At 45.5% G+C, this 133671-nt stretch overlaps 4 protein-coding genes across 9 annotated transcripts; 1 reads left to right on the top strand and 3 right to left on the bottom strand.

The window, feature by feature from the left end:
- Positions 1 to 13958: 13958 nt before the first annotated feature.
- On the bottom strand, positions 13959 to 104595 carry Nhej1 (non-homologous end joining factor 1). Of its 4 annotated transcripts, XM_040753293.1 has the most exons (8): positions 104465 to 104595; positions 95268 to 95444; positions 94441 to 94668; positions 84337 to 84475; positions 83497 to 83555; positions 15476 to 15593; positions 14843 to 14961; positions 14208 to 14427 (listed from the first exon to the last, which is right to left on the bottom strand). In XM_040753293.1, the coding sequence occupies exons 2-8, from the start codon at positions 95442 to 95444 to the stop codon at positions 14353 to 14355; spliced, it is 915 nt and encodes a 304-aa protein (XP_040609227.1). In that variant the 5' UTR covers positions 104465 to 104595; the 3' UTR covers positions 14208 to 14352. The 4 variants fall into 4 exon arrangements, with proteins under 4 accessions (XP_040609225.1, XP_012969101.1, XP_040609226.1 ...); XM_040753291.1 differs by lacking the exon at positions 14843 to 14961 and having other exon boundaries at positions 13959 to 14427; XM_013113647.3 differs by lacking the exons at positions 14843 to 14961; positions 104465 to 104595 and adding an exon at positions 100141 to 100256 and having other exon boundaries at positions 13959 to 14427.
- Slc23a3 (solute carrier family 23 member 3) lies at positions 100559 to 112066 on the bottom strand. Its single transcript, XM_005070480.4, has 13 exons — positions 111897 to 112066; positions 109596 to 109837; positions 109315 to 109472; positions 109111 to 109208; positions 108864 to 108937; positions 108379 to 108560; positions 107936 to 108059; positions 107228 to 107342; positions 105028 to 105281; positions 104465 to 104570; positions 104043 to 104210; positions 101454 to 101549; positions 100559 to 101062 (listed from the first exon to the last, which is right to left on the bottom strand). The coding sequence occupies exons 2-13, from the start codon at positions 109761 to 109763 to the stop codon at positions 100779 to 100781; spliced, it is 1827 nt and encodes a 608-aa protein (XP_005070537.1). The 5' UTR covers positions 109764 to 109837; positions 111897 to 112066; the 3' UTR covers positions 100559 to 100778.
- A 98-nt stretch (positions 112067 to 112164) lies between these two features.
- On the bottom strand, positions 112165 to 119286 carry Cnppd1 (cyclin Pas1/PHO80 domain containing 1). Of its 2 annotated transcripts, none has more exons than XM_005070478.4 (9): positions 118693 to 119286; positions 118035 to 118122; positions 117459 to 117567; positions 115973 to 116054; positions 115622 to 115742; positions 115408 to 115536; positions 114035 to 114096; positions 113640 to 113757; positions 112165 to 113383 (listed from the first exon to the last, which is right to left on the bottom strand). In XM_005070478.4, the coding sequence occupies exons 2-9, from the start codon at positions 118101 to 118103 to the stop codon at positions 112847 to 112849; spliced, it is 1227 nt and encodes a 408-aa protein (XP_005070535.1). In that variant the 5' UTR covers positions 118104 to 118122; positions 118693 to 119286; the 3' UTR covers positions 112165 to 112846. The 2 variants fall into 2 exon arrangements, with proteins under 2 accessions (XP_005070535.1, XP_012969219.1); XM_013113765.3 differs by lacking the exon at positions 118693 to 119286 and adding an exon at positions 118328 to 118429.
- A 64-nt stretch (positions 119287 to 119350) lies between these two features.
- Retreg2 (reticulophagy regulator family member 2) lies at positions 119351 to 125837 on the top strand. 2 transcript variants are annotated; one of them, XM_005070477.4, is made up of 10 exons: positions 119351 to 119757; positions 120009 to 120115; positions 121186 to 121213; positions 121727 to 121862; positions 122049 to 122133; positions 122374 to 122517; positions 122657 to 122751; positions 123313 to 123448; positions 124328 to 124608; positions 124720 to 125837. In XM_005070477.4, exons 1-10 carry the CDS (start codon positions 119492 to 119494, stop codon positions 124945 to 124947), a joined length of 1506 nt encoding a protein of 501 aa, XP_005070534.1. In that variant the 5' UTR covers positions 119351 to 119491; the 3' UTR covers positions 124948 to 125837. The 2 variants fall into 2 exon arrangements, with proteins under 2 accessions (XP_005070534.1, XP_005070533.1); XM_005070476.4 differs by having other exon boundaries at positions 124328 to 125837.
- The last annotated feature ends 7834 nt before the right edge of the window (positions 125838 to 133671 follow it).

The following is a 133671-nucleotide window of genomic DNA, read 5'->3' as shown; positions in this document are numbered from 1 at the left end:
GCCTGCGTTTGTCCTCCTCGCCTGGACGCGCCTCACCCCGCCCTGGTCTCGCCTCTCGGTTCCTCGCGGCTCCGGGGAGCCCCACCAGGCGCAAACCTCCTGGACAGGAGATGCCACCCCCACGGAGACCGCAACCCACGTCGCAGCCGGACACAGGGGGCGGGGGGCAGTGGCGGGACCGCACAGCCGCCTACGGTGTCCCCTGCGGAGAAGCAAACCCAAAAGCTGGAGGCCATTCATAACCCGGTGCCCCACCCTGGCCCAGGCAACACGCCCTCTTCTCAGCTTGGAGGAGCAGGGTTCTGTATTGACTTGGTGCACACCCCAGGACCCTATACCTGCCATGTACGGAAACTGGGAAACTGGAGTGTGTGTGTGTGTGTGTGTGTGTGTGTGTTTTGGGGGGTCAGCCTTGTCAATGGTCAAATGGGGCTTCTGAGTTGGAAGCACTGTTAAACGGGAGAGAGATGCAAAGGGAAAGGTCAAGACAGAACGGCTAAAATAGGGACGGCCACAGAGATGCAAGAGCACCGTGTGCCATCGGACAAGCAACAGTGCGTTCAGGAGCCAAAAGGATCCAAAAACCATACAGGCACCACACGCGGGTCACTCTATCCTACTCACAAATAAAGAGGGCATGGACTCTATAGAGGAAGTGAACGTGGGTTATACACTTTAATAGGACATTCAGGGAGGCAGAATGGCTTAATCTATGCTGCCAAAACAAGAAGAGGCACAAATCCCCACCACAATGTCAAATCATGTGTCGGTTGCAACATATTACACGAATTCAATAGTTAGAATTTAAAAGTTCAAGCTCCCTCCCTCCCTCTGACTCCCTCCTACTCCCCTCTCTCTGTGTCTCCCTCCCTCCCTCCCTCCCTCCCTCCTTTCCTCCCTCCCTCCCTCCTTCCTTTTCTTTACAGATGGAGTCTCACCTACATAATCCAGGCTTTTAGCTCTGGATTCTCCTGCTTCCACTTCCTGAGTATTGGGATTACAAGCGAGTACCACCATGCTAGACATGCTAGAGAGATCATGATGATTATCACACACACACACACACACACACACACACACACACACACACACACACACACACACTGTCTGCCCACCTTCCCCTACTGAAGGAGATCAGACTGTTGTTGCTGGTCTATATTTGAAGTTCAGGTAATTTGTTTTGTTCATTTGAGGCAGGATCTCATGTAGCTCAGGTTGACCCCTTGCTATGTAGTTGAGGATGACCTTGAACTACTGATCCTCCTGTCTCTGCCTCACAAGTGAAGGCTTTGTAATAGTTAAACAATGCCACTACCCCTTGTTCAAGACTCAGATCTCTAAGCACCAGAGTTGAGAGTGTCCTGAGAAAGGAGAATAACTCTGGAATATAAACATTTTGCACCCCCTCCACCTCACAGGCAAAGTCTCACTATGTAGCGCTGGTTGGCCTGGACTCTGTATGTAGACCTCCATCCTCCTGCTTCTGTCTGTCAAGTGTTAGGATTACAGGCATTCTCCATCACACCTAACTCCAAGATCTTTGAGGTCAAACTTTATCCCTACAGCTAAAGGTTTACTTTTCAAAGCTCAAAGTGGTAAAAATTAGTCAAAATGAGAGGCATGATTGCTAGGCTGACACATATCTCAGTGGTAGACATAAGCAGGTACTAAACATGAGTGAGAACCTGGGTTCAGTCCTCAGCACATACCACCCACCCGCCACGAGCAAATAGAAGACTTGGGACAGGTAAGCCTCCACAGTGTGCCTCTTGAAGGGCACATGCCTTCAGTCACTGCACCCAAGTGATCAGCCTGGCTGAGCGGGATTGAGTCTTAGAGAAACCCAAGCCTAGATAAGGGGGCAGCGCTCTGCAGGCACACCTGGTGCCCAGAGGCAGCTCTACTGAGTAAGAACTTCTTATTTGACATTAATCAGATCTTTAGACACTTACATTCAAAAGGCTAAGAGTTACAGTCTGAAAGAGGAGACACATGAAGACAAATGGCAAAGTGAGTAGATGCCCAGATATCAGATCCTCTGAAACAATCTCAAAAAAGTGTTGTGCATGTGTACAACATTGATCATATCCACCTGCTCCCATTTCACCCAATGGGAAGTCATAAAGCCTTGGGTTCAGTCCCCATTACTGAAAAATAAAACTGAAGAAGGGTGATGGGGTTCTCTAGAAGTGACCTGATACTCTGTTTGGAGACAAGATCTCACTGTGTAGCCTAGCCTGGTCTTGAACTGGTAATCTTCCTGCCTCTACTACCTTAAAATTATAGGCATGCATCATTATACCCTACAACTGGAGGCTTTTTGAATTCAAGTCAGGGCTTAAGAACTTGGATCATTGGAGCTGAAGAGATGACTCAGTCATCAAGAGCACTTGCTGCTTTTGCAGAGGACCTGAATTTGAGTTCCAGCACGGGTGTCTAACGCCCTCCTCTGACTCCTGTGGGCACTGCACACATGTGATGCATAGACAAACAGGAAAAATACTCATACACAAAAATAATTAAAACTTAAAAGAACGTAGAAAACTGTTTGGCTGCTGTGTTCTTAGCTGCTCAGTAGATGCAGGATGGCTTCTGAACTGAGCCAGTCCCTAAATGATACCAAACAAAAGCTAATGCTTTCTCTGATCATCACCAAGCTGCCGGCATTAACACTAGAGAACTGAGATGTGCCATTCTGGAGGCACCAATGGTCTGGAATATCTAGGTCTCGTCCTCAGGAGTCAGCATCAGTGACTGCCTCATCAGGGCACAGCGTACCCCAGGCTGGTGCTTGCTGCCAGGATTGCTCTGTCTTTAACACTTTAACACATCTACACCTCAATCATCACTACTCTGAAGAACAAAGAAAACTCCATTGCTTTAGAAATACAAGTTCTTCTCTTGCCCATAAAAGCAAAGTGTTGGAAGAGCTAAGATGGCTCTGTAGGTAAAACCTGACAATTCCAGTTTGATTCCCTGGACCGACATGGAGAAAGGAGAACAGATTCTCAGATTCTCACAAGTTGTCCTCTGATGTTCATATATGACACAAGCTATTGCTCTCTGTCTCTGTCTCTGTCTGTCTGTCTGTCTGTCTGTCTGTCTGTCTGTCTGTCTGTCTCTCTCTCTCTCTCTCTCTCTAATAAAATGCTTTAAGGCCAGTATGGTAACACATGCCTTTAATCTTTCATTTCAGCAATCAAGAGGCAGAAGCAGGCAAATCTCTTCAAGTTCAAGACTAGCCTGGTCTACATAGTGAGTTCCAGGTCAACCAGGGATGTGTAGTGAGAGACCCTGTTTCAAAAAATCAAAACAAAACAAAATGTTTTGAGAAAGGATTGGAAATACATCATAGGACCCAATAACTTAAACATCTGTTTGGTAAACTACCATGTTGGCATTTTTAGTAAATCTTACTTTAATGCTATAGTAGAAATACAGTATATTTACAGTATATAATGATATGTGTGTGTGTGTACATACACTATATAGTCTCATTCAAATATGAACTACATAGGATCCATGCTGCTAAAATACCATTTTTACCCTCACAGTTCTGCCATTTGACCAGGTTAATCCAGTTCTAAACCCAGTGGTGCTGGGGCCACAACCAGAGAGACTCCAGGAGTGCAGTAAGTCAAATGCTCTCTCCAGTGACTCAGGGCACAGCAGCTCTGATCCAGCAGAAACAGCACTAGACCTGGAGGGAGCAGAACATTGCCTTTGTACCTTCCGCTCGTGTGACCTTTCAGAATTTCAGTTTTCTCATTCATAAAATGAGAATAATGCCAGGCGTGGTGCTCCGTGCCTGTGATCTCAGCACTTGGGGAGCTGAGGCAAGAGGACCATGATTTCCCAGCCAGCAACAAAGCAACAGCCTGTTTCAAAAACTCAAAAACAAGAACAGAAAACAACTCCTACCTCATAGACTTGTTGAGAGGATTGAAAAATAAGCAGTCAAGGGTAGATGCTCTGTGTCACTTGCTTTTATTCTTCTCTTCTGGCTTCACGAGGGGTGGTAGCCATTCTCTGACATCTATACTCTTTCTACTGGGAATAGTTAAGTTTTGTATGCCCTGACAGCAGTGGTCATTAGTAGGTCCTGCACCTTTCTTTTTTAAAAATTAGTTGTGTAAGTCAGTCAGTGGTGGTGCACACCTTTAATCCCAGCACTTAGGTGGCAGAGGCAGGCGGGTCTCTAAGTTCAGGGCCAGCCTGGTCTACAGAGAGAGTTCCAGGAACCATGTCTCAAAAAACAAACAAAATTTAGTTGTGTGTGTGTATAACATGTATATGTTTGCAAGCACATGTATGCGTTCATATATGAGAGTGGGTGCATCATGGTGCACATACATAGGTCCAAGAGAAAGTCTAAGCCTTAGTCTTTGCCTTGCAAGTTGCTTAAGACTGGGTCTCTTGGCTGTTTGCTGGTGGGCACACCAGTGTAGCTGGCTTGTGAACTTCCAGAGGTTCTCCTGCTTTCATCTCCCAACTCCTTATAGGACCACCAGGATTGTATATTCGTGCAGCCATAAACATGCACATGTGCATTCTGTAGATTCGAAATCAGATCTTCTGGTTTGTAAGGCGAGCACGTTATACACTGAGCCACCGCCTCATCACCAGGTCCTGCATCTTTCTATGAGAGGACATCTGCCTGGACATGGCAGTATAATAGGCATGGAGAGAAAGGAGGGGCAACTGGTAGCTTTGTCCCCAGAAACTTATTATTTCACCCTCCAGAGAAACCATTACAGTAAAAGACAATTATACAGGCACAAATGGTGTTCATAAATGAGCACAGGGAAGTACATTATAAACTAGATGGGTTAATAGATAAAATGAATTTCATCTTGGAGACCTCCTGAGCAAAATCAGTTTTGAAGGAGGGAAAGGAATAATTACAATGGATGGACAAAAAGGCCACCCAAGTGTGTGGGACAAACAGAGTGATAGCCCTAGCAATGATGAAGAACCAGGAGACACGATTAGGCAAGGGGACCTTCACAAACACCTCCGGAAAGCTGACACCATTATCTTAACCGGTTACAAAAGGTAGGAGAGTCTGGCTCAGACCTTGCACGTGAGGAAGTGGGAGTCGGAACTCAGACCTGTGTGACTCCACAATGACACACTTTCTCGGTGAGTGACTCCTAGAGCAAGCATGCTAGGTTGCTGGCCTCTACTCAAGTCAGTTCTTTTTTCTGTGTAATCTAGAGAACTGTTTTTTTTTTCCTTTCAAGACCTGTTCCCTTAGGTTTTTGAGCCCGCATACTTTATTTCTCCAACTGTTCGGGGTCACTTTGACTCCTCTTCAGTTTTTTTTTGGGGGGGGTTAAGAGGTTAGCAACTCCCAACAAATTTGACCTATCTGAAAGACGCATGCTTCTCTTTCAACCCACAGATCCGCTCAGAGCATTTAGAGATCCAGTTAGAGCCACTCAAATCTAACAATGCTTTGAAAGCTAGCTATTGATTAGAAATGAGAATGTCAAGTTACCTTTGGCCAAACAATAAGCTCATTACAAGGCACTTCAGAGAGACTCAGGCATTCAAGACTTTGCTTTGATGACTCTGAACCGTCACAAAAAGTCGGCAGAGTTAGTTACAGAGTGTTTACTTCTTAAGTCAGAGACAAAGATGGTGGGAAAGCCACCATATAGACAGACATTTGCAGATAAGCATACGTATAAATGCACTTCTTGGCCACTGGTCTGCAACCCTACCTCCTTAGGAAACTGAGGCAGCAGACAGTTGAGGTCATTTTCTGTAACACACTGATCTCGAAATAAAAAGGGACAGAGAGGTTGATAAGGTGTATGGTAGCGGGCTTACCCAGACTATGCAAGCCCAAGGGGGACAAAAGGGACCAGCAAGAGAAGGGAGGGTGGGGCAGTGGTGAGGAGGACTAAGAAAGAATAAGAAAAATGTCATAATGAAATCCATTACTTTGTACTCTAACTTTTATGAAAGATTTACATTTTGGGTGTGTGTGTGCCTGCGTGCATACGTGTGTGTGTGTGTGTGTGTGTGTGTGTGTGTGTGTGTGTGTGTGTGTAGAAGCCTGTGGAAGTCAGAAGAGGGCATCATATCCCCTGGAACAGGAGTTAAAAGTGGTTATCATCCGCCTGATGTGGGCGCTGAGAACCAAACGCAGTTCCTCTGCACGGGCAGCAAGTGCTCTTCCCACAGAGTCCTCCATCTCTCCAGTTCCTTGTGTGCTAACTTCAAGATTTTATTTTAAAATGTATTTCTGTACAGGATGTAGGTGTGTTATTATCAAGCTTTACTTCTGCCCTAGAGTCTCTGTTTGGAATTATTTGCTTAGGAGAAAACCTTGGAGAATACTAGTTCAGTGAATGTTCAACAAGGGGTATGGCTCTATACTAGCAATGCCTTTCATGCCTGTTAGCGTTCCACTACCGCTCCTACCCAGTCCCTCTTGGCACATATTACCTGAAGGATGCTGAGAACCTAGACCAGTGGTTCCCAACCTTCCTAATGCTGTGACCTTTAATACAGCTCCTCATGCTGTGGTGACCCCAACCATAAAATCATTTTCACTGCTACTTCCTAATTATAACTTTGCTACTGTGATGAATCATAATGTAAATGTCTGTGTTCTCTGATGGTCTCAGGTGACCCACGTGCACAGGTTGGAACTACTGACCTAGAGGACAAAAGCGAGATGGTGCACGCTTCCTTCTTACCTGCAGATAGTCTTTGCTTCTACAAACCCAAACCCACTCCACCACAGTACCAGCTGATGGAAGATGCTTAGCCCCCACTCCACCATACATCAGATTCCCCATACACAAAGTGGTGGTTATAGCCACAAGGTTTTAAGACATTCCTAGATCCTGCTGATAGGAAAATGGGAATGTATGTGAATCTTTTCCATTTATTGATTCAACAAAAAGACCTTTATCTAATACATTTGTGTGTGAGAGAGAGGAGAGAAGAAGGAGGAGGAGGAGGAGGAGGAGGAGGAGGAGGGAGGGAGGGAGGGAGGGAGGGAGGGAGGGAGGGAGGGAGAGAGAGAGAGAGAGAGAGAGAGAGAGAGAGAGAGAGAGAGAGAGAGAGAGAGAGCATTGTAGAGGTCAACTTTCAGGATTTGGTTTTGTCATTCTACCATGAGGGTCCCAGAAAACAAACTCAGGCCATCAAACTTGGTGGCAAGTGAAATTATCCACTGACTGGGGACAAATTAAAACAAAACAAAACAGGTTTTGAATCTCATAAAGCATTATTCTAGTGGAAGGAATTGGAGAGGTAGACAATTAAAAACAAACATAATCAAGGAAAATATACACCATGTTAGAAAAAAACCTAGGGAGGATAATGAATAAAATACATTAGCAGGGCAAGAGCTTGGGGTCAGCCAGTTTGTAGGGGAAGGGAGGTCAGCGGGTAGACTGGTGAGCGTAGACCTCACCTGGAAGGGGCAATCTGCAAAGACCTGAAGAACTGAAGGTTGACTCAAGCACAAAACTGGGGCAGGAACAGTCTAAGGAGACAGGACAGTCCAGAGAGGGGCCCTGATAAGCTTGGCATGTCCCTGACAGTGCAGAGAGCCTTGAGATCGAGAACGATGGGAAGTTAACTCGGTGAGTGAGCGTGACTTTCTACTTTCTGATCCAGGGTGGTTTTCTTGCCTCCTCTGCCTCCTGCTGCTGTCCCTCCTCCTTTTGAAACATTTTGATTTTAGATTTAATTGTATCGTTAGAGACTCCACCTTCCTCCCCCTCCCCCCACCATGCTGAGAGCCTTGTGCATGGTACGTATGCAGGTGCTGTGCCACTGAGCTCGGTCCCTTGAAGGTGGCTTCCAAACTTTTCTTTTATGAAGCTCAAAGTGAAGGCAATTTCCCCTTTAAAGGTACTAATATGTAAATATAGTGGGTACAGAATAACATAGTTACATATAAGATTTTGAATGGCAGCAGGGTGGGGGCTCTATTTCACGTACTTGAGTAACCTGTGAGAATAAAACCTATTCTTTAGGTATCTGCTTTCTGCTTTGGGTTTGTACAGAGCTGCTGAAAACAAGGTGTGTGTCTATGTGGCCACACAGAGGTAACGTAATACCAGTTGGTAGGGATGCTTAATATATCCAGTCTGAATTGTTGCATGTTCAGTAACTCCTGTTTTCTATCTATTCTCAATACTTTACAAACACATTTGTGCCAGCTCCTTCAAGTCTTTTGTAGTAATCTGAATTGGTTTTTTTCTGTTGGCCTTTTCCACCCACAATTCTAGTCTATGGACACCATGAGGTCCAATCAGCCACTTTGGCTTCTCGTGTCCTACTTTTCAGTCAATGATATGGCTCGTTGGCTAGAGCTTCCATGGGGACCTTGCTTCCCACCGAACTATTCCCACTCACCATCTCAACCACTTAGATGTTAAAGTGCTTCCATCATCTTTAGATTATCAAGGTGCTGGTGCCTCTGCCTGCTTCAGTCCCAGTTGCTGACCACCATTAAGTTGTTTTGGGGATTGCCACCCAGAAGCATATTATGTCTTAGATGCTTACCCCCAGGAGCTGCTGGCTCTCCAGGCCTCTTTCTGGTGGGAAGCTCAGCTCCCACCAAGTAGTGCCTGTTTTACAATGGCTTTGAAGAGTTCTCCCCAGGAACCCCGGCACTCCCTAGATCATCACTTAGCACCCTTAGGAAAAAATAGTTTCAAGACTTCTTCACTGCTCTACTGCCCCGCCCTATATGAACAGATTAATACAGTTTCACTTGGCACCCATCTGCTATTTCCATTCTTCAAATCCTAAAAATGCTTGTATACTTTGACCGTTCAATAGTCCACAGTGCTGGAACTGGGGCCTCACTGTAACTCACGTCACCGACTGGTGACACCTCCAAAGCAGTGTGGCTGCAACCTGTGGCCTGTATATCTGGGTGTAAACCTAGAGAAGCTCAGAGTCTGCAAAGGGAACTTTCTCTGTCTCTTGATGAACATATCATAATCCAGGCACTGCGTCTTTAACTCTTCCTCCTCCTCCTCCTCCTCCTCCAAGATTTATTCTTTTGGATTGATATAATAATTATTTAAATTATCTTGCTACATTTAATTCACAGCTGTCAAAGTCGGTAACACAATGGAGCTAGCCACCACCATGAAACCACTCAAGCTGTCCTGAGTATCACCTCCACAGATCTTCGGGGTATTGCCACTAAGTCTGCTGTCCTATTGGGTTATTAACACTCCACCTTCCCAACCAGTGTCTTCTCATTCCTCCCATGACTGGTGCAAGACCAACTGGTCCTGCTCTGTGCCCTGGGAGCATCAGATGGCAGTGATGAGATCAGAAGTCTTTCCTGCTCATGCCTTGAATATAGAATTTCTTTACCACCTAAGATTCCAAGAAGTACTGGTCTTGACACCTCTTATCACTCCTGGCCACCATTCAAGGTCTGGGGAGGGAGGGAAAGAAGGATGGAATGGCAGTCAAGAGGACGGTGTCTCCCCTACTGCATTCTGCCCTATCCTGTCACCTATGTCTGACCAGGCTGTCGATCCTATCAGGGGTCCATAAAGCCGGGAGGACTCTGGCCCGAGAGAGGGGGGTAGGGGTTAGGCAAACAGGCCAGGGAGGCAGTTGGTTGAAATTTAACCACAATATTCTTGGTCTCTATTGTTTTGAGTGAGGCCCAATATTTCCACAGCAGGATTATAGGATCTGATTAACCATGTCAGACAACAATGCTGGGCTGGGATGGGCTTCCCCTTTCAGCTGCCAATGTGAAAAAGCAAATATAACACCCAGATTTCAGAAGAGACTCCTAGAAGCCCCAGGTTCTACTCCCCAGGTCCCCAGCTCTGCTGCTGTTTGGGGCCCCAAAGTTCAAGGAGGTAGAGTGGCACTGCATGATCCTTTAACTACTGGCCCTTGGCCCAGGGGACAAGTAATCCTGGCACAATCTTCCCAGGTGAGTCAATGGCTGTGTGCTCCCCACACCCTGGAGCTCTTTCAATGCCTCTTCCGGGTTCCCCTGGTAGGTTGGTCTGATTCTCAGAACTCCATGAGAGTCGGGAGCCCAGAGGCCAGCACTCATTCATGGGGGTCCAAGGTTGTGGAAAGCAGACAGAAAAACTGGGAGTGTGGTTCTTACCAGGCCCACAAAAGGGAGTAAGCATTTGGTGAAGTGCTTTGGTACCATCAACTGACATCCCACGTGCCAGGGTAGAGAAGTGAGAACCACAGAATTGGAAGGATACATAAAGACCTGCCATAAAGACAGCATCTCTGTGCGAAGTTCTTCCTTAAAGCGCTCTGAGATTAAAGAAAAGGTGGTGGCTGGAGCTTCTCCAGGATTCCCTGGGGTCCCCACCCCTCACACACAGACAAGCAGCCTCACACCCCCTCCTCTCAATGTTTTCCCTTAAGGAGCATCTTCTGAGGCCCAGGGCAGTGGACTAAGGAAGGGACCAAGAGCAACAAAGAAACTCGGACTTGAGTATCATATAGTATTCTTGGGGTCAGCAACTAGGGACCCCTCCACAAAAGCAACTTCCTCCCTGCTTGAGGTTTCTCCTGTGTCTGAGAGCCTACTATAATCTGTTCTAACTTTTCCAGGTAACAGGGGCTAGTAACCATGGTTGATAGCTTCCTTACAGTATGTCACTTACTCCTTTTGAACAGGTTCCTCCCACCCCTAAGAATATTACAAAAGACAAATTACTCAGAGCAGAACTTAGAAAAATACATTCTGATTGCTTAAAAAACTGTCACCATAGTTAGACCTTTAGTACTCACTATAATATCATCACAGTGACAGTTTCCAGTTAGAGTCAAAAGCTCCTCTCACATGAAAAGAGGAAAACAACGCACACTAGAAAGGTGTCTGTTGACACAGGTTACATTAATAATGCCGTGGTGATGGGGTTAGCAGAGGTTAGCTCACATCAGGACGACATCATTAGAGGAGTTAGGGTCCCCCTAAACTCTGTGGAGCAAATCTTTACAGTTCTGAGAGTAGGAGAAAAGAAAGTACAAAGTAAGTGGAGAGAAGGAATGTTGTCCCTGGCAACATCAGGCACATCAGGAATGATGGAGAAGGAATCCAGGGCTAGGTAGGAGGAGAGATGCAATTCCTCGCACCTCCCATCCCCAGTACTATCTTTGCAGCATACACAGGGGCCCCAGTGACCCTCCTGATGGGTTCCACCTGGCCATAAGGGCTTGGGAAATGAGGGGAGGTTTAAATGAACATGGAGTGTCCTTCCCCCAGAGCTCCGGGATGAGCCCTGCAGCCCTCCCTCAAAGATCTTGGTCTAGCCAGGCTGAACTCTGCCAGTCTGAAGCACGGAAGCACAGACCTCTCTCTCTCTGCCACCTTGGGATCTAGGAATTCCAGGGAAGATGAAGGTAAGGTGGCTCCCTCCTTCTCAGTTACTTCACTCTACCTTGGAAACACTCCTGGATCAGGAGGCTGACTCCTGGTATCAAGAAAAAGGAACGATGCTGGTGGGATTTTCCAGGACCCAGCTTGGGATCTGCTTGGAAGGGCCGCTGAGAAACCCCATGAGACACCAGGTAAAGGAGTACTACCCAGTTGGATTACAGAGAGGACATTTCCTTCAGCAAGGAGTGACCAGTGCTGGTCCCTTGCTGACTCCAGGGAATCAACCAGCAAGGCCAAGTAGGTCTTGCAACCTAGGTGGCGCTGTTTCCCTACTTTTTAGGTCCAGTAGCTGCAGGAACTTCCTCGAGGTCCCAAGCTCCGCTCCTAGCTTGCTGGCTTGCTCGTGTAAACCACCTTATATTATTTTTTTTTCTAAAAATACTCCAAAGCAATTGAAAGAGTCCCTTCTCCCACCAGCCAGCCCTGGCCCCAGCCCCGGCCCCGGGGAGCGGGCGGGTAGGCGGGGAGGTGGGCCACTGCTTTATTAAACACAGGGAAAACTAATATTTACGGAATAAAATTTATGGAGCAGCCACGAGAATTCGACCCTTTTATGTGCATGGGGAGTGGGGGTTGGGCCAGGCTGGGGACCTCAGGGAGGGGCCCAAGCCAGGGGGCAGGGCTGGAAGAGAGCCTGGTTAGGCCAATTTGTCAAAACGGGGATTTCCCTGGAGTTGCCCTGGGATGAATGATTCTCAAACACCACCCTAGCTCAGGGGTAAGGGCTTCAGTGACGCCTGAGCCAGGGCCTCTGGCAGTAATGCTTCCCTAACAAATGCATTTGAGCAATGCCCCCAAGGCAGGAGCAGCCTTTAGGAATACATACACAGTGGCCTGGAAGGTGACTATGCATACTCTTTTGACAGGACCCCACAATCTCATGAGAAGAGGAACAGTTATGTTTGGGGAATTTTCCTTGCAGTTGTAGGAGATTTATGATTAAGAATGCCTGCTTGAGGTTGCCATTTGGGCAGAAGGATTTGCCAGCATAGGACACAGAGCTTCACTGTGGTGACATCTGTGGTGTGGCTCAAAGGTAAAGTGAGCAACAGTAGGCGCACGTACAGCCAGCAGAAAGTCCTAGCATCCTCAGGGTCTCCTGCCTTGGTGAGTCTGCATGGAGGAGAGCAGCCTGCTTGGAGGCAGGGTCCAGGACAGAGGTGTAAGCTGTGGAAGACTGAGAGAGGAAGGAAAATCTTCCTGGAAATATTTTTAGTCAAGCTGTGACTAGCTGACTAGCTTACTAATGACTTTTAATATCAATCACTTCAAGACTAGGTTTCCTAATGGGTTACTGTTGCCATTTGCAGGTAATGCTGTAAGATGCTCACTCATTTAGACAGACTACTGGTACATGAACTGCTCAATAAAAACTAGCCATTTATTGATGTTCTAACTGTTATAATAATCAGTACATTAGCATGGCTTGTATGACCCTGTCTCCATGGACTAATGTCTGGGCAGAGACATCAGTTTCAGGGAGAGAGGGAGGAGACACAGACGAGGAAGCCCTCCAAAGCAAGCAAACCAAGATGGCTTCTGCATCTGCCTTCTCCCTCTACCTAAGTGTTTCCGGGAACATCTGAGTTCACTTTGCATCCAAGTTCAAGTTTCAGATGGCCTTACTATAGACGAAGAGAAGGTCAAGGCACTGTGCAGATAAGCCTGGGTGCCCGAGACTGACTTTTGGGTTCTGCCTGTCGTACACAGCCTTTTCTTAGTCTCAGACAAGATCTTACTCTGTGGCCCAAGCTGGCCTTGAAGTCACTGCAATCTTCTAGGGCCTTGCTAGCCTTAATACAGCTTCCAACTAGACACTGCTAGATACCAGTTCTGTTCTAGGGAATCCTGAGGCTCCTGTTCCTTAGCATCATAGCCATACATTATTTAAAGTGAAGAGAGAAAAGTCAAATTTAGGGGTGTAGACTACTGGGTAGAGTAACTTGCTTAGCACACAGGAAGCTCTGGACTTGATCTCCAGCACTGTATAAACCAGTGGTGGCACACTCTTATAATCCTAGCACTTAAGTGTAGGCAGAAGGACCAGACGTTCAAAGCCATCCCCCTGTATATTGTTCAAGCCAGACCTCTGAATTCACAGGACAGCCTACTCTACATAGTGAGTTCCAGGCCATCAGGGCTATACAGTGAGATCCTATCTTGGGCTATGGGGTGGGGCTGTAGAAAGACAAAGACCACACACATACGCACACACACATTTCCTTTTCTTCCATCCCTGGGACCAAACTTTAGCCCTAGTACTTGAAGCCATTTGTAATTTGTACCTGACACTATGGTTTAACCTGTACTCTACCCTTTAGAAAGGAGATACAAAAAACACACCCAAGCTTGACAGAGAACAGCAATCTGTCTTGTGCCACCATGGAGAGTTCTCAAGATCAAGGTTTCTAGTTGTGACTGACCTCGGGCCACATCAGAGAAGCTGACAAAAAAATCTGTAGGAAGGGACTGACAGCTAAATGTGACCTAGCGATAACAAGGGACTGTGGGTGTGAAAAGGTTACAGACCACAAGCAGGTAACCTCAACAGCAGGGCAGTGTGAGTGCCCTTTATTCTGTGGTAGGAGACAAGAGAGTTTCTAAGGGCACGTGGAACTGAGGGGCCCTTGTGAAAAGCAGACAGGTATCTTGGGCATGGGCCTCTTTACAGACTTGCTTTATCTAAGTTCACCAGAGGGTACTAGTTCTACAGAAAGAATGCCACCGAATGAGGAGCTGGCTTCACTCATATATGGAATGGCAGTGTCAGAGAGTTGGAGCCAGAGCCAAGCTTCCGCCAGAGAGGAAGTTCCCATTCAGGTGGCCTCTGAATGCAGCTCCATCCTTTGAGGGATGCTCTGCCATGCCAGCTCCTTTCCAGACGATACTGGGAAGCTGTTCTGCTCCCTTCTCAGTGGCAGAGACATGGCAAGTTAACTGAAGAGTCCTCTTGGCTTCTTCCTCTTGGCCTTTGCCAGCTGAGGTCTCTGCATAGTACCTGAAGCACCCTAGAGGAAAAGGAAAAAGAATCCCAGTTAACTGAAGTTTTGAAACAGATTTCTCTTGGCTCCTGGTTGGTCTGAATCCCTTTTTAAAGAATCTGATGTAGATGTTTTGAAGTCTGTTTTAGGAAGTGCTATAAAATTCTAAGTGGGCATGTCTCTCATGGACCCTCACCGGAAGTAGAGTAAGGTACAAAGGGAGTCCTGGTTCATCATTTGGTCCAAGAATGTCAGGAGGTGGCAAGGGAGGCTGTGGGAAAGCGTGGTGCTCTACAATTTGACAGCAGCTCACAGGCTCTCTCACACTATCAAGGCTGTGCCAACAGAGCAGCAACTGCTGAGACCATGGCTGCGAGGTAACAGGTGCCAACTTCTCCAGCATTCAGATAGCTGCCCAGGAAGCTGCTCATGTGTGACTCACCATGGGCTCATGTTCAGGCTCTGAGAGGGCTGGAGTAGAAGAGACTGGCTGTTCTGGCTGGTCCAGAAGCTGGCTATCAGTTCCTCGAGGGGAGGTGCTGCATGATGTCTGAGGCTCTCCTGAAGTCAGAAAGATCAACGGAAGGCAGAGAAATGCCTGAGCTCAGGAGGACAGACGCACTCACAGAGCATTCGGACGAAGGGCAGAGTTTGCTATTAACAGATTAACAGATTGAAGGAGCCAGCTTCCAGAGCAAGCTCTGTTCCTACGAAGACTCAAAACCCACTTTCAGCACGTAGGTTGAGTTTCCTTGATTCACAAAAGGTGAACAGATTTCTATGCATCCCCTGGATTAATTTTCTGGCTAGTTCTCTTGATAACTCCTAAGCATCCAGGCTGGCTAGCTGTGAGAATGCTCTGTGGTGAGGTATGTGTTCTGTATCTGCACTGGCCACATGGCTACTGAGTACTCGAAATATGGCTAAAGTATACAAGGAAATGAATTTTTAATTTTATTTAGTTTTTATTAATTGAAATGTAAATAGATTATATGGGTAGAACTGCTAAATCCAACAGCACAGACTTAAGCTGCAATTCTACCCCAAGCAAACAGCTGTGACTAGAAATACTCACCAGAGCCTTGCCGCTTCTGCCCTGCTTGGATCTGCTGTTTGGTGACTGCCACATACAGACTCTGCAGATTCATGGCAAATGGCCTTCCGTCACGGACAGAGCATGCCTCTGGCAATTTCTAGAGGAAAGGTGACATTGTCGTTGGTCTGCCTGGCTAGAGAAAAAGAGGGGTACATCCCACTAACAGAACTGCCATTACCCCCAAACAAATCTGAATGGAGAAGTATGATCCGATAAAGGGCTTCCATTGAAAGCCTGCTGGCCTGCTGGCACAGAGGTCTCCTGTGAAAGACACTCTCCTCTGAAAGGTCACTTGTCATGAAGTCAACTGTGCTTTCCTGTGAACACTGCTCAGGTCTCTGGCCTCTTTCTTCTTAAGAGATGACCTCTTGGGGGGGCTGTTTTAGGAAACCATCTTTCTGGGATGGGGGTACAGTTCATTGATGGAGTGCTTACCTAGCACATACAAGCCCCTGGGTTCAATTCCCAGCAGCACCTCCACACACAAAAGAAATTGTTCATTCTAAGCATCCCTGAGCTGGATGGCTTGCAGTCTTAACTAAGTTTCCTCCTGAACTTCCACAGTAGAATGAGAAAAAGAGTGAAATACAGATGCAGGAAGGGAGCAAAATAGGGATAACAGATTGAGAAACAAAAAAAATTCCGGTGGCATGATGTTTGTCAGTGCTGGAAAGAACAGTGACAGAGCTTTGGAGATCCACCTACCATCTTATGCGCTGGATTTGTAATCCAACTGTGCTTACTACACTCCACAATCCTCTCAGTGGGATGATACTTCTCCCAAGGGGGTGAGAAGTGTTTTGAGGAGTGAATAAAGTTCCTCTTATATAGTACATTAACATAGTGACACATATAGTACATTAGATGTTATCTTTGCGTTAATTTATTTATGCATACATGCAAACATACGCAGAGGTTAGAAGACAACCTATGGGAAGTGGTTCTCTTCTTCCATCACATGGGCTCTGGGATGAAACTCAGGTCATAAGCCTTCACAGTCAAGGCCTTTATCTACTGAGCCATCTTACAGGCTCCAGAAACAGACTTTTGCTATATCTGTGGAAGTATAACTTCCTGAGAGGGTGATTAGGAAAGAGTTGAAGATTCCTTAAGGAGATGATAATGACATGAAAGCAGAGAAACTGTTTTAACTACATTACCTTTGCCACGGGATGAATGGTGAACTTTCATTCGCAGCAATGCACTTTGCCTACCTCTCTTTTCAGCTAAACTGAACTGAAAGAATAGCTGAAGACTGAACTAAATGCAATAACAATGTAATGAGGGTATGGTGTCTGTACCCTCAGGTCCCAAATCATCTGTACCTCAGAGTCCTGGAATGAGTCCAGAAAGTATTCTGTCTGTCCCTAGGCATGCCAACTATGATGGTTCCCAGCCCCATTTAGCAGGTCCAGGAGAATAGTTAGGTCAGAAGCCTACATGAGAACCAATCCTAAAATCGTCAGTCTGCACACAATGGCTCATGTCAAATACCTTTTCTGCTATAAGAACTTTGTTCTTTATGGTGCTGGGCATCAAACCCAAGGCTTCACACATGCTAGGTGAATGCTCTACCAAGGACGCTACACCCTCAGCCTGACATCATTTCTGAAGGCCACTGTGGGGGAAAGAACAAAACAGAGAACTTGTGGGACACAGTGGGGTGGCTGCTGGATCACTGGAGTTCTCGTTAGCCTCCTTGATGGGATAGAGGTTAAAGAATCTGTGGATCCACAGGGGATAAAAACATCCATCTTACACTAACCTCACCTCCATGCAGATTACCCCAGGCTTGGACTCTCTTTCATTTTATTGCAATATAACCCAGGTTTCAATAAGGCTTGGACTTTCACTGGAAACCACAGACAATGAATCAGGAAGTCTGGAGGCTAAACTTTGCCTCCAGCAGTAATCCCAAAGAGTCATCATATGAGCCATCTTCAGCTACACTCCCTGAGGAGTGACCTGAAGCTGGAGGCAAACAGCAGGCCACAGTGCCTCTGCTCCACCTCTCTTTACTAATACTAAGTGTTACTCTCCTAAAATATAGCCCTCTGCTAGATGGACAGCAGACCCTGCAGAAAGAGACCAAAAGATGCTCTCGTTTCTTCAGTGTCTGGGTTCTTTGCTCAAGAACTGTATCTCCTCTTGGGTCATTCACATACAACTTAGAAGGCACAGCACAGTCTGCACAAATAGGCTTGGAAGAATACAGGCAGCCCAGGGTCACTGACTCCTGCTCTTTATATGGAAGGAAACAGACTCATTTTCTGGGCTGCTCTTTATCCACCTCATGAAGTGCTAGAAGTAAAAGCCATTCAAGCCATGGCTACCCTGGACCTAAATCCAAGTCTAGAACCTAATCTTGGCCCCTCCTCTATTCTCCCCTTCTCAGAGAGATCTGGTCCTGTAATTTCTAGTGGCTATCCTTCTCACATATCTAGTCTTAGAAAAGTACTAGCAATACCATTATGTTTACTAAATGCCAACAGTGTGCATTGCTCTAAGCATTTTAAATATTAACCCATTTTTAAAATCTTCTCTATTACCACTTTTCTGTCACCTAGAAGAGCTCCTCACCTGCTGGGGGCTCAACTATTTGTGAATGAATGAACAGGGTAGGCATTGGTATGATCCCATTTGACTGAGACAGCTAGCCACAACTAGTAAGGGGAAGAACACTGTTAAATTCTAAGCAGTCTGCCTTCAGGATATAAACATAAAACCATTACTTGTTTACTTCTCTGACAGATTTAGTCAACATAGAAATCCAGCCTTTATCAAAATTCACAATCTCTTACATCATAGTTTATCTGTTATCACTAAGGTGACAAGAAAACAAAGCAGATAAAAAAGAAGCAACTGAATGTGGGAGGAAAAAGCAGCAAATGGTCCAGATTGGAGCCCTTAGGGGCAGAGCCCCGGTAATCTATTTACAGTGGCTCTCCAGCATGACTGAGTTCCTGGGCATCCTCTCAGAACAGCCAGAGTTATGTGGCCACCTGAGTTAGGAAAGGAGCAACATTAGCTCCCAGGACAGGACAATGGTAGGGGCGAGGTGGGGCGGGCCACAGAGATCAAAGTGAGAATGCTGGAGTTGGAACTAAAAGTAAATAGTGTCTCCTGCTGTAAGTACACCTAGCCAGGAGCACCGTGTACCAGCATAGAGCGGGTCACTGCCCAGAACGCCAGGGCAAGAAGAGTCAGTCAGGTGAGCCTACTGCATAACCCGTTAATCTGATTAACCCAGAGACAATTCCAGCCAGGGAAAAAGTGGCTGGGATTATAGACAGCAGGCGCTGTAGGAGGAGGTGCAGGGAAGCAGGGAATGCACACCTCAGTCCTTCCATCATCAGAACAGATGTGAGTCAACAACACAGCCATAAATAAGGGTCCTACCTTTGAGAATTTACATTTGCATGTGTGTGATAGGCAGATATTTATTGTTTGGTTTTGTGTTTCAAGTGACATGTAGTAACAGATTATAAACCAATGGAACTCAGAGAGGAAAGGGGTGAAGTCCAACTGAGAGTCCTGAAAAAAGCCCAGAAGTGGAGACATCAGGATGAACCTTGAAAGGTAGGCTGAGCATAGCAGAAATGTGTAAGGTACAAAAGTGTGAAAACTGGGATATGTCATGCAGAGTGCAACTGGAAAGTTAAATTCATACCCACTGGATTGCAGCCCACTTTCCCTGAATCAGGGCTATGCCCACAGAGATTTCTTTGTGTTTCATAATTGGCTTTCTCTATTTGATAGTGTTTGCAAATAGCTTCCTTGGCGCCCAAGTAATACTGAAACAATAATGTGGACTCAGAACTTCCTCCATTTTCCAGTTTTAGATTTTCTGTACATTTATTTCAACTCATAGTCCTTCTTCATTACTGACTTCAACAGTCATAAGCACTGCATGTAAACCCTTCCATCATCCACTGCATAACCCTCCTATCACCACTTTATAACCCTCCCCTCAGTCATTGTACAACCCTCCTATCACCACTTTATAACCCTCCAATCAGACGCTGTATAACCCTCCAATCAGACGCTGTATAACCCTCCCATCACCACGGTATAACCCTCCAATCAGACGCTGTATAACCCTCCCATCACCACGGTATAACCCTCCAATCAGACGCTGCATAACCCTCCCATCACCACCGTATAACCCTCCAATCAGACGCTGTATAACCCTCCCATCACCACCGTATAACCCTCCAATCAGACGCTGTATAACCCTCCCATCACCACCGTATAACCCTCCAATCAGACGCTGTATAACCCTCCCATCACCACCGTATAACCCTGCCACCAGCCACTCCATAACCCTGCCACCAGCCACTCCATAACCCTCCCATTGCCAACAAATGTCTACCCTCCTGAGATACTTCACTACAGCTCCAGCCCCTGTTTAAACCTTATCAGAAACTTTGGGAAAACCGAAGTGACAGAACCTCCATGGGGTATCTTATTTCCCCTTCTTGTCTCTTTGTTAATAGAGCCCACCTTCTTTTGTGGTCCCACCCTCATCAAGTCCAAAACACATACCCAATGGTGAAGAAATTCAAGGAATCCTAGAGGATTTTTGACAAGATCCCAATGGGCACTTTCAACTAAAGGTAAGTGGTCTGCTCCCCCATTCTTTCTAACGGATGTCCCAGAAAAGAAACTGTTAAAGACCTGACAAAGACTGATGCTAACTCACAACTCCCCTCTGGATATGTACTTTTGTTTAAGGACAGATCTAACAGATAGAAAGACAAGGGGAACCCCTCTAGCATCCTCCTTTGGGTTGCTTCTGGCATTTGTCCAAGAAGCTAGCATAGTTCTACGGCCCAGGGACTAACCCTCACCCATCACAGCCACCAAGGTGAGGTCCTCAATGTGATTTCTCTAAAGGTAAGAAGTTAACTCTGCTGTCTCCCTACAGAGCCCATACCTCTGTTTGGGACTCTGGTGATACTCTATTAGCTTTTCTTAGAGACAAGAAACAGCATTAGAAAACCCCTCTATGACTTTAACCACCAAAAGGATTGCCAAAATAAGCAGATAGGAACATGACAAATGATTTAGGAAGCATCTAATAAGAAAGTCTCTTCAAGTCTAAAGAATACAGACCTTCTACTAAGGCGCCCAGGACTGTGCAGTGCTGCCCTCTTGAGGCTTACACTCTAGAGAGAAGACCAGCAACAAATGGCTAATTTCATACTCCCAGGGGTTAGCAAGATGGCTCAGTGGGGAAAAGGCACTTGCGCCCAAGCCCGATGACCTGAGATCAATGCCCAGGCCTACATGGTAGAAGGAGAGTGCCATGGCAGGAGTGTCACCCTAAATCCTCATTTTCTCTCTCTGTCTCCCTCTTACATTCTCTCTCTCTCTCTCTCACACACACACATACATACTCTCTCTCTCTTACATACACACACACTCTCTCTCTCTCACACACACACACACACACTCTCTCTCACACACACACACACTCTCTCTCACACACACACACTCTCTTACATGCATACACACACTCCCTCTCTCTTACATACATACACACACATACTCTCTCTCACACATACACAGAGAGACAGAGAGAGAGGTAGGAGAGAGAGAGAGACTTGGAAAAAGAGAAGTCCATGGAACAAAATAACTTAGCCAAAGTATTGTGGACGTGTGTGTGTGTGTGTGTGTGTGTGTGTGTGTGTGTGTGTGTGTGTGTGTGTGTCTGTTCATGCCCCTAGAGGTCAGAGGAGAGTGTCAGATCCCCTAGAGGTGAGTTACAGGCAGTTGCAGCCAGCTGACATGGGTGCTGGGAGCCCATGCTCAGTTCTCTGGAAGAGCAGCAAGATCTATGGCTGCTGAGCCATCTCTCTAGCCCTATACAGTTTTAAATAGAGGTCAAGGAAGGTATCATGCAGTACATTTCAAAGAAACTCTAAATGGAAGTGAGAGAGTAATCCATGTGGTTGAGTTACTTTCAGTTTTCCTGGAATGGTCCAGTTTAAGCTTACTGCCCATTTTAATTATTAGAGCCTCTTTCTCTTTTACAAGTGTCTTGATATGAATGATAAATTGGGTGGTCACCCCCTGTGTTTACTAGAAGTTGTGACATGACATAGCAGAGGCTGACATGATCTGCTTTATGTTCAGAAGGATGTCTGAGCAAGGAGAAAAAGGAGGCTTCAAGGGATGTGGATGAAGCGGCACAGGCAGCGAGATTAGGGAGTCTAAAAGGGTGGCAGACACACCTTCAAGCTGATGGGCATGGGGCAGATGTAACAGGAATGATCTAGAAACCTAAAATGAAATCCCTAAGTCAAAGAGAAGCTGGGGTTGAAGCTTAGCTCAGTGGTGGAATGTTTGTCTAGCTTGATGAAGCCTGAGGTTTGATCTTCAGAAATATGTAAGAAACAAGAAAAAGAAAGCAATGCTGTGTCCACAACATCCAATTCCTATATTTAGTATCTTGTTTTGAGAAAGCAGGGGAGGGGATGAAGACAGAGGAGACAGAAGAAGGCTGAGACTGTGAAGACCTATGCCAAAGAGCTAGAAATTCAGTTATAACTCTCTCCGTGAAGCATGAAAAGCATGACCTCCACTGGCATGCCACGGCATACATGTGCTTATTGTGTGCACATGCATACAATATTTAAATAATTTTTGAAGTATTAAGAGAGTTCAAGCTACCCAGCAGTGTTTCAACTGAGAATGGTTTCTCGCCACTATTGATATTTCCTGCTTCCTAACAAGGCTATGGAAGGACTCTTCTACATAACTCCATAAGAGCTATTTGGAAAACAGAAAAACATGCCCTCCAATCCATCACCAAAAGGGTGGACAGCCAAATGGTTTTGGGCGGGATCAATCTCTTGGGTTCCCCAAAGTGTGACAAGGAAACATGAAGAGGACTGACAGAACAATAACCCAGTGGTGATGCCTGGGCTTCAGATGACAGCTGCCCCATTCTCTCCTCCACAGGAGCTCGTCCAGATAAACAGTTTCTGAGTTGTAGGGAAGACCTAACCATGAGGGGTTCCCCTGCTTTGTCCCTCACTGTCAACAGCCCCATATCAGATGAATATGACCAAAGTACCCTGTACATAATTATGAAAATTGCATGATGAAACCTATTGCTTTATATAAATAATAGTCACTCATGAAGGGAAAAAAGTTGACCCCTCTATCTGCTCAGATGAGAAACCTTGGTGTCTTGGGAAAAGAACACACAACATCCTAAGGGCACACTGTCCTTGAAGGTTCATGTGTGAGATCAACAATACAGCTGACACTGCTCAGTGTTTGGTCTGACTTAGCTTTGTTTGGGTCTGTGCCTGTCACAAGGCCACCTCTAACCATTCTGCCCTGCTACCACTGACCTCCACAATTAGCCTCTCACTCCTAAGCATCCACACAGTGCTGGGCTAGAAGGAAAAATAAAACTGAATAATCTGGGCATTTGATCTGTGTTTAGACACCTTACAAATTAATTGTGGCTTAGAGATCTTGAAAATTACTTAACTCATAGCCTATGTTTCCCCTTTCTCTTTTATAAGGAGATGACAGAATTGAGGCATGTTCACATGGCATGTGTAAACATCATGTGTACCATCCAGTCAAGTTTCCTGATTGCTTTCTGAGGCTTTGTTTGAGACTGGGATATTTTGAACACCTGGTTCTCACCCATGCTAGAACTACAACAGAGGTTAACGTAGGTGAAGAGGTCAGCACAGTTCCAGTCAGGTCTGGTTGTGCTATTTAAACTTCTCTGGTTCAGTCTGAGAAGACGGAAGGAGAAGAAAGGTCCAAGCAGAAGGCTGCAACAGTACTTTCAAGAGTAAAGATTTTGCTTGGTTTGGTTTGATTTCTCAGAATAGCATCTCACTGGGTAGTTGGTCTTGAATTCGTTTGTGATCTGTGTTAATGTCACCACACCCGGCGTTGTCATGCTGGAGAGTCTCACATACTAAGCACATTCTCTACCACCAAGTTACACAGCTGCTGTCAAGAGCAACTAACTTTTTAACAGACCTCCATTTACCTTATCAGCCAGGCATTGAAATATCCTCATTCATAGATGAAAAAAAGAAAGTTCCAAGGATTAATTAGTCCTCCCAATGCACCCAAGAATGAGAACGCAGAAGATCCAAAGGTGCAGCCTTCAGACGTTCCCCATGACCCACTAGGCAGAAGGCCTCACAGAACCACTATAGACAAGTCCATTTCTCCCCGAGAGGGGGTAATTCCTGCTGGGAGATCCAGCAGCTACTAGAAACTAGCTCTGTGGGCCTTCCTAAGGCCCAGATGACCCAAGCTGCAGACAGGGAGGAAACAACATGCCTTCTTGGGAGGTGGGCTGTGCTTAACCCCTCAGCCTCCCAGGGCACCAGAAAATCATGAAAATGACTGCGGCCCAGGGAGACTCCAGATTCTGAATCGCCTTCAGAAAGAAGCACAGCCTCCCAGAGTCATTGCAGGAAGGCCCCAAAGAAAAATAATGGCAGAGGGAGTGCAGCAGAGGTGGGGGCGGGGCAGCTGCTCTCATAAGAGCCCTTTGTGGTAGCTGCCTCTGAAAGGAGGTTTTGCTAGACAAGGTGGAACTTCTCAAGGTGACAAGCAAATGGCACAGACTGAGCTGTGACCCTCCGCTCACTCCTTAACCACCCCCTCCCTTTGGAGGGCCAGAGCCCAAACTGTCCCTGGAGCCCCACCCAGCCCCAGCACAAACCATGGCTTTCTAGTCTGCAGAGCAACTAATGAGTGGCAAAGGGGCTCGAGGGAGCAGAGTGGTTTCCTGGGGGGATGAGTCCTCTGAGCCTCCAGAAAGTGGAATCACAACTCCAACTCCCTTTCCTTTGCTTTGCCCCCCCACCCCCTTTCTTTGCCCCAAACAAGCAACTCCTGTCCCTCTGGCTCCAGCTGGCCTCACAGGGGGAAGGGCAGTCTCAACATCAGGTTAGCACCTCTCTCACACTCTGCTACCTCAACATCCCTTCCCAAGTGGAAATGAAACAGTGTGGTGGAACCAGAAAGGGAAAAGCATCAAGGTTAACAATGCGCTCATAGCTCTAAGACTCAAAAGGCCCCAGGTCTTCCCTGAGCCGTAGGCCCGAGCCACAGCCTGTGCAGATTTCTCTGCTTCCCGGGATTTGTGGACATGAGAGGACAGTCTGCTGGGCCTGCAGGTGCAAGGTGAAGTGAGGACCCGCTGTGTTCTCTGCAAAACCTCTGCCGCCAGGGAGATTCTCTTTCACCAAATTACATGCTTGACAGCTGGGAACACAGCCCGTGGCAGGGTTCAAGGGCTTCCTGCCGTCACCTGCCTGCTGCCTGCTCTCCATAGGGGGACAGTATCTTCTCCCTGAGAAATCCTATTCCACTGGATGACTTCTGCTTTCCCAAACGTGCATAAGAGCGCATGTGCACACACGCATCTGTGCACACATACATGTTCATCAGGTACTGGAAAACATGTGATATAACCTCAGCTCTCACAATATTGGGGCCAGCAAGATGGCTCAGTTGGTGAAAGTACCTTCCTTCCCTTGTAAGCCTGACAACCTGAGTTCAGTCCCTGGGGTCCACAGTAGACAGAGAAAACTGACTACAGAAAGACGTCCTCTGATCTCCACATGTTCCACAAGTTCTTGAGCGAATGTGCGCGTGTGTGCACTCTCTCTCTCTCACACACATACAAATAGTAAAAATAAGAAGAACCTTAAAACTCTCAAATACTGCTTTATGGGAATAAACTGATCCCTTTAAAAAATGATTTGACAGTAACTACTAACTCTAAATATTCACATATTACACAAGAACCAACCATTCCAATTCATTGTGCTTATTCAAATACAAAGGGACAGATTGTGGCACAGACTCACAGTGAAATAGTACACAGAAATGAAAAACATGCCAGATACATACAATGGATAACTTTTATAAACAGTGAAAGAAGTTAGACTAAAATGAATGTATGTGATATAACTGCATTTAGATAAAATTTAAAGCAGGCAAAATTAATAATTATATGAGAAGTCAGGACACTGGTTACCCTTCTGAGGCAGAAAGGGAGCTTCTGAGAACTGAAATTTTCTAGTTCTTTTTAAAAGTTTTGAGACTTTATTTTGCCTGAATATATGTCTGTGTACCACATGTGTACAGCCCCCAAGCCAGAAGAGAGCATCAGATCCTCTGGGACTGAGGCTATGGTTGTGAAGTCACTGTGTGGGTTCCGGGAATTGAACTTGGGTCCACTGAAAGAAAAGCCAGTGCTCTTAACTGCTGAGCCATCTCTCCAGTCTTCCAATTTTTAATTTTTATTTGGGTGCTGGTTACACAGCTGCTCATTTTTGCAGTAATTCTCCAAGTTAGATGCTTTTTGGCATTTAAAAAATATGCAATCTATATTTTAAGTGATTTTCTTGTTGTTTTGAGACAATTGTCCTATATGTAGATCTGATTGGCCTGGGGCTTTTACACAGACCACAAGAGCTTTGAGCTCATAGAGCGACACCTGCATCTGCCTCATGAGTGCTGGAATTAAAGGCAGGCACTACATGTCTAGTCGCATCTTATAGTTCGATTCTAAATGTTTATTAGCAAAAGAAAAATTACCTCCTGAAAGCAGGTAATTCCTCAAGAAGACAAGAGATCACTCTATGACTCAAATGCTCGAAGCTGAAAATATGGACACAGAATAATGTGTACATTTTGGGGGATGTGGCTGAGGGTGTGGGACCACAAATCTGTACACAAATATTCACAGCAGCATTGCTCCTGATAGTCAAAAATGTGGAGAGAGTGTAAGCACCCACCAACAGATGGAGGGATACAGCACATCTGGACTGGTGGGTAAAGGTGCTTACACATGTGAGCTTGGTGACCTGAGTTCAGTTGCCAGAACCCATGGTGAGAAACAAACCAACTCAACAGTTGTCCTCTGCCCGCCATGTGCACACCATGATGTCCATGCCCACACACACCGGGCCACTTACACAATTCAACAAGAACAATAATATAAAATTTTAAGGTTTTTTTTATAGGGGCCACTAAGCTGGACAGGAGTCAGTGGAGCCCTGCATGCTGTCCTCTGGCCTCCATGTGCTTGTTACTGCACCCCATACACACAAATAAATAAACAGAAGCAATTAAAGTACCTCTCTGCTGAGTGTGGAGGCACATACATTTAGCACCAACACTCAGAAGGTAGGGGCAGGCAGATCTGTGGTTTCCAGGCTAACCTGGTCTATACATCGAGTTCCAGGACACCTAGATCTAGATAGTGAGACCCTACCTCAAACAAACAAAATAATCCCCAAATTTGTCAAAAATCCATAGACTGGAGTTTTGTTTTTCCATAAACAGGCACGCAGTGCTGATACTCGCTTCAAACGTAGACCTAGAAAGCACAATACTAAATGAAAGAAGCCAGTGCACATCAGGGTTCCACTAGTATGAAATACACAGAACGGGCAAATGCCTGGACTAGAGTAGGTCACGAGTTCTCAGAGACTGGGGTGGGGTGAATAGAGAGTAACTTCAAATGCATATGGGATCTCTCTGGGGATGATGAAAAGATACATTGGTTAAATCACTGAAAGGTGTACTTTTAAAAAGTGTTTATTTTATGTATATGAACGTTTTGTCTGGATATGTCTGTACACCACATATGTACAGTGCCCACAGAGGCCAGAAGAAGGCAATAGATTCCCTTGGTGCTGGAGCTATACATGGTAGTGAGCCACCATGTAGGTACTGAGAATCAAACCTGGGTCCTCTGCAAGAACAAGTGCTCATAACTGTTGAGCTCTCTATTTAATGAAGTCTGGTTACAGCTCAATTTTAACAATTATTTATGTATGTGATGTTTTGTTTGCCCATATGTCTATACACTACATGCTTACCTGGTACTACAAAGCCAAAAGAGCTTGATCCCTGGAACCGGAGTTATAGATGGTTGTAAACCACCATGTGGGTGCTGGGAATTAAACCCAAGTTCTCAGAAAGAACAACAAGTCTTAAACATTGAGCAATCTCTCCAGTCCCAGCCATTTTCTTAAATGGCTATAAAATGATTAAGTCTCCACTATGCCATCTTTACTTATTTTCCACACTGGTCCATCTCTGAGGAATAGCCTGTCAGGCTCCCAGTTGGTCTGGACAATTGTTTGTTTTGAGACAGGGTCTCACTATGTGTCCCTGGCTAGGCTGGGAATTCAGAGATCCAGCTGCTTCTGCCTCCCAGGAGCTGGGATTAAAGCAGGCTCCATTACACCCAGCCCCTGACCAACTTTTAAGTAGTTCAGACAGGTCTCAGCCTCCTGAGTAACTGAGAGCTATCAGGAGCGAACCACAATTCAGTCAGATCTGAGCATCTTTTATTTATTTATTTGTTTGTTTGTTTGTTGTAGGCAGGATCTTGCTACATAGCTGGGGCTGCCTTAGATAGATCAGACTGGCTTGGAACTAGTGCCAGTCTCCTCCTGCCTCCTGCCTCAGTCTTCCTAGGGTTCTGAGGTCTAGACACTGTGTGTGTGTGTGTGTGTGTGTGTGTGTGTGTGTGTGTGTGTGTGTGTGTGTGTTCCTGTATTTGTGATGGAGACCAGAAATTGATGTTGTGTGTCTTCCTCAATTGCTTTCTACCTTATTTTTTTGAGTTAGGGTCTCTCACTGAACCTGAAACTCACCAATCCAGCTAGACTGCCTGGCTGGCTGGTCAGCAAGTCCCAGGACCTCCCTGTCTCTGCCTCCCCAGCACTGGGATTGCAGGCATGTGCTGCCATGTTTGGCTTTTTTATGTGGGAACTGGAGACAGAATTGAGGTTCTCATAGTTGATGTGGCAAGCACTTTACAGACTGGCCATTTCCCCAGACCAGAGGCCTAGGCAGCCTTTAAAGGACTTCAACACAGCTGAGCAACTGGAGTTGAATTGTGGACGACCTCAGAATCTAGAATCAAACCAACCTAGTTTTGAATCAATCCACCACCTAGATACTTGCTATATTATCTTGGCCAAACAACTTAATTTTTTTGTGCTTCAACTTTCTCACAATATTAGTGAAATAAAGGCTGTAGACACTGCTCAGAGGTAGAGTGACTGACTCCATGAGGGCTGTCACAATGATTGTCAAAAGAGACAATATAAGTGATGTATTAATTCTGCTGCCTTGTGAATTCCAAATGCTTGAAGGCAACCAGGAAAGATACTTAACTTAGCAAAACCATGGGATTCTGTAGTCAAATGGCTAACACTTAAATCACTGGGTCTATTACTTCATCTTTCTAAAACCTTTGTTTCTCCAAGGGTGTGAAGGAAACGATAGTTCTATTTTTATTATGGAGTTAATACTAGGATTAAGTAAAATAATGCAAAGTGTTCACTACAGTTCCTAGCCCCTAAAAAGTACACAATAAATACCAACTGTTATTCACCCAGTCACTAAACAAAAATGAGTATCCAGTCCCAAGCTGTGTCCTGGGCTGAAACAAGCTTCACTGCCCTCAAGAAGCTCATAGTGGGGTTAGGGCGTCAGGCACATAAACAACCAATTGTTCTCATGGTCAGCCACACACTGCAGCTTTTGATTCAGATAGCAGCAGATCTGGGGCATCGGGGAACAAGCTGGATGTGTAAGGAACACTATGGGGAGGGGGTTGTGAGTGAACTCTTCCTTCCCCACAAACTGCCTATGAAAGTCTAGATAAACAGCCACGCAGACTTCCTCCGTGGCATTACTACAAGCTGGGCTGAAGGACACCTCTTTCCTATCTGTCTCCCCTGCTTTTACAGTGGTGGGACCTTCTCGTCACTCAGGTAACTGATCATCATAGTGTCTGTAATGTCTACTTTTGGAGCATTTTTGTTTTTGTTTTTGTTTTAGAGACAAGGTCACACATTTAGACTGGCCTCAAACTCTCAATCCTCCTTCCTCGCACCCCTCCCCCCAGATTACAGGAGTATATATCTCCATGCGAAGCCTCAGTTACCGATTGTTCACAGGCTTCCAATCTCTCTCCTAGGCTACGAGGTTCTAGCATGCAGGAACCATTCACTCAATGTGTGCTGAGTACCCTCTATGTGCCAAGCCCTGAAGTAGGTGCTTGTGTTCAGATGGGAGCAGAGAAATGGCCACTCTGCTCATGGAACTTACAGTCTATATTCATTAAAAAATTTTGAGATGCATGTTTATCCCAGTTCTGACTGAGAGCCCTATTCTGACTGGCCTGGTTAGATATGGGTTCTTGACTTATTCATTTGAATTTTTAAAAAGCAAGAATCTAGAACACAGCACAGGGGGAACACAGTCCTCCTACAATCCTAATACCCATGCCCATTGCCCAAAAGCTTATCCTAGAGCATACGGCACCACCACAGAGCCATTTCTGTAAGCTCTTCCCTATGGAGCTGTGTTGGGCATTCTAGGTGTAGGCATGATAGATATCAAGCCAGAGACACATTGGCTGGGTGGAGGGTGGGGCAGAAAATGTGGACCCAAGTCCCTTTAGGTCCTGGAGAGATGAAATAACTGAGCCTCAAAACACTCAGCCATCCACACCCTTCAAATGCAATGTCCTGAGACTTCCAGGTGGTGGCTGCTCACAATCTGTGTTCTCTATCGCTGAGTCCGACTTCATCTGAAAGGTTGCTTCCTGCTACACCAGCCTGAGGTCTAGAGATGCTGAATCCAATTTTAGTAAAAATATGCAGTGGCAACTCCCTAGAGAGAGACCAAGAGAACGTTTTTTTCCAGGACTGGAAGATGACAGCATTCAGAAGCTCAATGAAAAGGTTGCTTCCAATTCTTTATCAAATGAAGAAGGTTGTGTGCATATAAAATTAAGGAAGCCTGGCATAGTGGCATACTTCTTTAATCCCAGCACTTAGGAGGCAGAGGCAAGTGGATCTTGAGTTTAAGGCTGGCCTTATCCACAGATCAAGTTCCAGAACAGCCAGGGATACACAGAGAAACCCAGTCTCAACTCCTGACCCACCCCCAACAAACAAACAAATAAATAAAATGAATGAATAAATCCTTGCTTAACAGCAGGAAATAATGTCCTAAAAGTAGACTCACAGACAAAGTCTCAAACCACAGAAACAAATATTCAAGAAGCACTGACCTTCACTGAGCCAGGCTATTGTGGATACAAAGAAATAAATGAATGTCTGTGTTCAGTCAACTCTTGAGTTCTGTGATACAGGTCTTCATACAGCCTGCTTGGACAGAAAGGGAGGAAGCCCATAGGATTATCCAACTGTGCCAGGATTTTTTTCTTGCCACACCCCCAGCTCCCCATCTTTAACCTGAATCAGAAAAGACCAGAAGCAATGGTATGGCATCAGGTGGTTTCTGCAGGAGACAGAGTGGGTAAAGGCATGCCTATAAACAGCATACTAGGTTAAACAGAGGAAGGAAATCCACAGGAACCAGTCTACTAATAGCTGTGATCCAAATAACTGCTGCCAGTGAACTGCCAGAATTAATGATACAACAAGGAGAGACAGCATCGTGGAGGAACAATGTTTATGAGAAATCTACATTAGCTTGTTCTGTGAAAATAAAATGATTTCTTTCCATGCTAGGAATCAAACCCAGGATATCATGAATTCAGGACAAACACCCCACCTAGTTGGGAAAAATGAAATTCTCTGAAAATCTCTTCATTCCATTTCCAAAGTCAGCCATAGGTTACGAAAATTTTATCCTTAGCATTAATTTCTGCTGATCCTCTTTGGGAAGACAGCAGGCATTATGTTATTCGCATATTTTAGATCAACACTCTAAGTGCATCTATTACAGATGTATCTTGGAATAACCTCTAATTTGGAGAAAAATAGATATGTAAGAATAATAGCTCTCCCAGGATCTAGTGATCCTGGGACACACACACACACACACACACACACACACACACACACACATTTAGCATCAAACTTTGCTATTCCCATATTCCAATTCCTGTGTTTTCTTACCATATAAATAATTTTTATTACTCTGTGTGTGTGTGTGTGTATGTGTGTGTGTGGTGTATGTTGGTACCTTCATGATATAGCACACACGTGGAAGTGTGCTATAGCATGATCTCCACCATCTTTCCATGGGTTCCATAGATTGGACTCAGGTGTCAGGCTTGTGTAGCAAGCACCTTTGCCTGCTGAACCATCTTGTCCTTTCATGTCATATTAATATGATACTTAGTACCACCAAGTAGTGCTACTCATTTTAGATGCATATTGATCTATCTGCACTTCATTATCTGGCTCCTTCAGTGACTATAGCACATATTTCTGAGATGGATGGTATAATATGACCAAGGACAGGAGCATTTTACATCAAAGGTAATGACAACAAAGTTAGCAAGGGTGGTTAGCTCAGACATGCTTCCTGAAAGCCTCCCTTGAAGTAAGGCATGATAGTGCATGCCTGTAATACCAATACTCATAACACTGGGGCAGGAAGATTGCAAATTCAAGGTTAGCCAGGGCTACACATAGTGAGATGCCCTCCACCAAAAGAGAAAGGGGGGGCACCTGCTGGAGAAACAGCTCAGCAGGTAAGATGCAGAACATCCAGGTTGGTTCCCAGCACACACATCAGGAGGTTCACAAATGCCTGCAACTCCAGTTTCAGGAAACCTAACATCGTCTTCCGCCTCCTGCATGCATGTGAGATACATGCACTCACACACACACACACACACACACACGAAAGAAATATATCTTTAATATATATTAAGTCAGAATATTAAGTTGATTAATTGAAATTAATTATGGCAAGACTATTTTAGATAAACATTTTTATTCATACATGTTTACATTACATATATCTGTTTATATAGATTGAGTACTCCTTATTCAAAATGCTTGAGACCAAATGTGTTTTAGATTTCAGATTTTAGAATATTTGTATATGGCCGGGCGGTGGTGGCGCACGCCTTTAATCCCAGCACTCGGGAGGCAGAGGCAGGCGATCTCTGTCAGTTCGAGGCTGGGCTGGACCGATAGCCTCCAAAACGATACAGAGAAACCCTGTCTCGAAAAACCAAAAAAAAAAAAAAGAATATTTGTATATGTATAATATTTTGAGGGTGGAGTAAACATTAAATTACTTTATGTTTTATACCTTATATGCACTTACTGAAAGCAATTTTATATAATATTTTTAGTGTGCATACATTCTGTCTGTGACTCATCACATGAGGTCAGGGTGGACTTTCCCAGGTATTATGTTATCACTCAAAAAGTCTCAGATAAGACATCCCACACTTTGTCATTAGATACGTAAAAATCAAGTTGGTACTGACCAGGAAGCTTCCACTCCACTGGCCAGCTTTCATAATACCGAAGAATGCTATGCAGGCTGCTGGGGGAGAAACACCATCAATAGTCTTACCCAACTATGAATTCTATGAGCTACAAGAATAGCTAGTGTGGCAAGATATGCCAGGTGGTGCAATAAAGGCATGATGCTATAGAGGTAGCCAATCATTTTCTAGTTGGATTTAGGGCCCTCTCCACAGGAAATGCATGCCTGGTACTATAAACATGGCCAAGAACCCATAGTTGGGGAAGTCACAGACCCAAGGGTTAGCCTACTACTACTACTAATCTGCTAAATGGAGATGGCATCACGCTCCCCTCTAATTCATATCTCTATCCCATAGATTAGTGAACTCTCAGGCTTCATTACAAAAGCTTCTTTGTGCAGTGGATAGTGGCTAACTCAGAAACTTACACTGGTCAGAGTACAGAGATTACGTCCCTGTGGAGTGTTCTCATCCCTCCCTTAAGGTTCAGGAACATTATGGAAGAGGGGGTAAAAAGACTGTAAGACCCAGAAGTCAGAGAGTATCAGAGTGAACAGTGTCTTTGGACATGAGAGGACTGATGCACTCACTGACTCACAGTAACTGTGGGAGGACACACAAGTCCTGTACAAGATCAAGCCAGTCAACATTCCAGTAGAGTGAGGAGGGGCTCATGAGCCCCTACTCCTAGCTGAAGAACTACTGTCAGTTGACAGATTTTAGGGGAGGAAAAGCTAATTTCCTTCAAGAGTATTGTCTGTGGTAGGTCAACCATGGTCCAGTGTGATGGGAGATGTCATTCTGTAAATCTGTCTCTCTTATTGATTGTTGAATAAAGCACTGTTGGCTAATAGGGAAGCAAGATAGGTGGGACTAGGAGTCAAGGAGGATTCTGGGAAAGAGAGGCAGAGTCAGACACAATGTAGGCCACTAGAGGAGTAAGAGGTCCAGACCCTTTTCTCTGCTAAGAGAAATACTTAGATCAACAATTATATGTTAAATACTTAAATCAGAGCTAGCCAGTAAGAAAACAAGCAAACAGCCAACAGCTTTATAATTAATACAGTGTCCTGTGTGTTATTTGGGGGTTCAGACAGCGTGGCAGGACCCAGGTGACTGGCAGGAAAAACTATACACCAGTGGATGGCCCCATACCCAGGAATATATGGGCATCACAATCTGGACTTGGTGAATTACTGAGGGGGAAAAGAAGAGGACATAAAGTTGGGAGCAGGTGAGAAGATGAGGGGCGTATTCAGGAGAGTGAATATAGTCAAAATACACTGTATGCATGTAGGACACTCTCAGAAAAATGTCATATGTAATATATATTTGTTTCTGATCTGGGGGAGCCAACCTTGATAGTGCATGTTTGTAATACCAACCCTTGAAAGGTGAGAACAAGAGGATCAGAAGTCCAAGGCCATCCTGGGCTACACACTGAGTTCAAAGTCATTCTGGGATACTGGAGACTGTCTTAAAACAAGAAGCTTCAGGTATTGGAACATTTTTTTCCCGTGTTTTGGATACAGGATACTGGAAGTTTGACCTGTATCAATACCTGATTGGGTTATAAAGCTTAATTATTTCAGAATGTAATTCTGTTACATAGAACCATGACTGCTGAGTTCCATAAACCTTCTGTGGAAGACACTAATGACAGCAAGTGCTTCTGGGGAGGAGGGAAATCTGTCTTTTCTCTGTCTATATGGAGATACATGGAGTTCACAGGAGGCAGACAAATGGAGCAGGATGAATAATCATCGATGAAGTCACAGCACTATCTGAATCATACATCTCCAGGGTTCAGGAAGGCAAGGGCAAGAGGGAGACAGAAAGGGCAGAACAAACCAAAGCTGTTCTGTTTTACTGATGAGAGAAAAACTAAGGAGAGAAGCCATTCCCTGAACACTTTCTTCTTATAAAAGTAACACAGGATGGTCAATGCCTAAACCATCACCAGATGATGTAGGCTTACAGCCACTTCTGTGAAAAAGGGAACAGGACCTTCAAGGTTTCTCCAGTTGGAATTCCTGTTGCTCTTAACCCCTAAATTCAGCACCTAGGGAAAAGTATAGGTATTCACAGAGCTCCCAGGAAAAGATGCATTACAGGAAGGAAAACCAAGTGAGGAATAAATGGTTCTCGGACCTGTGTTATTTAATATGGGACACGTTCTGAGAAATGTGTTGTTAGGTGTTCCACTCTTGTGTGAATACCATAGTGTACTCACACACACTGAGATAGCTACAATGATATCAGGTAATAAAATCTTAGCAGACCATCGTTATAAGCGTGCTCCATTGTTGACTTTAAGTCATGCAGAGCATGACTATTCTCCAGCTTAGAACTAACTCAGAACAGGAGGCCGCGGTACTATGGGGGAGCAGTGGGTAGGTTCTGGGAGAAAAGGCCAGGGAAAGGAATATGTAAGAATCTGCAGAGAAGCCAGGATAAAGCAGACTGATCAGTCTGGGAGCTGGGTAACTTCATGAGACTTCTGATCTTTTAGTCTAGACTTTCCACATCTCGGTCCTTATTCCTGGAACAGTCAGGTATCTTGTCCAAATCACTTCTGATCTTGTAGAGTGCATCTCACACTCTTTTGGTTATAGGTTTTACTATATCTAAATTAATTAAATGCAAAATTATTTAATTTAGCATTTCCTAAAAGCTAAACGTCTCACTTCCTTGTAGTAAACCATAGTGTGTGTGTACAGTTCTCAGTGATTTGTTACTATCCCATCCTTGAGTTTGGAGACAAAACCAGGCAGTCTGACACCAGACTGACCTTGAGCAACATAGCTGCTCTGCGCCCTCAGGGTTCATCTTCAGGGGAGGGATAAAGGGAGAACGAGATCTAGGCTCTGGTTACAGGGCATCTAGAACACCTGCTGTTAATAAAACACTGTCTGTCAAGACCTTAGCCCTCCACTCCACCAAAGCAGAGGGAAGGGATGGGAGAGGAATTTTATGCCCTCTGATTTTCACCCCAGGGAATCACCACCCCCACAGTCCACCCCAAAAGCTACTAATTAGTAGAGAAGAGCACCAAATGACTCAGAATCTTCCTACCTTCATGGGGGCCTAACTGCCAAGGTAGCTTCTATAAGATGGGGAAAGAATGGGGGAGAGTCAAGCATAACAAAATAGAGATTCTGGCAAGGGGCTAAGGTTGTAGCTTAGTGGTGAAGTGCTTGCCCAGTATGTGTGGAGCCTTGGGCTCATGTTCAGTTGCAAAAAACCAAATTAATAAATAGGGGAGGGTTTTTATTTTGCTTTGGGGATGTAGTTTAGTAGTAGAGCTACAGAGAATGAGAGCAGGTAGAGTCCCAGCCCAAGATGCCAGGCTTCATTTGGCAGGGAGCATGATTGCGAGATGTAACTGGTTACTTGTTTCCTAGTACTTCTTACTACTGATATCTCACCTCCCTTTTTCCCTTTCAATCGTTCCCTCCCTGCCTCCCTCTCTCCCTCCTTCCTCCTCCCTTCTTTCCTTCTTCATCTACTCTTCTTGATGTATGCTTCTATATGGCATAGCACAATGCTTTACACTTAATGCTCACCTAATAGCTGCCTCACCTCTGCAATCAGAATCTTAGACAGTTCATAGTCTTCATCTATACCAACTCTTTGAGCCCAGACCTGATCTGGCTCAAGACAGTCCTTAACATAGAAATGAGAGCTATCAAATTCCCAAAGGAGATAGCACCAACTAGAGTAGAGATTTGTCTATCAAAGTGGGAAGTGTGATAAATGCAATTAGAGAGTTAAGGGCATACTTCACAGTAAACACTAAAAAATACTTTCAATGAGGTAATAAGGAGCACTGAAGACTAGATAAAGAGCTGTGAGAAGCAATAAATGTAACAATAATATGACATCAGAAGGGGGACCAGGCAGGGAGACTTTTGAGAACTGGTGAAGTAGACCAGTGAGATGGCTCAGCACTTGCCTATGAGCCTGATGGCCTCCTTGATCTCTGGAACCCACGTGGTAGAAGGAGAGAACTGACTCCTGAAATTTCTTCTCTGATCTCCACACATGCATAGCACATGAATGCACACACAAATACATACATACATACATACATACATACATACATACATACATACACACACACACAGATGAAGAAGAGGCTCAATAAAACAAAATGTAGAAGAGGAGAAAGATAAAGCCCTGCTTATGAAGGGACTCTGGGCATGCAGCATTATGTTTCACCTGTAAATACTTCCTAAATTGGACTCCAGAGTCCAGGGATCAAGGAGCCAAACTTAAGACTATGCAAGCATGAGGACCTGATCCTGAATCCTCAGAAACCACATTAAAAACCAGGAGTGGCTTCATGCCTGTAATCTCAATACTGGGGAGACAGAAGGATCCCTAGGGGTTGCTAGCCACACACATGCATGCATACATGTGCACACATACACACACACACGTATTCACAAACATATACAATGAAGAGGCATGAAGTGATACAGAGCTTTCAATGCTCACTTTATGTTTCATTTAGGAGTAGGGGTGAAAGCCCAGAAACCAGCAAGGAGGCCACTGTGGAATGAAGGTCACCCAGTGAGGACAAGCTAGTACATCTCACATCAACTAAAGGCAGATTCTGAATTTAATTCTGGAAGATGAGCTATCAGAATCTGATGGATCAGATGGGGGACATGAGAGAAAGACAAGTCAAATGCACCTGGAAGGATGAAGTTGCCATCAACTGAGGTTTTTGTTAGAGCAGCTTGAGATGTCAAGGATCGGGGAATCAGGAGTTCAACTTAAACAGTGGACTTGACACCATCCAACTCTAAGTGGATGTTTAAGCAGTCATCCATCCAGGTGTGGAAATTAGGGCACATAGATGGTGTCTGAAGCCCTGCAAATGAATGGTACCACAAACAGAGAATGGGAAGGCCAGAGAGGGTGGGCCCTGAAGTGGTGGGGAAGGGACAGGATTGGCAAAACAGGCTGTAAAGACTGTGACTGATGGAGCTGGTGAGGTGGCTCCGTGGGTAAAGGCACTGAACTCGATGAGCTGGGTTCCCGCCCACAGAAAATCAGGTCAGAAAGGTATACACTTCCGGCGTCAACTGGAGAAATGTGCCAAGAGAGGATGGGTGACCAACTGCACTGAGTGCTTTCTGTACACCAACAAGGACGAGAGACGTTTCCTGGGTTTGCAATAAGAAAATCAGTAGTCACATTTCAGAAGCAGTTTCAGTAGACTAGAAAGAGCCAAACACCCATTGAATAATCTTAACTAAGAACAGGAGAAAACACAGTGAACCCGAGTGGTTCTTATCAAGACCTATAGCACAAGGGACAAAGGAGGAGAGTGGTGACAGGTGGGCAAAGTGGGACAGCAAGATTTTCCTGTGTGTCAGGGGCAGGGCCTTAGATAGACCAGCCTGGCCTCAGACTCTGTGCAGCCAAGTGTGATCTTGAACTTCTGACGCTCTGCCTCAAACACTAGGGTAACAGGTATGAGCCACCATACCTGGCAAATGAGGATCTTTCTTAAGATGGAAAAATAATAGCACACTTAAACAGAAAACAAAAAGTTGGGGAGAAAAGAATTATTGAAGCTTTTTTCCTTGATAGAAGCAGTCAGGGATCTAGTACCCAATCATGGGGATGGCTTTTAGCCTCAGAGCTGCTGACTTACCCAGACAAGTGAGTCCAAGGGCAGTCTGCATGGACATGACAAGTGAGTCCAAGGGCAGTGTCTGCATATACAGGGGCTTATGAGAGGCATAAATGGAGTTTTATTTCTGCAAAAGTTAATTTCTGAGTGATTCTCTCCACCAACTCAACACTAACAACACCAACACCTCCAGCAAAGTAGGAAAAAACACCAAGGTGATGAAGGCTAAAGGGAAGAGAAGTAGTTATGTAGGATGATGGGAGAATGAATGGCTTAGGGCAGTATATTTACAGGCAGTATTAAGAACATATTAGGCAGATTAGATTATAGTTTTAGTGTTTTGGGTTCTTTTTTGGCATTGCCTTGACAAACTGACAACCACTGTATTGTGTCATTCCAGGAGCATTGTGTTTGTGTGAACAGTACACATGGCACTCAACATGGTAGCCCGAGTACCACATACAGGCTGACTACAGGAAAGGGAAAATTTCTGCCTATAGGCTGCTAAGACTTAAGGGGAACAGAGTGTTCCCCTGGTGGTTTAGAGTGGTATTGCATCTTGTAAGAGTCTAGCTAGAAGTCCAGAATTGGGAGACCTGGAGTAGCTGCTAAGGTGGGATCAGGAGACACCAGAGCACCACTGCCTTCTCTGCCCTGGGTGTTCCTATGAGTATGTAACACCTACCAAGACTGATCAGCAGACAGCTAATGCACAGACACGCAAGTCCAAGAACAGCATGCCTACCCAGTAAAGGATGACTGGACCAGAGAATGATTTGTATCGTAAGAGAAAGGGAAACATACAGAAATAGACTCAAGACTAGATCATCAGTCCTGGAAACTTCTGCGCAATCTTCCAATGCCACCCCCTTAAAAAAAAGCACTAGAAAATTAGGAAAACCTTGAAAATGTTCTCAAGGGAGAAAATGATGCTAAAAGAAACCCAGATGTGGTAAGTATAAAATGAATGGAATTTTGGATTCATTCCTACTGTCAGCCTCTCTTAGAATTGAGGCAAAGGCAATTGCAGACTTGGGAAGAAAGGCTTAACTTGACCAAATTAAAATGGCCTAAAGCCATGAAGAGACCATGGGTAAAAGAGAAACACACATCAGTGAGAGTAGAAGACAGACTGAGAGTCAGTGCATGACTGAATGACATGGAGAAGCTTCAGCCACAGCTAACATGATCCTCACTGAGTACTGATCCCTGCTGATTGAGGAGATACTCTAGCTAATCACATTTTCTACTTTAATGTTTACCATTTGTTTCTTATATAGATTACCAATTTTCAAAGAATTAGAAGGTACATTATAAAATAAAAATAACATGAAAATATAAGCCTTTGCATTATCTTCCAAGAAACATGGAGCGTTCATCAAAAGTGCCAATCATCACTGTTGTCTAAGGGTTATACAGAATCTGGTCTCAGTTATTGACCTGTCAAAAGAGTTGGCAAAGAAGAAATACCTAGACAGACTTAGATGGTACCAAGTAAGGAAATGATGATGCTCAAACAAACAAAGCTATTCTTTGTTGTTCAAATGATTTAGTGTTGTTATAAACACAGTAAAAATAACAGCAGCGGGAAAGAGGAAATGACACATTTTGACATCCAGTTCAATGAGAGAAAGGACCTTTGTGTTGGTCATTACCCGATCACTGCTTCCAGAACATTGACTGGCGCACAGTAGGTACTCAGACGTTTTGACTTGCAGAAGGAATGTGTGTTCCTGCTTAATATGAGAGCCCTTTCTTCAAAAGCATTTCCTGAAATAAGGATGAATGCTGTAGCTAATATAGTTTTTTCCCTTAGTTGAAGAGATTCTCATACTTCAGGGTCTAGCTCAAATTTACTTCCTCAAAGTTTTCTCACATCTCTTCCTACTGCCCACAGCCCTGCCTCCCTCAAAAAGTCAGAATTAAACCTTCTTAATTCTTTATCCTTCTTTATTCTCTATAGCATATTACTGGGTCTTTCCATATCTATCTTGTTATTGTTTGAGACAATTCATATATATACACATATATATATATATTTAAATTACTCAGGCTGGTCTTGAAGTCACTCTGTAGCCCAAGCAGCCCTTGAACCATAATCTGCCTGAGATTCCTGAGTAGCAAAGATTACAAAGCCCATATCATCAGGGCTGGCTCATTCATTCTATGTTAAACTATAATGTTTACTTCTCTGACTGTTCTACAGAGGGCACTGTCCTAATGTAACCTATTCTTGTTCAACAACATCTTCATCTTCATCTCCAATTCTTCCTTCCTCTTTTTGTTTTCTGATAGTCTCCTTATGTAGAATAAACCAACCTGGAATTCATGATCTTCTTGCCTCAATCTTCTAAGTGCTAGGATTACCATCATGCCCGGTACAAACCTTCACTATCCAACATAATAAAAAATACTTAAAGCCAGGCGGTGGTGGCGCACGCCTTTAATCCCAGCACTCGGGAGGCAGAGGCAGGAGGATCTCTGTGAGTTCGAGGCGGGTCTGGACCGATAGCCTCCAAAACAATACAGAGAAACCCTGTCTCGTAAAAACCAAAAAAAAAAAAAAAAACAAACAAACAAACAAAAAAAAACTTAAATGTCTGCTAGTTTTCATAAAATAGAATTATATTCTTGGTGTCCAATAAGATAACAGCATAAGCCAGGAGGTGGTGGCCAAGCCTTTAATCCCAGCACTCTATAGGCCATGGCAGGCGGATCTCTGTGAGTTCCAGGCCAGCCTTGTCTGCAAAAATGCATTCCAGGACAGCCAGAACTGTTACACAGAGAAACTTTGTCTCGAAAAACAAACTAGCTTGCACCCCAGGATTTGCTTGGCTTGTGTTCTTACAGCATCCAGAACAACCAGGCCAGGGTGGCACCATCTAGGGTGTGCCAGGCCCTCCCATCAATCATCAATGAAGAAAATGTATCACAAGGCAATCTGGTGGGAGCATTTTCTCAATTGAGGTTCTCTCTTCCACGATGACTCTAGCTCGTGTCAAGTTGACATAAAATATACCAGGCCTTACCTATATCCTGTCCTCAGTGTTGAACACTGGCACCAAAGCTGTAGAGATAAGTTTGAGGGAGTTCCAGCCAAAGTAACATAAGCAAGGTTGCTGAGATGGCTTAGTAGTTTAAATGCTAGAGTGAGGACCAAAGTTCAGATTCTGAGAACCACATAACTGTCAGATGGGCATGGTGGCCTGCCTGTAACTCCAGCTTCCAAAGGGAGAGACAAGAGATACACAGTGTAAGCTCAAGCTCGTTAGTGAGACTAGCCATGTTGTGAGCTCTGGGTTTGACTGAGAGATCTCTGCCTCAATTAGTAAGTGAAAGACCAATGAAGAACAATTTTCAACATCAATGCACACACATGAAAATATGCATGCACATGCATACAACACACACACACACAAAAACATAAAATAAGAATACCATAACTGATGTGGGTTGGAAAAAAGGGGGGTGAAAAGAAGTGCTCAGGTGCTTAAGCTAGACAGATGTGTTAAGTGACATCTGAAACTAGACATGATAACCTTCTGCTAGCACTGGGAGAGTGTAAACACCTAAAAGGGGAGGAATTGTTTAGCCTGGCCCAACAAGCTCAAAGCAGGAGAAAGAACGAAACCAGGAAGAGAGATCAAAGCTCTATGACAGGAGGGTAAAGTAAAAGAGACATTGCTCCCTTTGGACTGAGAAAACAATCCCACACGCATTTTCACAGACATCAACAAGTGTTACTGTCCTCAGTATGAAGCACAAAGGAGATCTACACACAGATGAACCATTAAAGCTTGAATAATTGAAGCTTAATGAAAACAGTCATTTTTTGGAATAGGAAGTCCTTTACCCATTATGCAAAATATAGCCTCATACCCAGTGTTATTAAAGTTGTGTCCAAAACCCCACTGATTATGACTTCTCTAAGAATGACTGTACCTTCAAGAGAAGATAAGGAAAGAAAAAACAGAGAAAGAGTCAGCAAAGCCATGGAACTGAATCTTCCAACCTCACATGTGTGCAAACTAGCAAAATCTCCCAGGTGCATTCTCACTGACTATTCCCCACTGCCCATCAAACTGGAGTTTGCAGAACACATACTCACTTCTTCCTATTTTTTGTTTCAATAAGGTTTGCCTGCCTACCTTCTGGTTCTAGGGGACCTCAGTGATTCCTATGACACTGATGGTGATTGTGATAAGGAACACATGGCATTCTTATTGAGTGCATTGTAATCTGCTTGAGAGAAAGAAAAAAAAACAAGTATGTGAAAACCTTAAGAAAATACTGAAAAAAAAGAATATAATACCCACAAGGGAAAATATGATAAACTATAGAATTGCTGTGAAATGTGGGGAAGGTAAAACTGAGGATGCCTCCCACCACAGATGAGCTTCCCAGAGAAGAAAGGCAAACATTAATTAGCTGAAAGCATTTAAGATGCATGCTGTCAAAATTGCTTGTTCAACAGATGAATTAAACAAAAGCCAGGGATCTTAATTAATGTATTCAAGTGACAAAGAAAGAAAGAAAAAAGAAAGAACTAAAATACAAACAAAAGCATTTTGGCTTCAGATCCAAAGCAGATGCTAGGCACAAGTGAAAAGAAGCAAGAAATGTAAGGTAGTAAGAGGTGGGATAGAGGGGGTAACTCATAGAATAATAAGAAATAAGCAGCCCCTTCTCCTCCCAAATAATCTTAGTGGCTCCTTATCTTCAGGAATACCCGCCACATCTCGAGTCAGCCAGAGGGGCCCTACAGGACTTCTGTGTTCCTCACCAATGTGCCCAGCTCTAGGACATGCTTCCCTTCTTAGGGATGCCATCCTTTTTCCCAGATGCCTTACTGGTCCTCAGGGCCCTGGAAGCATCACATTTCACATATGGCACAGCTAACCAAAGTCACTCCACATATGAACTGGCTCTGCTCACAACTCCACCCTTCTCTCTTGCTCCCACCAATGCTAAAGAAACCAGATGAATAAATGGTTAACAGAGGGGAAAAAATCCCACCCAGACCACTTGAAACGCGGCTAGTCTGGCTGGGCTTCCAGTCTGCTCAGCGACTGCTCCATGGCTGCTATTTATAGTCTCTGGGTGCCCAGCCCAGCTTCCAGGTCACTAATTGTGGCCCAACCCTGAGCCAACTCCACACCTCCTCCTCTGCCCTGCAACACAAGGAACAAGAAGCAAATCCAGCTTTGTCAAGCTGAGAACAGCCAGGGGTGAGACCTGAACCCAAGACCAGCTAATAAATGCCTTGTAGAAGGTATCAAAGTTATCTAAGGTCTGCTGCCCTAGTACTGGATGTGCTGGAGAGCTGAACTGTCTCACCCTCTAATGGGCACCTCTTTGGAATTCTCTAAGTTCATCTACAGTAAATCCTGAGTTCAGCCTATCACCACACAAGACAGGGAAGACGAGGACTTGACTAAATGTCTAAGCATTCACAGAGCTACATGCCTCTTCCTGAGTCTGTTAGCTTATTCATCCATTTGTATCACTATTCCAGTTGTCTACAACAAGAAAAGCAATCAGAGAAGAGGCATGCTCAGAATTAAATTCACAAATGCTTTTCTAGTACATACAGAATTAATTTAAATCCTCAACATTCTTAGTTTTAGATAGAGACCCTGAAAGGATGAATTTTCTGAGAATGTTGTGAATAATCCCTTCTGACCTCAAGAGGCTATTATTTGAGTATTAGTCTATATAATATACTTTCCCCAAAGGTGCAGAATACTAAAATGGGCAATGACTATTTTTTGGCATATAAGGCTATGTGAAGTTATCCTTAGAGAAGAAAAGGTCTCATATTATCTATATCTATATAAATACCCCCCATGTGTATATATGTGGGGGGGGCAAAAGCCAGCCCAAAGACTTGTCAAGGTTTTTTGTGCTAGATCTGTGTCTACACTGAAAAGCCACAAATGGATCACAGTCTCCACCATGAATTCTATAACTGGACCTTTGGTCCCATCCATCCATCAATTAAATTTGGCAGTTGACAATGATGACCATACTCAGAACAAAGGACAGGCACTAGAGATGAAGGAAAAGGTAGAACAACAAGTTGGTCTCCACCATCTGTCGACTTAGACCACTCAAGACTACACACCCTGATGCCAGTCATCCTCTCATTTGGGGTTCAGTTTAGCCATTGGTTTATATGCCAGGGATTCTAGTTATTCTGAAGCAAGAGCCATAATGTTACTGTGCTACCTCATCATCACCCACAAATACCCATTCCCAGTCCCAAATCTTTCCTCCCAAGACCACAAGGGGGAAAAAGTTTCCAAATTAAAAAACTAAAACTGGCAACAAAGGTGCCCCATGGCAGTAACCTTTAAAACTGGCCATTAAAGTTTATAAGTCAGACGGGCACCAAGTGAATGATCAAGAAGAGAAAAACAGCCCCCTCCCTTCAGGACACAGAGTCACAGCCTCCTGCCACACAGCTGATGTCACAAGAAGCACTTGCAGTCATCAAGGGCTCTCTGCGTCCCAACTAAAACTGATCACGATATAGGTAGCCCCTGTGTGTCTGCTATCTAGAATGGGAAGAAGAGGGACAAGAGGTTATGGTTTGGGGTATGTATGAGGTAGAGAAAGGCAGAAAAGGGGAAGAAACACCCAAGATCTCTCCTGTAGGAAGACTGCCTGGGAGTCACAGGCCGGGAGGAACAGAGCTCATCATACTCCTAGGACAGTGGTTCTCAACTTTTCTTTCCATCCAGTGCACATGAGGTACAGGACAGATTTCCACCAGTTACTGTGATTCATTCTGTAGTAACCCTTAGTTGTCCTGGGACAAGGGGCGCATGTCAGAGTTATTTTGATGAAAGTCTGAGTAACTTAGAAAACCTTCTAAATCATTATGACCACCTTCTTTGTGAGGCATGTACTCCCAGGAAGAACCATGAATTTGGGGGTCCTACTTCTTCCCTCCCTCCCTTCCACACGGAAGGTGTATTCAACAAACATACCCAGAGAGCTTGTGTGCCAGGCATTACTCTGAGGTGCCAGGAACAAGTCTGGACACACAGCCCCAAATTCCTGCTCTCACTGAGAATCTGAGCTCACTAGAGAAAAAAAAAGCAACACCTGCAGAATACGGGTCCCGGTAAATGCTAACAGGGGGAAAGCAGTGAGGAAAGGGAGGGAAAGGGTGAGAGCAGAGCAGTGCTGTCACTACAGCACTCAAGAGGCTGAGACGGGAGAACTGCAAGGTCAAGGCCAACTCAGGCTACAGCCTCTCAAACACACCATGCTAGTTGGTGTTGGGATGGAGGTGAGGCTGAAACTATAGACAAGGTAGTCAGGATATCCTCAACTAGAAGGTAGTACTTGAGAAAAGACCTAAAGAAAGATAAAGAAGCATGGGCAAGATGGGTCAGCAGTTAAGGTAGTCAGGATATCCTCAACTAGAAGGTAGTACTTGAGAAAGACCTAAAGAAAGATAAAGAAGCATGGGCAAGATGGGTCAGCAGTTAAGGGCACCTGCCACCTACCAAGCCTGAACACATGAGTTCAATCCCAGGACCTATGTAATAGAAGGAGAGAATTGACTGTCCTCTCACCTCCAAACATGTCCTAATGAGTGTTTGCCCCAACCCCCCCCACAGGCATGCACAGAATGAATAAATAAAAATGTAACTTAAAAGAGAAAATGAGCCATGCATATATCTGAAGAAAATATTTTAGCAGAGGTAAGAACAAATGAGCAGGTTTCAGATTGGGGCGCATATCTATCACTAAGGCAGTGGCCAGAGACCTGAGCCTGTGTACCATTGGCCACCACAGGGCTCCTCCTCTGTCTTGGATCTTAAGGCTCTGGGTGGTGTGGGTTAACTACCTATTGGACTAAATCATCCAGGCCAGGAACACACCAACAAGCAGAAAAACTTAAATAGCTTGGTGGAAGAGCAGATGGTTGGGTAAGGTGAGCTTAATATTAAAGGACCCCCCCCTCTCTCTGTGTGTGTGTGTGTGTGTGTGTGTGTGTGTGTGTGTGTGTGTGTGTGTGTGTGTTTCAAGATAGGGTTTCTCTGTAGCTTTGGAGCCTGTCCTGGAACTCGCTCTGTAGGCCAGGTTGGCCTTGAACTCACAGAGATCTGCCTGCCTCTGCCTCCTGAGTGCTGGAATTAAAGGCTGCACCAACAACAACCGGCCAGGACTTCTCTTTCTTTAAATATCTTCAATTCCCTTATCCAGAATCTCATCTATCCTCACAAAATCTGTGTAAGGAACAGCAGTTATATCCCTTAGTCAAAAACTAGCAAAGAGAGAAGGGATCATTTATTTTAACTTTAGAACTGGAATAGGAATTTGCCCTTATCACCCTATCATAAAATCACAGGATACAAAGAAGAAGAAGTAGGAGGAGGAGGGGGAAAAGAGGAAGAAGAAGAAGGAGGAGGAGGAGGAGGAGGAGGAGGAGGAGGAGGAGGAGGAGGAGGAAGAAGAAGAAGAAGAAGAAGAAGAAGAAGAAGAAGAAGAAGAAGAAGAAGAAGAAGAAGAAGAAAAAGAAGAGACCAATTGCTTTCCCAGCCCTCTCCCCTTACTCAAGAAGCACTTACCAAAATTAAAATTCAGATTTCCTAAGCAAAGGTTAACACTCCTTAGAAAGCAAAATGGTGGTGCAGCTTTTGAATAAGAGAGGCCAGTTCTCTCAAATCCCACATTCTAGAAACTCCCCTGCAAGGAAAGATATGGTGATGATATCAGGGTCATAGAAGACTAAACAGTATCTTTTGTCTTCTCACCCCCCAAAAGCCCAGGTCCACTGTCCTTTATCTAACCCTTCAGCTTAATGTCCTTTGGGAGACAGAAGCTTCACTAGCAAGGGCCAGCAGGCTCTGAAGACTGGAGCTAAATCTGTAGCAAGAATCTAGACACACACACACACACACACACACACACACACACACACACACACAGAGGAGGGGGGAATCTGTGCATGTATGCACACAGACGTGTACAGTCAGTGGCAAGGAAAGGAAAGCACACATACAACACAACACAGCAGGGCAGCTGCAGAAAACAACTGCTTGTTAAGTTAAAATTAAACTCTGCACAAATATTGACCTTTGGAGGGGACAGAAACCGGTCCCATATTTACCAGCTTTATAAATGGGATTGACCACAGCTACCCCACGTGCTTGGCCAGCATGATGCCAGGATGGGGTGAGGCCCCACTTTGGGGGGTGGGAGATGAACAAGAGGAGCAGAATACATTTTAAACACTTTCTGAAATGTACTCACTCTTGGTAAGTCAAAGTTCCAAAGCCTTACAGCGGAATTTCTAGGAAAGCAAATAAGGGAGTCTCAGAAAGTGGGGCTGGGTGTCAGAGAAATAGGAATAGAGAAGAAAAAGGAAATATCCAAAAGGCAAAATGCCAAGAAGCATGAGGTGCAGAATACATTAAAGCAGAATGCAGACAAAACTAAGCAGTTTATTCTTTTGAACCCTGGCCCATGGTTAAACTAAGAGTCATAAGGTAGACCAGGTGACCAATTTAAGTAACCTAGGAGAACAATGTGAACTGACCTGGTTTGAGTTTGATTGTGCTGCTTACTGGATATGTAATCTGGGGAACACAATCACCCCCAGTTTCCTCATCTATAAAGTAGGAATATTAATAAAAATATTGCTCTAATTCACAAAGTCTAGAATCAAAAGAGAGCAACATGAGTGAGAGTGCTTTGCCAACCATAAAGGCCACACAGGTATCAATCAGTTTACTCATTCTTGCTTGTCTTCATATTCCAAGCTCCTAGGCAAACTAAAATCTCCCTCAGGCAAAGCCACGAGCTGGAAAGGAGAGCTTACCCTTGCCCTGAGCTGTTTAAAGGGTCCTCCCCTTGCAGTAAGGTAGCAGGGAAGCTGCCTGATGAAATACAGACTCACGCCCAATCCAGACTTGGGCCAGACATAAAGGAGGAGGATTTACAGAAACAAACATCAGAGATGCTGGGAAAATGAGTTCTGTTCTGAACCTCTGCCTTCTCCCTCTCTTATCCTCTCCTTTATGCTCATGATCTACAGTGTATAGTAAGATGCATAAAAATCTATATTCATTTCCATGTGGCATCACACACATCTCCCCCAAGCCCCACTGTATGTTTGAATATTAAATACCCCAAAGGCTCATGAATTAAAAGTTTGGCCCCCTTTCAGGTGGTGGCGGCACATGCCTTAATCCCAGCAGAGGCAGGTGGAGTTCAAGGCCAGCCTGGTCTACAGACCTAGTTCCACAACAGCCAGGGATACACAAAGAAACCCTGTCTTGAAAACAAACAAACAAAAAGTTTTGGTTCCCAATCAATCAAGGCTGTGGGAGAAGTAATTGGCCTATGAGGCTCTGACTTTATCAATAAACTCCTAACCTGATGGTGCTATTGGTTGGTGACAAAAGCCTTAGGCAGTGGGACCGAGTTAAAGGGAACAGGGCCTTGGCAGCACACTTTTAGAAGCCATAACTTGTCAGCAGGCGCCACTCATTCTACTCTCTACCTCGCAGACATCAACAAGTGAGCATCTCTGTTTCTCCACTTTCCTCACCACGATGCTCTACCTCACTAACAACCCAGGAACCCAGCCCATGTCTACAACTGAAGCCTCTGAAACCCTGAGCCAAAAAATACCCACTTTCTCCTTTACATTCATTTTTTCACATATTTCTGTCTTGGTAATGAAAAACAGACTAACATACCAACTAAAATTCAGAAGGTGTTGCAAGTAAAGCATACATATAGATTTCTTCCCCAAAATTAGATGACAACCTTTGCATGGTATTCTTGTGCCTATATGTGGTACATTGATCACACTATACATCTTAAAACCATTGAGTAGACAAGCAGCTACTATTTATGCATCTGAAAAAGATGGTGACTAAATTAAAGTTCTTTACCTTCCTGGTACTAAGCTAATATAAACTACTAGTGTCTTTTGACTCTGCTTTGCTCATTCAATGTTTTACCTTAATATATTACAGTTTATATTGTTGGACGTGTGTCATAAAACACAAACAATGTACAGCAGAGCCATGTCAGCAATTCAGGAAGAATTCCCAACATTGCAGTCTCTGTGGTCACATGGCAGCAAGATATTTTTGCATTCACTGCACCAAATATGTGCTGAAGCATAGACTCAAAACAAATTGGGGAGGGACAGATGAACAGGGATGGACAGCGGTGGGTGGGGAACAAAGCTAAAGGTGGAGGAGTGTCTTGCTTAGATACTGATCCAAGAACTTATATCAAAACTCTAACCCTTGGCAATCTCTGTAGCCCTACTGCCATGGCTTTGTACTCGATGGGCTCCAAAAAGACACTAAGCCATTCACAGAAGACTCTTTTCCTCACATCTTTTTCGTGGACAAATGGCTTGCCTAGGTAGTCTGTCTTCTACAGAAATGTGGAGATGTAGAGCTAGCTGGCCTACAACTCTGGTCAAGCCCATTAGACTATAGCTGGAATGGATATTGTTTACAAAATGTTTCATACTTGCAGAAAAGGGGAAGAAAGAGTCCCATAATTACAACTGCCATTCATACACACACACACACACACACACACACACACACACACACACACTGGGGGGGGCGGGACGGGACACGATACAACACCTTGTTTCCTTGTTTTCCTTAGTGCTTAGGCTCCCAGGAGAAGCTGAGATAGAACTTGGTCTGCCATTCTCCAGATTCTTCCTCCTACAATATTCTCATGCACACCCCCAATCAATAACTCTGGCAGGGAGGTTCTAGGGAGAAGAGTAGAGCAGGCACTAGAAACAATCATCATATAAAGCAAAAAAATTCTTTAGAAGAAATCGAGGGCTTTGCACAAACTAGGTAAAGCTAGGTTGTGAAAAGAACAAAAAGGCCCACAATAAGACAAATGATTATCATCCCACAGAAGACATGGCATGTCTATATGTTTATAAGGGTTTCCTGGTCCTACCCACAGCCCCATCTATGACCCTCCTGATATTTCCCGGATGAAATTCAGGCCATCCAACTTCAACAGTTTTGAAAACAAGCCCACATAAAATTTACAGTTAGATACTATTTGTTTTCAGTGATCTATGTTCTCCTGGCTGGGTGGTAGATTGGTCTCTCTGAGATGTTCCTAAGCAGATCATGTGACATTACAAGTGATTCCTATTTAGAATGTCTTAGTCTAAGCAAGCAAAATATTATTCCTGGGGACTTTTGAGCAAAGGGTACTTTAACACAGAAGATAATAGTGATGTAAGTACCCTATAGGTCAATAAGACACAAAAGGATTATCTACAGGTATGAGAAACAGAAAAGGAAGACAGGTTCCTGGGAAAATGAGCAGATATGGCCCAACAAGAAGGAGACTCTTAATATGAAAACTGGATGACCAAGACAAGAGTGACAGAGAGAGAGAGAGAGAGAGAGAGAGAGAGAGAGAGAGAGAGAGAGAGAGAGAGAGAGAGAGAGAGAGAGAGAGAGAGAGAGAGAGATTCAAGCTAGATGTTGTGGCACACAACTTTAATCCCAGCACTAGGGAGGCAGAGGCAGGAAATCTATGAGTTTGAGGCAAGCCTGATTTATGTTATGAGCTCTAGACTAGGCAGTGCTAGGCCCTGTCTCAAAGAGAGAGACAGAGACAGAGAGAGGGAAGAAGAGACTCACAGACCTAGTGGATGTGTGTGTCCACACACAGGCGCCGACCTACTTTCTATCTAAGACCCAGGCATGGGAGAAGTTTCTGGCTGCCTTAGGACTGTCTGAAATTCAGAATTCAAGCATACTAGGAAGCACCCTCCACTGTACTCTTTGAAGCTCCCAGAGAAGCAAATAAGGAAACATTGCTACCGGGTACCTGTGAGCGCTGCCGACTCACCAGCCCCGGGAAACAGCCTGAATAGAGTCTTATTCAGGCCAAGGGAAAATGCTGTTAAAACATACAAAACTCCTTTGACTAATGTGAGAGGGGGAAAGAGCCTCTATAATTAACAGAGACTGTCACAGGCATCAGGGGCCTCGGACGTGTTCGATGCAAACCACTTGAAAAGACCCAAACTTTTAGGAGAAGGCTGGGGTTTGTGAGCAGGGCTCCAACAGGCTGGGGACAACTTTTCCAGAAGCATCCCACCATATTTAAAAAGAAGAGAAATGGAGGTGGAGTGTGGAGAGCAAAAACCCCAAACCTCAACTTAATGTTCTCCCACCACTGGAACTAAAAAGTGAAAAGAAGAAGTCCAAATGCAACCAGGTTTCAATTAGGGCCTAATTAGAAAGAAAAGTGGCACTGCACCACTCTGACAGATCTGGGGAGACGCAGTCAGTCCTTCTTTTGGGCTGAGCCATCCACTTGAAAGCTGTGATGATTAGAGGACAGTTGATGGGGAGAGGAGGAGGGGAGGAAGGAGCAGAGAAGACAGTCCGGGGCTGGCCAATCCTGCAAGTCAAGGGCCAGAGCAGATGGAAGCACACACTGATCAGCCACCATGTGTAAAGCATTACACAGAGGGCAGCAAGGGGAAAGGGCTCCACTCAGGCTCAGCACCCACCACTGTCACACCCACAAAAGCGCCCAGGAATTTAAACTCCACTTCTCTTGAGACACAAGTCCACATGGATAACCACATGGCCTCTCTGCATTTCTCTCAGATCCGACTAAGTTTTGTACGTGTTACACAGAGACGTAGGTGCAAAGCACCCTATCATCAAATACTCCTGAATGAAGAGATCTGGGTTTGCCCCAGCTCTCAAAAGAAGGCAAGTTAAGCTGAAGCTTATACCAGCAGGCAGGAGAGTGGCTGAAAGGCATTTTGTATTTCCCTTATGATCACAGAGGATTTACGTCCCCTTTCTAGAGGAAGACCATAAGACACAAGAGCAGGCAGAAAGGAGCCAGGTAGGCACCTCTGAACACAGTGCGGGCGGGGAGGAAACAGCCTGTTCCACTCAAATGTGCAAGGCTCAAGCAGTCTGACCAGTCGGCATGGAATACTTTCCCCCTCTGCTTGAGGGTACACTCTCCCTTGTTGATTTAGTCCAGGCAACTTGGAGGAGGGACAGGAAGGGCTACTGCAAACATGTCACAGCCTGAAGTGAATAGGACCGACTGACAGAAGAGGCAGAGAACAGCGCTGAGAGGAGAGGAAAAGAGGAGAGGCCTCTCTTCCCATCCCACAGCCTGGGCTCCATCCAACACAAAGTTAATTCCTAACCTCGACTTCACCACCCTGCCCACTGCTTACATGATTTATCCCCCTATCTGCCTGCATCGCCTTTATAAGCCTCCCAGCCCTCCACACCATTATAAAAGATGTCTGTGCTGCTGGCTCAGCCTGGCCCAGCGCTCCAGCCACGGTAAGCCTTCTCCACCCTTTCATTACAAGCCTTCCACCATCATAGAAATCTGAAATCCCACGAAAGAACAGTAAACAAACACCACAGGGGAAAGAAAACACCTATCCAGGCCACTCAGGACAGCTAAAGTCAGAAATGGACAGATGTCTGGATGAAGGCCTCCAGGCACCAGCAGCGAGCTGCCTTCTCACCTGGGCCCTGTTGGACAGTAATAAGGGGCTGCACACAGATGAGCTGATCCTTCATGGGACAAGGCAAGTCTGACCCTCAGATTTACTCCCTGTACTATGGATGATATCAATTCATAAAAATGTGACAGCAGTCAGAGTTCACAGCTGCGTGCTTGGCATACAACAGGTACACAAAATAGTAGCTATTATGATCTGGGATGTTAAACAGTTCCCATTTCCTCCTCATACAAATTTAAACTTTTCAACAAGGTTTTTCCTTTATTCTGTACAAGTTTTCCCTTTCAAAACTAGATTCCATTGATTGATCCAACCCAAGAATAAGCCAAAGGAAGTTTCCTAGGAGTGATGTCTGTTTCGCTGTCGTTTTGTTTGCTTGTTTGTCTTTTATTTTCTGAGACATACTCTCTCTCTGTAGCCCAGACTGACCTGGAACTCAATATGTAAACTCAGGCTGGTGATCCACTAACATCAGCCTCCCCAGTGCTGGGCTTAGAGATGTGGATCATCACGCCTCCATTTCACTAATAACTTGTGTAACCTGGTCTTTTCATCACTTTGAACCCTCATATATCCCAAAGACTCCTTCAGCTTCAGCATCAAGGGCTATGCTTTCTCATCACAGGCCTCGAGAGAACCTGCCAATACTGCTGGAATCTGTTCTTTCCCTAAAATGCCCTCTTACCACAGAGCCTAAGCCAAAAATCAGGGTCAGACCTTCCCCCAGTTAACTTGGCTGAGAATGGACACTAAGGAATTCTCCGCAAGTCTCTGGGGCTCCAATTGCTCTGCCAAGGAGCCTGAGCACTCCCCCAGGGTTCTGTTGTTCACTTGGGGTTAAGGAGCCAGGAGTTGGAGGCGGAGGGCAGGAGGGCTGGGGAGGGCAGGAAGAGAAGAGAGCTTTGATTCAGCGACCAGACTGAGTTCTCTACAGGCCGGGCTCCGCTGAGGTTTCTCGGGTGAAACAGGCCTCTGTGGTAGCTGTGTCTGTAAAGCGGATGGAAATGCCCATAAAGCCATATCAAGCCCTGTGCAGAGAAGGACAGGGATATATATAGAACCAGGAACCAAAGGAGCCACAGGGGATTCAGGCGGCCAGCTCCGCCCAGCCCTTAAACACGCCTCGGGGAAGGGGGAGGCCCAAGGAACAAGCTCCAGGAATGAAGGCTGGAGACAGCCCGGCGGGTCTGCCAAGGGAGTGGGGAAATTAGGGGCGTCTCAGGGACAATGCTCGATGGGAGCTAACAACTAGGCTGTTGGAATCAATCAAGGTTTGGGGCAGCCCAGGCCTGCGCCAGCTCAGGGATGCTAAGGAGCCAGACTTGGGAGTTTGATCAGAGCCTGGGTGACTGTGACAGTCTTGACAGTGCACTGCTTCTCTCTCAGACCCTGCGAGCCTCTAGTCAATCGCTTCCTGCTCTTACTCTCCCACGCAGCTCCTCCACGTCAAATTGGTCTAGGAACTAGAGTGCATCACCCACCCCCTTCATCCCAGTCTCCCATTGAAACTGGAGTTGAGGACAGGTGAAAAGGATAAGAGAAGAAAAGGAAACGTAGCCCTAGGAAAATACCCCAAGAAGAAAGTCTGTCATAAAATAGAATCAAGTCAGGTGTGACTGTACACAGCTGTATTTCCAGCACCTGGGAGGCTGTGGCAGGATTGCTGTGAGCCTGAGGTAAGTCAAGCCTATATATCAAGTTTGAGGACAGCTTGAGGTACATAGTGAGACCTTGTCTCAGGATAACAACAAAAAGAAAACAGATGTGGATGAAGGTCAGTCATCAGCAGGGGACACACTCAGCAGGCACAAGGTCCTGAGCTGATCCCAGTACCACAAACAAAACACCCAAAACAAGTTCACAAGAGAAGGGGCAGCTCCTGGAGTGAGGCCAGAGCCTCACAAGCCATGTACCTGTTAGCACAAGGCTCAGAAGACACAGTCAGGAGCCACCAGGCTCATGGGCTCAAATGTGCTGGGATCCCATTAACTATCTTGCCAAAGCAGTCTGTCAAGACCCAATGCCTGGGTAATAGGGGCTGGGGAGCTAGAAGACACCAAGCCTCCATGAATTTCTTATCTGAGACACATTCAGGCAACCAATCCTCCTGCTTGCTCCCTAGCCCCAATCAAGAGAAACTCCCTCTCTGAATCACCAGGCCCAGGCAGCACAAGTATACCAAGGTTTTGGCGCCACCTGCTGTCTACTCCTTAGTAGCTGAGTGGACAGGATGGACCTAGCATTTGCCTTTGTTAAAGGAACAAAGTTTAAGAGAACATTAACTATAAATTCTGAAACCAGAATATAGATCAGTGATACAGTACTTGATTGATTTCTACCAAAGGGTGATTCCTGAAGAAATTCACTTGGAAACTCCAACTAAATTCCTTTTCATTTCTGGTTCCTCCAGAGCAGTGGTTCTCAACCGTTCCAATGCCACAACCCTTTCATACAGTTCCTCACGTTGTGGTGATGCCAAAGCATAAAATTATTTTTATTGCTACTTCATAACTGTAATTTGCTGCAGTATGAATCATAATGTGAACATCTGATATGCAGGACAGCTGATATCCGACCCCTGCAAAAGGGTCATTTGAACTCTGAACAGGTTGAGAACCACTTCTCCAGAGCCTTATATCGTGTGTCTATTTCCAGGGTTAAGGACATCAGTCTGCAAAGTTTCTTTTCCAAGAGTCTTGTGGATTTGAAACAGATAACGCGACCAATACGTTTCTAGGTAATACAGTCTACCTATTTAAAAATTCTTCCTACAGACCTTTTGGGTTTTCTTGATTTTAAGTAGAAATTCTAATTCTGTACCTACATGACATGATCAAGTGCATCTCAGTCAACATTAGAATGACAACAGTGTTCCACAAGCAATGACTTAGACAGTTCATACTGCTTTATTATTTCTATGTCTCTCATTCTGATATGTAATAGGCTCACTGAGAAGTCAGTTTATCCCATAGATAATACACCTGTTAATTCAATTTACCAGGTATCTCTATATCACCTACCATGGACCAGACATGAACTGGAGCTAGGATGGCAAGAGACATAAGGTCTATACTCTTGTACATTCTAGAATCTTTTACCTGCTGACTTATTCAGTGTAGACATTCTTCATTCATCTTTAAGAATGTCAGTGTGACAAAGATGGAAACAAAAACATATATGACTTTGTAAAGAGATAAAATGGAGAAAAGAGATGGAGGCAATGGATGGTAATACCAGCACTTGGGAGGCTGAGACAGGAAGATTGCTCTGAGTTTGAACTATGAAGTGAGTTCCAGGCCTGCAGGCCAGTCTGTAGGGAGGGGAGAGGAAGGAAGTTTGGAGATTTTGTCTCTAAAGACCGAAACTGAGTTTCCCTTACTACACAATACTGAATCAATTCTAGGGGTCACATGCTTCCTCTGGTCCCAAGGTCTTTAGTGGGAAGAAAGGAGAAGAGATGCTATCTGTCCCACACTGGGAATCAAGATGTATATAAGAATTTCTCCAAATGTCACCACAAAAATATGTAGGATTCCATCAAATGGAATGCAGAGAGATTTTTAATATATCATAAGTGTATGGTTGTTTTGCCTGCATATATGTCTATGTGCCACATGCATGCAGCACTCACAGAGGCCAGAAAAAAGGCATCATGTTCCCTTATGGAAGTGGAATTACAGATGGTTGTGAACCACCATGCGGGTGCTGGGAATCAAACCCTGATCCTCTGGATGAAGAAAGAGAGTTCTTGTTTTTGTTTTTAATGGGTCTTATCAGAAACTGGTAAGGGACTAAAGTCGGTCATAGAATTGTAAGATACTCATGTCCTCTCCTAGTCTAGCTCCCTAAAGTTTCCAAGTGAGGCTGATACATTGGTCACTAGAAAAGGCACTTTGAATTCTATAAAATGGGTTCCCAAAGTTTTTGGTAATACTCTTATCAAGTAAAACATTCTCTCTACTTCAATTACAGTATTACTATTATAAATGTATCTCTCTTTGGGCTATCATCAATGAAATGGCTGGGAGTATAATTCATTTATTTTATTATTGTCCTGGTTTTCCTATAGGTATGAAGACCCCCATGAATCTTTCAAGCATGATACCAAAATTTCAAGAGTCAACTAATACTAAATACTGGGAGGGTGGCCTGGGACCTTGTGCTATTATTTCTTTAGTTATAGTGTCATCTTGAGCTTTTTGTTTGTTTAATTGGTAGATTTGGGCTTTTTGTTTTGTATTTTGTTATTGCTATTGTTTGTTTATATTTTTAAGCAGAATCTTATGTCTAAAATCTCAGGATTTTGGAGGTGGAAACAGAAAGATTAAGAATCCAAAGCCAACCTACTGTTTGAAGTCAATCTGGACTATATGAGACCATTTTAAAAAGTGAACAAAACAATAACAACCCAGAAAAATCCAAAGGCAATAGATTTTTTTCTTGTCTTAAAAACGAAACAACAACAACAAATTTTTTTTGCTGTGAAGCCCAGACTAGCCTTGAACTTCCACCTGTCTTCTTATCTTAGCATACCAAGTTTAGATTACAGTTGTGCCCATCCTGAGGCTATCCTGAGCTGACCGTAGAGCTGAGGATAACTGTGAACTCCAAATCCTCCTGCCCCACCTCCAAGGTGTGCATCACCACCATGGCCAACTCTGATGCTAAGTTTCCAAACTGAACCAAAGAACTGACCACAGTTGAGGGAGCTAAGTTAAATCTTTCAAGGGAGAAAAAAAGGGAATAAAGAACAGCAGACTATTCCCCACCTAGAGTACCCACTCAGAAGTTCTATTCAACAGCTCTGAGGACAGGGGAGCTGATGAAGGTAGAAGCAGTCAATACCTTGGATATATGCAAGGATAATAAGCAGAGAAGCGAGAAGAAAGTTCCTCCAAGTGATCTTCTTTATCAGTGGTTCTCAACCTTCCTGATGCTGCGACCCTTTAATACAGTTCCTCGTGTTAGGATGGCCCCAGCCATAAAAATATTTTTGTTGCTATTTTATAACTGTACTTTTGCTACTGTTATGGATCATAATGTAAATATACGTGTTTTCCAATCGTCTTAGGTGCCACCCCTGTGAAGGGGTCATTTGATCCCCCAAAGGGGTTGTGACCCACAGGTTGAGAATTCCTTCTTTAGATCTAGCCATTTCTCATGAGCTTTCTGAGATTCCACTAATTTCCCCACAGAGAATACTCCATGTGTCCTCACTAAGATCTTCATTTTCCCTATACAGAACTCTTCTTGGGTTGTGTATGCAAGAACACCTGTCCCCACTTCTAAGACAACTGATTCTTGACACAGAAATCAGGTCTGTCATCTTTGTATCCCTAGCACTTAACAAGTACTAGTTTCTGGGTCTCGGGTAGGATGGCTCCATTGGCAAAGTGTTTATTGTGAAAGTTGGAAGATCTGAGTAAATCCCTATATGTAGAGATATGCCAGGGTCTGATGGATTACCTATGATGCTGGCACTGGGAAGGCAGAGACAAGAGGATCCATGAAGCTCATTGGGCAGGTGGTGAACTGAATCTGTAAGCTCAAGCCTCAATGAGAGAACTGTCTCAAAAAAATAATTTTGAGGACTGAGGAGATAATGGCTCAGTTGAGGACCTGAGTTTGAGTCCCCAGAAGCCATGTAAAGCCAGGCACAGTAGCATACATCTGTAATCCCAGAATTTCTATGGGATTATCCAGAAGCTCACAGGCCAATGAGCCTGGCACACGCAGTGGGAAAAAAGCAAGAGTCCCTGTCTCAAACAAGGTAGAAAGCAACCCTCTGCTCTCTGCACACATGCCTTGGTATGTGTGCACCTCTATTCACACTATTCACACACATGAATGCACACACACGCACGCGCGCACACACACACACATGCACAAACTGTTTAAAAACTTTTTCAAATAAGAGTGATTGAGGACATCGACCTCTTGCTTCCACATGCATGTGCACACAAATGCAGATGCATGGACACACAAACACATATAGACACATATGCACAGAGATGCTAATTCATTGTCCTCCGTTCCAGTACCTCAGCTCAAGAAATCTAAACCCAGAAGTATTTGGTGAATGCTGGATAAGGACAATAACACTCACAGCATCTGTCTGGTACAACTCCTCTAAGTTGTCAGACCAGTTCAGGATATTGGCAGAAAACTTCTTTTACTCTTGGCCCAGACATTTACTCTTAAGGTTTGCCTCCTCCTCAAAAGACTCTAGGAAATGGGTTAGTTTTAAGTTCTAGAAACTCCAATCATTCCTGTTTTCTCCAAGCTAAGAGCCTGAACTAAGACTGTGATACCTCATGAATATTGATGAGTCCCTGCGGTCACATGAATATTAACAACGCCCTGTGGCTTTCGGGAATAACTGCCCAGCTAGAAGGTCTAATATTAACCTTGGCTAGGCCAGAAAGGTGGAATGAACATATACCCATACATCCCCATGAGGAGTAATGGGTTGATGGTAGGGGCCAGTTTAGGGACTGGCCTCTATGCAAACATGGGCACGTGGGCAATTAAGAAAAGACTAAACATGTGCCTCACATCCCTGGCACTTGAGGCTCTGTTAGCGGCTACCTGGGCAGGAATCCCCAATTCTCATGCTTTGCAAATTAGGATGTAGAAGCTAAATCACACACAATTCAAGAAGAAAAAAAAAAAGCACTGGTACAAATATATTGACCTAATTCAATTGCTAAAGCAGAGGGGTAGACAAGGTTTAAAGTCACATGACACTGAACAGAATCCAGCATCAATAATAAGACTCAATCAGTTAGCAAAACATGGAACTTGCAGGTCACATACTAACGGTAATGAAAGGTCTACAAGCTGAATTAGCAGGCACAGAGAACAGAAACAGGTTTAAGAGGAAAGATGGTCTCAGGCTGAAGAGGTAAGAGATGGAAAGGGTTAACCTCTGTTTATACTGACAGCTAGGTTGTGTTTCAGTGGTGGAGAACTTACTGGACATACACAATGCACAGGTTCAATATCTAATATATGTGTGTGTAAATGTATACATGTATATATAGTTATATATGTACAGATATAAAGATATCCACACCTACAGATTTTGAGCCAAGAAATATCAACAAGAATGACTTTTTAAAAATATTTTTATTAATTTGTGTAGAGTTGGGCATTGGTGGCACACACCTTTAATTCTAGCACTCAGGAGGCAGAGGCAATGGGATCTCTGTGAGTTTGAGACTAGTCTGGTCTATAAGTACTAGTTCCAGGACAGACTCCAAAGTCACAGAGAAACCCTGTCTCAAAAAAAAATTAATTTATGTAGGCTGGGTATTTTGCCCAAGTATATATCTGTGAACTTTTGTTTGTACAGTGCCCTTGGAGACCATAAGAGAGCGTGAGTCCCTGGGACTGGAGTTTCAAATAGTTATGTTACAGAGAGCTGTGAACAACCATAGGTGCTAGGACTCAAACCCAGTTCTCGGCAAGAGCAATCATAGTTCTTAACCACAGAGCCCTGGCTCTAGCACCCATGTCCTTTTTATGAATCAAAATTAACCAAAGAACCCTATTGCCCCTCATCTTGTCTACGTTCCAAGTCTACTTCTACGCAACATGACAGTCCCATTAAAAGAAAAAAGCAGGGCAAGCAGCCTCTGGACTAGTGAGACTTAATGCTACTGAAGAGAACCTGGCCACACTCACACACTAGGACAAACTCTCAATGCTAATAGAGATCCTCACACACTCAGACACTATGACAAACTCTCAATGTTAATAGAGATCCTCACACACCCATACACTAGGAGGACAAACTACTCTCAACTTGTAAAGCACCTCTTCATTCTTCTAGGCCGATCTTGCTCAGAGGCCTTGACCTCTCAGCTCTGTCTGAAAACACCAACCCAACCCCCTCTATGCACACTCTGGAGGAACAGAGGGGCCTGTGGACCTAACCCAAGCTGAGGTGGTGAGAGGCCACACCTAGAAGGGAGGGGGGCTGCTCACGGGAGCTGTGCTCTGTCACACAATTACCATATTATGTGGTTCTAATAAAAAGAAATACTTGAAGTTTTACTAGTGCCATATAATAAAGTATTTATAGAATCCGGGAGGGGGGTTAGACAGGGAGGGAACCAGGCAGAATCAGAATTGTTAGTAACAGCCTGGCAACAACAACTCTCAGTGTCAACCATCCGGGTTAAACCTGAACGCAGAGCCTCCACTGTGGGGGCAGGGAGCAGCATGAACACAACACACAACACAGACCTTTTCCGCAACAGTGTGTCTCTGGCTTCTTTCTGGCTAACTGCAAGTGAGGTGAGAAAAAGGCAGGAAGAATGAGGAATTCTAGCAAAACTACTGGGCCTCGGCCTCAAAAGGTTGGGGACAGAGAAAAGGAGCATCACTGAGAGAAGGAATGGAACGGCTTTAAAGAACTCTCCTGGAGCTAACCTTCCCATTCCAGGCACCTGACCATCCTGAGACCCGCCGTTACTGTGCTTGTCCCTCACACGCCCCTCCCTGTTCCCACAGCGGCGCTGTGCCCACATCTGCCCAGCCACAGCCTCTCCCACAGATGCCTCTTCATGCACACATCCTCATGACCATGTCCATGGTGTACACGCAGCACACACACAATACACATGTGGGCACATACATGCTCTCAGCAGCACACTACTTCCTCAAGGAAGAGACTGCCGCCTTTCCTGGGCACCTTCCCAGATGGGGACAGTCTAGATAAAAATGTCTTGGGAGTCTACATTCCTCTTTTAACATTTCAGAATTTTCTATTACCCAGAAAATCTCCCTAAAGAGAGAGAGAAGTGAGGGCTGTGGCATTATTACAGAGGAGACTATAAACAGAACAAATATAGAGTTGCTTTATTACAAGGCAGTGTGGGGCTGGTGGCTGGCTGATTACAGGGACACTCCCCAGAGCTCTCTGCAGTCCCAAACCTCAATAAAGGCCGGACGATAGCTGCCATCAAGTGAGTGGCAGTTGGATCCAGGGCACCCTAGAATCCCTCCAGATTCCAGTCCAGGATGTGACACCTGCCTTAGCTGAAGATAAGGAGGGAAGCAAACAGTCTAAGAACTGTGCTTGGCAAAGAACCATCAGACCATCTTCTCAAAGGCAAGCACAATTAGTTATGGTTTGGGTTTCTTGAAATCAATAGATTCCAAATTTCAGTAGAAAAAAAAAACACTAGATCTCAAGAACAAATTGACAGATTCAAAATCCATATATATCAAGAATAGTACAAAGAGGGGTGTGGTTAGAGGCAAGAAGGAGCCGTGCAACTGGTCTGACTAAAACAACCCATTCTACGCACAAGATCATTGAAGGAAAGAGTGGGAAATCCGCAAACCCTCCCTCTGGGCTCCGGGCACACGGCGTCCCTTCCTGGGTGACTCACAGTGGGATCACCTTCACCCCCTGCTTCATGTGGTGAAGCCCTCTTTATAAGGAGACACACTGGGAGCCTTCTCCTCCTCCTTGCCTGCGAGCCAGGGCAATTGCGTCACTGACCCTCACACACTCCCTCCTCTTTCCAGTGGCCACCACACAAGGGATCTTGTCTTGTGGTCCCCGAAATCCTTTCATCTGGGCTCCAAACCCACTGTCACCTTGGCCTTGAATCACTCTCCAGGAGACACTTGGGAAACAGCGAGACAGAGAGTGTCTGGTCCTGAAGGCTAGAATCTACTGATGCCTGCGCGGCTACGCTCTTCTCTGCCCAAAGTCGGGGCACAGGAATAAACTCTGAACTGGGCCTATGGCAAGCCCTGCCTACAGACTAGGTTTCCCACTGAAATGAATGATGATACCCATAACTCCAGTTCCCAAACTGAGGGATAAAAAGGATGCAGAGGCATCACTATACATTGTTAACTCCTTGTTTAGAAGAACTGATAGTGTTGGAAGATGGCTGGCAAATATGTGCCCCCCCCCCCCCCGACTTCTGTTCTCACCCTATTTGGCCAATCTATTCTCAGCCCCAAGGAAAGCATTTGGCAACTGGAAATGTCAGTATGTCTCAGATCCTTCTCCAGGATAGAGGAGTCCTTCCAACCCCCTTTCGACTCATTCCCATGTTGCATAGTTCTAACATTTTCCCTTGACCTTCTGTGTGGGAATGGTTCCCACTTGCCCATTTTCCTCTAACTTCAGAACCTGCACTTCAACTGGCAGGTTCATGGTGAGGTGTCATCTCACATTTCTCCCTTCTCATTTCCTTAGAACAGAGCTTCAGAGACAATGTGGAATTGTAGGGGAAACTTTATACTAACAAGTCAAAGGATAACATGCTGCTTTCCACCAGTGACTTGTGAGACTTGGATTCACTCAATTTCTCTGAGCCAAAGCATTATAGCCCCTCAGCCTCAATTGGCCTGTAGGTTAAAACAAAATGACTGTGTAAATTGATTCTTTATTTTTATTTATTTACTTTATCTATTTTGAGGCAAGATCTCATTTTGTAAGCCCTGGCTATCCTTGAACTTGTTATGTAAACCAGGTTGGCATTGAACTCATAGAGATTTGCATGCCTTAGCCTTCAGAGTGCTGAGATGAAAGGCCTGAGCCACCATGCCCAGTGTATTTTTATTCTTTTTAGCCAAGTAGGTGATCAAAATTTTGTGCTGATTTGACTCAGTGAAGCCTGCCTATTTCACCAGGTAGTTACGAAATCATAAAGACCAAAGCCCTCTGAACACACTGCAGCAGCTGGTAGGGTAGTGCATGCCTGTGATCCTAGCACTAGGGAAGCTGAGGCAGGGAGATCATGATTTCAAGACCAGCCTAGATTACAAGCCAGATCCTTTCAAGAAAGAGTAGAGAAGGAAGGGGAGGGGAGAGACAGGGAGGGGAGAAGGAGGGTGGGAAGAGGAGGATGGGATGAAAGGGGAGAAGAGAAAGGAGATGAAACAAGAAAAAACTACTGAATGCTTTCGATGGATCAGCCAAGTTAAACACTATGTAATGTCCCTGGGGAGGGAGCCCACAAAAAATAGCAGTTACAGTACTGTTGAGATGACGTATGACAGCAGGAGGAGAGCAGCACAAAAGGAAGGCAGAATGTAGAGGACCAGGGTACTCCCTTAGAGGAAGTAGCATCGTCACTGAATTCCAAACATGAAGAGGAGAAAGGCAGAGGACTTAGCTCAGTGGTAGAATACTTGATTCCACGAGAAAAACAGAACGAGTTGGCGTTATTACCAGGAGGAACCCCACATGCTAAAAACTATGATAAAGAAAACAGTGGGCTCCAAGGACTGACAGGAGCTCCTGTGACTTAAAGTGTGGATTTGAGACAGAAGGGGTGTGTGGGTGTGGCTATGCCTGTGGCCTAGCTAGCATGAGAATGGGGATAAAGGTAGAGATAAAAGTACTGTTTAGATTTTAAAGGGCCTTGACAGATTAGAGGTTTGGATTTATCTTAAGGGTAATTGGAAGCCGCCAACCTTTTAAGATTCGTTTTGGCCAATAGCTTCTACCTGGTTCTTTTCTTGATTGTGGATCTCCTGAGCTAATGGGGTATTAGTAAAGAAACAGAGGTTCAAGCTGGGTCCACTTATTTCTTTTCATCCTTTAGCAACAGTGGAATTCAGCTGGTTCCCACCTCTTTCCTCATGAGACTCTCTACTCCTTTAAACTCCTGGTTTACTTTTCAAACAGGCTCCCTCTCCATCCCGTATTACCGCCCCCACCCAGAAAGGAAAATCCTTTGATTGTGTAGCTGATGCCTTCCAACTAGCTGTCCTATTGACCTGGGCTTTTAGCCTCTTTTCTTGACTATTTCCTCACCATCACCATCCTCCAAATAGGGCTGTCAACTAACCCTGCCAATAATCCACATCTCTAATCCAAAGCTCATTTCTTATCTCTCAACCTGAATTCCACCAACTCTGTCAATATTTACTTTTCTCCTCAATCCTAGATCTCTCAACCTCTAGAAACAATTTGGTGGCCCTCTAACAGAAGACTAAGATAATGCTGGCCAAACATGTGATCAATCTGTGTAAGAAAGACCTCGTATCTAGCTGATAGTGGCAGACCAGAGAATGAGCCAAATGAAGGCCTCCATCCTTCGCTTTCTTCCTTACCTCATTAGCTAGTTTACAGCCCAGAATCAATACTCTGCCGGAAAATCACCACAGTCCTTAACTTTATCTCTTGACCTCACACCATTAAACCTTAGAATCCCAGAACCTTGGCATTGAGAAAGAAATCTTTAGTTCACTCTCCCACCTCATGTCAGAGCCCTTTATCATGGATTGGCAACTGAAGTTCAATGCTCCTAGCTGACAGAAATTTCCTAGAAATGTCTTTGTGTGTGTTGGGGGTGGTTGTTTGGTTGGTTTGGGGTGGTTGTGTGTGTGTGTGTGTGTGTGTGTGTGTGTGTGTGTGTGTGTGTGTGTGTGTGTTTTGTTTGAGACAGGGTCTCACTGTGTAGCTCTGGTTGTCCTGGAACTCACTACATAGACCAGGCTGGTCCTGAACTCACTCACAGAGATCTACCTGTCTCTGCCTCCTAAATGCTTGGATTAAAGGTATGTACCACCACACCCAACAAAGATGTATTTACTTTGATTTTATGTGTATGACTATTAACTCTCCATGTGTTGTATATTCAGTGCAAAAGTGGAACAGAAGACAGCATCAGATACCCCAAAACTATTTGTAGATGGTCATGAGCCACCATGTGTGTACTGGGAACTGAACCTGTGTCTTCTACAATAGCAGCAAGTGCTCTTAACCACTGAGCCAGAGTCTTTTTTCCAGGGTAGTTCATGCCTGTGATCCAAACACTCAGAAGACTGAGGCAGATGGATTGTCACAAGTTGGTGTTCAGCCTGGACTACATAGTAAGTACTAAGCCATCCAGGCCTATATAAGTAAGATGCTGGCTCAAAAAAATTAAAGCTTGAAAAAAAAGAAAGAAAAGACTCCCTCAGACAGATTTTGGGTAGGGCCACTAGGCCGACAGATCCAAAAGGAAAGAATTCCACTCAAAAGATTCTTTTTTTTTTTTTTTGGTTGATTTTGGTTTTCTGAAACAGGGTCTCCCTATGGAGCTCTGATTGCCCTGTAACTTGCTAAGTGGACCTCAAATTTGCTATGATCCTCTTTCATCAGCCTCTCAAGCCTAATCTGACACACCCAACTCACAAAGTCTCTAAATTCTAGGATGATGCTATTTAAAGAAAGAACAGATCCTGGGTGCTGTGGCTTGCACTCTAATCCCAGCAATCTACTCAGGAGGCTGGAGGGGAGGGTCTTGAATACAAAGGCAGTCTGAGCAACACAGCAAGATCCCATATCTAATGAAGTATGAACTGCATGATCAGAAAACTGGTGCTGATCTATGAACTGAGGTATGATAAGATACGGAAGCTGAGCATAAGTCGTTAAACACTTCTACAACAGTTTGGCATTGTCATGACACCAAGTGTATTAGGAGAACTCATCATGTTCAGAGGACTTATCTCAATGAACATCTATTGAACAGTTTGGGTGCTGCTGAACTTTACAAGCTGTGGGACTCATGCAACCTATCATTTATGTACAACAAGACCACAGGTCAGATTATTTTGAAAAGTGCTTGCCAATAGGTCCTGGGTATTAGGCTAATTCCTCTTTTCCTTCATTCTGGGGTCAGGAGAGAGTGAACCTGCTGCCTTGGGTGAGGACAGGAAGCTGTTCCCATTAAGTCCCTGCCTGTATGGGGTGAAGAGGAGGGCAGGAGTTGGTGGCCAGGTTATCAGGCAATAACAAACTCAATACCCAAGCACGCGACTTCCAGCAATGCAAGGAGCTTCCTTTGTTTTGAGAAAACAAGAGCTGCAAGAAGCTTCTCCTTGACACGTTCATGCCTGGGACAGAGGAGCCCAACCTCCCCCAACACACAAATAGGACGGATAAGCCAGCACCCTGACCACAACCCCTGTTTGCTTTGCCTTTTCCACCACTTCCTCAGTTGGAGGGCCACTCTGGGGCCATAGGTAGCTGGCAGCCTAGGTCACAGTCAAGAACTTCACCCCCAGTGACCCAGTACCTAGTCCACACAACTCTTCTAATGGTCTCACAGCCTGTGTGCTTTCCCTAGCATGATATTTTTGGTCTCAGGACAAAGATTCTGGCCCCTTCTCTGGGTCTTCAGGTAGACTAAAGTTCAGCATATCTCTCTGATGAAGACCATGACATGTCCTAGCAAACTAAACCCCAAGCACTTATCCAAGTGCAAGAGGTACAACTCTTGACATTTCACCAAAATATTCTGAGCATGGATTTGTGTATGGACATGTGTGTTTATGTGTTCATGTTGTGAAAACTTGAGTGAATATGCACATGGGGGTCAGAGGTCTCTGCCAGGTGCCTTCCTCTGATGCTCTCCACCTTATTCTTTTTTAAATGTTTGAATATTTATGTGTGTGTGTATGTGTGTGTGTGTGTGTGTGTGTGTGCGCGCGCGCGAGCGCGCGCAGGCACGTGTGTGGCACATGTGGAAGCCAGAGGGCAATTCTCTGTAATCAACTCTTCTTCTACCATGTGGGTTCCAATGATCCAGCGATCTAACTGCAGTCATCAGGTTGGCAGCAGATACCTTTACCCTCTGAGCAGTGTCACTGACTGTCTACCTCATTTTAAGACAGGTTCTCTCAATGATCCTGAAGCTCACAGACTGGCTAGGTTGATTGAGTTCCAGGGATCCACCTGCCTCTGCTCTCCTGAGACTGGATTACGACATGTGCCACTGTGCCTGGACTTTGACATGGGCACTGAGGATCCAAACTAAGGTTCCTGGCCAATGAGAAGTTCAGCCAGTCAAGGTACCCACTGCCAAGCATAACGGCCTGAGTTTGAAGCTCAAATGGTGGAAGGACGGATCCAAACCCTCAAGTCCTCTTTCATCCACATGTGCCCCTTTCTCCCACTTCCACACACAATAAATGCATGCAAGCGCAGGTTCTCGTGAATTTGTCTGCTGTCTCCACACGTATTTCTGTTACCTAAAGAGTCACTGACACAGTTAAAGTATTGAAAACAATGCGTCAGTTGTTTTGCTTTTGGAGATGGGAGAGGAGTCTCTCTATGCCGCTCTGGCTGTCCTAGAACTCTCAGTGTTTACCATGCTGGCCTCAAACTCAGAGGGATCTGCCTGCCCCTACCTCCCAAATGCTAGGACTAAAAGCATATGCTACTATGCCCAGCTGTACTTTTTCTTGATGAAAAACACTGTCAAATCTTCCAGGCTTCTAAGGACTTGACTGGAGGGAGGTGGCTGGAGGAAGAAGGCTTAGGACCAAACACCAAAAGCATCCAAAGACACCTGGAAGATTCTCACTCTTGAGAGTGTAAATAGAGTAAGTCTTGACATTTCAGACTCACGTGAAAGTGCTACCTCAGGCCAAAGACTGCATGACTTATCTCCCCCCCCTCCCACCCCAGCCCCTAGAAGCCAAGAAGCAAAACCCTTGGAGGCCAGCAACCCTTCCTCCCACTCGGATTAATCAATGGCTCTTACTCTATACTGTGCCGGCCCAAGAGCCCAAGCATCTCTGAAGACTCGTTTGTCCAGTAAGAGGAGGGGTGTGGGGGCGGGACTCCCCCCACTCCAGGCCTCTTTTGTGCCAAAGAAGGAGGAAACAGAATAAGCAAAATAAAATTCATAAAGCAAAGCAGTAATTATGGTGTGGTCAACAAGAGGCAGCTACTGAGGCCCATCATTATGTGGCTAAATTTAACGCCCTGCGAGGCCAGGGGAGCCATGCGCCCCGGGCACCGTGTGTCCACACAGACGCCAGCTCTGCCACCTTCACCCGCTCAACAGCCGCCAGGGTTGCCAGAAAGCAGGTCACAATTTTTTTTTATAGTCTGTTTACTAAGATGCTGTTTTTACTGCCGGCGCTTCTCTCATTTTATCTTTTTCCCTCTTCCCCAAACAGACTGGCCTGTATTTTCTGTCTTGTTTTTTTTTTCCTCCCTCTCTCAGTACTATTTTCAGAACTCTAATTTTATATGGTATGTCCTTTTTTTTTTTGTAAATATTTGCCATAACTAAGCCAGGCACATCCAGTTTAAAAGACTCCATCCCACAAAACATCAGACCTTTAACGATATGCATCTCATTAGGTTGCCTCATGAAAGGGAGTATAGAAAAAAAGCAATTTACAGACTCTCTCACTTTTTATATCTAGAGACCTATATTTATATGCGAGGACAAGCTGAACACTGGCACTGGGAGCCCCGATAGGAGTAGCACAATGACCATTTGATTCAGGCTTCCAGTCTCAGAAGCAGTTTTAGGAGAGTCCAACTCATGGTCTGTATATTGCTGCTGGCCCACTCAGGCAGTTCTGAATAGTCAGTACAGACAGAACATTCCCTGGTCATTAGGGTCTCTAGGATTGGGGGAATAGAACTCTAGATCCTAAACTATCCAAAATATAAGAAAACAACAAAAGGCAGAAGGCCACAGATGTTTGGTTCTTCTTTGGCCAATAAAGTGACAGAAAGGCAGCTGTGAGTTAAGAGAGGGATTCTTTCCAAGTTAGAGCTTCCACCCCGCCCACTCACTATCCAGGACTTCTCTAGACCGGCAAAGCCCCAGAAGTGAAGTGAAGGGGAATTTCTCACTGTACGTGTGAGGTTCAGTGGAAGTTGTATAACTGAATCTGTATTCTTCCCTAAAGGAGGGCACAACATCCAATAAACAATCTCCAAACATCTGTGACACTTTTAAACGTAAGATATGATCAGAAGAGTCTTCATCTTCAGTGTTTTTAATAAAAAGCAGGGGAACCACAGGGAGCAAGGGGCTAGGGAGATGGCTCAGTTGCTCAAGTGTTTACAAGGACCAGAGTTTGATCCCTCAAACCCAAGTAAAAAACCAAGGGCAGCAGCATATGCTTGTAATCCCAACACAGGGATAGGCAAGCTGGCCAGCCAGTCTTGATGAATTTGCAAGCAAGGGGGAGAATGAGTGACAAAAACACTCAAGTTGACCTCTGGTCCCTCCACAAAGATGTGCCCACATACAAAGGCATGTACAGACACATACTGACTCTGACAGAGCAACAGTAAAAAGGCCCATTATGAGAAAACCTCTTCTGGCCAAGAGACTAGAATCTCTAGAATGGTAGAGTTGGGCAAGTTGGGCAAGTCAATCACCTGGCCAAGGAACCACCCCTCAGGAAGATGAAGCCCCCTAGGAAAGTGGGTTCCCCTTAATCTATGCCAAGGAGATAGGTAGAAAATTAGCCTTTTATCGAAAATTAGCCTTTTAATGAAATAATGCATTTTCCTTCTCAGAGTTCTCACCCCTAGAATACCTCTTACATAACTGCAGACAAGCAGCTTACATCTGTCCACTTTTCAAAGCTACCCAGAAAAGTGCTACATCCTTCCTTTCTTCCTTCCTTCCTTTCTTTCTTCCCTCCTTTCTTTCTTTCTTCCTTTCTTTCATCTCTTCTCTAAGCAAGCTTTCTCTGTTGGACTTTCTTATCCTTCCTCTAAAGCTTCCTTTGCCAGCATGTGGCTGCCTGCTATCCTGCAGCTCACCTCCATGCAAGCTTAACTCTCACGACACTGACTTTCTCTTTTTCTCCTCCACTACCTCCTCCAGGCAATGTGGAGATTTAGTTTGCCTGCCTTGTAGTTTTTCTTTTAAACTCCAGTAAAATTGTTCTGAAGCTTCATTCTTCTTTTTTTGTTTTTGTTTTGTTTTTTGTTTGTTTGTTTCGAGACAGAGTTTCTCTGTATAGCTTTGGAGTCTATCCTGGCACTTGCTTTATAACCAAGTTGGTCTGGAACTCACAGAGATCCTCCTGTCTCTGCCTCCTGAGTGCTGGAATTAAAGGCATGCACCACCACCGCCTGTCCTTGAGCCCATTCTTAATTATTTTATTAATGAGATCAAGAATATCAAGGGGGGGGGCTGGAGAGATGGCTCAGAGGTTAAGAGCACTGGCTGCTCTTCCAGAGGTCCTGAGTTCAATTCCCAGCAACCACATGGTGGCTCACAACCATCTATAATGAGATCTGGTGCCCTCTTCTGGCATGCAGGCACACAGGCAGAACACTGTATACATAATAAATAAATAAATAAATAAATAAATAAATAAATCTTAGGGGGAGGGCTGGAGAGATGGCTCAGAGGTTAAGAGCACCGACTGCTCTTCCAGAGGTCCTGAGTTCAATTCCCAGCAACCACATGGTGGCTCACAACCATCCATAATGAGATCTGGTGCCCTCTTCTGGGGTGCAGACATACATGGAGGCAGGATGTTGTATTCATAATAGAATAAATAAAATCTTTAAAAAAAAATCTTAGGGGGAAAAAAAAAGAATATCTCTGATTTCCCTGGTGTCATCTAGTTACCATTAAGGGATGCCCCAAATTTCTGATGACAGTACAAATGAGAAGGGAGGTGAGCCTAAGCATGCAGTTCTGGTTACTTGGTACCTGGGGTACAGTTCAGGAGTTCAAGGACACCTCAGGCAACAGGCTTCAACTGAAGATAAAAAGGAAGGAAGAGATAGAGGAGAGAAAGAAAAGAGAGGAAGGGAGGTAGGAGAATGGGCTGGGGTAGGAAAGAAATACATGGATTGAAGGCCTTACCTGGGAGTTGAAACGACTCAGTGGGTAGAGTACTTTCTGTGTAAGCAGGCGGACCTGAGTTTGAATTTCCATCACCATGTAAAGGCCAGGTATACTCCCCACCCCATGAACAGGGCTGGCAGGGGCAAACTAGTCCCAGGGGTCTAACATCTTTAACCTGGTTTTCATTAGTTCATTTAGTAATGAAGACACTTAAAGCCAATTTATTAGTTACTACATGGAAGTTATGCTCTTCCAGTAACTGAAACATCTTCAGGGGTTGTTTTCCCTGGAAATTGAATATACACTGTGAATGCTACTTGTTAAAACCAGCAAAGGTAAAAGGTAGCAAACGACTTTAGGGAGAGTTCACATACATTGTGTGAGACAGAAATGTATGCTACACTGTATCAGTCTTTCCCAAGATGCTAGACACATAAATAGTTATTTTTTAGCTCATCTTTTCTCTGTTAGTACATGCCCCCTAGACACACGAAGTAAGTTTTTCTTAAACTGTATGAGTATTAAATTGAACAGCCTCATCCTCCTCTCCTTCTAACCTCTCAATGGAATACTGCCATTTCCACCAACTGCTCCTTCTTTATTCAGTTAGCTCTACTATTTAAGACAGGGACTCACAGTATAGCCAAGGCTAGCCTCAAACTCATGGCAATCCTCTTGCCTCAGCCCCTCCCCAATAGCCAGAATTATAGACAATGAGTACCACACCTGGATAACTAACTGTTCCTTTGTCCTTTTTAATTTTTAAAATTACACTTATTTTTTATTTATGTGTACATGTATGTGGGCAGGTGTATGCCACAGCACATGTGTGGAGGTCAGAGAACAACTTGTGGGAGAAGGTTCTCTCCTCCCTCCATGTGGGTCTTGGGAGTCAAACTCAGGTTGTCAGACTTGGCAACAATGTCTTTCCCTGCTGAGCCATGTGACCAGCCCTCAATCCTTTCTTCTTTAAATCAGCATCTCAAAGTGCTGCCCCATGCCTACCTTTACCTACACTGGATTGGAAAGGGCTCTAAGAGGCCAATGGACATTTAAATGGCTCAGACTTTAAGTATAAAATCAACTGGCCAGCCAGGTCTACAGAGGAAGCTCCAGGATAGCCAATGCTACATAGAGAAACTATGTCTTGAAAAACAAAACAAACAAACAAAAAACTAACTGAACCAAATGAGCCCTTGAAGAACTCCCTTAAACGATCAGATGACAGATAAGGCTGACTGTCCACCTGACTAGATCTAGAATGTACTAGGAGACAACCTCTGGGTGTGTGAACATGTCAGAGTTTCTAGACTGAGGTAGGAAAACCCTGTCTGTGCTTCCTGAATGCAGGTGTAATGTGAGCAGCTGCCCCAAGCTCCTGCTGAAACGTCTTCCCCATCACAATGGACTATACATTCAAAATGTGAGCCAAACCAAATTCTGCCTTTCTTACAATCCTTTGTCAGGAAACACTTAGGAAACAAACAAAGAGATTCTTATAACACCAGCACTGCTGACACAGGAAAAACTCAGTGTGTTGTAGGAGTGCAGAAGAGGAAAAGGGGATCATTCAGACTCTAAATTCTGAATTCTGTCCTTTCCACTGTTTCTTCTACAACAACACTACTACTACTACTTCTCCTCTCTTCTCTCTCTCTCTCTCTCTCTCTCTCTCTCTCTCTCTCTCTCTCTCTCTCTCTCTCTCTCTCTCTCTCTCTCACACACACACACACACACAAAATCAGGCAATAATTTGACCTTTTTTCTGTACTTATGGGGATGGAACTCATAAGCTTACACTTGTCCCTCTTTTTATTGAGTGATCAATTAGATGCCATCAGAAAGGAGTCTTAAATTCTTGAATGAAAAGATGGCATTGGGGGAGAAGTTGGAAGTATGCATAAATCTAGTCATCTATGTTCAAACTACCATCTGTCCCTGCATGTCCCATCCATATACCCCAAAGGCAGTCCCACAAATCCATTTCCCCATACTTCCCCATTCCCTTCACCAGAACACACTCCTCATTCCCACATTTCTCCTTTGCCTTCAAATGCATGACATGATTCTGATTCTCCCTATATTATTTTGGCTAAGCCACTTTTCTGGCTCTCTCATTTTTTTGTTGTGAAAATTCTCTGACAAGAGGTCTACACTAATTATCTCCATTGCCTTATTGATTGATGATCCTTTTGAACTGCCTGCAGTTTGCAGAGACTGTCCAAGGTCACAAGTTTCCTAATGATCTGCCCTTTGCTGGTTATTCTCTGTGGTGTCCTTCCTACCTGTGGCACTGTGGCTCATCCTCTCTGGTGAAGACAAGAGCACAGGATCTGATTCAAGACAAATAAGAGCGGATCAGCTCATGACTTTATTAAGTGAACCACTTCCCTCCTGACCCTCTACTATTCTACCTTTAACATGAAGACAATAACTGTGCCTGGGTTTCTTGTAAGTGTTCTGTGGTAGTTTAACTGAGAATGGCTCTCATAGGCTCATCCATCTGAATACTTGGTCCCCAGCTGATGGAACTGTTGGTGAAGTGTGGCCTTATTGGAGGAGATGTATCATTGGAGGTAAGCTTTGAGGTTTTGAAAGCCGACCCATTCCCAGTTAGTTCTCTCTGCCTTGTGATTGTGTCCCAAGATATAAGCTTGCAGATAATGTTCCAGTGCCATGCCTGCCCACCTGCTGCCACACTCTCTAACACAGTAATCATGGCCCCACCCTCTGAAACTAAGCTCCCAATAAACTCTCTCTCCTATACATTGCCTTGGTCATGGTGCCTCTTCACAGCAAAAGGAAAGTAATTAAGACAAATTCAAAAGTGGGGTACAGAACTAAATAGAGAATTCTCAATAGGGGAGTCTAAAATGGCTGAGAGACACTTGAGAAAGTGCTCAACATCCTTAGCCATCAGGGAAATGCAAATCAAAACAACTCTGAGATACCATCTTACTCCTGTCAGAATGGCTAAAATAAAAAAAAAAACACTGAAGACAATTTATGCTGGAGAGGATGTGGAGAGAGGGGAACACTCCTCCACTGCTGGTGGGAGTGCCAACTTGTACACCCACTCTGGAAATCAGTATGGAGATTCCTCAGGAAAATGGGAATCAATCTACCACAAGACCCAGCAATTCTACTCTTAGGCATATACCCAAAAGATGCAAATTCATACAACAAGGACATCTGCTCCACTATGTTCATAGCAGCATTATTTGTAATAGCCAGAACCTGGAAGTAACCTAGATGCTCCTCAACTGAAGAGTGGATAGAGAAAATGTGGTACATTTACACAATGGAGTACTACTCAGCAGAAAAGAACAATGGAATCTTGAAATTCGCAGGTAAATGGATGGCACTAGAAGAAACCATCCTGAGTGAGGTAACCCAGTCACAAAAAGACAAACATGGTATGTACTCACTCATATATGGATTTTAGACATGAATCAGGATAGTGCCAGTCTGCACTTCCACTGGCAGAGAGTCTGGGAAACAGGAAAGAACCTAAGAGAGATATGCATGGTACCCCAGAGAAGATTGGGAACACGGCGAGGGGTGGGGGGGAGGGAGTGGGAGCTGGGAAGAAGAGAAGGGGAGAAGAGGAAGAGAGAGTAGGTCATGGGGGAACAGGAAGGTTGAGTGGGGAGTAGAATAGGGGGAGAACAGGATGAGAAATACCATAATAGAGGGAGTCATAGGTTAGAAGAGAGATCTGGCACCAGTGAGACCTCTAGTGATCTAAAGGGATGACACCAACTAGCAAGCTAAGCAATAGTGGAGAGACCACCTTAAATGCCCATTCCTGATGATGAACTTGACATCTACACTATATGCCATCCTAGAACCTTCATCCAGTGACTGATGGAAGCAGAGGCAAACACCCACAGTTAAACACTGAACTGAACCCATGGAACCCAGTGACAGAAAGAGAGGAACGATGAGCAAATTGGCAAAGAAAGGGCTGGCAAAACCAGCAGAGACAGTTGATCTGAACAGGGGAGAGCTCTTGGACCCCAGACTGACAGCTGGGAGGCCAGCATGGAACTGATCCAGACCCCCTGAGTGTAAGAGTCAGTGAGGAGGCCTGGGCAACCTATGGGGCCCTGGGCAGTAGATCAGTGTTTATCCCTGGCATACAAATGGACTTCGTGTGTCCATAACACAAAGAGGAATGCTCTCTCAGCCTGGACTCTTAGGGGGAGTGCCTGGACCCTGCCCTGAGTGAAATGACAGACTCTGGATATCCCCTATGTGGAAGGAAGTGGGGATAGGGTGGGAGGCTGGGGGGGATTCTGGGGGGGGTGCGGGAAGGTGGGAGGGAGAGGGAACTGGGATTGACATGTGAAGCAAGCTATTTAAAATTAAAGTAATTTTAAAAAAAGAAAAACAAACAAACAAAAAGGGAGTTTGAACAGAAGTGCCCTCCCTCCTCCCTGGATGGGCAATGGTGCTTCCAGAAGACATGGGTTATTAAATAAAAAATCTCAATGTCAGGCATGGGATAGACCTTATAAATTATTGGTTAGTGAGGCCCCAGAGGCATACAGAACAACACAGGTCATTGCTATCATTCTTGGTTGCCCACCACAACTAGATTATAAAACCTGGTTACTGAAGACACCAATCTCTTTGGATGAAGGACATAAAGAAATCAACCTTGAACTCATCAGGAAACTTGTTCCCTAATGGCTAGTTCACATTGTGTCAGAATGTACTATGCAGGTTGCTGGGGAGAAAAGGCATCAAGGTTTTTAACTAGACCCTGCATACTATACAATATGCTTGGGTTGCACCCAAGCAATCTACATCTACCGGTGCAATAGTGACATGATAGTTATGGAGCTAACCAGCCACTTCGTGAGAAACTATGAGCTAGAACTGATTAGCTAATTGCTCCTAGATTTCTGAGGTAGCAACAGAAATGCCAGTAAGGAGGCCAGTGTTAACAACAGTGAGATTTTGGGTTTTTTCTATTAGGTAGAGCTTCTGGCACTTTCTGAAGGACTGGATATAGGATGTAAGAGAACAAAAACCAAAGGAGACTCAAAGGTTTTTGGCTCAATTAAGTGAGAGGATGAAGTTTCCTCTTAAATAGGAAGGTGTTGGGTTCTTGGAAAAACAACTTGGGATGTAAGACTATGACTTCAGTTTGGGACATAGTGAATATAAAATGTCCATTATTATATTTCCACATAGAAATATTAATTAGTTTGCTATTTGTATTTGTTTTAAGACTTCTGCAGGTTTGTTTTGTTTTGTTTTGTTTTGGAACAGGGTCTTACTGAGTAGTCTAGGCTTGCTTTGTGCTCACTTTATAACCCAAGCTGACTTCAAACTCCCTGTCACCCTCTTGAGTTCTGGGACTACAGCATGTACCACCATGTCAGACTCCCATTTGGAAATATTGAGCAAACAGTCTGAAGGTGTAGAGGAAGATCCAGTCAGGGAATACTTAAAGTCATGGGACTACTCAAGATGAATGATAGTGAGGGGGAAAGATAAGAAAACAAAGAACAGGAGCTGGAGAGATGGCTCAGTGGTTAAGAGCGCTGGCTACTCTTCCAGAGGGCCTGGGTTCACTTTCCAGTACCCACATGGCACCCACAGCTGCATGTAACTCCAGTTCCAGGGGATCTAACGCCTTCACACAGACATACATGCAGGCAAAACATCAATGCACATAAAATAAATAAATATAAAATAAAGACTTTTTTAAAAAAGAAAAAACAAGGACTGAGTCCTATGTACTCCAACAGTTCAGCAAATGAATGGCAGAAGTTTGGAGAAGAAATAAACAAAGAGGTAGTGAAAAAGAGAGGAGAGGGTTGTAATGTAGAAACCATACTAAGAAAGAATTTGAGCAAGGACCCTGCCACATCCCTATAATTTCAAACTTTGAAAGTCTAATGGAAGAAAATAATGAGTTTGAGGCCAATTTGGCCTCATGGTGAGACTGTCTCAGAAAAAAAAAGTGAGGAAAAAGACTTACCAAGCACCATACAGAAAAAATCTAAATAGAGAAGGGGTGGCCAGTTCAATTTTCACTGTCTCCCTTCTTGCTATCTAGATCCTCCCAAAAGACAAATATTCTGGCAGAGGGTTATAGGAATAAAACTATGCCCTATTATGCCTGAAAGAAGAGCTGGCTAAGGGAAGGAAAAATCGTCACAGAAAACCCACAAAGGGATAATAATACCCACATAGGGTGGGAACATTGAACAGGACAAAAGAAGAAAACGCCAGCCAATGAAGTGAGATGTGTACAAGTGGGAAGCTGTCAGCACTTTAGAGGTACAAGTGCAGGACACAAAAAGGTTGGCATTACAGTGACAGAGGGTCAGGATAAAGAAGTAAGCAGGACCAATCACGAATAGTCTGTGTAGCAACAAGGAGTTTGAACTGTATCCTGCTACTATAAACCACTAAAAGATGGTAAGCAAGAGAGCAGGACAAGCAGGTTTCTTTCTCAAAGTGACTGTTCTGATGAATTCAACTGGGAAGTAGACAGGGGATGACAGGAAGACGGTTGATGATAGTTACTGAGCCATAACTGGAAATAAAGACCAGGAGGAATGTAGGAATGCAGGTGAATTCCTAGTTTCTAGCTTAGAAAACTGATTGAACTGATGGTTCAATTTGCCAAGGTAAGGAATACAACAAAAGCAATGGGTTTGGAGAAGTACATAACTCATGTGGAACATGCATGGATTGTGATGATACTTATGAGATATCCAAAGACGCAGAAAAAAATGTGGGTCAAAGCACATGGTGTTATAAAACTGGCTCTCAGAGGCTCGTAGGGATGTTGAGACAACCACACAGAAGAAGAATGGAGAATAAGACCATCTTGTATGGGAAACACTCATTTCCTGAGGCAAGTTAAAAAAAAGGGAGAGCCATAGCCATGCAAAGAAAACAAGGAGAACCCCCTGTGGATGTACCCAACAGGACAGTAGCTTCCAGGGTGCCAGTCTCCCCAACTTTCCTCAGTGCCTTTGACATAAACTCAAACGTAGGAAGAGCAGCAGTGGGTATCTTCTTTCTTTTTTTAATATTTTACTTACTTTTATTTTATATGCATTGGTGTTTTGCCTGCATATATGTCTGTATGAGGATGCCAGATGTGCTGGAACTGGAGTTACAGACAGCTGTGAGCTGCCATGTGGGTGCTAGAAATTGAACTCAGGTCCTCTGGAAGAGCAGCCAGTGTTCTTAACCACTAAACCATCTCTCCACCACCCCTGGATATCTTCTTTATATAAGTAATGCTCTAGAATAGGCTGGAACCAGACTATGCTATGGCTACATTTAGGATACTGAGTCAGATCAATGCTAACTATTGCCATCAAACATAATATAGCCGGAGAGTATCTAAGTGTTCGAGACATTCAGAATACAGCAATAGGAGTCGTTGGTGTGCTGGACCCCCACCCAGAGAAAGCGTACTTCGTGCAGCTGCCCAGGTTTTGGTGTCAAGGGCTGATTCCTAGCCAGAGGTTGCCAGCTGCAGAGGGAGGGGCTCTATTTTGGGCTGCCTGCTGTCCCTGAGCCTGGCCAAGTCTGGTTTGAGCAGCATGCAGCCCCAGTGACTCACACACCCATGCAAACCGCCTGTGGCTCAGTGGCATGGCCTCAGAAAGCCAACCACAGGCCAGCTCCCTCCTCACCCCATTACACTGGGATAAATAAATAAAGATTCCGCCAGCAACCGCACAGCCTGATAGCAACCATATGGAGAAAGAAAGGCATGGACAGGGCCAGGGGAAGGAACTCCCTCCAGCAGAACAGCCTGCAAGGAACTACACCAGTCCATTCACTCTAAACATTGTCTTTAACATAGTCATACTGCCATGTATAACAGTTCCTTGACTTTTCTTCCACTTCTAAAGATGTCTCTAGTCTTGGGCAAACATAAGGATACATAAGGATAACCTTAGCCTACATAAGGATAACCCAACAGATACCATTATCCAGCCCTGAACCATCAACATTACTGTGAAGAGTTCTAGTATGCCAAAACTAGAGAAGACATTTTAAAGCATTGGACAGGGGTTACATTCCCATCTTTTTGCTTTAATTCTTGCCTTCAGAAACTCTGATTTAGCCGGGTGTACACCTTTAACCCCAGCACTCAGGAGGCAGAAACAGGAAGATCTGTGAGTTCCAGGCCAACCTGGTCTACATAACAAATTTCTCCTTTATTTGTGTCACTAGCGATTGGTGTCCATACGTTCTCTAAAAGAGAAGTTTATTTTTCATTGCTGTATTTCTTTGATTGTTTGTTTGTTTGAGAAAAAGTCTCTATATAGCCCTGTCTGGCCTAGAATGAGCCATGTAGACCTCTCTTAAACTCACAGAGATCTGCCTGCTTCTGTCTACTGAGTGCTGGGGTTAAAGATATGTGCCCAGCTAAATCAGAGTTTCGTAAGGGAAGAATTAAATAAAAAGATCAAATGTGGGGAAGTAACTCCCAACCAATGGTTAAATATCTTCTCTAGCTTCGTTATCCCAGAGCTCTCCCTGGCCTCCTCCCTTGTGCTCTGTGAGCCTATGGCCTCTTGCCTAGCAGTATTTCCAGTAGGAACAGAAGTGACCCCAGGCCCTGACTGGCACCGCCCTCTGACACTAGCCTGGCCTCCTTGCCTGCTCATCCCAAACTGTCCCCTGGTTTGTTTATTTTCTATTCGATGTTGCTTATTTTGATGGTACATCCTTTCAGTCCAGTCTCAGGTGACCTCCTGACCCTGTTATGTCCTGTTTATAGGACCCCAGGCAAGCACAGTAACTGAAAAGATGCTGTAGCTCCACAGACCCAGTGTCAAACCTTTCCTTTCTAGCAGCTACATGAGACATTCTGAAGATAGCATAGGCACCCCAGGTCACAAGAATTCTCATCACCCAAGTGCTCATGATTCCCTTCACTGGTGTGTACAACCAGTTAAACTGATGAGATACCACAGGGATGGATGGAGACAGCCTTAATCATACAGACTTCAGCCACTTAACTGCTGGGGCTTAGTTTCCTTATTTTCAAAATAGAAATCTGAGACTGGTGAGATGGCTCAGAGAGCAAAAGAGCTCGTCACCAAGCCTGATGACCTTGATCCTCAGAAACTACATGGTAGAAGGAAAGAAATGACTCCTACAAATCCTCTGACCTACACACACACACGCTCACAGACACACATTTTGTTTTACAGGGTCTTGCTATGTAAGCTGCTTGGTACTCACTTTGTAGCTCAGGGTGGCATAAAACTCATGGAAATCCTCCTGCCTCAGCCTCTTTATGGACTAGGATTTTATAGGCTTGAGCCACACACCTGACTCAGATGCTACTACAACAATTCTGGTTCTCTGGGATCTGAGTAAACCATAGTCAAGACTTCAGACTTAAAAATATAAATGGAAAAGATCTGAGAGATGAATGATTGTAGTCTTCTGCTTTTGTTGTTGTTTGTTTGTTTGTTTGTTTGTTTTTTCAAAACAACATTTCTCTGTATAGCCCTGGATGCCCTGAAACTCACTCTGTAGCTCAGGCTTGCCTCTAACTCATGATCTGACCTTAGCTTCCCAAGAACTGGGACTGCAGGCCTGTGGTAACTCACCAGAGAAACTTTTATTTTTACACACACACACACACACACACACACACACACACACACCAACACCCTTCTTGGGATGGCACCTGATTCCACATGCTTCCTCATACAATTCTACAGGGCTCTCTTCCCTAATAGCATGAAAAAGATGAGCCTTCAATTTTATAAATGAGATAATAGTGGTTCTGAGGGAAGTGATTTGTTCCAGGCTATAAAAATAAACCTTGAGCATAACAGACTTCCTCAAATACAACTCTAGTAAGAACCACTGTATCCATGGGACACATTGCCACAGTTTTCACAAGATCCCCTTGGCACAAATGTATTAAAATATTTATTCAAAAAATTATTAAGGCCCTACTACTTCTAGCCACTACCATCCATGTCAAGGATACAGAAATGCATTTGTCCAGTCCTTGATCTCAGCTCGTCACAGCTCAGTGCAAAAGAGAGTTACAGTCTTGGACATATAAACAGTACGTGGTACAGATCTAAGCCATAGAACTTTAGTAGCAGGAAAGGGTTCCTCTTACAAGGAAGATTTAGAAAGGCTTCCCAAGAAACTGAAGCTAATGCTTAAAAAGATAGAGCCGGGCAGTGTAGCGCACACCTTTAATCCCAGCACAGGAGAGGCAGAGGCAGGTGGATCTCTGTGAGCTCAAGGCCAGCCTGGTCTACAGAGCGAGTTCCAGGACAACCAGGGCTACACAGAGAAACCCTGTCTCAATTAACAGAAAGAAAGAGAGGGAGAGAGGGAGGGAGGGAGGGAGGGAGGGAGGGAGGGAGGGAGGGAGGGAGGGAGGGAGGGAGGGAGGGAGGGAGGGAAGGAAAAAGTGGATAAGGAGAAGGCACTGGGCATTCCTCACAAAGGGGAATGTATGCAAAGACACAACAAGCAAAAACAGCATTTGGGGAAATTAAGTCATTCCATATAGCTGGCACAAAAAGCACATAGAGTAAATGTGTAGAAGTTAAGCTGGAAAGGTATGAGGCAGGAGAATTAGCTTGGCACAGCTTCACTGAGTAGCTGGGAGAGACAACATGTCATCCCTGGACTACATTAACCTCCTTTCATGTTCCAATTAATAGAGAGAAGCCGGTGAGAGAAAAGTGACCTAGAAAATCTCCTACAAGCTACTGTTTAATAATCTCTTCCCCACACACAAAAACTAACACCTGGGGCCAGCAAGATGGTTCACTGGGTGAAAGCACTTGCCACAGTCCCCGGAAGCCACGTTGAAAGGAGAGAACCAACTTTTGAAAGTTGTAGCATGTGTGTCCCCACTCATGCACACCATTCACACACACACATAATAATAAATAAAACATGTTTACACCTTCAAGACTTCAACACTCCTCCTGCAGAACACGAGTGCTCCAGGACACGGATGGAACACGCACCTCACACTGTTTTTTCTCAGTGTTAAGACTCTGGGTAGGAGAGCTCAGAGGAAGAACTGAAGGTTCTCAATCAGGAACACTCACTTTATGCCTCTCCCTGAGGGAAAAAAATGCTAATCTTCCCGTTTAGAAAAGGTATGAGACATACTTTGTCCACAAAAAGCTTACAACTAGTCTAGATGGCAAAACAGAAATACAAACAATCCATATATAATATTCTAAAAGCACTGTCTACTTTGATTATTTTAATTTAAATGGAGCAACAATACTAAGGTACTACCCACATAACCAACAAGTTCCAGAAGAGTAGAGAAGGGAAAGACCAATATTGACTGGTATTATCAAAGGTCACTATTATTAATACTCCCACTGTTTGGCACTCAGTGGATATTTCTTTTGGCCAGGATCAATCCTTAGAAGGGAAACCTAGGCAGAAGCTTCTGACAGGCCACAATTATCTACTCCCCATTCATTCCTGTGCCAGTCCCCTTGTATAAACACTGTGATTTTCCACAGCCTACTGTGCCCGCAAGACAGTCCCCAAATGGTAGCCCTGCGCTTTTACACCTTCCTCTATTGCTGGATGCTAAAGTGGCTGAACAACGATTGAACGAAGGACCACCCTCTACCACACAATCCAGATCTCAACAAGCGGATCAACCTTCCCAATGTTAAAGAACTCTAAATGTCAGCCTATTCGCCAGCTTAACAGAGATGTTGAGTAGGAGAAGCCCACTTTCGCCTTTTCACTCTTTCCCCCCCATTCTCTACACACATCTCAAGCTTCATCAAACTTTCCACAGGCAACTTTTTCAGGCAAAGAGCTTTCCAACCACACAAGTCACCTAACGCCCAAAATGCAGGTTGCCACCCAGGCACTCTGCCCAAATTTGTAGAAGAGAAACAGCAAATACCCTACCTCTACCATAAACTGTTCCAAGAAAGAATTTTCTTCAAATGGCTCTGTCTTCAATCGACCTGTAATTAAGAAAAGATAGAGAAAGGAAATATGAGCCTAAGGATGGGCTTCATGCCTATCAGATGATAGGGAAGAGCCTAGAACTTCTAGGAAAAGAAGTCAGAGACGCGACGCCCAAAGAACCCTATGCCTGAGAGAGAAGGGTTGAGGGTATAGGACAAACAGGAGAAAACTGGGGTGATTAGAGTTTACTCTAGAAGATTTTCCTGCCACAGTGACAAAGGTTATGTAAAACTTTTTCTGAAACAAGAGCTGTAGAGGTTCCTCAGCTCTGGATCCCACATTCTGCTAACACAATTTTGAACAGCTGTTGGCCCTTTTTAAAGGCTTTCCTCCTCATTGTCCAGGGCATGTCTGGACATGCATGGCTATAGCTTCAGTCAGGCACCTGAGGCAGACAGAAGGGACATCCAGTACCCAGCTGCTAGAGTACCTACACCTGTCATTGAATAGAAAATTTTGTTTGTTGTTTTAGGTTTTCGTTTTGTTTTGAGACATGGTCTAATGTATGCCAGGCTAGCTCTGAGCTTACTATGTAGCCAAGGATAACTTCCTGTCCCTATCTCTTGAATGCTGGGATCGTATGTGTACACAGACACTCTCATTATGCAGTTCTAAGAACCAAACCCAGGAGATGGAGTATGCTAAGCTAGCATCTCACCAACTGATCCACACCTCTAGCTTAAGAAATATTTTAACGCAAATTATATTCCCCTTCTTCTAGGACCCTTAGACTACTTGAACCTCTCCCCACCCATTCTTCCAAGAATGCCCTCTTACTTCGGCTCAGCACAGCTCCACTCTCCTGGTAGCCCTGGATCTCTAGATCCTTCATCCGAAGCAATGCTGCTAGCTCCCTCCCATGACACTGCAATGCCAGGCTCACACCAATCAGAGGACGAATCAGATGCTGAGAGACCTTTGATGAAAAGAAGTATCAATTAGCCAACGGATGCTTGCAAAATACTCTCAAAAGCTGTACTAGCTACAGAAAAAAATACTCAGGAATAGACATTTTCACAGGAACTTACAATTTCATAGACAAGTAATTCATTTACAAACACAATAGTCAAATTTACATGTTAAAGAGACTCGGGAATTTTCTTTATGGCCCAGGTGTGGAATGGGAAGAATAAGAATAGACAGAAAATCTACAGTTCTGGAGAGATGGCTCAGTGGTTAAGAACACTGGCTGCTCTTCCAGAAGGCATGAGATCTATTCCCAGTGCCCACACAACAGCTCACAACTGTCTATCACTCCAGACCGGGGATCATGAACTCTCTATTTGCTTCCACAGGCCCCACATGCACATACAGGCAAAACACCTATACACACACAATATAAAAGAACAATCTTAAAAATAAATTAATAAAAAGAAAAGTTGAGAAGAGGGATGTGCTGACTCAGATAAGAGCAGGAGATTCAAGGAAACCCCAACAAAGGGGTATGGCTGAAGCAGCACACCAACAGGAGGAAAAAAAACAGCAGAAACATCTAGATATGTACTAAGAGCCATTTCAGGGTTGAGAAGCGTTCAGAGTTTCAACCTATTCCCACAAATACAGCAGAATTTGAAGTTATTGTTTAAAAAAAAAAGTTACCAAGAGACGAGAGTGGGGAGAAACCAACCAGCCCACCGAGCACTCATGCAATACTGTATGGGCACGCAGAACCATTTAAGTCACCTATGCAAGGAGTCCATTAGTCTGTGGCTAGAGGATGTCGTCAGTTTCTTTCGATCCCACCAGGGGCATGAACTAAAGGACACTAAGCAAAGAGATGCCCTAGATCCGGGGGTCAGCAAGCTTTTCTCGGCAGGAGTCAGATAGTCAATATTTTCAGCTTGTGGCCCACAGAGTCCCTGCCACAACTACTCAACTTTGCTGTTGCGGCATGCGAAAGCAGCCACAGACAATATGTAAACAAATGAGGTGGCTGTGCTCCAATATAACTCTACAAAAGCAGGCAGCAAGCCAGATTTGGCCTGCTGGCCATAGTACGCTTATCCCTAGCTATATCTAAAATAAGGAGCATTTTAGACAAGATACCCCCAACAGGGGCTTGAAATAAGGAGAAAGTACACAAGTATCTGAGGCACCAGGAAGACGTACCTGGGTCAGGATCCCAAGCAACCATCCCCCAAGCGGCCATGTTTTTGCTTCCCATTAAGTCTCTAGAGAAAACTAAAAGTGCAGCTTTGTGGCAGCTCAGGTTATAAGGAAAAGACTTTCCTATGTTTCTCTAAGATTCAGTCAGAAGAGAAAAAAGACTGGATGTGGAGGAATGAGTGGGCAGTAAGAGCAGTAGCTTTTTGTACCAGGATCCAAGAAATGTAGGTGTCCTGGCACAGGGTGTAAGGCCAAAGTCTAGTCCAGCTATAGATAATTTTTACTTTTTGTCACTGGCACATACCAGCCTGGTACTGTCTCCCATCCTAGGTCCTCAGGAAAGACTTAGGCCTCCAAGATGTACTGCTCAGAACCCTGGCTTTAAGGCATACCCTGGGCCTGTGAGGTGACTCAGCAAGCTGCCAAGCTTCCTGACCTGAGTTCACTCCCCCAGACCCACTGAGTAGAGGGAGAACTCACTCCGTTCAAGCTTTCCTCTGACTTCCACATGTACACTGTAGCACTCATGCACACACATAATAATTAACTCAAAACAGTGATTTTAAAAAACAAGTATTTAAAAAAATAAGATGGTCTAAGCTCAACTCTATGCCCTAGGAACTATTTTGATAAGTTTGGTCCCGGTCAAGGTAGATTAGAAAAACAGGCAAATAATTGTATGAAAGCCAATGGAGGTTTGGTGGATTGAGCTGAAAATAATTATCATTGCTAACCAAGCAGCCACAGTGGCCCTTTGGTGGCACCCCTCAAATAACAGAAACTCCTGATGTTAATAACCGGCCTCTCACCATGGTGGGCTGGGGAGCACCACATTTGAGGTGCTAAATATAACAACATGAAACATGGCAAGGAATAGTTTTTAACCAATGCCATGTCTACTGAAATAAGATATCATGGTCTCAGGCAACTGGAATGATCTATTAGACTACAACATCAATACAGAAAAAAAAGTGTTTTTTAATCAGGAAATATTTCAACTTTCCAAATAATTTCACACCACTCTGAATTCCTGAGCTATAATTCATTTCAAAGTTAGATGAACATTAAAATGATTTCTCTTGGGCCTAAGAGGATTTCTCTGTTTTTTTTTTAACTTAGATGAATGCTAGTTAGAAGTCCCCAAGATAGGTATTAATTGCCATAAAAAAGACTGGCATAAAATACAAAATAAAACAAAAGACATGCAACCATGTAGACAGATCAGTATACCTCCAAAGGCACAACAGGGAAAAACTATGCAGTGCTTTAGGTAAGGGACACCCTCTTTCATTCATGGAAGAGGGATATGAAGGCACGTGCTTCTAAGTCAATCCAGTCCATACCCACTGGGAACTAAGCTCTGAGGCTTCTGCCTTTGAAGAGCCTGTGATAGACCAGGAAGCATGATGGGTACAATAGAAGTTACTACTTGTCCCCAGATGGGGAAATACTTGTAATCCTACCCCCTAAAGTATTCTGATTTCCTGCAGAATGTTTGTGAGTCCTAGGCAGGGGAGAGTTGGCCCCATATGAGCTGTATCAGATATTACAGTGAAGCCACTGGCAGACTAGAGAATCGAGAGACAGATTCTAGTCTTGGATCTGCCAGCATCTCATACGTCCTTATCCTTTACAACAAGGAAAAACGTGTGTTGGAACATTTCCCTCACAGCCCCTAGAATCCTATGGTAAAGCTGCACATGTCCTTTTTTAATCACCATAAGCTATAGTAATGCTGTAACTGGCATTTGACAGGTGGAGAAACTGAGTCATAAATATCCTAGTCCTAATCCAAGGGAATACATGTAATCTTAAAGTAGAAGGGTAGATTGTGAATTTGTCTTCTGGATCCAAAGCTTGTGTTCTTCCTACCACTAAGAAACTCTGGGATGCAACCCCTAGAAATCATTAAAAAAAAACCACTGGTGACAAATCTGAAAGTGAAAATAGAGAATATCAAGAATTCTATTAGATGCACACCTGTAATCCCCACATGGGAGGTTGGAGCAGGAAATCACAACTAAGCACGGGCTGGAGAGGTGGCTAGGGGTTAAGAGCACTGGCTGCTGCTCTTGCAGAGGACATGGGTTCAGTCCCCAATGCCCACATGGTGGCTCACAACTGTCTGTAACTCCAGTTCCAAGAAATCAGACGCCATCTCTGGCCTCTTTGGACACCAGATATGCACATGATGCACATACATATATGCAGGCAAAATACTCATCCACATAAAGTAAGTAAATCTAATAAAAACTTAAACAGAAAAAGTAGGGAAAACAGTTATATTAGATACCAGAAAGGACAGTCAATAGAAAAAATGGAGCAGTAAAGAGAAATTTGTCACAAGTAGAGACAGACGCAGAATCACAAAGCAGAGACCCAAAGCCATACATATTCCACAGTTACCTCAGAGAATTAAGAACTATTAAGTTCCTTAGAGTTGATAACACATGTGATAGCTCACACCTGTAATCTCAGCATCTGGGAAACAGAGGCAGAAGTATTTCAAACTTGAGCTGGGCTAACAGCAACATTCCATCAAGGAAAAAGAAAAGATGGCCAACAATGTGCCTCAGCTCATGCAGTGTTTGTCTTTAATGTATGAAGCCCTAGGTTCAATCTCCAGCACCACAGAGAACCCGTGAAATCCCAGCTCTGAGGAGGAAAGAAGGGGCAGGGGGAAAGAAATTGAAGGTTTCTTGGCTACATTGTGATTTTGAGGATAACCTGGACTACATGTGATTCAGAAAGAGAGAGAGAGAGGGAGGGAGGGAGAGGGAGAGAGAGAGAGAGAGAGAGAGAGAGAGAGAGAGAGAGAGAGAGAGAGGGAAAGAAATGTTTGTCTTTGGCATGAATTACCCATTCAAAAAAAAGTAAATGAAAACTATCACAAGAATGAATAACAGACAAAACTTCCAACCACATGACCTCACAGACACACACACCCGCCTAAAGTAGAAGCCGCCTACATCCCTGGAAGAGTCTACCAGCTACAGCTTCTTCCCTGCAAAGTTCCCTGCAGCCCAGGGTTTCCCTGGGATGACAGTCTTCTTTGTTTCATGATAAGGGCTTTATCTGAACCTAAAATATACTTGTTAACCATTTGTTCTAAGTCAGTATCTCCCTGTGGCCAACCAAAACTCACTCTCCTCTAAACACTAAGCATCTTTCCCATGACAGTTCCTCAGCTGGGAGACTGCACTAAAATAACCACCTTTGCCTTTCATTTTTCCTCAATCGTTTTATCATTGCTCAAGTGTTCTTTATTGCCTTTTCCCCTCAGGGCTGGAGTTCCTGGCCCATGTTAAACCAGTGTTCTAATGCTGAGCTGGCTGATTTACTCTGAACTTTTGAAAGAAGAAATTGCTAGAGGAAACCTCCAGGAAAGCTGCCTCCCCACTCACACTAGTCTGAATTTGTAGGACCATATAATACACGAAGTCTTTGCTACCGATAGGGATTCTCAAAGGTGGTTCAAATGGATGGATGCCAGAATAAGCATCATTGAGGAAACAGTGCCCCCTGGTGTCACCTAGAAAAAAGCTTGGGGTTTGAATGACTGAAATTCTGTATATAACGTTAGACGGAAGAGTTCACAAGAAATTCAATTAAAGTCAACAAATGTGAGGGCTAATTACATAACAGGACTTGTTTATGGGCCTTAGCAGTTTCTAATTACATAACAGGACTTGTTTATGGGCCTTAGCAGTTTCTTCGTAAAGTCAGTCACAATGGTGCACACCTGCAGCCTTGGCTACCTGGGAGACTGGTGATCTTGCCCCAGGAGTCAGAGGCCAGCCTTGGCAACATTAGAGAACACCTGTAAGAAGAGGTCTAGGTACCTGTGGCGCTGACCACGCCCATTTTGGGCATGGCCACAGGTGCATATGGGTGTGGAATAAAGGGCTGAGCAGAGAGGTACTCGCTGTCTTTCAGGTTTCCAGTCGGGTCTCGAAAGGCTGCAGAGACTAACCTGGGTTTTGGTTTCTCATGTAAGTAATTTCCCACAATAAATCACCAACAGCATCCATACCTGTGTACTGCTACATTTCCTCACAAACACCCTTAGCCAGGGTATAGCTCAGTGGAAGAATGCATGCCTAACAAGTGTGAGGCCCTAGGCTCGATCCCTAGCACCACAAACAAACCAGTGGTGAATGAGTGGCTGCTCTTCAGAGGACCTGGGTTCAATTCCCAGCTCTCACATGGCAGCTCACAACTGTCTGCAACTCCAGTTCCAGGAGACCTGATCCCCCTCTTCTGGCCTCTGCAGGTATCAGACACACTTGCAGTACATAGACAGATATGCAGGCTAAACACATACACATAAAATAAAGTAAACACAAAAAGCCACAGAGAACATTTGTAAAGAAATCTTTGAGGGGCTCTATGTGGGGAAGGGGAGCTGAGAGACTTGTTTCTTGTTTGTGATGCTGGGTCTTACTGTGAGGCTCTGGTCAGCTAGAACTCACTCTAAAGCCTAAACAGGCCTCAGACTCATGGTGCTCTTCTTGCCTTTCCCTTCAGAGACTGGGATTAAAGACATGTACCACTAGACCTGCTAAACATGTGTTTTCATTACTCTGAAGTAAATATCTAGGAATGGAATGGCTAGATTAAGTAGGGTACACTCAACTTAACAAAAGTTGGGGACTGGAGAGATGGCTCAGAATTTAAAACCACTGACTGCTCTTCCAGAGGTCCTGAGTTCAATTCCCAGCAACCATATGGTGGCTCACAACCATCTATAATGAGATCTAGTACCCTCTTCTGGCATGCAGGCATACATGCAGGCAGAACATTGCATACATAATAAATAAATTTTAAAAATGAATAAATGAATCATAGGGAAACCCCCAGAAACAGCTGACCCGAGCTAGTGGGAGCTCACTGAATCTGGACCGACAGCTGGAAAACTTACATAAGACTGAAGTAGACCCCCGGAATGCAGACAACAGTAGGTGGCTTGGGCACTTTGTGGGGCCACTGGCAGTGGGGCCAAAATCTATCCCTAATGCATGAACTGACTTTTTTGAGCCCATTTCCTATGGAGAAATACCTTGCTCAGCCTAGACACGAGGTGGAGGGCCTTGGTCCTGCCTCAAGTGGTGGATGAGACAGATTTTGTTGACTCCCCACAGGAGGCCTTACCCTCTCTGAGAAGCAAAAGGGAAGATGGGATAAGGGAAAGGGGGAGGGAGAGGGGGAGGGGGAGAGAGGGGGAACTGGGATTAGCATGCTTAAAAAAAAAAGAAAAGCTTTACTACCAAAAAAATTCTATTTTTTTAAAATAAACATTACTTTTTACATAATAAATAAATCTTTCTGTTTTTGTTTTTTGAGACAAGGTTTCTCTGTGGCTTTGGAGGCTGTCCTGGAACTAGCTCTGGTAGACTACGCTGGTATTGAACTCACAAAGATCTGCCTGCCTCTGCCTCCTGAGTGCTGCGATTAAAGGTATGCACCACCACCACCCGGCTAAATAAATAAATCTTAAGATTAAAAAACAGCCTAGCCTGGGCTAAAGAGTATGTATGACCTTGTTTAATTAAAAAAAAAAGTTGGGAACAAGAGAAATTGCTACAATCATGAAGACCAAGTTTGTAGCTCCAGTCACCTACATAAAAAATGGTGAGCAGTTTGAGGCCAGTCCCGTCTATAGAGTGAGATCCAGGGTAGCTATGGCTACAGAAAGACCAAAACAAACAAACAAAAAGTGGTAGGCATCTGTTATCTACACTATGGAGGCAGACAAGATGGTTTCTGGGGATTACTAGCCAATCTACCCAAATCAGCAAGCCCCAGGTTCAGTGAGAGACTGTCTCAAAAAGCAAGGCAGAGAAGTGACTAAGGAAGACACCTGAAGCTGGGCAGTGGTAACACACACCTTTAATCCCAGCCCAGCCTACCTAGTGAGTTCCAGCATAGCCAGAGCCACACACAGAACCCGTGTGATGGTTTGAAAGAAAATGTTCCCCAAAGGGAGTGGCACAGTTAGGAGGTGTGGCTTTGTTGGAGGAAGTGTCTCATTGTGGAGGCCAGCTTTGAGGTCTCATATATCCCCAAAATACCTCCCAGTGTCTCAGTCTACTTCCTATTGCCTTCTGATCAAGACATAACCAGCACCGTGTCCTATGATAATGACAATGAATTGAACCTCTGAAAATGTAAGATACCCCCAATTAAATGTCTTTCCTTTATAAAAATTACTGTGGTCATGGTATCTCTTCACAGAAAAGAAACCCTAACTAAGACACCCAAATTTGACATTTGACCTCTACACATAATCTAACCACTTGCACATGCACCTGGCACATATGCTCTGCATTATTCTCCAAACTGCTTGTGGTAGTTTGAATGTAATTGGCCCCCATAAGCTCACAGGGAGGTGTGGCTTTGCTAGAGGAAGTGTCACTGTGGAGGTCTCATAGATGCTCAAGCCACTCCCAGTGTTTCAGTTCACTTCCTGTTGCATGCTAATCAAGATGTACAATTCTCCAGCACCACATCTGCCTATGTCCCACCATGATGGTAATAACTAAACCTCTGAACTGTGAGCCAGCCCAACTAAATGTTTTCCTTTGTAAGACTTGCTGTGGTCATGGTATCTCTTCACAGCAATAGAAACCCTAAGACATTTCCTGTGTCATTTTACATTCCCATCAGCTACAGTGGACATCTGGAAGAAATTCAAGGCTTCTAGTTTAAGTCTATAGACTATCTCAAATCCTCAAAGAGATGAAGACAGGATTCAAACCAGATATACCAAATCTGAAATCAGGTTTTTTTGTTTATTTTTTTTTCTTTCTTTTTTTATTTCCAGGTAACAGCCCTGGCTGGCCTGGAACTCTCTATGTTTACCAGGATGGCCTCAAACTCACAGAGACCCACCTGCATCTGCCTCTTGAGTGCTAAAAATAAAGGCATTCACCATACTCAGCAGTTGGTTGGTTTTGAGACAGAGTATTATGTAGCACATGCTATATTCAAACTCACTATGTAGCTGAGGATGGCCCTGAACTCATGATCCTCCTGCCTCTATCTCCCTAGTGCTGATAACAGACATGCACAATCATACCCAGCTTTGAAAATTTGTCTTTATTTGTTTTTTGAAATAGGGAATCTCTATTATGTAGCTCTAACTGTCCTGGGATTAAAGACATGTGTCACCACACTTAGCTGAAAACTTGCTCTTAAATTTATTATTTAATAGGGTTTTGTTGTTGTTGTTGTTGTTATTTTTGAGACAAGGTTTCTCTGTGTAGATTCGGAGCCTGTCCTGCAACTCACTCTGTAAGACCAGGCTGGCCTCAAACTCACAGAGATCCGCCTGCCTCTGCCTCCCAAGTGCTGGGGTTAAAGGTGTGCACCACCACTGCCCAACTATTACAGATAAAAGTTATTGGGGCACTAAAGCTACAAACAAGAGGAAGGCATGATCCTCCTAGTCTATAAAAGAGAGCTTTGAAGCTGACTAGACTAATGCAGAGTTCAAATTCTAGCTCAGTAACCAATAAGCTGGATGTCTTTGGACAAGTTACTTTCAATCTTGGTTTCCTGTTCTGAAAAAAATGAAAATAATAATAGCCATCTTGTAAGAAAATCACAAGGACAAAAAGAGGAGAAAACGCTTAGAAAAGTGTCACACTCCACCCTGTTATCAAAGTGGTCTTGATAAATCACAGCTTGGAACTATTAAAGCCTCTGCTGTAAGCCAAGTATGGTGAATCCCAGCATTTGGAAGCTGAGGCAGGAGGACTGCTTCAAGTACAAGGCAAACCTGGCTTATACAGTGATTTCAGGCCAGCTAAGACAGGATAATAAAACACACAAAAAAAAAACAAGAAAAGTGGGCATGTTATTAGACAGAAACAGGAAGATTTTTCCAGCTGGGCGTTTGTGGCGCACGCCTTTAATCCCAGCACTTGGGAAGCAGAGGCAGGCAGATCTCTGTGAGTTTGAGGCCAGCCTGGTCTACAAACCGAGTTCCAGGATGGCCTCCAAGCCAATACAGAGAAACCCTGCCTCAAAAAACAAAGAGAGAGAGAGAGAGGGAGGGAGGGACGGAGGGAGGGAGGGAGGAAGGAAGGAAGGAAGGAAGGAAGGAAGGAAGGAAGGAAGGAAGGAAGGAAGGAAGGAAAAAGAAACAGGAAGATTTCTGTGAGTTCCAGGCCAGCCAGGGCTACAGTGAGACCCTAGCTTAAAAAAAAAAAAAACAACTCAAGAAAACCTAGGGATATACTCAGTTGGTAAAGTGCTTATCCAGCACCAAGCCCTGGGTTCAACCCCTCATAAACTGAGCATGTGAGCACCGTGGTGTATCTGTAACACTCAGGTGAAAGAATGAGGTCATCCTAGAGTAGCCAAGCATACATGAGATCCCTGGCATTGAAATAATAATATTGGATAAAGTCACCAAATACAATGTGAAGATCCAAACCCTGCTCTCTTTACAAGACAAGGCTATAACAGTCAAAAATCCTCATAGCCTCTGGTCTAGTCAAGGAAATTTCTTTTTCTTAGAAAAGAGTATCAACCAGGCAGTGGTGACGCATGTCTTTAATCCCAGCACTTAGGAAGCAAAGGCAGGTGGATCTCTGTGAATTCAAGGCCAGCCTGGTCTAGAGAGTAAGTTCCAGGACAGACAAGGCTACACAGAGAAACCCTCTCTTGAAAAAAGAAGAAAAAAAGAATTTCAGGAAACATAAGGGCACCCAGATCTTTACCTGAAGCAACTAGGATACCCACCTGCACCCATATCTACATTTCACTTACCAGTGAAGAACTTGCTGGAATGCAGTGGAAATGCCAATTGAAGGGAAGACCAGACAGCTCACTCCGCACCCGAAGAACCAGTGCCTCTGCTATGTGATCACAGGAGAAGGTAGCCTTGCTCGGATGAGCAGCATCCTGGTGAGCAGAATCTTTAAACAATGGGAGGAGCAGCTCCTCCAGATGATGGAGAAAAGCTGAGGGGGGAGCAGTTAGGCGCTTGTTCAGCTCCTAGAGAGACAGTAAGGGCATTAAAAGGAAATTCCTCAAAGGCAAGAGCAAAGGGGAATCCAAGAAGACAATGGGCAGGAGAGGAAGGGAAGGCAAGGGTAAAGCATTGCAGCAAAATGAAGACAGGAAGAAGAGTTGCAAGGATCAACTAGCCTGCTCCACCGTTCTGGGAAAAATCAATTACTGAGGGCCTGTATACACCATATAATACAGATGGCAGTATGCATTATTGCTTATGCAAAATCAGTCTCCCTCTCTCCCTCTCTCTCTCCAGAAATGGTTCAGATTTCTAAATTTCTTGGATTTTTGAATATATGTATAGGTTTTCGCCAATTGTACAACTCTAGCCCCAAAATCCAAAATCTGAAATGATCTGAAATCTAAAACTTTTTGAGTGCTTGAGTACTGAGGATGTGAAAACTTCCATATTTTAGAGCATTTCAGATTTTGCATCCTTAGGAGAGAGATGTTAAGCCTATAATTGCTTCAAACCAATTCAACCTTCCTTGCCAACATATAGACAGACAAGATGATGGACGTTCATGTACAACCAACATATCACACCACAGTGATACCTCTCTTCACACTTATACTCTTACCTTAGCTCGCTGACTGACTACCAAAGTATCCGCCTGCTCGTGCCACACCTGTTGAAGATCCGAAATCAGCAAGGCATAACCCTGCTTGGTGATAGACGCCTTGGCCAAGAGTGCGTTCTCAGCAAGTTGTAGCCATGCCCACGGCTGCATCAACAGGCCTTGCTCTAGTTCTTCCATCTGCAGGAAAATCCTAATTTAGTACCCCCGAGAGGACCACTCCCAATCCCATGTCAGCTGAAATTGTGTGGAAACCCTCCCCAGTAAAATAGAGGTATGAAAGCATGTATCTCCCTTTATATAAACAGCCTAACTGCCCCTTGACAACTGACTTGAAGTTATTTAGAATCTGGGGCTGGAGAGATGACATAGATGACATAGAGCACTGATTTCTTATCCAGAGGATTGGGGTTGAATTCCCAGCACCCACATGGAAGTTCACAACCATCTGTAACTCCAGTTCCAAGATATCTAATGCTCTCTTCTGACCTCTTCAAGCACTGCAAACATAGTATCTGCATACATGCAGGAAAAAAACACTCGTACACATAAAATAAACATAAGTAAAATCTTTTTTAAATATCAGAATATTTCTTACATTAAGTTCCTAAAGAACAGAAAACATATCTTTACCAGGTATGGTGGTGCATGCCTGGAATCCTAGAATTGAGATATGGAGGCAGGGAGTTCAGGCTTCCCAGGCCAGCTGTCGATGCATGAGATAGACTCACCGGGGTGTCAAAGGAAGACGGGATGAAGGAAAGAGGAAACAGAGGAAAGGGGAGGAAAGGGCAATCTCTTTCTTCCACAGTGCTTAAACTCAGCATATTCATGTATTTAATATAATATGGAGACCCAAGCCAATCCTATTAAACCTTTACTTGAATCCTATATATGTCGATTCTATCTTTCCCGGAACTTTTAGAAAGATCAGAATGATTCTTGTCTTGAAAAAAAATTGCTGGGGCAGTGGTGGTGCGTGCCTTTAATCATCCTGGGAGGCAGAAGCAGGTGGATCTTCAAGTTTCAAGCCAGCCTGGTCTACAGAGTGGGTTCCAGGACAGTCAGGGCTACACAGAGAAACCCTGTTTCAGAAAACTAAATAAATAAATCTTAAGTCCTAAATGTGAGGAGCAGGACATTCAAATTATTTGGTTGCTAAAAGAAAGTCTGGGTCGGTGAGATGGCTTAGCAGGAAAAGGCACTCGTGCCAAGCCTGACGACCTAAGCTGTATCCTTGAGGCTCGTGTAGCAGAAGAGAGATTACCTCCATAAGTCATCTTCTGACCTCCACATATGCACCAAAAAGTGCGACATTTGTTTTGTTTTTCAAGGCTTTCCTCCATGTAGCCCTGGAAACTCACTCTGTAAACCAGACTGGCCTTGAACTCAGAGATTTGCCTGCTTCTGCCTTCCAAATGCTGGGATTAAAGGCATGCACTACCAACACCTGTGCTATAGTTTTTGTTTGTTTTTTAAAGATTTATTTATTATGTATACAGTGTTCTGTCTGCACGTATGCCTGCAGGCCAGAAGAGGGCACCAGATCTCATTATAGATAGTTATGAGGCACCACGTGGTTGCTAGGAATTGAACTCATGACCTCCACCTCTGGAAGAGCAGCCGGTGCTCTTAATCACTGAGTCATCTCTCCAGCCCTATAGTTTTTTTTTAATATAAAGAAGACACAGCTCAGGAAGTTTGGAAGCCAACAATAAAGTCCTAATGCAGACCCGGTGATGTACACCTATAATCCCAACACTGGGAGGAGGTGGGAGGACCAAGGTTGGGCTGGGGAAATGGCTCTACTGGTACAGCACTCGACTCACAGGATCCCCAGAATCTACATAAAGCCTGGTGGGGTGATACGTACCTGTAGTCCCAGCACTAACAAAATCAGAGGCTGTGAAAGGCAGAGATGGGGGCAGCTACCCAGGCCTACTTACCAAAGTTCTAGACTTGAGAGAGACCCTATCTCACTCAAACAGTAGGAGGCGCCTGAGTATCACTTCTAAGATTGCCCTCTGACCTCTACATGCACAGTGTGCTCACACACTGTACACACACACACACACATCCTTACCCCCAGATAAGGCAATATGAAACGAATAAATAAAATTTAAAAATAAGTTTTTTAAAAATCTCCAAATTTCAACCTACATAGTGAGTTCAAGGCCAACCTGAACTATACAAAACCCTTCCTCAAAAAAAAAAACCCTAAAATGGGTTCATTCTGAAGTTTTAATTATTGTCTCACAATTTCATACATATGTAATGTACTTTGATCATATTCCCCTTATCTAAAACAGAAATTGTTACTCAGAGTCTGTTCAAGTTAATCCTCTACAATTATGGAAAATTCATGTGTACATGCGTTATGGAAGATGCCCATGCTATCATCACATTAGTAATATGATGACAGTAATACAGTGACAGGATAGATACACAGCGACACCCACACAAGGGTTAATAAGAGCAAGAGATGGGGGCTGGAGAGATGGCTCAGGGGTTTACAGCACTGGCTGTTCTTCCAGAGGTCCTGGGTTCAATTCCCAGCAACCCATATGGTAGTTTACACCAGTCTGTAATCCAGCTTGAAGTGATTTGATACCCTCACACAGATATACATGCCGGCAAAATGCCAAAGCACATAATAATAAATAAAGTCACTGAGAAAAATGCTGTGTCCTCAACCTAGTTAAGTATGTAATTACTAAGTCTGACAGAATTTATTTTTCCTGTGGAAATAAAAAGCCATATAAGCCGGGTGAGGTGGTGGCATACACCTTTAATCCCAGCACTGGGGAGGCAGAGGCAGGCGGATCTCTGTGAGTTCGACGACAGCTGGTCTAACGAAGAGCTAGTTCCAGGACAGCTTCCAAAGCCACAGAGAAATCCTGTCTCAAAAAAAATTTTTTAAAGTCATATAAATTCCTTATTATTTTCTTCTATAAATATAAAATTAAGGGAAGTATTAAGAGGTGAAAAGTTAGACTACAAAGAATGAAATTCCTAGCCGGGCGTTGGTGGCGCACGCCTTTAATCCCAGCACTGGGGAGGCAGAGGCAGGCGGATCTCTGTAAATTCGAGATCAGCCTGGACTACCAAGCGAGTTCCAGGACAGCCTCCAAAGCCACAGAGAAACCCTGCCTTGAAAAACCAAAAAAAAAAAAAAAAAAAAAAAAAAAGAATGAAATTCCTGTTTAAATCTGATTAGTAGTTATTTCCAACTCAGTCTAAGCCATCAGTCTTCCTAGGTTTCAAAGCACGGTCTCTTCATTTGTACTGTAATTAACAAGTGGACTGTAAATGTACATAGTCAGAAAGATGGCATATAGGACAGGGATCCTTTAAGATCACAGAACCTAGCAGGGTGGTGATGGCCCATGCCTTTTAATCCCAGCACTCTGGAGGCAGAGGCAGGCAGATCTTTGTGAGTTCGAGGCCAGCCTAGTGTACAGGGCAAGTTCCAGGACAGACAACCAGAGAAGCCCTGTCTGGGGGGGGGGGGAGAAGACAACAGCAACAAAAATCATGGAACGTAGTGGCATTGCTGCCATCTTGGTTCAAGCATGTGCACTGTGACAGCTGCGCAGTGATGAAATGGCCTAATAACACAGTTCTCAAACACATGGCCATTTCGAGTGGCACGTGACTGCACAGATGGCGGTTATTTGCAGCAGCCTTGAAACCATCCGTGCAGAGATGGGTATTTCCATCATGTGCTGTTCTAGTAGGGAAAGCTGGTCTTGGAATGATTAAAGAGTTTTCGCTGGGCAAGAGTTTACATTGGAAAAGATTAGAAATATAAATGAAGTTGCCAAACCCTCTAATTTCCCTGGTACATCCTGGCATGTACTCTAAAAGTCACCAAAATTGAATTTATTGCCCTAACTGGTCCTTCCTTAAGTCTTGAAGGTCAGAACCCACAAGTTGATGTTTTGTCTGAATGGGAGGAAGCTGTTTAATGTGGCCAGGGACAGCTGGCACTATAAAAATGTGAAAAGCATTCAGCATCAGACCCAGGCTGGCTCCCACTCAGCCTGGACTGAGGTAACTCGGTGAGTCAGGTATGATGAGGCAGGCCTATAGTCCGAGCACACAGGAGGCTGAGGCAGGGGGATCTTAATTTGGAGACCAACATAGCAACAGACTCAAAAAAAAAAAAAGAGGAGGTGGAGGAGGAAGAGAAAGATAGCTCAGTGTAATGCCTTGGGGCCTGAGATCGTGCCCAGCACAGAGAAAAGGGAATCTAGCTCCTCGGGGTTTTACTTTCCCCGGCGCAAGTTGGTCTTCAAAGAACTCGTTAACCAATTTCACCGGTATCATTGTCTCTTAAGAGTGAGAAAGTGAAGTTGGAGGAAGTTCTGTCACTCGGCCGTGAGTTCTCAGGGTAGTTCCTACAACACCCTGCAGAGGGCAGCAAGGCCCTACAGACCGTCCGGCGGGCCCACGCCCTGTGCCGCCAATGTGGGCAAACCTCAGGCCCCGAAGCCAGAGGCCACCCCGGGAACGCCTACGGCGTCCATCCACCACTCCTGCAGACACTTCGCCGCCCGTCTCTCATTTTTACAGCACCGGCTGCACGCAGGCATGGCTCAGGACCCCAAAGGGGTAACAAAGCTAATTCAGCCCAAAGGATCGAAACATCGACCGGCTAAGGAGGGGCCTCCCACGACACTCGCGAAGACTGAGGCCGAAAGCAGACTGCGCACGCGCAGGACCGCCCACTCCTGGAGGCCTGCCCCAAAGCCCGGGCTGCGCGCGGTCCCTTCTGGGAAAAAAGCACCCGGCTAGGGGGTCACCGTGAAAGTTTCTCTCCACTTCTCGGCGTGCGGCCGGATCTCGGCACCGACTCGAAACCGATCCCACCTACCGTCAACGGCTGCGGGAGCTCCCGCCCTCCTCACGGCGGGCCTGCCCTCGTGTTCAAACTGAAGGGCCTAGGGTAGAAGCCACCCCCCCTACACACACTCGGGAAGGCGGGGCTTGGGGTGTGGGGCGGAGCCAAGAGCTGTGGTGGGCGGGGACCCGAAACCTCACTTGTCAAGATGACTTGCAGCGCTGTTGCTTTCCTGATTCCTTCCCAGTCGAAACAAAATACTACTTCCTCCTTGCCCCTTCATCATTATTGTCTTCTTTATTATAGACTACCTTCTGCTTTACATTTTAGTTACGAATTTAAATCTTAAATGCAGGGAGAGGCCATGGTCCCTGTCATATTCAAACCTTGCTCGTGGGAAGCGCTCCGTATAATACTTGAACGCTAGAGTTCATTCAATGGGCATTGGCAGTTCACAGGCAAATATCTAATTTATTCACTTATTCATCCACTAAATCCATGTCCCCTGCGTCTGAACACATTAGCCTGATAAAGAGGAGGAAAGGTAGCCCGTTCTACCAGGAAACGACGCATCTAGGTGGACCAATAAATTCTAAAAAATTGGAGGCAAGAGTTCAGCAAGCTGGGAGTTACTGCTAAACTAATAAAGACAAAAATGGTCTCTTGGCTAATTACTGAGACCTAAACCCTTCTCCGTTAGCTCTAGGGCATGACTCCTCAGAGTCAGGCAACAAGTCAGCGGTCTCTCCTGTTTTAGAGGGCCCTCCTTCCTCATCCTCAGGGTCTTCAGGCATTGGGCAGAGGCAATGGAGAGGCTGTGGGATGCAGGAACACATATCGTTGATGGCTAATGGAAGCCCATACTCTTGAGCCTCCTTCTCCCTGGACTTCCGAGTTTCCTGGGCAGTGAAAGAAGTTGGCCGCCCTTGACCTAGGCCTCGCTCAATCTGTGTACCTGCAAAGGAGGGCTTGGTCAGGCTGGAGAGACCCAAGTTCCACGTCTCATCACCAGTATCAGATAGCTTATGGCTGCCTGTAGCTCCACATCTGGTGGGGGGATGTACATTCATGTGGATCTATCCACAGACTTAATTTAAAATAAAAATAAACCCTAAAAAATAAGTAAGCCAGGCATGGTAGTGCATGCCTTTAATCCCAGCACTTGGAAGGCAGAGGCAGGTGGAGCTCAGTGAGTTCCAGGCCAGCCTGGTCTATTAAATGAAGTCCCAGGACACAGAGAAACCCTGTCTCAATAAATAAGTAAAAGGAGGGGCTAGTCTGATCACTGCCCAAGCCATGGAGTAATGACTTCCCAGCCACTTCCCTAGGACCTGGTCCCAACTTACCAGAAATGGTGTTTTCTAGAAGAAAGCCCAAAAGACCAGCTAGAAAAATTGGTTCTGCCAGCAAAGAACGCAGGAACATATCCAAAGGGCTCCAGCCTACAAAAGGTTGGGGCCAGGCAGGAAGGTAACTGATACTGTCCAAGTCAATGTGTCTTCCCTTCCCATTTAGACCTAAACTAAGTCTTGAACCAGGGACAGGTTTCACTAAGCAATCATTCCATTCCACTTGTCCCTCTACAAACTCCATTTCCCACCCTCAGGCCCTTCCCATAGGAACTTTTCTTAATACTGTAGGGGTTTTCTGTTTGGTTGGTTGGTTCGTTGGTTTTGGTTTTGGTTTTGGTTTTTTTATCTGGTTTTTCGAGACAAGGTTTCTCTATATTGTTTTGGAGGCTGTCCTGGAACCAGCTCTTGTAGACCAGGCTGGCCTGGAACTCACAAAGATCCACCTGCCTCTGCCTCCCAAGTGCTGGGATTAAAGGCGTGCGCCACCAACGCCCAGCTAACATTGTGTTTTCTAAGCACCCACCAGATACCCTTAGTCTAAGGCTCCCTTTCTCTGGAAAGTTTGACATTAAAAAGCCCCAGTCTCTCCCACTTCTGACTTTTGGTGTTCTAGCTTCCCAACTTCAGTCCTACTAACACTTAATTCTGTTGTAAGGAGCTGTCCAATGCATCCAAGGGTGCTTAACAACCTCTCTAAGCCTGAATGCCTGTAACAGCCCTTTTTCTCACTAGACATGGGGGCTCATGCCTTTAATCCCACCACAGGGAAGGCAGAAGCAGTAAGATCTTTGTGAGTTTGAGGCCAGCCTACAAATAGAGTTCCAGAACAGTCTGGACTGTTAACACAGAGAAACCCCGTCTCCAAACAAGCAAACATACAAAACGCAATCCTCATTCTCCTATGTGTGACATCCAAAAAAAGTCTCCAGACATTGCTAGATGTTCCACATGAAACAAAACACTCCCAGTTGAACACCACTGCTCTAAATAAACCATGCTGTTTGTGGATTTCAGGATATACTACTTCTGTCCCCTAATCCTAGCTTTTCTCTTTGTATATAATGGAAACATGATCAAGAATGATCTTATCAGTTGTCCATGTGGCTTACATCTATAATCTTGTCACTTGGGAATCTGAAGCAGGAGGATTGCCAAGAGTTTGAAGTCATTCTAGGCTCCAAAATGATACTGTGTCTCTCACACACAGAAATGGTCTTTTGTCAAATAGGTTTAAGTTTTTCCCTCCTCAAAGACCAATTGTACTGAATCACCTCAGGAAGAAGCTACTCTTGTCCTTTTTTTTTGGTTTTTCGAGACAGGGTTTCTCTGTAGCTTTGGAGACTGTCCTGGAACTCACTTTGTAGACCAGACTGGCCTCGAACTCACAGAGATCCGCCTGCCTCTGCCTCCCGAGTGCTGGGATTAAAGGCGTGTGCCACCAACGCCCGGCTGCTACTCTTGTCCTTAAGTACCACAGGTCCTTTGTTTTTGTTTTCGCTTTTGTCAGGGTCTCTTTATGTACCCCTTACTGGCCTGGAACTCACTGTGTAGACTACTGGCCTCAAAATCACAGAGATCCCACCAGCTTCCCGAGGGCTGGGATTAAAGGAAGGCATGATCCCTCATGCCCTGCTCACAGCACTTATCTTAAACTTTCTTGTTATGTTCCTGTGCAAGTCACCTCTTTCATAATACTATACAACCTAGAAGTACTTTTGCATCTTGACCTACTTAGCTTTTTTTTAATGTGTTTAAGGGGAGGAGTTTTGTAACTTTAACTTTACTGTCAACTTGTCACCACCTGGAGTCATCGGAGAGGAGAGTCCCAATTGAGGAATTGCCTAGGTCAATTGGCTTGTGAGGAAGTCTGTGGGGGATTGTCTGTATCTGGGGTTGACTTAGTAGGGCCTGGCCCATCAGGTAGCCAAGACATATGATCTTGAAGTGTGTAAGAAAGTTAGCTGAGTGTGAGGCAGCATCCTCCGGGGCCCAGCTGTACATCTTTGGCTGTGAAGTGAGTTGCTCCTTTGAAGGTAATATGTGTAGATTAACAAGCAGGCCTGCCTTCAGGATTCTCCCTTGTGTTCCTGTCATGGCTTCCCTCAGTGATGAATGAGACCTGGAATTGTTAACTGAATGAACCTCCCCGCCAAGTTGCCTTTGGTCTCAGGGCTTTACTACAGCAACAGAAATAAAACCAAGACAAAAGCACAAAAACAGGAGCACAGAGCTCAACGATTATTTGTTAAATGAATGAATGAAGTATGTACAAAATCCCACTGTGAGACCAAGAATTCAGAGAGCCTAAAGCAGTGGTTCCAACTTTCTTGATGCTGTGACCTTTTAATACAGCTCCTCATGTTGTGGTGACCCCACCATGACCACCATAAAATTGTTTTTGCTGCTACTTCATAACTGCAGTTCTGGTACTGTTGTGAATCATAAATAACTGTGCTTTCTGATGATCTTAGGCGCCCCCTATGAGAGAGTCATTCCAGCCCCAAAGGAGTCGTGACCTACAGATTGAGAGCCACTGGTCTAAAGCCTCAACCCCGCTCCTCTTTTCTTCTCCACCCCACCTACCTGTGTTGAGCATGACTGGCGCTTCCCGGAGCCACCTTGGCAGGAGCAAGGCCATAAAGATGGAGAAGCCCACAATGAAGACATTTCGCCCTGAGTCGATGTCAGCCAGGTGGAAGCTAGAGAATCCAGCAGACAGAACTACAGCCTGGGTCACTCCCAGTACCCCACCTGCCTCGTGTAGAGGAAAACAAGGCAATGGGAAGAGGGCAAGGCTCAGGGTTTGTAGAACAGGCAGGTTGTAATGAGGAAAGATGACCAACAGACTTGTTTCTGATTCTGCAAGAGACTCAGTTGGGCTAAGAAAACAAGAGCACATATCCACATCCATTCAGAGAAGTTATTTAGAAGGAAATGACACCAGCCTAGCCACCTGGTTAGTTCAAAAAGTATTCTAATACCTGTCTTCACATCTGTTTACTCACCAAGCACAGGTAGTGGAATGTTTGTGAATAGCTGAGCCAGCCTTGGGGAGAACCCAAGCCCCATGCAGAACAGCCCCACTAGGTGGGCTACTCGCCGTGAGCCAGTCTGCATGAAGAAGAGACACCGGAAAACACCCATCTCCTTGGACCATGCCAGATCTTTGCCTGACCACTTCTTTTCATCCTTTGTAACCCAGTTTAAATGTGACTCTTCTAAGCATTCCATCCACTCTAGCCAAAGGTACCTCTTTGCTAAGCCCATACACCACTGCTTTCATGATAGTGCTTACTACTCTCAACTTCTGCTATATAATCCTTTCTTAATGAGGTTCCCAAGAGAACAGGGCTTTCTCTGACTCATTCTTCCGTGTAAGGAGCCTTGGCAGAGCTCCTGATGCACCTGACATACCAATTTCCTGTTTCTCTACATTCATACACGTAGTACTTCTAGTCCCCTCCCCCAGTGTGCTGCCTGACTGAAAACTGGTCCAGCGGACAGCTGATCAGTATGAGCTCCTGCCCTGTACCTCCAGTCCCCTCAGTCCTGTCTCAGATCCACGTACCTGGAAAAGGCTCACTGTGCCTACGTTTGGGAAGCTGGATGCAGTGCCCAGGGGGCTCCCCAGCAGCCCTGCCAGAACACTGCCCAGCCCCTCCAGGCTCAGCCCTCGACTGCAGGCATGTGGGGGTGGAGGAGACAAATGCAACAGCTGGCCACACAGGGCATAACAACCCAAGGAACTGGTGGAGGCTGCCAAAGCCATGGAGATGCCTGCAGCCAGGGCCCTGGGCGTCAACAAGGGCCAATCCCATTCACCTGAGGAAGAAGAAGGAGTCATCTAGAGACCGGATTCAAGCCTAGAGCATTCTTCTGCTTCCAAATGCCTGTTCCACAAGAATCCCAGATGCTCTAGCTTTTCAGGATAATACTGTGGGGCAAAACCACTGAACTGTAGGAGAGAGATCCTTCTCTTCACTGTCACCATTGGTCTGACTCTCACTTCTGCTCCTAGTCACATTTCCCATCACATTCCACTTTACTTCAAACACACTAGCCTTATTTCAGGCCCTAGACTTGCTGTGTTCCTGCCACAGGGCCCTTCATGTGGTGTTTGCCTTGCAAGCTGTTGTCTCCTGTGTCCTGTCCAACTAGCCCCTTCTCTCCCCACCTCTTACATCTCACTTCTTCCAAGGATTATTTCTGCTACCACGTTCAAGTATGGTGCTGCATCCCTGTAATTACAACACTTGCAAGGTACAGGAAGTTTAAGGCCATCCTTGACTACAATGCAAGTTCAAGGTCAACCTAAACTATGTGAGATCCTGTTTCCAAAAAAAGGAGGGGGGGAGTGGGGGGGGTGGATGTAAGAACTGGGGGATGGGGAGCAGTGCCGTGACAGGACATGGCCATTGATTGCACTCAGGAACTCACAGCAGCTACGGTTACATGCACAAGACCTGTACAAGATCAAGCCAGTCAAGATTCCAGCACAGAAGCATGAGTGAGGTAAAGGCTCGTGAGGCTTCACCCCTAGCTGAGGAGCTATGTTAGGGAAGGGAGAGTCATTTTTCTTCAGAGGTAGACCCTAGTAGGTTGCCCTTGTTCTAGCAGATGGCCGCATACCCAGGAGCATACAGGCAGCACTCAATGAGTCAGTTTTTTAAAGGACATGAAGATGGGATGGAGATGCGCTGTGGGCAGTGGGAGGAAGCACTAGATATGATCAAGATGCATGGTATGGAACATGTCAAGAAATAAAAAATATATTTAAGAAGAAGGCTTCTAAAAAAAAACCCCAGCCTGGTCTACAGAGTGAGTTCAAGGACAGCCTCCAAAGCCACAGGGAAATCCTGTCTCGAAAAACCAAAAAAAAAAAAAAAAAAAAGAAAAAACCCAAGTTAAAAAAAAAACACTTCTCTCAACCCCACTAATTGCATCAAATTCCCCATTATTTTCTCTCACCCCAAATTCTAGTTTTACTTAGGTACTCTTACTACAATGACAAATTCGAATTTACTGAGGTGCTTATTTGATTCCCATCAATATACCCCCAATAGACTGTCAGCTCCTTGGAGCAGACATTGTTATTCCTGTACTCATTACTACGCCTACCATGTACTTAGGGCCTCATCAGAACTCAATGGGCCATTATTAAACTGTTAAATGAAGGACTGAGGTAGAGTTCAGCATAAGGCACTTGCAGAGTATGTACAGCGTTCGAAGTTGTTTGACCCCTACCACCATGACAAATAAACATGAATGACAAAATTTCCCAAACACTGACTCAAGGCAGTAACTCTACAGTAATGTCCACAGAGGCTGATAATGTAAACTTGTTAATTGCCCAGGGATATCACGAGTAAGCAGTGGGTAGAGAGTAAGTATACACGGTATAACGTCTCCCGATACTGACTCAAATAATACACCTGCACTGAAGTGGGGGGGCCACCACCCCTCAAGTTGGCAATCTCTCCACCTGTGTTTCGAGAAAACACAGATTTAATTCCAACGTGAGAGGTGAGCCCCATTCAATCTTTTGTGTAACTTGTCTTTTGAGACAGGGTCTCATTTAGCCCAGGTTGGCCTTAAACTTGATAAGCAGCTGCGGAGACCTTGAACTCCTGATCTCCTGCCCCAGATTCCCAAGTATTGGAGTTACAGATATGTGCCACCTCACCTGGCTGAAGTCTATTAAATTGTGAGTTCAAAGAAACAGAAGCCTTGATTGGAGTGAGAGAATGGGAGCATAGAAGAAAACCTACCTGGATGAGGCAGCCAAAACCATGGTGCCTCGGTGGGGTCAGACAGATGCAGGGGGTTAGCACTCAGACCCAGAAGGGCAGAGATGATCCACACACAGGCCACAGGGGTAAGCACCTGAAGGACAACAGTGAGATGGAAAAAGGCTCCCCCCCCAGCACCTTCTGAGTCAGCCTGGGCGGGGCCACCAGAAACTCAGAAGCAGGGGGCCAATAGAGCATTCCATGTCAGTCCCACACGCTTTCGTCTGTTTCAACGATTTGATTTGATTTTTGAGATAGGGTCTCTCTGTAACCCTGGCAATCCTTTAACTCTCTATGTAAGCCAGGCTGGCCTCAAGCTTACAGAAATCTGCCTGCCTCTGCCTTCCAAGCGCTAGGGTTAAAGGCGTGCACCCCCATGTTTTATTTTTATTTGTATGGGGTGGGGGCAGTGCTTGAAGGCCAGAAGAGGGACTTGGCTTCTGGAGCAGGAATTACAGGCAGTTATGAGCCAGCCACATATGTAATGGGAGCCAAACTGGAGTCCTCTGGAAGAGCAGCAATGTCCTATGTTTTGATTTGGTTTGGTTGTTTGTTGTTGTTGTCCACAGACTGGGCTGAAACTTCCTAAATAGCAGAACGTGAACTCCTGCTCAGTGTGGAGTTACAGGTGTGGGCCACCTCACCTGTCAGCCCTTCTCACTCCATCTGCCCAGAGCCCCCACATACCGAAAGAAGTCGGAAGACGGGAACATAAATGTGAGCGGGAGAAGCTGAGGCTGGCCTCCAGGAGCACAGCCGTACCTGGCAGGAGCCCAAGTGCTGAGAACACACCACCATGAGCAGGATGAGCCTAGGAAAGAGAGGAGTTCTGCGGGTCAGAAGCAACAGAATCACGAATGATGGCAATGCAGGTGAGCAGAATATCATAAAAGGATGTCCCAGGGAAGAATCTCCTCGTGGAAGGGGTAGGGAGGTACCCTGAGGAACCATCGCACGTGACTGCAAATATCAGGGAGACTGAATGAGTTTTAGAAAAGCCTCGGATTCCAAATCTAAAACCTGCTATCCCTACCCAGGTGGCTAAGGAATCTGATAATCTGGAAGCTCTGCCCTCCCCAGGTCTACACACCCGCTGGGTACCATCCCCACACCTCTCAGGACTCACTTACAGCAAGGCCAGGCCCCAGTGAGCGGAACAGAACTGGGCCACCTCCTTGTGGGCAGAGAGCCCTGCTACAACCAGGCTGGGAGCGAGCACCAGTGGCCCACAGTGGGGGAACACATGGCCAGGCACCCCTAGAAGTCCTATTGTGCCCTGCAGCAGCCCGGATACCACCACTGCCCCCGACACCTGGTGGAGCAAAGGAGAGGATGGATAGAAAACTTCATGCTCAATCAAGTTAACTTCGGCTTGGAGTTTCTTTTTCTTCTTTTTTTGTCATTTATCTCCTTTTATTTCACTGGCATTGGTATTTTGCCTGCATGTATGTCTGTGTGAGGGTGTCAGATACTGGAGTTAGAGACAGTTGTTAGCTGCTGGGTGGGTGCTGGGAATTGCTCCTTCCCTGTCGTATCAGTATCTGCATAGTGGAAATAAGAGCATCTCCACGCTGGGACCATCCAGTCCTTCCACCATCTTTTCTCAAGCACTCACCTCTCGGAGAGAAGTGTTCCAGAGCTCCAGGCCATGGCAGCTTGTCAGACTACACAGGCGCAGGGAGAGGGAAGCTGCAAGTTTGGGGTACAGAGAGGTGTAAATGGAATGGAGGCTCAGTGCTCTCCTGTCCTAACTGATGCCAGTTATGACCCCAAAGACCTCTCTCTACAATACGCAATATTAAGTGCCAAGCCTCCAGCCAGGACATACTTCTGCCACTAGCCTGCCTTTACCCTGTACTCACCATTCCCAGGAGTCTTGGTGGTCAGAGGTAGCTTCTGGTTTGTCAGCACCAGTGCAGGGATAAGGAATTCTAAGGATGGAGCCTGGACTAGAGGCAGCCTGTATGGATAGCAGCCCCAGCAGGTTTGGAAACATGTGACAGTTAACAGGATTCCCTTAAGTCTCCTTCCGGAAGCCTACTCCCTCTCAAAGGAGTTCCTCTCACCTGCTGCCCATCCAAGTTTGCAGGACGGTAGACACACCACAGGAAAAGAAACTGGAAGCCAGGAGCTGAGCAGGCGAGTATGAGAGCCCTCCTGGGGGAAGATTGTGAAGCAGTAGCAGGTGGGAGGCACAGAGCAGAGATGCGAGGACCAGGAAATGCTGCCGGATAGAGGAGCGGAGCGCAGAGGGGCCAGCTTCAGAAATAGTTGTCTAGGTTTCTCAAGACTCATTGACTCCCTCCAAATACCCATCTCGGCCAACTCCTGTACCACTCCCTCCTACCTGTAGAGCCAGAAGACAGCTGAGCCCCCATGTAGAAGGCCCACACCGAGAGGCCCATGAGTGGGAGGAGGGGTTCTGCAGAGAGGGCCGCAGTGATGGCAGGGAAGCAGGGGCATCCTGGGAGCTCACAGACAGTAGTGGAATAGGATGGAGTGGTGATCGGCTCATGCTGCCCTGACTTGATTGTGTCTTGGCTGCCCCAGGGCTAGATCAGGGTGTGGGTTGGAGGGCGTGCGCTGGCTCTGTGGGGAGGGGGTGGGGGTGTCAGTGAAGCGGAGAGAGAGAAATAAGGGTTTGGGAGCAGGACATGGCTCTTTCACCTTTGCCCAGCTCTTGAGTAAATTCCATCAGCCATTAACCTAGCAGCTGAGTTCTGGACCCCTCCCTCAAGAATTTTGTCCATATCTCCTGATTCTAGACCAGGCTCTGGAAATGAGACTTAGGGGAGACCTATCAAAATAGCCTGAAGAAATTTTGCAAACCACCTCTTTTTGTCATCAGCATTCAGCATCATCTATTAGGTACACACTCCTCAACCAAACAAGACATGCCCTGGATCAGTTCAAAACAAACTCATCCATAAAACGCCCACATTCTATATGACAATGACCACTACATATAATGCACTCACTGTAAAGCAAGAGTAATTAATAAATAGTATGTGTATTTCAAAAAGTGAAAGCTTGGGCACAAGTAAACCAGACAATGAAACAGTCTGCCAGCCACACCCATAAATAGGATCACTGTGGATTTGATAGCTAGGTACACTGCCAGCCAATGACATTTACTGGTAATTCAGATGTCAAAAGCAGTACTGACACTGGTGACCTGGTTTTCTATAACAGTGATCAAACCTTTGGTAAAACACTGAACAAAGAATACATTGACTTTACACGGAGTATAATTCCGTGAAAGCTGAGGTTTTCATTTTTGAGATTATAATTACGTTATTTCTGCATTCCCTTTCCTCAAAACTCTCCCATGTACCCCTCTATCCCAGTTTTCAAATTTATGTTCCCTTTTCATTGTTTTTTTTTACTTTTTTAATTAATTTTTTTACATTCCAATCCCAGTTCCCCCTCCCTCCTCTCCTTCTACTCCCTCCCTCCCCCGCATCTGCTCCTCAGAGAGGATAAGGCCTCCCCTAGAAAGTCTGCAAAGTCTGTCCCATCATCTCACTGAGGCAGGACCAAGGCCCCTCTCCACCCCCACACCCCTGTGTTTAGGCTGAGCAAGGTGTCTCTCCATATAGAATGGGCTCCACTAAGTCAGTTTGTGCACTGGTGTTAGATCTCATGTGTTAGGCCTCATATGTTGTCCCAGTCACACCATTGTCACCTATATTAAGGAAGTCTAATTCTGTCTTATGCAGGTTCCCCATTTGTCAGACCAGAGTCAGTGATCTCTCACTAGCTTGGGTCAGCTGATTCTGTGGGTTTCCCCATCATGGTCTTAACTCCTTTGTTCATATTATTGCTCCTCTCTCTCTTCAATTGTATTCCACATCTATTGTTGTGACATGAATAGATGTATATACACATATATATTACTAACTATAAACTGCTCAGTCTGTACAATGTTACTCATAGGTATGTTTCCAGAGCTGACAATTTGGTATTGGATAACCAATTGAATGCTATTCCCTGGGGAAGACTTACTCTCACTCCCAGAATTCCTTCTTTGTGTTTAATTCTTTGTGTAGGTTTGAGTCCCCAAGTTTTTTTTTCCAAAATGCACAAAAATGTTTCATGTTTGTACTTAAAAAAAATAACTTTCAAATTGGCTAGGGGTGGTGCCACATGCCAGTATCCCAACACTCTGAAGGCAGATGTAAGTAGCAAATGCCAGATCAGTCTGAATCCTGTGAGGCCATTTGCAACATTGGCTAACTCCAGACTCATAAAAACAGGATTTTCATATGCATGATGAGGTCTTGGGAACCGTTCATAGTAAAAGGTTTTAAGCACTTTAGGGTGTCTAGTAACCCACTCAAGCTGGACAAATGCATCCCCAAAGATTATACAAAGCAAAAAACATGTCTATAATGAATGACCCTTGGGGACAGCAGCAGCCACCCACCCACTGACCTCTACTCCTACCCCCTACACTCCCTAAATGATCTTCAGCAGTCAGCTAGCAGTCCAAACACACCGTAGACTGTTCTTCCATTGACCCAGCTCTGGTTCTTCAACACCAGCTACTTTCATGAGTCACCTTGGTGAAGAAGTAAGCAGGCTTGCATTCTAGGAGCTCAACTGGGTATGTTTTGATAACATATGGATCCACAAGGTTGGTACCCACCCAGGATGTGCAACAACAGACAAGGCCTTCCCAAGCCTGGACAGTCAGCATGGTAGGCTCCCATGGTATGCCATATCCAGAGATTTCAGGGCCCCTGAGGTCGTAGCAGTAGAGATGCAGGAAAGCCTGAAACAGGAATAACTACCAAACAAGAAGTTTGAAACCGAGCTCAGAGAGAATGCTTGCATGTTGCCGGGATGGTGCAGCTGACTTGGAAGGCAGATGGGAGGAGATCTCAAAGGATGACGTGGAAGGAAAGGCCAGGCCATGCAACACAAACTCTTTATTGAAACCTCAGTTCTACAAAAGCGTGAAAAACTCCCATACAAAGCAGTGGTACCCAGAGAGGCCTGTAAAGAGAACACCTAGAAAAGAACTGGTCGAGTGGGAAGCCTTGGAGGAGGATGCTAAGGTTGGGTGGAAGACGAAAGGGCAAGGTTGAAGGACCCAACAATTCTTGGCTGTGACAACTACATCCAAGGGATGGGTGTAGCAAGCTTCCTACCTCAGGAAGCCTTCCCTCATTGGCTCCATCTTGGTGCCTCAGGGACATCACAGGAAGAGAACCAGGTGAATACTTCCTCTCCTCATCCACTTCCCATACCTCCCACCTTTACCTTTCCATCTTTGGAAACTCAAAAGCAAAAGTCTAGCCCCTACCCCAGGCTTGAGAAGGCAGAAAGGTGGGTACTTCTCTGTCATCTGTGACATGCCCCTGGTCACTGAGCTGAAACTGTCCCTGGCACCACCAGTGTCCTAGCGTACTAGGCAGCCTCTGAGGTCTAAGAGGGTGAATGACCTTGTCCTGCCCCATAACCCCTTATGCTCCTACTCAGGAGAACAGGAGACTAGCCAAGGAACCAGAAAGGTAGCAAAAATCTAAATCAAGCTTTTCTCTTTCAGGTTCTTAGGGACTCCCAAGCCCTCTCGATGCATTCCTCAGACCCTACCTAGCCTGGGAAAATGAAAGACTTGAGACGGGCCAGCTCCATGACACTAAAAAGAGAACATTGCTGGGGTTGGAGGAATGGAGGGGCTACTGGGCTCCAGAGCCAGGGTGGGGCCAGGCCATGGGTATGGTAAAAGGGGTATGAAGGACCAATAGACACAGTACGGTTAGGTTGGTCGCAGACACGGCAGTTTGGGGGGGTTCTCTGGAACTTCTGGCAAAAGGGACATTTGTGGAGAAGAGTAGGTGGGGCAGGAGGGTCTGGGGGAGGTACCGGAGGGGGTGTCAGCGAGGTCAGAAGACTGCCCCAGAGTGACTGCAACTCTCCATTGTCTTCCAGGCAGCTGGAGCTATTAGTCAGGCACTGCGGCATGGGGGAAGGCATGCAGGGCTGCAAGAGGTCTTTGGAAACCAGTCTGAGGTCAGGGGGACCTGGTGAGGGGGTGCAGGCCAGCCCCAAGGACTGGTGTATCACAGCCACTGATGCCACAGCTAGGGCCACACTGCTCACATATGCCACAGCTAACAGGCAGGACAGCTGCAAGAGAGAAGATAAGAACACAGCTGGCTGTTGACTGTCTTTAACTGTTCCTCACTCGCAGTCTCTCACACTGAAGCTTTCTGTAACTCCCTCTGCTTCCCCTGCTCTCCCATCGACTCTCAAACTTCTCCTAAGCCTTTCTGGATTTGCTTTTAAACACACACACACACACACACACACACACACACACACACACACACGCACACACTCGTGTGAGTCTACTCAAGTCCCTCTCCTTCATAACCCTTCTCACCTTTACCAGACGCTGGCAGAGGAAGCCCAGAGACAGCTGCCATGCAGGCTGTTCCAGCAGCACACACAGGTCTGTGTAGGTGTACCAGCCCCGCCGACGTCCTTGCTGCTCAGCCACACTAGTATGGAGAAGAGACTAGGGGTTGGAGACTCTCCTGCAGTGAGTCCAGGGGTACCCATCAGAAGACACTAAGGAGCTGGTGAAATACACAGATCTCTAGGCCACCCACTGTGATCCAGAAGATGAAACCAAGACCTAAGCTTCAAAGAAGCTGCTACCACCACCAAAGGAGGGTAGAAGAATTAAGCAATGACCTCTTCTCTTCTCTAACTCCTATGGCACTAGCCTATGCCTCTAAATGCCTCAGACCCCTCTTACCAGTTCCTGGAACTCACCAGCTCTCAAGCCAATTCAGCACCTCAAAGATCTCCCGAGGATCAGTGTAGAGCCGCCAATCCTGTGTGCAAGAAGGAAGACAGGCACAGTAGTTCATCCCTAAGATCCCAGTACTTGGGAGGCTGAAGCAGGAGTATTGCTGCAAGTTCTAGGCCAGCCTGGGCTACATAGGACAGGGAAGAGCAAAAGCTAAACTCAGATACAAACAAGCCATGGTGACCTGACCAGAGCAGCTAGAACCACAAGCTGAAAAGATGTGCTAACTACTATCCAAAGAGCTTGTGTATAGTCCATCAAACAATCACCACCTACCTGACCTTGAATTAATTCTCCCTTCTACTAAGTACAAAGGGAGAAAATAAACCCAAGAATGGTCAGAGTCCACAGGGAGTTCAAAGTCTAAGGCAGAAAGTTTGAAAGCAAATATTCAGAGGTCAACACTACAGGGTCTGCCTCAAGAGTGTGCCCTGGAGGAAGAGGGTGAGATGTTACTTCTGGACTCATTGTTCCAGGAGCCTCTAAACTAGTCCCAAAAGGACAAGAAAGGAGGAAGACCCTGCCAAAAAGACACAAGAAGAACAGACACACAAAGCCAGGAGTATTATGTATACCTACAATCAGCATTGGGAGACAAAAGTTCATCACAAGGTCAAGACCAGCCTTGTCTATGTAGTGAGTTGTAGGACACCCTAATTTAAAATTTATTTAAGAGACAGGGTCTGACTATGAAGCCCTGACTATCCTGAAACAGATCAGGCTTGGCCTCAAACTCACAGAAATCTGCCTGGAATTAAAGGCATGTACAAGTATATTTGGGGAAAAAAAATTAAATGGAGGTTGGTAGTTACCTCAATTAGTAAAGACCTTGTATGCAAGCATGAGAAACTGAGATCCCTAGAACCCACATAAAAGAAGTGGGTATAAGCCAGGCGTTGGTGGCACACCTTTAATCCCAGCACTCGGGAGGCAGAGGCAGGCAGATCTCTGCGAGTTCCAGGCCAGCCTGGTCTACAGAGCGAGTTCCAGGACAGCCTCCAAAACAATACAGAGAAACCCTGTCTCGAAAAACAAAAAAAGAAGTGGGTATGATGGCATGCACTTATTATCTTAGCACTAAGGAGGCAAAGACAAGCAGATCCCCAGGCTTGCTGTTCAGCCAGCCTGCCTGCCTGCCCTAAGCCTTATGTACCAGGCTAAATAAGAGACCCTATTTCAAAAAGCAAGGTAGACAGTTCCTCAGGAAGAACACAGAAGGTTCATACATGTATACACACAAAGAGAGAGAGAGGGGGGGGGAGCTAAAGACAACAGAAAGCTGGCAGGGAACAAAGAATAAAGGAATAAAAAGACAGGTAAGAGAAGAGCCACTCACCATGGCACTCAGGAAGCCCCTTTCCAAGGCATTGAGAGTAGGCACAGCCACTCCCCCAGCAGCTCCCCATTCATCATTGAAGACCTCCTCTTCCTCCCCTTCATCATAAAGGTATTTACTAGCCACCATCTGTAGAGAAGCCAGAAGTGGCATCAGTGGAACTCATACCTGGTATCTGGCTCACTAGAGAGATAAAAGGAGGGGAGCACCTTACCATTGAGATCAGAAACAAGTCAGAAGATGACACATGCTGCAGGTAGTCTGGGTTTCGATGCCGGAGCCGCTCAATGTACACCAGAGCTAACATCATAGCACAGGGGGAGATACAAGCCTCCCTGGGATATAAAAAGGATCAGTAATTAAACCCAAGGGCCCTTCAGCTCTTGAAACTCTCAAGATGCTAATCTCTATCTTTACAGTTTCCTTTAGAGACAATAATACCTCTCTCTCTCTCTCTCTCTCTCTCTCTCTCTCTCTCTCTCTCTCTCTCTCTCTCTCACACACACACACACACACACACACACACACACAACACACACACATATAATCCCAGGCTCTCTCTCACCGGGACACATGAGCTACATATTTCTTCTGGAGTCGGCGAATAGGACTGGGTGCTGCCTTCTGGAGAAGTTCCACAGTGATGTCTGCAAGAGATAGGAGAGCAGAATAGTCAACCCCCAACAGACACACAAGTCCCCGAAACTGTCACGGAAGACCTAGGTCTGTAGTATCTGAGGCCAAGGGGACATGACATGTCTTCTAAGCTGGGAGGATATGGTGAAATGTGTCTGTAATCCCAGTACACAAGACACAGGGAAGGGGGATTGGATCTCCACATGGCCAGCCTGATCTACACTGAGTTCCAGTCTAGTCAGACCTGTGTAGTAAGATACTGTCAACCCTTCAGCCCTGGATTTCCCCATCATATACCCCCAACCCTCAATTCTAAGAGGTAAAGCCCACTAAAAGCTTGATTCTCAGCCTTTTCCAGTAGGCAAGCTTGTTCTTCTGTTGAGTTATTCATGTTTATCTTTCACAGATGTTTATCTAAGAAGTGTGCTTTGTTTACTTGGGAAATATACAGCCAGGCGTTGGTGGCACACACCTTTTTTTTTTTTTTTCCGAGACAGGGTTTCTCTGTGGCTTTGGAGGCTGTACTGGAACTAGCTATGTAGACCAGGCTGTTCTCAAACTCAAAGAGATCCGCCTGCCTCTGCCTCCCGAGTGCTGGGATTAAAGGGGTGTGCTACCAATGCCCAGCAATTATGCCGTTTTTGAAGCAGGATGAGTCTGACACTTGGGAGTCCCGCATGGACGAGAGCCTGTGTCATTTCTCTTCATGTATTTGCAATGGAAAAGCAAGCCTGTTTGGATTGCTGCCTTTAATTCCAGAACTAAGGAGACAGAGGAACTAAGGAGCTAGTTCCAGGACAGCCTCCAAAGCTACAGAGAAACCCTGTCTTGAAAAACAAAAAACAAGCCAGGCGGTGGTGGCGCACGCCTTTAATCCCAGCACTCGGGAGGCAGAGGCAGGCTGATCTCTGTGAGTTCAAAGCCAGGCTGGACCGACAGCCTCCAGAACAATACAGAGAAACCCTGTCTCGTAAAACCAAAAAAAAAAAAAAAAAAAAAAAAGAAAGAAAGAAAGAAAAAGAAAAACAACAAAGAAAAGAAACATACAACAAATATACTTAGAAAACTAAAATTTCTGAGCTATACATCAAAAAAGGGCAGCAGGTCTTGGGGTATAGCCCCACGATAAAATGCTTGCCCAGCACACACAAGGACATAAAAATGAGTGACTGCAGTTTATGAGCTGCTTTTACTCACGTGAGCTAAAAGAATGTGAAACAGCCTGCATTGTCAAACCAAGTACCAACTGAACTAGCTATGAGACACAGTGCAGCGCAGAGGACACCTTGTAGGCATTTGGATGACTACTGACAACCCTGCCCTCAAAGTTCTTTCTTGTTCAGTCACACACACACACACACACACACACACACACACACACACACACACACACACACACACACACACACACACACCTGCCACAGGGCTGGAGAGCTCCTCCAGGGTGCAATCCGTCTCCCAGTCCCAGCCATAATAGAGTCTCCTTCGGATTCGAGCACTCAGTTTCTGGTGTCCTGGAAGGAACTGAAACAGGGCCAGGAGTGGAGGAGGGTGAATGGCAGGGAAGGGTATGGTGGAAGTCCCGGGTTGGGTCTGGAAGGCTGTACAGGCAGCAAATTGGTTTTGCTACCAAGGACCTATGCTATGCCCCACCCAGCTCCGAGTTCCCAGGATCAATTGCTTAATGGCAGCCTGCCTCAGGGAGGGAAGACAGCACCCTGTCATCACTGAGGGCTCCCAGCAGAAGACCAGAAAACCAGAAACCAGGTGGACCCCAGGCTAATCACTCGTAGCTCCTTTCCTATAACCTGAGGGTTGGCCTCCAGGCCCAAGTGGCCCTAGCTTGAGTAGGCATTGCTCTTAACAGCCGCCCAATCTCGGGCATGGCAAGTAAGGGAGCTCCCATTCCTCTCGGGTTCGGAGGGTAACGCCCCGAGTCCGGACTCCCAGCCTAAGGGGGCAAAGGACGGAAGGACTGCGCTCTCTCTCACCGTGAAGTCTTGGAAACCGGTAAGGGAAAATGTGCCTTCTTCATCCAGTAGGAGCCCAGCCAGATCCATCGCGCCGTCAGCCGCCACCCTGGGAAGGTGGAAGGAGAGGAAAAGAATAGTAAGTTGCGGACAGAGCCGTCCTCCCTCGTTGGCCCACCTGCCCGCCTCTCCCGAGAGGGCCGCCGCCCGGGTACGCGCAGTCTCCTCCCCTGTCGCCGGCAGCCACAGGACGCCCCTTCCTGTTCCGCGCGCGACTGGGCCTCCAGGCGCCCGACGATCCGCGCGGCGCTCACCAGGCGGAGTAAGAAGAGGTCCGAGGACCCGAAATGTTCTGACCCCGGGTTGCGTCCGCTTGGCGTTTACAAGCGGGGGGCGTTGTCGCCGACGAGTCAACCCGCCGGGCAGGAAGTGCCACCCGCAGGGCCCAGCCTCAGGCTGGGAGCTCCGGGTCTCAGGAGCCCCTAGCACCGGAGTCTGATTTTTGGATTACGATTCTCAGGGGCCCGGGACGCACCAAGGGTGGACGAGCAGGCCAGACCTTGTGGTAGTGGTGCAGATATTAGCAAGACTGACTAACACAAGAAGTAACACAACGAGTTGTTTCCTGGGTCTTAGTAAGGAAGGTGCAATGCATAAGAAAGATGAACAAGAAACTTACCCTTGGGAGAACTGTGGACAAGGTGGAAGGGAATCTGTTGAACCTTTATGCCCCTTATGAGTTTGAAATTGTAAAGCTCGAATGCATACTGTACTTTGTAGGGTTACTCCAGCAATTTAATGGTCTCAAAAGATATGAAGCCTCACAGAACGATGCTAACGAATCTCCCAAAAGTAAACAGCATCTAAATGAGGTTTTATTTTCAAACACGCCTTCCACCCAATTTGCCGCTGAAAGATTTGGGGAAGAGCGCCGACAATCGGAGCAGGAAGAAGCAACTCTCCTAAGTTGGTGAGGCGGCTTTTAAGTCATTAGAGTCACGCGCTGCTGTTTGTTTACCCGCTGAGGGGAGGGGACTGGAGGCGACGAGGATTGAGTAATGGGAATGCAGCCGCCCTTCCCGAACCGATCCTAGCCAGGATCCTGGGCGCCTGGAGGCCGCCTTCCTCCGGGCGGGGTCTCACGGGAGATACGGGTCGCTAGCAGATTCCCCAGCCGCCCTGACAACGCCGGAAGAAGACGGCAGGCTGCGTAGCCTCGATGCCCGCCTCGGGTCACGGTTCCAGCAGCCTGGAAGCACACCTGCGTCGGTACAGGATCACGGCAGCCGCCTGCGCGCACGCGCCGGCCTCCCATCCGGGCTGTTGGGTCGTGTCATGTGACCGCGCTCCGCGTCACGTGACGCTTGTCCGCAGGTTCTGCTCGCCTGGGCGTGCGCCCCCTTCCGCCTGACGCGCCCCCGGCGGCGGCCGCGCAGCCCTGGCTCCTCGCGGGCTCGGGCAGCGGCTGCAGCGCGGTGATGGCGAGCAGCGGCGGCGGTAACACCGACGCGGGTGGGCCCTCGGGGCTGGGCCTGGGCCTGGGGCTGAGCCTCGGCATGGGTGAAGCCACCGGCGACACGGAGGAGGAGGCGGCCGTGGCCGAGGCGGTGGGACGCCTCGCCACGTCGCTGTGGCTGCGGCTCCGCGGCTGGGAGGCGGTGCTGGCGGCCGCACAGCGTCTGCTGGTGTGGGAGAAGCCGCTGCACAGCCTGGTCACGGCGGCCGCACTCAACGGCCTCTTCTGGTAACGGCCGCAGAGGAGGGGGCGGGGCCGGGCTGCGCGGGAGAGCGGGGGCGGGAGGACCGGGTGCTCCCTCCCTTCGAGGGCTGTCAGCCGCTGGAGCGGTGATCCATCATCAGGTTGCCCCATTTCTTAGTCTGGTGGTGGGGGGTAAGGCTTAGAGGAGCGTCTCCCCATCAGTGCGTCTTTCCGTCCTTTCCGATGGGTTTGGGAGCCTCTAACCCACTCGCGGCTGAGATGCCTGTCTTCCTAAGGTTGCTGTCATCGTCGTCTCTCCGACCCTTCTTCCTGCTCAGCATCTCACTTTTGACCTATTTTCTGCTGGATCTCTGGCATCCTCGCTTTCTCCCCGACGTTTCAGGTGAGTTCCTTCTTTCCACGAGCTGTTCTGCACTTTGCCTCTGCTGAGCGAGGTTGAGCAGCAAAGGGAAGATACAGCAAAGCCATTTGCCTGCTAGGCATGCTCCACGCCCCTCTATTCCCATTTTAAGGAATTGCCTGAAATGAGTATCGGCTCTTACCCAAAATTAATGTTCTTGTGGGCTTAGTAGTCAAAACTGTGGAGTTTGGAGCTGAGTGTGATGGCGTGCACGCCTGTCATTCCAGTACTCAAGTGACAGGCCCACAAATCTCTGTGAGTTCTAGGTCAGCCAGAGTTACATAGTGAAACATTGTCTCAAAAAGCAAATAAAAATAAAAGACTGTAGAGTTTGTATCGAAACACATCTCTGCCTTTATCAGGTGTATGACCTTGTAAAGAATTGCAAAAGCAGGGACGTCACAGAAACATGATTAAATGAGTGTCTACAAAGAACATGATAGGAGTTGTCATCACTATTTGTTTGTTTGTTTTGGTTTTTTGAGACAGGGTTTCTTTGTGTAGCCTTGGCTGTCCTGGAACTTGCTTTGTAGACCAGGCTGACCTCAGACTCACAGATCCGCCTGCCTCTGCCTCCCGAGTGCTGGGACTAAAGGTGTGCGCCACCACTGCCTGGCTGGAATTAAGTATGGGCTTCTGTGCTTTAGCAAAGTCTAAAGAAGGAGACAAAGATAGGACTGGTGGTACAGGCCTGCCATCTCAGCTACATAAGAGGTTGATGCGGGGGAGGGTACAAGTTCAGGGCCTACCCTGTCTCAAGAAAAGGATTGGGGATGTAGCTCATTGATAAAGCACTTACCTAGTGTTTACCTCAGGTTCAATTCCCAGTACTACAAAGAAGAAAGGGGTACAGAGACAATATGTAATATAGCCTGCAGTTGGTTTGTGAAGGAAATTCTCTAGGCTTCATGTGTGGTTCATGCCTATAAGTGAGAGATGGGGAATCACTGAAAATTTAAGACCAGGAATGCTGAGGAGAGGCACCTCTTTCTGATTTGGAATCTCTCAGTGTCTCTTGCATTCTTAATTTATCCCCCCTTTTTTCTCTATAGCATCACCCCCTGAGGAACACTCCGACAGGTGAGTGCAGGCCACTTTTTTTTTTTTTTTTTTTGAGACAGGGTTTCTCTGTGTAGCTTTGGAGCCTGTCCTGGAACTCGCTCTGTAGACCAGGCTGGTCTCCAATTCACAAGATCCACCTGCTTCTATTTCCCAAGTGCTGGGATTAAAGGTGTGAATCATCACTGACCAGCCAGGCCATCTTTAAAGATGCCTACATGTAGTCTGCTTACTATGTTCAGGTCAGCTCAAAGAGGAGTGTTTGCAAGCATAGGCCCCAGTATAGTGAAGGGGCTTGCAGCAAGCAAAAGTGCTGGCCCTAGTCATCTATGCAGGTGCTGTGTGCCTTCCCTGTGGAGGTAGGAGGTTCAATACCCTGGGAATATGCCTCCCAAGACTAGGGTGACCTCCTTGGGGGAGGTGGGGTTTTACACATCTCCAAATTCAAGAGCTCATCAGCAGCCCCAAAGTAATGTGAGTGCCTTGGAAAGCTGGTTTCTGAGGCTCCCAGGGGTCATGTCGTGTCTTCCCCAGTGAGGGTGCGGGGTCAGGCGCCCAGCCGCACCTGCTGAGTGTGCCCGAGTTGTGCAGATACCTGGCTGAGAGCTGGCTCACCTTCCAGATTCACCTACAAGAGCTGTTGCAGTACAAGAGGCAGAATCCAGCTCAGGTAAACCTCATCCTGTAGCAGTTCCTGGAGCCAGAGGGGTTGGGAGAGGAGTGATATGAGCAGTGTCTATTGTAAATTTCCCAAACTGGTTCCATCCTTCCACCAGATGGATAATGGTTTCTTTCTCGGGTGACTGGCGCATGGTTTAGTCCAGTGTTTTTCATATCCCTGTGCTCTTCTCCGCAGTTTTGTGCTCGAGTCTGTTCTGGCTGTGCTGTGCTAGCGGTGTTGGGACACTATGTTCCAGGGATTATGATTTCCTACATTGTCTGTGAGTGGAGTCCAGCCCTGCCCTTCCCAACGCCCTTTCTTCTTTCTCTGGATTGACCCAAAGAAAAAGTTGAATTGTCCTTGTCAGTTAGCCACCTGAGGAAGAGATGGGAGGAAGAGTATATCACTGTCTTGAGAAACGATATCACTTCTGTTTAGACATGCCTTTCAGGGGACATTTTACATGAAGGCCTTTGGGATGTTGGCATCCTGAGCTCTGGGTCGACTTTGTAACCCACAGTGCTGAGTATCCTGCTGTGGCCCCTGGTGGTTTACCATGAGCTGATCCAGAGGATGTACACCCGCCTGGAGCCCTTGCTCATGCAGCTGGACTACAGCATGAAAGCAGAGGCCGACGCCCTGCACCACAAGCACGACAAGAGGAGTAAGGGGCTCGCAGAGGCAGGGTGGGCCCGAGGGTCACAGGTCGTGATGGGGCCTGAGATTTAAGTCGTTTCCAGCTCCTTCACCGTATTTTCCCCCACCATTGTCTTTGCTCATGTTTCCTTATTGCCCTTCTCTAGAGCGGCAAGGGAAGACTGCACTGCCCGCAGGTGACGAGCCGCTTGCTGAAACAGAGAGTGAAAGCGAGGCAGAGTTGGCTGGCTTCTCTCCAGTGGTGAGGTCCAAGAAGATGGGGTGTCAAATAGAGGTCTACAGGGAGGCTGGGTATGGTGATGCACACTGTAATCCTACTTGAAGGATCAAGAATTCAAGACCAGCCTTGCGGTTGAATCTCTGTGAGTTCGAGGCCAGCCTGGTCTATAGAACGAGTTCCAGGATGGGCTCCAAAACAATACAGAGAAACCTTGCCTCGGAAAAAACAAAAAAAAACAAAAAGAATTCAAGACCACTCTGGTTTCATTATGAGTTTGAGACCAGCCTGGACTATGTAAGACACCATCTTCAAAAAACTGAAAAGGCAAGATGGGCGTTGGTGGTGCACGCCTTTAATCCCAGGACTCGGGAGGCAGAGGCAAGTGGATCTCTGTGAGTTCGAGACCAGTCTGGACTACCAAGTGAGTTCCAGGACAGCCTCCAAAGCCACAGAGAAACCCTGTCTCGAAAAAACAAAACAAAACAACAACTGAAGAGGCAAAGGGAGAGAAGAGACTCTGTTTTAGAGCTATCCCTTCTCAAGTAGGCAGGACCTGCTTGGATTCATCCTGTTGTCTTGCAGGTGGATGTGAAGAAAACAGCGCTGGCCTTAGCTATTACAGACTCAGAGCTGTCAGATGAGGAGGCCTCTATCTTAGAGAGCGGCGGCTTCTCTGTGTCTCGGGCCACCACCCCACAACTGACAGATGTTTCTGAGGGTATGAGCAGTCTTTTGCCCTGCTTACAATCCTCCTGCTCCCTGATACTGACTTGTTGCTGGCTATGTTCTCTGAGTTCCAAAAATCTTCCTCTAATCAATTGATTCTCTAATTCTACACTAAACTCCCCCAAAGACCCTAGCTCAGTATTCCATCTTCATTTATTTTGCTTTGCGGTGTCTGTTTCTTCTTTTATTGTTTTTATATCTGTTTATTTATGTGTATGAGTGTTTGGCCTACATGGATGTGCATGCCTGGTGCCTGCAGTCAGAAGAGGGCAACTGATCCCCTGGAGCTGGAGTTCTGGATGGTTGTGAGCCACCTTGTGGGTCCTGGGAAAGCAGCAAGTACTCTTAACCACTAAGCCATCTCTCTAGCTCTGCTTTGCTCTTTGAGAAAGGATCTTATATAGCTCAGGCTTGCTTCACACTCTGTGTAGCAGAGGGTGACCTGAACTCCTGACCCCTCCTGCCTCCAGCACTTGGGAGACTGAGGTAGGTAGGGCTCTGTGAGTTCAAGGCCAGCCTAGCTAGTTCCAGGACAAGCTCCAGAGTTACACAGAGAAACCCTGTCTTGAAAAGGCAATAGGTATATGCCACAGGACTTGGCTTCCCAAGTTATCTCCATGAATTTATTGGATTTTGTGTCCAGTCAGAGAAACCAGCCCATTTTTTTTTTCTTTTTTTTGGGGGGGGGAGTTGAAACAGGGTTTCCTCTGTGTCTTTGGAGGCTGTCCTGGAACTAGCTCTTGTAGACCAGGCTGTCTCAAACTGAGACATCTGCTTGCCTCTGCCTCCTAAGTGCTGGGTTTAAAGGCTTGCTCTGCCACCACAGCCCTGCCAAAACCAGCCCATTCTTAACCCTTTATTCTCTGCGCAGATTTGGACCAGCAGAGCCTGCCAAGTGAGCCAGAAGAGGCTCTGAGCAGAGAACTCGGAGAGGGGGAAGAGACAGAGCTGGCCCCTCCTGAAGACCTGCTAAATGCCCCTCCAGCCCTAAAGCAAGCCCTGGATACAGAAGAGGCTGTAGCCAAGGAAACCTTGCTTCAGCTCTCATCCCCTCTTCACTTCGTGAATACACACTTCAATGGGGCAGGGTCCCCCCAGGATGGAGTGAAGTGCTCTCCTGGAGGGCCAGTGGAGTCCCTGAGCCCAGAGGCAGTGAGTGGTGACCTAATGGCTGCATCCAGCACCCTCTCACCCCCACTTTGCCTGGCTGAAAGTGGTCCAGTTACCCTCCTTTCCCCCTCTGTGCTCCCATCCCTTCCCCAGGACTCACCTCAACCCCTGGCTGCTGCCCCTGAGGAGGAAGAGGCACTCACCACTGAGGACTTTGAGTTGCTGGATCAGGGAGAGCTGGAGCAACTGAATGCAGAGCTGGGCTTGGGACCAGAGATGCCCCCAAAGCCCCCTGATGTTCTGCCGCCTCCTCCCCTGGGGCCAGACAGCCATTCTCTGGCACAGCCAGACCAAGAGGCTCAGACAGTGGTTGAGCCATGAGCCATGGCAGAATGAGCTGCAGGCATAGGGCTTCCTGACTAGGGATGTCACATTTCTCCTTTCCCTACCACTCTGGGGAGAGGCACTATGTGGAGAAGCTGGCTGGCAGATGGAAGCCAGCCCATTCTCTGCCTGCCTGCCTACCTGCCTGCCTGCCTGCCTGCTGTCCTGGGACCTGGTATAGTACCTGTGCCTAGGATTGGTTTTAAGTTTGTACATAATTTTCCATTTGGGTTAGTGGATGTGATTGGGGCTAGGGAAGTCCTTCCATGGCCCGCACTTGCTTCGCTGCCTCGTCTCTTTTTAATCTACTGTGTCCCGAGCCCTGGCGGTCTACCCTTTCTTTTTCTTCCTATCCTCAGGGACCTGTGCTGCTCTGCCCTCATGTCCCACTTGGTTGTTTAGTTCAGGCACTTTATCGTTTACTGTCCTACACTCCCCTTGGCTTTATTTCCCTGCCATGTCCTGTCCTTAGCAGTGTGATCCTCACTCTTTGCCAACTCCTCGTCCACAGGCATTGGCCAAGTTTTAGGGCAGGTCCTCTTCTAAGAAAGAATAACCCTGGAGTGGTGTCAGGCCAGTAGTGCTGCACTTAGGTCACTGTACCCTCAGACCTGCACTATACCCTTGCCCGGTTCAACCCTCGTGATGCAGGACAGCAGGGTCCCATAGCACTTTGCCAGCACTGGGGTTGATGAGCATTCCCTCCCTCCCTCCCTCCTTCCCTCCGTCCCTCTCTCTCTGAGGTGAGGGACTTCCCTGCTGTCTTAGAGAGGAAGAACAAAGCCTTCTCTGCTGGACCACGGTTGAGACTGCCTTCTGGGGTCTGAAGTGGCTAGTGACATCTGTGTAGGTGTTGACTGGGAAAATAAAGTGTTGATTGGCTAGAACTCTTGCCTGCTTGCCTGCCTGTCTCGTTGTACTCTGTGCCCTCCTCACCCTTATGCCCTTCACCCTAGTACTGCCCACGTAAAATAACAAAGCCAGAGCAGGGACTGTCCAGACAACCCTGCCAGCTCAACCATCTTCCCTGAATGTGTGCTATGTAGTAGGACTTAGCATGTGTGAATAAATTACATGCAGGAGAAATTGCCTTGTCTTCCCAATCAATGGAAACATGGAGCCGTAGCAACTGTTTACTGCTATGTCTTTAATATCACCTCCTTAAGTGGCCTGTCTACATGCTAACAGCTCAATCTAATGGAGGACTCTACATATTAGTAGAACCTGGTTTCAGGCCAAGGAACTAAAGAAATAAGATCTGGCTGGGCGTTGGTGGTGCAGGCCTTTAATCCCAGCACTCGGGAGGCAGAGGCAGGTAGATCTCTGTGAGTTCCAGGCCAGCCTGGTCTACAGAGCGAGTTCCTCCAAAACAATACAGAAAAACCCTGTCTCAAAAATAAATAAGATCTAACATTTTTTAAAGTATAATATGTGCTTGGCACTGTTCTAAGTTACTTATTTAGTCACTTATTTTCAATATAGAGTTTCTCTGTGTAGCCTTGGCTGGCTTGGAACTCAGAGATTTGCCTGCCTCTGCCTTCCAAGTGCTGGGATTTTAAAGGCATGGGTCACCACCACTGGGCTGATTCTAAGTGATTTATATATAATATTGTTTGGGGGCTTTTCCTCAGCTTTTAAAATGAATTGGCTTATTGCTGGGCATAGTAGCTCACATTTGTAATCCCAGCAGTTGTGAGGCTGAGACCAGATAATTGAGAGCTTCAGGCTGGCCTGGGCTATTGAGGGAGAAGACCTTATCTCAAAAAACAAAATCCCACTACAATGATAAAAATACTGTTGCCGGGTGGTGGGGAGTACAAGCCTTTAATCCAGAGGCAGGACGGTCTAAAGTGTAAGTGCCAGGACAGGCTCCAAAGCTGTCTCAATTTTAAACACAGCTTAACTTTCTGAAGAGCCACAAGGCTCAAGGAATAGAACCATGAGACATAACTGTCATGTGATGCTAGCAAACACAGTTAAGCTATCCAATAGTGGGCACATGGGAAGAAGCCAGAAACTGAGAACACCAGTCTAGAAGCCTGGCTTTGTGGAGAGTGAACTCTTGGCTGTTGTTCTCTGTGGTAAACAGTTCAGAACAGAGTCAGTGGTTTGCTTAATGAGTTCATGTCCTCAGCTTTCAGCTTCAGGTACAATGTAGCAATGCTACTTGTCTTTGAGGTTGACCTCTAGACAGGTGTATCCCATACTTGAGAGAATTTTCTGGGGTGTTTCACATTTGAGAGAGAATCGGTGTTGACTGAGGTCTGCTTCTGTGCCCTTGAAGGAAATGAACTAGTAGAGAGTTCTGTTTCTGGTGAGAATGCAAAAACAGGTCTAACCAATAAATGGGCAGTACCAAAAGGAAATAACCAACCAAAAAGAAGTGTTGCCTTAACCCAGTTCCTTATTAATCTCAAAATTTGGACTTAGAACTGGAACCCTGTAGCTGGATCAAAATATTACAAATGTGGAGTCTGTGTCACCCTTCATATTTACCATTGTCTGATGTTTTCTATGTTTTGTTGGTGGTAATGTCCACGATCAGATGTGTTGACCAGTTTGTGCTCTCTCAAAAGGCACAAGAAGAAAGCTTTTCCTGAGGGGGAAAAAAGGCAGAAATATAAAACCCATTGGGCAGGACTGGGCATAGATGGAGGTCAGCCTAACTTTGAAAGAGACTGTCCTGGGGGCGGGGAATCTAATGAGAAGAGTTGGCCACATGTTTTATGTTGAGGGAGGGGGACAGTACATTTTAGTTAACTTATGTATTCAAATAGTTAATAGTGTAACTTGTCTGCCTTAAAGGAAATGAAGTCCTTAATAAGGTATACTTCTGTGCCATGTCTTAGTTAACATGCTTCCAAAAAGGAAGGCGTGTGTGTTATATTTATTGACAAATTAACAGACAACAATGTGCCCAAGAGAAAACTATCAGAGTCTGGATACTGTAGGCAGAATTCTTGAAATAATTGGGAATGTTTAGTTCAAAAGAGGAAATTAGTTGGATTATGTCAACAGCCTTCAAAGTTGGAAGGATTGTCAGTAAGATTTCAGAAGGCAGAAATTAATTGAGTGACTATGAATAGATAAAAATGCTGGAGAAATAGCTCAGCAAGAGTGCTGGCTGCTCTGCCGGGTGGTGGTGGTGGTGGCACTCCTTTAATCCCAGAACTCGGGAGGCACAGACAGGCAGATCTCTGTGAGTTCCAGGCCAGCCTGGTCTACAAGAGCTAGTTCCAGGACAGCCTCCAAAGCCACAGGGAAACCCTGTCTCCAAAAACAAAACAAACAAACAAAAGTGCTGGCTGCTCTTCCAGAGGTTCTGAGTTCAATTCTCAGTAACCTCATGGTGGCTCACAACCATCTATAATGAGATCTGGTTGTCTCTTCTGAACTGCAGTCAGAACATTGTATACATAATAAATCTTAAAAAAAAAAAAGCTCTAGATAGAATTTTAGTGTTCTGGTCAAGACCCACAGCAAAGCAGAATGGTCTGAGGAGGACAGGGGAGGGGGCCAGGGTGTTTGGGTTTTGTTTTTGACACACCATCTCATGTAGCCCAAGCTAGCTTTAAACTCTTGGTTTTCCAGCCTCAGTCTCTGAAGGGCTGGCATTACAGACACACAAAAACACAAAGGAGCAAAGAACAGAGAAGATTAATGATTTTTAAGGGGGCGGGATAGGGCAGAGCAAGAACTCTACCGCTGAACAACACCCCCACATCCCAAGTGATCTTTAGTTACAGCGGTTCTAAGAATAATTTTATCATGGAGGGAACATGTCACTTTGCTTTTTATGACCAACTAAAGTCGACGTCTTCCACCGTAAATGTGGGTATATCATTGTGTGTCACTGGCCCGTTCATCTTGGACTCTGTTCACTAATCCTGAGCAGTTACAAGTTCACCCATTTGGTTCTTCCTCATAGCTGATAAAACTGATATCATAGTTCAGTTCCTTTCCAGAGCTTCCACCCAGGCTCCTTCGCTTGAGTGTTCCAGGGCCCTCTATTCAACTGATCAACAACTGAACCCCTTCTAGTCTACCCTCCTGCCTCCAGCAGCAGCCTGTCTCTGTATTCTTTATACTGCTTATGGACACTATGAACCATAAAAGCTCATCTACACCCAATAGATCTCTAGCTATTTCCAGTTTTGTGTCCTATCAATTTGTGTCTTAGCCAGGTGTGGTAGCACTACATGGTGAGACCCTGCCTTAGGGAGAGGCCCCAGGTTTAGTGAGAGACTCTGTCTCTCAAAAAATAAGGCACAGGCATTTAATCCCAGCACCCAGATCTCGTGAGCTCAGACCAGCCTGGTCTACATAGAAAGTTCTAGGTAAGATGACAACAAGCAAACAAAAATGCAGTTAAATGAAACACATAGAAGTTTACCATTCCATGCAAAAAAATACATGATGGAGTGTGTGTGTGTGTGTGTGTGTGTGTGTGATTTTTTTTTTGGATTTTTGAGACAGGGTTTCTCTGTAGCTTTGGAGGCTGTCCTGGAACTCACTTTGTAGACCAGGCTGGCCTGGAACTCACAGAGATCTGCCTGCCTCTGCCTCCCGAGTGCTGGGATTAAAGGCGTGCGCCACCAACGCCCGGCTGTGTGTGTGTGTGTGTGTGTGTGTGTGTGTGTGTGTGTGATTTTTAATACAGTGTTTCTCTATGTAGCCCTATTCTGGAACTCACTTAGTAGACCAGGCTGGCCTTGAACTCATAAAGATCCACCTACCTTTTCCTCCACAGTGCTGGAATTAAAGGCCTCTAATCTCTCTAAATCCCTCCCTATCTCTTCTTATGTACACTTATCTGGATCCTCTAAAATCTCTATGGCTAATTGTAGTCAGTCAATCACTGACTCTGCCCTCTGATTCAAGGTAAACTTTATTGGCAGTCTTGGAGTGTCAGTGAGAACAAATATCCCTCAACACTTAACTGTTGAGCCATATCTTCAGGCCTCAGGATTAACACTTTGTTGGCAACTTCCAGTAACAATAGCCATAGATCCTTAAGTCTGTTTAGCTTCCTAGAGAAAAACATGTAGTATACAGTCTGGTGCATTGATCTGGGCCCAGGACAGGAGAAGATGTGGTTTCTCCTCCCTGCCTACCCTCCCTCAGTAGAAGAACCCTCTGATTTTCTCTGCAGAGATTAGTCCTCCTGCCTTTTATCAGAACAGGCAGGTAGTCATTAGGAGGGAGTGTGAGGTCCTACCTGTTCCTTACATAAGACTTGGCTATAATTTATATATGGTTGACCCATTTGAAAACTTACATTGAAAGTCAATCCCCATTAAAGAGTATTGGCTTGGTGGTAGAGTGTTTCCTTAGGTTGTTTAAAGTCTATCCATCACACTGTAAGAAAGAAAAAGACATAATCCCTATTATAAGATATTAAGAGGTGTGGTCAAGTGGGACATTTAGGAGATCAACAGGGCTATGATTTAGGAGCTCAAGACTGGTCTGTTACAAAAACCTGTGTGGGCGGGCGGTGATGGCACATGACTTTAGTCCCAGCACTCAGGAGGCAGAGGCAGTTGGATCTCTGTGAGTTCAAGGCCAGCCTATTCTACAAGAGCTAGTTTCAGGATAGCCTCCAAAGCCACAGAGACTCTGTCTCAAAAAACCAAAACAAAAAACAAACAAAACAAAAAAACAAAAACAACTGTGTGTCTAAGTCTTGACTTAGTCTGACTCTTGCTGTCTTGGAACTCTGTTAGCAAGAAGGTCCTTATTAGATTTTGGTCCCTCGCCACGGACTAGAATTGTGAACCAAAACAAACGCTTTAAAAAGCTGTGTGTGTGACATGCCTGTAATCTCAGCACCTAGGATGCTGAAGCAGGAGGATTACAAGATTCACATCAGTTTGGGATAAACAGCAAGATCCTGTTTAAAAAAAAACTCCTCCATTTTCAGCTGCTAAGGACATTATAGAGTAGGTTTTTTGAGAGCTGATGTTATACAATATGAAGAATAGGTGCTGAGTGTGGTGGCGCACACCTTTGACCCCAGCACTTGAGAGGCAGAGGCAGGCGGATCTCTGTGAGTTCGAGGCCAGCCTGGTCTACAGAGTGAGTTCCAGGGCAGCCAGGGCTACACAGAGGAAACCCTGTCTCAAAAAAAATCTGTGTTCAGCCTAGTGTGGTAGTACAGACCTCTAGTCCCAGCAATCAGGAGCAGAGGCAAGCAAATCTCTGAGTTCTGAGTTGGAGAACAGTCTGGTCTAAAGACCAAGTTCCAGGACAGCCAGAGCTACACAGAGAAACCCTGTCTCAAAAGAAAAAAAATCTGGGTTCAGATTTTATCTCTTTAAGGAAGTAACCTAATCCCACGTAGTCTTAGCTTGAGTAGAATTGGGGTCAAGACAACCTTGCTGGTCATTCTCACTTTGACCTTGTCTGCTTTAAGCCTGCTGAAGCTGAAATTAGAGACGTTTGGCCATGACTACACTTGCCAACTCTTAGAGGTGCAATGTCTGATATTCTACAATGCTGTGGGTCATTATTAACACTGCTGCTGCACAAAGCTGTTAAGTAGGGCCAGGTGTGCTGTGTTGATCTACAAAAGACACGACTTAGTACTGTTCAGTTGACGGCTGATAGATCTGAAACAGCCGTGCAACTTGTAAATCATTGTTAGATTTCCTTTAGCATTTTCCTTTATTGAGGAACCAAGGGAACTACATCCAAGCAACGCATTGGGGTAGAGACTGTGTAGATTCAAGCTATGTGTTGAGACTGGTTTGTCCAGCCTTCTCTCTGAAACTAAGGGACTTAGTAGCAGGCAGTGTTAGTGAATACCAATAGCTGTATGAATGATAACTGGTCAGTAGGGAAACCGTGTCTAATGTGCTGAGAGCTTCAGCCTCTCTTATTGAGGTAAGTCCATTATGGCAACTATAATATGCTAGACCAGAGCCTAAGTTGTAGCTCAGTGACAGAGTGCTTGCTCAGCATATGTAAGGGTCTAGCTTCCATATCCAACACTATAGACAAAAAGTAAACAAATAAAACTATAAAACCAAATTAAATCATTTTGATTCATGCTCAAGAAAGAGAAAACCCCAAAGATCTCTCTCAGTTCACAAAGCCCTTAGTCATTCATAGAATGGGAGTGAGTAATGATAGTGTTCACCTGTTTTGTCTGCTCCCCACCAAGGTCCTCTAACTGGAAGCCTACATTTCTAAAACCATTGATGAACATAGCATGAAAAAAATGAAGAGCTATAACTTTTTTTTTCCGAGACAGGGTTTCTCTGTGGCTTTGGAAGCTGTCCTGGAACTAGCTATTGTAGACCAGCCCGGCCTCAAACTCACAGAGATCCGCCTGCTTCTGCCTCCCCAGTGCTGGGATTAAAGGCGTGCGCCACCACCGCCCGGCCGAACTATAACTCTTGAAACCATCTGATTATAGTTTCACTTGGAAACAATTATTTAAATTAATTTGTTAAATTAAGTGGTTAGGAATGCATCTCAGTGATAGAGTATGCTTACCGTGCCCAAGGTCCTATGTATTATAATATTTGTGGGGGACCTTGGCAGATTCCATGGCAGGCAAGGGTGACCGAGGTGTGGGAGAAACACACCAGACAGACAGAGCTCAAGTGAGAAGTTTTATTAGAAAGGGAACGGAAGGGGAAGGGAAGAGAAAAGAGGTAAAGAGACACAGAGACAGAGAGAGGACAGAAGAGAAGGGGGAGACAGGAAAAGTCCTGTCTGCCCCAGGGGAACAGCAGGAAAGAGAGAAGGGAAGACGGGGAGGGAAGAAAGAACCAAAGTGGGCAGGAGTCTTTCTTTTAAAAGGGTCCTTTGCTCCTACGGGCAGACTACAAAACCACGGAACCCTGGGCTGACCAAGGTACTGTCTGAGTGCATTCTCCCAAGTGGCAGAGGCAGGCAAACACAATGCCTGAATTCTTACACTTGATTCAATCCTAAGTAAGTAAGTAAGTAAGTAAGTAAATAAATAAATAAATAAATAAGGTACTCAAACCCAAGACCTTACTTATACTAGACGAGATGAGTACTCGACTACTGACCAACACTCTTAGCCCTAGTCAATGGGATATTAGTACAGTATAATAACATTATATGGGGAGTCTTTCTAGATCTGTGATGGTAGGGTATTCACTTTCAGAGCTGGGCGGTGGTGGCACCCACCTTTAATTCCAGCACTTGAGAGGCAGAGACAGATAGACCTCTGTGAGTTCAAGGCCAGCCTGGTCTGCAGACAGGACAGCTAGGGATGTTATACAGAGAAACTCTGTCTCAAAAAAAAACAAAAACAAAAACAAAAAAACACCAGGATGTAGACAGTAAGCCAGTAAAGAATTCTGACTGGGCAAATGCTCATTTTTATTAATACAAGTTAACTATAGCAGCTGTTATCTAAAAGGACATTTATTCACTTATATAACAACAGTACAGGGTTACTCAACTTTATCAGTGACCCTAGATTTTTCCTACCTATTTTTTCTTCCATCTTTAAAGTGTTGTCTTGTTTTCTCTGCCTGGTCCTACTCACAGTTTTCTTTGCTGGTTTTTTTTAAAAGGCTGTCTGAGTGATGGATGTCACAGTTAATTTCAAAGCAGAAATAAATGGAATAGTATGAGCTGGGTTTGGTACAATCCTATAATACCAGTACTTAGAAGGTTGAGGCAGAAGGTTTTCCACCAGTCCAAGGCAGTCTGGGATACATAGCAAGGCTATTTCAAAAC

Source organism: Mesocricetus auratus, unplaced genomic scaffold (genome assembly GCF_017639785.1).
Source record: "Mesocricetus auratus isolate SY011 unplaced genomic scaffold, BCM_Maur_2.0 Super-Scaffold_100010, whole genome shotgun sequence".
Lineage (NCBI taxonomy): Eukaryota > Metazoa > Chordata > Mammalia > Rodentia > Cricetidae > Mesocricetus > Mesocricetus auratus.
Note: the sequence above shows the minus strand (reverse complement) of the source record. Positions and strands in the feature narration are given on the sequence as shown.

Excerpts from the sequence above, each read along its gene's own strand:
- Nhej1 (XM_040753291.1), bottom strand. The coding sequence starts at position 95,444 with ATGGAAGAACTAGAGCAAGGCCTGTTGATGCAGCCGTGGGCATGGCTA. Across the intron at positions 83,556-84,336 it reads TGGAGCTGTGCTGAGCCGAA|GTCGATTGAAGACAGAGCCA; the intron begins GTAAGAGGGCAT and ends TCTTAATTACAG. Across the intron at positions 14,428-15,475 it reads GCAGAAGCGGCAAGGCTCTG|GGTGCTTCAGGTACTATGCA; the intron begins GTGAGTATTTCT and ends CTTTTCCTCTAG.
- Slc23a3 (XM_005070480.4), bottom strand. The coding sequence starts at position 109,763 with ATGAGCCGATCACCACTCCATCCTATTCCACTACTGTCTGTGAGCTCC. Across the intron at positions 107,343-107,935 it reads CCGTCTTCCGACTTCTTTCG|GTGCTTACCCCTGTGGCCTG; the intron begins GTATGTGGGGGC and ends GTTGTCCTTCAG. Across the intron at positions 101,550-104,042 it reads GCCAGTCATGCTCAACACAG|GCTGGAGCCCTTTGGATATG; the intron begins GTAGGTGGGGTG and ends AACCTTTTGTAG.
- Cnppd1 (XM_005070478.4), bottom strand. The coding sequence starts at position 118,103 with ATGGATCTGGCTGGGCTCCTACTGGATGAAGAAGGCACATTTTCCCTT. Across the intron at positions 115,743-115,972 it reads TATGTAGCTCATGTGTCCCG|GGAGGCTTGTATCTCCCCCT; the intron begins GTGAGAGAGAGC and ends TTTATATCCCAG. Across the intron at positions 113,384-113,639 it reads TCTGCCAGCGTCTGGTAAAG|CTGTCCTGCCTGTTAGCTGT; the intron begins GTGAGAAGGGTT and ends TCTCTCTTGCAG.
- Retreg2 (XM_005070476.4), top strand. The coding sequence starts at position 119,492 with ATGGCGAGCAGCGGCGGCGGTAACACCGACGCGGGTGGGCCCTCGGGG. Across the intron at positions 120,116-121,185 it reads CTTTCTCCCCGACGTTTCAG|CATCACCCCCTGAGGAACAC; the intron begins GTGAGTTCCTTC and ends TTTTCTCTATAG. Across the intron at positions 121,863-122,048 it reads AGAGGCAGAATCCAGCTCAG|TTTTGTGCTCGAGTCTGTTC; the intron begins GTAAACCTCATC and ends TCTTCTCCGCAG.